The following is a 127,778-nucleotide window of genomic DNA, read 5'->3' as shown; positions in this document are numbered from 1 at the left end:
TAGCACATCGAAAGTACCTTATTTGAAATTCTGTAACTTAGCTCACTCAACAGGACTTTATGATCTATAGTCTCCTATAGTCCTACTTAGTATTTCTCCAAAGAGTAGTAATTTATCTGTAAAGCTTAGGCCAAGTAATGGTGCAAGTGTAAGTTATATTAAAGGGTATGGTAAAAATCTGTTGTTTGAGACCCAGCATGCATCCACCTGTTTTTTGGTAACCATACCTTGGGCCCCCTTGGGCAGCTCCCAGCTCCCCCTGTTCTCATCTGTCTGGTTTGGATGGGATTAAGCTCAACACAGCTTCTGAGTGGGATTTCATCAATCTAAACAAATCAGAGTGTCCCACTTCTGTGACCGATTGCATGCATGGTTCAGACTATGCAGGTGGCCTAAGCTGGTGCAATCTAAGGGAGCCACAGGACAGGCAGGGCGCAGACTCTTCCCTGCTGTAAAGAGGAAGGCTAAAAGCGGGTTAGCCAGTTTTGCTATTGTAAGGATAGCCAGCCTGAGACTGGTGACAACTCAGAGGAGGCTGATTAGGTCTAGATTAAACTAAGCCATCTATCCCTGTGGAATGTTCAGTTGCTTTAGCCGGTACACTCTTTATTTTCTTATTTGAGTTTCTTTAAGTTGGATTTTCTGTTAGCTGTATCAAAATTAATACCGGGAAATGAAGTGTGGCAGGTTATAGGCCCTGGATTATAGAATTGGCTGAATCAAGATGGTGAGGAGACTCTCTGTATCTTAGGCTAGAATGTTAGTAAGGATTACATTGCTCTGTAAAGGGGCAAGCAACCTTAAGGACATTTTGTGGAAGTTGCATACAGCACTTCTGTTGACCCATTTGTAGAATTTGGCCACATGGCCACATCTACTTTGCAAGAAAATGGAAGAAAGTCATATATATATATATATATATATATACACACACACACACACACACACACACACACACATATATGTATATATGTAAATATATTGATTTCAGAGAGAAAGGGAGAGGGAGAGAGAGAGAGGATCTTATTACTAAGAAGGAGGATTAAATGGGCATTGGGGCACAAGTAACAGCCTTTGCCACAGTTGGCCATTGATAGTTCTTGCTTTGTGGCCTCATGTGTATTGGCACCATCAGACCATAGATCTCCCCGAGCTGCAGCTTTAAGGGACGTGTAGGCTATAGAATGTTCAGGCTATAGGATGTATTGGCTGAAGGCTTTGTAAATGTTACAAAAAGGAGAAATTTGTTTTGAAACTAATGCTTCTAAAAACCAAGAAGGAATGAAACACTAACACCTCTAAAAACTAAAACACTTTCTGCCTGTGACCTGCAGTCTAAGTCAACTGAGCACAGTAGTCTGGATCCTTGACTGAATGCAAAAGCCAAATTCCTTCCTAAAGCTGTTTGAGCAAAAGAAGGAAGAAGAGAAAAGTATAATAAAGAAATATGAGGGCCTGGAATAAGTGTGATCTTACAGGCCTCTTCTAGCATCCTTCTTTATACCCTTCCAACCTACCAAAAGGGATAGTCATGTCCCTGAAAAGAGGCAGATAGTGTGCAGCCTTCCAGAAAAAGAAGAGTAGTTGTTTCTTCCCTCTCCTGGTCATTGCTTTGCATTGTCCCATACAGATGCCAGTATGGAATCAGAAGTCATTAATTTACAGCCATCCCAAACCTGTGTCCTAAGTGAAAACTACAGTCAGCTAGATCTCTAGTTACTAACCCATGGAATTGACCATAGTTCTCCAGAAAAACATAACCAGTAGGATGTATATATACATATATAGAGAGAGAAATATATTTATTAAAGGAATTGTCTCATTTTACTAGGGTGTCTGGCAAGTCCCAAGATCTGCAAGATGAGAAGGCAGGCTAGAGACGCAGGAGAGCTGATGCTTCATTTCAAGCCTGAAGGAATGTCCCAGTTCAAAGGCAGGCGAGTCAGCCTTTTGGTTATATTCAGGCATTCATCTGATTGGCTGAGGCCCACCCACATTAGGAAAGGCAATCTGCTTTCCTCAGTTTTAGGATTTAGGTGTTAATCTCATCCAAAAACACCCTTACAGAAATATCTAGAATAATGTTTGACCAAATATCTGGGTATCCTGTGGCCCAGTCAAGTTGATGCATAAAATTAACCATCACAACCAGAAACACATAGATGGGGAGCCAACTAGAGTCATGAGAGATTTACATCACAGATAAACCCCCCAACTCTGACAGATTATTGCCCAACCCCTAAATCAGTCCTCAGGGCCCAACAAGCAGTGGCTGCTAGAGTCCACATTCAGAGCTGTTCAGTCCTCTGAGAGGCTCTCAGAAATAATGGACAAGGGAGATCCTCTTGGAGAGTGAAACTGAGGCAGCCCCAGACCTTCACTCCACTGCAAATTAGAAAGTTTGCCATTTCTCTCCAAAAGGCTTATATTATGTGTGAGGACTGATGGCCATTGGATATTTTACTTTCTCCCCTTTACAATTTGGAATTCTTTTTGCAATTCTTGTTTTGTCTTTCCTATTAGAGGTAGGATGTGGCTAAACTTATTTACCCACAGATCACTGAACCATGAAGAGTCACTTGACATGATTTGCACATTGGCATGAAATATTGGATTTGGATTTGGCTTTAGTAGCTGGATGAGATTTCATATTACCTCCCTGCGGGGGGGAGTATATGTGGAAGCTGTGGGTTGATGTTGGGCAGCCAAAATCTGGATTGTGACATTGTTTAGTCCTCCTATCTCATTCTCCACACGTCCTTTGAGAGCCACTTGCTCTCATTCTCAACTGTATGGTTTGGTTAGGATTGATGCCCCCTCCCCATTCCACCCTCTCAGCCTCAGTAATTGGTTAAGGAATGGGCGTGTAAATCCATACCAGAGGGAGGCCCCAGATTTTTCCTGGGAAGGCTAGAGCTCAATCTCTGTCCCCCATTGGGCTAACCTATGTGGGGATGTGAGCTTTGGAACTGCTGTAACCATGTTGGGTGCCACAAGGGGGGGCAGCCTGAAAATCAACCTAGAAGCGGAGCTGAAACTTGGATCGTAGTAACATGTTGCCTTCATTTTCCAGTCATTCTGGAGTGCTTCCCCTCATTTGCCACAACAGCAATCACAGTTTCCCAAGTGACACAGAGAGTGGGGGGCATTAAATGAGCCCCTCCTTTCAGTGGTCTTGTCCTCTTTTCCAAACAGGTCTCCCCTGTGTATGATTGAAATCTGCAGAGCCATGGAATTTTAGGATCTTAGAACCAAAGGACCATAAAGATCAACTAGTCCTGGGCCTTCCAAGGTGATTTTTAGGTTACTCATGAATATTTTTTAATTTTAATAAATTATAATGAATCCTAGTAAAATACAACTAGCATTTTCACATCAAACTTATGATTTCACAGGTTTTATGTCATGCTTTTACTTAAAGGGAAATTGACGTTTTGACAGATTAATAGCTCTTTTAGGGATGGCCCAGGTGGTAAATGAAGGTTGAGAGATACTAAATGTGGAATCTTATAACTGGAAGGGATCCTAGAGATCATGAAGTCACTTCTCATGTCAGAATTCCCTCCAAAGCACCGCTCACAAGTGGTTATCCAGCCTCTGCTTGAACACCTCCAAGGATGGGAAGCCTATCACCATTTGAGGCAACACAATCCATTCTGGCAGTTCTGATAGTTAGAAAAATCTCCCCCATACTAAACCAAATCAGCCCTTGGAATTTCTTTACATTTGGTTCCAGTTCTTCCCTCTGAAGCCACTCCCCCCTTCAATTGTTTCAAGACCTTTACTCTGCCCCGCCTCCACTTCTCCCTCAGCATGTACACACAAACACCACGTCTCTCTCTTCATGGACTGTGATTTTTTAATCACTCCAGCATTTTCTCATTATTTTAGGTTTTCTTAATTTAATACTCAATTGCTTTGGTTGCTATTAAAGCTGTGTGTCTAGAACACGACTTCCTATATGTTCAGTGTAGACTAAACTAATGGAGCTATCCCACCCTTTATCCTGGACCTTATGTTTTTATTAAGGCAGCCTGCGATCACCATAGCCTGTACTTGACCATTGAGTGACAGCATCCATCCTTTTTTTTTTAACCATCATTCTGTAGTCAGCTGGCTGACTAATTGAACCTCAGTTCACGATTTGTAATTTATTCTTACTCCTTTTCCATCCATCATTTCAATCTGTTGGGACTTTTTTTTTTAAATCTTGATTCTATCAGCCAACTTATTAAATCCAAGAGGCTGCCCTTGAAACTTAACAAAAGTAATTTCAAGATACATAAAAATGTAGTGAATGAAGAAAATAATAAATTTATGGAACCCAGAATCCAGTAGATTGATGTAGACTGAAAGTGTTAATTGGAGCTTAACATAGGTCAATGTGAGATTAAGAGATACTTAGGAGATTGTTCAACTTTTTTAATACAGTGTCCTAACCTTGCCTATCTGATGTCCCTGCTGGGCAACATCAGAGATAGAACATAGTTACACTAGTTAAAGCTCTAACGCAGCATGAAATTTCTTACCAATTTCTCTTTGCTGCAGGAATAAACTTGGAGCGAATCCAATGTAGTGATTGAAGGAACTGGTTTATGGGTTAAATAGAACTGAGTTCAAATTCTGACTTTATGCTTTACCAGCTGTATATCCCTTTGCAAGCTGTATAGCCTCTCTAAGCCTCAATTAATCAAACAATATGGTACCTGTGCCAGGCTTATAAGGATTACATACAGCAGGTCCTTGAATAACGTTTCATTCAATGTCATTTCGTTATGTTGATGAGATGCTGTAGGAACTTAAGTCTTAGTTGTATCAATTAGCCTATGGTAAAATTGGTTCCATTATATGGCTTTTTACTTAAAGTCCAGAACCTATCAATGACATTTAGCATCAGGCACGTGGTAAGCACTTAATAGACTGTGTCTATGATTGTTTCTAATTCTGTTGATATGCACACAAAATAATTAGCAAAGAGGAAAATAAAAATTAGCCCATGAAGACTGGCGCTGTGACCTTGTATAGTTTGGTTTAGTCCGTTTCTGTCTTGAAGTACTTCAATCAGGATACTGTTAATTTGCTGAAGAAAATCCCCAACCCTCCTAGTGCTTCCCAGTTTGGAAGAGCAGAGCTCTGAGAGGTTCAGAGCCCAGCTTTGATGAAGGAGCCAGCAGAAACCAGCTGGAGGTGTTTCCTTCACCAGTCGCTCAACAGCACCGTCTGGAAAGCATTCGTGCATTAGGCGGCTGCTCACTCTGAGTGTCACATCCAGGGGCATCAGAACCCTTCTAGACTTTCCATCCACAGGGGCTCTAAGAGACCAGAGGGCTTAGACTCCTAAGACAGAAAAGGAGCAGCAGATGGGTTGTTTCTCTCTCAACTTATTTTTTCCCCCACCTGTGATTTGCCATCCCACCCGAGCACAGTTGAATGTTAGGAGTTGCTGGGTGCATGTGCCTGGGCAGGCATGAGCTTCTAAGGATTGTGCTTTCAAGCACTGACTGGGCTTGCCTGAGTTGGGTGAGGGTGGCCTCACCTGAACTGAGGATTATTGTCAGGCAGGGGGGCTTTAACTTTTAAATCCCAGTTTTTCAAGGTGCAGAAAACACCTGGCTTCCTACTCAATGAAATAGATAGCTTCAACTGGCTTCCCTTTTCTTGAAGAGTTTTAGATCTAGTGCTTTTTTCTTTCTTTTCTTTTTCTTTTTTTTTTTCTCTTCATCATCTAAAGAGCAACCGATGCCTAGATGTCCATCCATGGGCCCCACTGGTAGGACTTGCAAAGGCTCCTAAGGTTATACCTTCTGATAACCCATGATTTACACCAACTCCCCCCTCACTGCCATTCTAATAGTGTTCAGTGCTGCCTTACAGAGACAGGCGTGCTAACAGACTTTCTTACTCAGAGGTTTTTTGGGGTATTTAATTAGTCATTCCTGTCTAGATATTCAAAGGGTGTGTGTGTGTGTGTGTGTGTGTGTGTGTGTTGTCCTTGGCCACCTTGGTTGTTGTGGTTTTTCTTTTTATTTCCATCTGTACAAGGTCACATTCAGAGCTCTTCCTCCCTGAGGGAAGGTTGCACATTCGTCAGTCACTTAATCTCCCTCCCATTTCCTTCAGTTGGGATCACACAGCCCTTCCTGAGGTATTACCATTTTTCCATTTCTTCTTTGCTCCCTCCTTTCTTTTAATAACTCTGGGAGACAGGGAGGCACCTTGTAAAGTTAATTTCCTCCGAAGCTTTCAAAGCAAAGGCATCTCTCAGCCCAGACACCACCACCCCTCTCCACCCCTCAGCGACGACTCACACCCCTCCTCGAAGCCTTAGTCACTATGGGCTGTGCCCGCCGCCCAGGACTCTCCATGCCCAGCTCCGTCTCAGGGGCACAGTGAATTGCTCTGTCTAGTGGTTCTTCAGTTTGGGTGCGGCAACCCTATTTAGGAAGACGCTCTCTGCCTACTCACCCTGCACCTTCCTCCCCTTTTTTGCTTCCTAACTGTGTTCCCCCTTCCCTGTCACTGCTCTCTGCTTCTCTCTGGTACTTTCAGGACTCAGGCAAGAGCTGGCTGCCTGCCTGTCCCAGGGATGGCATTTCCTCTTCAAAGGCCTGTGGCCGCAGCCACCCAGCTCTACCGAGCACACAAGCCTTTGGAATTGCTGTGGCTTTGCTGCCTGCCTCCTTGGAAGGCCAGGGCAGTTATTAAACACCCCTTTGGTTTCATGGGGTGAAGCTTTTCTCAATCCTATGTTATTTATTCGAACATGATCTGTGGCTTTTGAATGTTTGCTTTTGAATGTTTGTGTTAATGGACTAAGCTGAAAGCAGTTCCCCTTACCGGAGAGAGGGCCCGGCACAGCTGGGGGCCAGGCTGCTCAGCTCAGGCAAAAGCTGTCCCAAGAGGAACAAGTCTCCAGCTAAGGAAGTCTGGAGGCTTCGAGAGGAATTCACTGAGGCCTCATGGGCAGCAGTGGTCAGGGCTAGGATCACAGACTGGGCCACGAAGCTCAAGCAATTTCTTTGATTAATAGGAAGGGCTGGACCAGAGACACCTAGATTTTTACAAATACGTTTTTGAAATTGTGCATATATTTACCAAAAAAACTCTGTAGTTTTCAGCATCTTGAGTGTTTGATCTTTTTGCCCACATTCCCAGCCTTCTGAGGGACCCTTGGCTTGGTTGATCTTTGAGTCATTTGTCTGCAGGTGACCTGTCATCTGAAAGTGTGGCAGAATGCTAGCTCAGCCTATGAATGTGCTTCCTGTGCATTACCTTTCTCTTCCTTCTCCCTGGTACCTACAGGCACTTCAAATGGAAATAGGTACAAAGATCCAAAAGATTCACTCAGTGCAGTCTTTTCATAGCCAATGACTGGATAACCTAGCCCTGGATTGAGGAAGGGAGGCAGGAGAGGGCTAGTGAGACCAGAAAGGACTATGGGAAGGGAATGGGATCCTCAAATCTGCCATGAGGACCAAGGAACAGTGTAGAAGGTACTCAATCAGGGCCAGGCTATCTTCAAGGATAGACCCCACCATCTCACCACCATCAACATATAGCCTGGGTAGCCCTGGGTCCAATGGCCCTGGAAACCTATAAGCCCTTGAACCATAGGTGGGGGATTCAACTGGACAATTTGTGTGAAGATGTGGGCATGATGAAGAATACCTCTCCCTCCAAAGTAGATGGACCTGAACAGAACTAGTTGGGAATCTTTCTATGAATTGGCCCAAATGATTTATCCACCTAAGTTATTAACCTCTTAAGTGAGGGGGCTGGCTATTCTTGAAGACTAGAACACTACAGCAGAGAAGAATTCATGTGGGGCTCTACAGAAGACAGAAGTTACAGTTCTTGAGGCCAAATATTCCAGGGTTTCCTCATTTAAAATATTAGTTCAATGTTGGTGACCCTCTCTGTTCAATCTTTAGCCTCTCCTTGGGGAGCGTCTTTTAACTCCTTGGCTTAGTGACCACTGATAACTTCACATTCTGAATCTCCTGCTGAGCTTCAGACCTGACACCTGATTGCTTACTTGACATGAGAATCACACATGTACTCAGTGTGACCCACAGCTAATTCATTCTTTTCTCCCCCGGTCCCTAAAAGCATTTCCTGGGTTACCCTTTGTCATCACTGTTCATCGATTGGCTCCTGCCAGAAGTATCAGTTATCTTTGTTTCTTTCCTTTCCTGTAACACTCCCACCACTTGATCTTGTCTATTCTACTTCCTAAATCTCTCTTTCTTCTGTTCACATCTCTTTATTTCTTTGGCCACCAAACTAGTCCAGGCTACCATCTTTTCTCATCTAGCTACTTCACTGGTCCTCTGACTGGTCTCCTGGCCTCTATTCTTATCCCCTTGCAGTCCATAGTCTACACACCAATTAGACGCAGTGGTTTTCAACCTTCTGGCCCTTTAAATACAGTTCCTCATGTTGTGACCCAACCATAAAATTATTTTCGTTGCTACTTCATAACTGTAATGTTGCTACTGTTATGAATCGTAATGTAAATATCTGATATGCAGGATGGTATTAGGCGACCCCTCTGAAAGGGTCGTTTGACCGCCAAAGGGGTCGTGACCCACAGGTTGAGAACCGCTGATTATTAATGTGTCCAAAATAAAATTCAGTCTTTTTCTTGCCAGCCCAAAACCTTTGAGTAGCTTTCTATTGCTTTTCAGATAAAATCCAAAGTTCAAATTCCAACCTTGTTTACTCCTTCCAGCCGTATCTGTCACTAGGACAGAGACCTTGTCTTTCCATTTCACTGCTATTCCGTCAGCACCTAGAACAATGTCTACCACAAGGCCACTCTATAAAGTGGTAGCATGAGTGAGTGAATGAATAAATGAACGCACAGAGTCTCTATGCATTTGAGAATGAGAAGAAAGAAGAAGATTGAAGGCCAATACAAAAACATCTCAGGGTAATTGTTCTTAATCTAAGACTTAAATATGTTTTAATCTTTTATAAAAATATATTTTTATTGATTTCAGAGAGGAAAGGAGGAGAGAGAGATAGAAACATCGATGATGAGAGAGAATCATTGATCGGCTGCTTCCTGCACGCTCCCCACTGGGGATTGAGCCCCCAACCTGAACATGTGCCCTGACTGCGAATCAAACCATAGATTGATACTCAACCATTGAGCCACACAGGCTGGGCTTACACTTAAATATTTTTATCCTAGGGCTGGAATACTGCAAAATACTTAACACAAAATACAGACAATGTGATGGTTTCCATTTTTCTGACCCCTGGGCTACCATTCTGGATGTGAGCAGCATGCTATCTATCAACTTGTCTGTAGGAACTGGACAGGTTTGCAAAGTGAAGAGAAGAAATGGCAATTGGAAAGTTTAATTGAGAGCAGCAATTTTCAACCTTTTCAATCTCCTGGCACACATAAACTAATTACAAAAATTCTGCAGCACACCAACAAATATAGTTTTTGCCGATTTGACAAAAAAATAGGTATAGGAAACAGTTTGATTCATTCACACTGTACAGCTATTGTTGTGTTGGCTGTTGTCATTTATTTTTTATTTGGCAATCTAAGTGAAAAGAGGTCAGTGCCCCTGACTAAATAGTCAGGTATTGCATGTTTTAAAAATTCTTCTGGCACACTGGTTGAAAATTGCTGATGTAGAAAGTAGTTTTGTTTGTTTTGTTTTGTTTTGTTTTGAGCTGATGATCATCCATTTCACTTCCTAAAAATACCCTAACTTCCTTTTGAGGAAGAATCTCCTTCCTGTTCGAGTAAGTTTGTTGGGAATATAATCAAGAGCCTGCCTTCCCTTGAGGCCCCGTTAAGCCAATAAGGCTTTTTCTCCCTAGAATTAGACTCGAGCACAGAGACAAAGAAACTTAAAGCGTTTGCTGTGTGGATGTGACCCCAGCCATACTATGCCTGCTATGAAATCAATTATGACTGCCTTTCCTAACATGGAAGCATGTAACATTCAAATGTGGATCTTCTTAGGAATCAGCTTTGTCTTACATGGCAGCCATAGTAAAAGGAAAAACTAAACATAATGGTCAGTCTTATACTGATCAGGTAAAGACAAACTAAAATAAGTGCCATGCTCTTGCTAATCGGTTCTGCCAAAATTTGAAAACTGGCAATATCCATTCTGATGAGAATAAACCAAGGTACTCTTTCATCTTACTGAGTGCAAAAAGCAAGTTACAAAATAGTGAGAATATAAATTTCATTTATTTAAATAAAGCTATATACCTACTTTACAAATGTAGATGCATATATATATATATATATATGTGTATATATATATATATATATATATATGGAACTATGTCTGAATGTGCATACATAGCAGAGATCCACAAGTATTCGTACTGAACAGTTACTGATGATTACTCTTGATGAATGGGGAAGAGCAATAGAATGGGAGAAGAATAAAAAAGAAGTGAAAGATTGATTTTATATTTTATGTACTTTGGTATTATTTTAATTTTTATTGCCTTTGTATTTTATAATTTAAAAAAAGAGTTACTTTTGTAATTTAAAAAACACACAGAAAGCAGGAATAAAACCCACTAAAATGTATACAAATACTCAGAAAGCAGGCAAAGTAACCTTTCAGGAGGTCAGAGGTGGTTTTGACCCATTTGTCTGGAGAAGAGTCTGGTCGATCCCAGTAGGTGGAATCTGAGAGACCGCCATGCCCAGGGCACAGCCATGCTCTGTAAGAGGTGCACCTAAGCCGGCCAAACCGGCTCCTCCTAGAAGTCTTTCCCCGCCAGGTGAAAATCAACCCCTACAGGAGCTGGAATTGTGCACTCAATTATTTTTATTGGCTCTGCCCTTCTTACCTGAATACCTCCTCCTTTTGTTCATGAACCTTTAATTTGGCATCCTGTTATGGCCAAAGCAAGATTCCCATCTATCTAATGAACTTAATGATTCTGACGTGAGTGTCTAACAGACAGTCATTAGAACCTCTTTGGTTCATTGAGGTGTCATAACACTACCAGGTGCCTGCTTTTCATGCTGCCTTGTTTGGGCAGGAAGTTTATTGATTTGTTTGTTTTCTACTACATTCCAAAACACATTGTGTGTAAAATACACAGTTTCAAAGATCAGAAAATGGGGATAAGAGAAAAATAAGAATATAAAAACAAAATTACACCATCAGTGAGGTTGTCACACAAGCTGCATGCTACTAACATACATACACACATATGTGTGTGTGCATGTGTAGAGCTGAGAGAAAAAATATCCTACTATATAGTCTCGTGGACTTGCTGAATCCTGACTAATTTCAGTCAATTCACAGTTCTTTTTCTGGGCAGCAATAGTTCTTTTATATGAACTACCTCAAGTCATTTGGTCCCCTTGAATTGCCCCTCCGCTCCAGATGGATGCTCGTCCCTTTTCTCTAAGCCATTAGCCTGGGGAAGAACACTGCGTTGTTCGAGTTATTCTTGATTATTTTGAAACTTCCTAAAGCTCCTGTCATCTGGTTCCAAGTTTAACCAGAGTCACTTTGGACATGATTTTGTTTCCACAATGATGTATGTCAGTAACCACAGAATGAGCTTCTTATATTTTTATATCAATATGATACCCTTTGTTTATTTGTTCCTCAGAGGTTTCACTTTCGCTTATGTAATAGGCTTTGGCATTTTTTGGTCATTACCTCATGCTGGGATCTCCTTTTTCTTTGTACCGCCTGATGCGTCATATTCTTGACTCTCTACTCCCTTGGAGCTTTTGGATAGTGCTGGTGGGCAGGAGTGGGTGGGAGCCGGATTACACAACTTCTATTCACCCCGTTGTTCCATCCAAAAACTTAGGAATCAGGCGTGATTCCTTCTTTCCCTTTCCTTCCTCTTTTATATCTACTTCAAATACCCTGTTTCTACTTCCAGAATATATCTAAATCCATCCACTTTCTCCATATTGATGGCCATCATCCTAGTCCAAGTGCTGTCACCTTTTGCCTGGATGACTGATATCACTAGCTAAGCTCCCTGCTTCCATTCTTGTCCCCACCGCAATCCATTTCCACACAGTAGCCAGGGTGACAGAGCACATGCTCCTGTGCTTAAAACCCTCTAATGACTTCCTGCTGCTCCTAGGGGAAAAAAAATCCCATTGCCCCTGCCTGCCTGTCAGACCACATCGCATACCACTGTCCGTGTCACTCACTGAGATTCAGACGCAATGGCTTCTTTCTTTTCCTCAAAAATGCCAAGTTATTTCTCACTCAGGGCCTGTGTACTTGCTATTTCCTTTGCTTGGAATGTTTTCACTTGACTTCTTATCACTGAGGTCTCAGTTCTTCTGTGAATTCCTGTTTTCAATATGCCTATTAAATAATCCTTTTATTTCCTTCATAACACTTCTCACAATCTAGAAGTATCTTGAGTATTAATTTGTGCACTTGTTTATTATTTGTCTTCTTCATTCAGAATAACAGCTTGATGAAGACAAAAGTTGTTTTGTTTACAACTGTATCTCTGGTGAATATTTTTAAAAATAAAGAGGTATATGAAATAATGAAAAGCAAATGCTAGAGCACATGGGTCAATCCAACTCAGAAACATTTATTGGGCATCTACTATGTACTAGGCACTTGCCAGGTGCTTTAGATTCAAAGATTAAACAAGTCCTACCTCTTGCCCTTAATTCTGGAGACATCCTAAACATTTTCGCTAAATATTGCTTTTTTCACATTCTGTTTTTTTTCTTCCTGACCCCTTTAACATCTAATGTTTCTCATTTCTTTACCTGTTCTTTTTTTGCTGTGTCCTGAGTAATTTATTCAGATTCATCTTCCAGTATCCTAATTCTCTCTTATCTATATCTACTCTACTTTCACTCATTCACTGTGTTTCCATTTCCATAAGTAGTATCTGGTTCTTTCTCAATTCTTCCTAGCCTTTTTAGGTTTGTTTATTTGTGGGTGTTTTTTCATGTTTTTATTTCCCCTTTTTATTTTTTTAAACATCTAAACAAGTGATATTTGGCATATAATAACTGTTATTTAGTGTCTTGCCAGGGCTGACCGGCAGACCCTGAACAACTAATGAATGTTACTCTGACACAGGTTCACTGTGAAAGAGAGAGCTAAGGGACAGCCTCATTCGCCTGCCTCTTCAGGCTTTTATTGTAACAGCAGTTTGAGATAAAAGTTTATCTTTTAGATACAATCAGTAGGGTAAGTATTCTTGGGAGGACACCTGTGTCTATAGTGTACTTTAAGCAAGGACACCTAAAGATTAAGCATAAAGATTCCGGTAAATACCCGGGGGCTTGGACTTGTTTGGAAAAGTCGAGAAAGGATCTGCCGCCGTCAACAAGGTCCCCCTAGGGTTCCCGACCTTTTGGAGATTCCTCCTTACAGACTTTCCAACCAAGTCTCCTGTGCTCCCCCACAGTGTCTAATTCTGGTCATTGTGGTTTGTACTGACTTTCACTCATGGTAACTTGTTTCCTAGTGTGGCCTGTCATTTTAGACTGTGATCTCATGTTCAGTGGAGCCGAGTCCATTAGACTCCTGGGAGGCATGAGTATCTATCCCTCCAGAGAAGATCTGCTTCTGCCAGGCGATCTGGGATGCTACCAGCCTGAGACCAATTTTAACTAATTTTTCAGCTGAAGTTTCCCAGACCATGTAGATAGTATAAATTCAGATCCTGAACCTGTGTCAGGGGAAGTCTGTGATTTTAACATCTTGGGAGCTGAGGACAAGACAGACAAGTTTTCTCACATTTCTTTATTACAGATAAGCAGGTGTTTTTTTTTCTAGTCTACCCTTTCACTCAGTATTCCTTTGTGAGTCTCGCCCTTATGGAGAATTCTCAGTTTCAACTCCATCTTTTGAGGACACTAATAATTGTCCCTGTTCTCCCTAAAACCAAGCCTCAAAGTCATGGAGATAGACAGACTTCCCAAAGCAGCGGAACTTCAGTGGCAGTTTACCACTTTGAATTCCAGTCCGTGTGTGTGTGTGTGTGTGTGTGTGTGTCCATGAGGATTACCCTGATTTACATGAGAATTTAACTCTGCATTCAAAAGTATACTTGTTATACTTTATCTAGAATATCCTGATGTTCTTTCTTTTTTAAAAAATATATTTTTGTTGATTTCAGATAGGAAGGGAGAGAGAGACAGAAACATCAGTGATGAAAGGGAATCACTGATTGGCTGCCTCCTGCACGCCCCTTACTGGGGATCAAGCATGTGCCCTTGATGGGAATCGAACCTGGGACCCTTCAGCCTGCAGGCTGACCTCTAGCCACTGAGCCAAACCAGCTAGGGCTGTTCTGTCTTTCTTAGAGCTAGAAACACAATACTTCCTTCCTTACATGAGCATGTGATTAGCTCTGGGAGACAGAAACATCCACTCATCCAACCTTCAACATTTATTGGTTTTTCTGCATAAGACCTAATAACCAGGTGCACATAAAAATGTGCTGAGAGGCATGCCCATGGTGATGTGAGGATGCAGAGGTAAAAGAGACCAATTCTAATGGGGGAATAACACCTAACTTTTATCTCATGCTACTCTGGACCAGGCACTGTGGCAAGCACTTCACATGCATGGTCTCCTTATCCTAAAAACAAAGCATAAGATTGGTACTATTCTTAGAATTTCAATTTTATAACTGAGACACAGAACATTTGAGCAATTTTCCCAGTCATACAGAAAGTTATTGGCAGTACCTCGATACAAATTCAAGCAGTCTGAGTCCTGATCCAAACCTTTTAGTTATTATGCTATATTGTGCTTGAACAGACAGTGATTTCGAGAGGGCATTCCATCCACACGTTGAATAAGAACTAGTTTGAGGATTATCTGAGATACTATAAGGACCAGCAGATAATAGCACAACACACATGACACTTCATAAATGCTTATTTCTTCCCCCTTTAAACTTGTATCATCAACTTCTCCATACATTCTTTTAAGGATGGGACATTCTATACATGAAGACAGCCTCACCCCCACAGAACCTAGTATTGAGTAGTGATTAATTCCTTGACTGATTCATTGATTGAATTAACATGTTACTTAGTAGCTTAGTTTTGTATTGTATTTTGGCTCTCAAAGCACCTTTACATCTTTCAGCTCAGCTTATCAGCACATCAATTCTTGCGAGAGAGATGACCTCTCTTAAAGGGCTGACACCTGGCTTTAATGAATGGCTAGAATGTGGATTTTACTGAGGTGGGAATAACTTAGTCTAGGAAGAAGGGTGAGTTTGAATTATGTGCAACTGGATGAGAAAGAACCAGAAAAGAAACCTTCTGACTGTGGGGCTCTGGGCAGCCTCAGGAAGGAGGTGGTGGCAGGAGGCCAGGCTTCTATTCCTGAATGATCTCGTTAGTTCCAACTCTGTCATCAGCCATCTGTGAGAGTTTGGATAAGGTAATCCATCTCTTTGAGCCTTAGCAGCCTCATCATCCAGCCATTGCTCAACACTTGGACCTGGGTTTCCCATCCATGTCACCTATCACACTTTTATCATCAGGGTTCCTCATTAGACTGTGAGCTCCATGAGAGCAGAGACTCCTTACTCACCTGTAACTCCAGCACCTAGCACATGTCTGACACATAGGAGGTAATCAAATATCTAGTGACCAAATAGCTAATGAATTGGATAAAAAGAGGAGAGAAGAGAGGAGAAACAAGGCCAATGTCATATATGCAGGTCTAAGGTACTGAGAGGAAGCACACAGGAACCAGTGAGAACACTGAGCCAGAGAGATGGGCCTGCCATAGGGGGCCCTCAAGGCAGCTGGGGGCAGTCATGTCTGATTAGAAAGTACTTTAAGAGTCAGGGGGTTTCCACAGGGAACTTGAATCATAGCCTGTCCTTTCCATTTAGCCTTGGCCTTCCCAAAGGGCCACAAATTCCAGATCGCTGAGAAAGCTGGATAGGTAGGGTGTGTGTCCCTGAGATTTTACACCACTGAGGTATAAAGCACTTTGGGAGCAGGGCCCTAAGCAGCTTTCATATGCAAAAGAAGCTTCCATTCCTTTGGATTTCCTTTTTTTCTTCAAAGTCCTCGGTCAGTGTCCAGCCTCTGTACTGGCTTGAACATCTACATGAATTCTGGGCTCACCTCTGGGGGCAGTGTGCCCTTCCTCCTCACCCTGTCACTTCCTTTTTTTTTTTTTTTTTTTAATATATTTTATTGATTTTTTACAGAGAGGAAATGAGGGGGATAGAGAGTTAGAAACATCGATGAGCAAGAAACATCTATCAGCTGCCTCCTGCACACCCCCTGCTGGGGATGTGCCCGCAGCCAAGGTACAATGCCCTTGACAGGAATCAAACCTGGGACCCTTCAGTCCACAGGCCAACGCTCTATCCACTGAGCCAAACCGGTTAGGGCCTGTCACTTCCTTTTCCTTCTCCCTTGCCCAGGGTCTATTTCAGCAGACCTTCCACAGACCAAGAAGACACAGGCTGCCAGGAAACAGCCCTTTCTTTTGTCTGGAGCATAACAATACAGGGTTAGATTTGGCCCAAGGACCAGTATGATTAGGTCAGCAAATCACCCCAAAACTTATAGAAACAAGATGTGCTTACCCACCATTACAAAGGGATGTCCTGGTTCTTTCCACTTGGTTGGATGACCTATATTAAAACTTTCATTTCCTGGAGGTAGGTAGGGCCTTTGGAACCAACAGGATGGCGTAGTTAGATCCCCATGGGGAAGCCAGCTACCACCTGTAGCTCATCTCGCATCTGAAGCATCTCCTCACCCAACTATGAAAATGATCTAATTGTGCACAGACAACAGCAATTGTACAGGGAAAATAATATAGTAACGCAAATATTCAAACCAAATTGGAAAAGCAAAGCAAGAAGGAGCCAGAAAACATTAGATCATTCAAATTGCAACCTGGCCAAGACAGCATCTGGGCGTGCATCCTCCATCCAGCCTTTGTTCACATACCACCCCCGGCGCGTCTTTGCATTTGTAGAATAATGGCTCGGTATTTGCACAAAACCCTTTGTGTAGCTGCATTCTAAGGAACAAGGTTTCTCACAGTGTCCCTTCAGCAGGGTCAGAGAATTCCCCAGTGGAATGCTTTAATAGGCTTCCAGCTCAGAAAGCGCCTTCTCTCTCTGAAGGGAGATGGGGGAGGTGTGATGTCCCTTTGGCCAGCGCATATGTCTTAATTGTGTGATCAGGGCAAGCTATGCTCATGTTCCTTCCTCACTGGGTCATTTCCACTCCAGTTCTGAAAATAAAAAACAATTGGTTAAAAAAAGGGCCTTCCTGACTGAACCTTGGATCCCCTTTGAGTTTGGACAAGAAGTGTGGGCTGTTCCCACTCCTCTTCCCTTTCACATCCTAAAGCTGGGTCAAGTTCGCCAGAGAGTCAGGAATAAACCTCATTAGATTGTCCTTCTGGGGTGGCCCCTACCACCTTCTATGGGGAAATCAGTGGTGAGCAGGCTCTGAGTCTGAAGCCCTGGGCGGAACCAGCTCTGCCATTGCAAGATCTTGGACAGGACAGACTGCCTCTTAAAGCTCTGAATCTCTCAGGCACTAAACAAGAATAATAGTATTGCCCGGCCGGTGTGGCTCAGTGGTTGTGCCGATCTATGAACCAGGAGGTCATGGTTTGATTCCCGCCCCAGTTACTGGCTCAATCCCCAGGAGGTGGTGTGCAGGAAGCAGCTGATGAATAATTCTCATTAATGTTTTTATCTCTCCCTCTCTGAAATCAATAAATATACATATATATTTAAAAAGAATAATAGTACTGTCTCCCTCCTGTGTTTGTGAGGATGAAATGTTATAAAGAGCTTCTCAGAGCACCTGGCACCTGGTAAGTTTCCAGAAATGGTAGGTTTTCTTCTCACCCATTGGCTGCCCCTCACCTCAGCACAAGTCCAGTGCGGAAGAGCCAGGGAAACTTTCTTCAGGTGCCACCACCTGGTCCTGACAGTTTCTCTGGTTCATGAACGTGAAACACGGAGAATGACATTTACCGCGTGAATCCTCCCCCTTCCAGCTAGTGAGTGGGGGACCTTCCACTATAGAACCAGAGAATCAAACGCTCAACCGCAATTGCCTGGGTGCTTGAGAATGTCTTCATTTCTGTGGCGTCTCCTTTTGTAGGATGTAGAAAGCCTTCAAAAGCCGGGGCTCCAGGAAAAAGGAGAGTCAGAGGGGAGAAGCAGGGACTGCAGCCAAACCCACCTTTACCTGCCTCGCTTCCCACAGCCGGTGTATGGAGGCCCTATTCCCCGGAGGCGTCCCCACCCCCGCCCCGGGCTGCTGTGGGAGGGAGTCACATCACAGGTCCAATAGGAGCGCAGTGGTCCCCAGCGCGCTGGGAGTCAGGAGCCAAAGAAGCAGAGTGAGAAAGTAGCGTCCTGATTTTAAATCCCTCCCCAGCCTGTCAGCTTGGGCAAATAGCTCTCCTCCATGAAGCGGGAGGTTGTCATTTGTAAAATGTGACTATGAGCGATACCGCCGGGAGGGTCAGGGGGAGGGTCACATGGGACGCGGCACACCCCGCGGTGGCGTGTGGAGACAGCGAGGTGCTGGCGGGGACGGGGCATCGCAGCCTCCCGGGGCAGTTTGGGCGGCCGCCTACCCCGCTTCCCCCTGTCTGGTTGGGTCGCGCCGGCCTCCCGCAGGGACCTCATTGACCTCGCTGAGCCACTCTCTGGCTTCCACAAGGCCAGGGACACAGCCCTGTCTCTGCGTGTGTCAAGCGCTAGTGTTGAGAGCTCCTGGCCCGACTGGCGCGCTCGCCCAGCAGTGGCCATGGTCCCGTGGAAGGCCCTTCGCGGCGCTGGCAGCTCATCCCTCACCGAGTTGGGTCCGGCTTAGTCACAAGTGTTGCAACCCGGTTTCTGTTCTAAAAGGATTACCCTGCGAGGAAAAGAGAACACAAGATTTAAAAAGAACCCAAGTTGATGTTTGTGTTTGTTGCCATGGGACTAGGTTCAACTGTATACAGATGTAGTTGTTTTTTGGTTTTTTTTTTATTAAAAAAACTTTCAAGCTGTGTGCTGCAATAGACAAAGATTACACCATATTTGTATTGCAATGTTGCTATGGAAGTGCATATGGTTTTATTTGGTGGAAATTTGCAGAGAAATCAAAGGAAGTCATATGTATGAATGACAAACAAACATGAAGCTTCAGAAAACAGACCTCCAAACAAATATTGGAATTAAGAAGGCTCTTGACACTACCTTAAAATCTGGACCAACAGGATTGGTCATGGGTGCCACTTCACCTGCATGGGCCCTATGCCAGGAGGCAGGGGAATGGAGCCTGAGAGTCAAGGGTTTAACCAGTCTGCCACTTGCTGCCCAGGTGACCTTGATGAGTTACTGGACGATGGCTGACCTTTGCTTTCCAATCTCTGAAACAGGGAGCTATTCCCCCTGTTGTGCACTGATATTGCTGAGAGGAAACAATATAATATGTCATGAGTCCCGTTCCTAGTAAGTGCTCAATAAAATGGTAGCCATTCTTATGGAGTGGTGACAGCAGTCCCAGTTATGCTCCAAGAGTGTAGTCTCATTCATCAAACTATCTTGTGGGCCTTAAGCCCCAGGTACTTTTGGGTGTTGGTTTTATGGAGAGTTGTCATCAAACTGGATGATTGTTGAAAAATAGACTTCAGCCCTAACTGGTTTGGCTCAGTGGATAGAACATCGGCCTGCGGACTAAAGGGTCCCAGGTTCGATTCCGGTCAAGGGCATGTACCTTGGTTGCGGGCACATCCCCAGTAGGGGGTGTTCAGGAGGCAGCTGATCAATGTTTCTCTCTCATTGATGTTTCTAGCCCTCGATCCCTCTCCCTTCCTCTCTGAAAAAAAAAAAAAGAAAGAAAGAAAGAAAGAAAAATAGACTTCAGTTGTCAAAGGAATTGAAGAGGCCGAGGTGCAGCAAGTTGGTGACACTCGCCAGGGGAGCACTGTGGCCTCTCAGCCTCTGGCTCTAATCCCCAGGAACAGCTCCAGCCCCTCTGAGAAGACAGAGGACCCATCTCCAATGTCTTCACACCTACTACCCACTCTGAACGAACACTTGAAGGGCTGGATAATTATTACAATTGTAACATTTTTAAATCTTCATATAAATCTTCGAGTAAATTCCCGTAGATTGAACTCTTCCAGGGAAGTAGAACTCCACATACACTTTTTGTATGGTTTGCACTTTGAAAGATTCACAGACCGGTTGGAATGCCGTCTGCCCCAGCCTCACCTCTGCTCCCCTCTCCAAGACACACAGTAGAGGTTGGCAAACCACACTGAGAATTTGTGCTACCTTTAATCAGGTTCCTGGATATTTCTGGACCTCTGTTTTCTGATCTGGAAAACGAAGATGCTGGATTAGGTGATTTCTGAGATCCTTCTAGACCTATGTATGTCATTCATCTATTTTGAATCGAATACAAGAGGTCTCTTTCAGCACTCTAGACTGTTGATGTTCTAACCTACATTAAGAAACAATGAGAAGTCTGTATCCTCTCTCAAACTGGCATTCTAGTTTTTCTTAGCCCCTTGAAGGGCCCTCAGAAATCTAAAATATACCCGTTCACTTATGGTTTTCATGGGCATGCCTTTCTTCCTTGCCCCAAACCGGGACTCCACAATTGGCCAAATGGTACTTCACCCTGCCAGGACTGACTAAATGGACTTTTGTCTTTGCATCTGCTTGTTCAACACCTTCATTATGACTCAAGTCACTTTTTAAAAACTAATAAAATTGTGAAAAAGGGGAGGGGAACCTAACCAATTTTGTTTTTAAACTACAAACCATGTAACTTTGTCACCATTCTGTGTATCATTCAATTGCAGTCTTTGTAATCTGGCAAAATTAAGGGATAAATGTTTACTCACTCATTCAATTTACATAACAGAATGGCCAAGGTGTGTGTTTAGACAGGATGTGTGTGTGTAAATCTCTTTTTATACGTGTTTCTTTTCTAGGACCCTAAACTTGAAAAAAACGTCTGCCATAAATGGTTAATGGTACCAGTCACCTCGTTAGTGTAATAGGTATTGCCTCTCACATTAAGGACATTAGCATATTTAGCTGGCTAATGATGTCTGTGTGTCTAATGATAGGATTACTAATGACTTTCAAAGCCCATCATTTTCCCCCTTCTTTCTGCCACCCAACTATTTTGATCTTGGGTTACACGTAGACTGAGGCGTGGGAATGAAAGTCAGCTCACCATGGCTCTGCTCCCAGCTGTGCCGTGAACCAGCTGTGTGACCTTAGACAATCTTCCTACCCTTTCTGGACCTCGGTTTCCTCATCTGGAAAGTGAACGACTCAGCCTTGGGCCATCCCATCCCTAAGATAACCTTCTGACTAATGGTCAAGGATTCTGCAATCCTCAAGCCTGGAGAGGTTATCTGCTGCCAGCTACTGTTGACTCCTGGAACTTCTTTTCACAATGAGACTAATTCTCAGACACCCCAGCTCTGAAATTCCTTGACCCTTGCACTCGATGCTGTTCTCCCAGGAATCAAGACTGGAGCTTTTGCTCAGACTGGGATTCAAATACCCCAGAGTCAGTAAGAACCTCCCTCCATTTCAAGACTAATTCAAGAATGATAACCCTTCCAAGGGCACATAGGTCATATTTCCTGTGTGTTTGCTCTGTCACCCGATGTTTGCTTAGCTTCTGTTCAATCATTGAGGATTAACATTCCTTTTTTTTTTTTTTTTTTTTTTTTTTTGCCCTCTTCAGATTCCAGCCAGTTGAGCTTGGAGGCCCCTATGAAAACCTTCCCAATCCATTCCTCGTCTCCATTCTTTTCTCCATAAATAGAGAAGAGGGCTTCTGGGGTCCATGCAACGAAACCTTCCAGGGCAAGGCTCATGTGGGGAGAGGGAATGCAATGTGCCAAAGCAAGAAGTGCGGTATTGTTCTGGCAAAACAGTCTGCCAAAGGGCAGAGTACATCCTTTGCCTCCCCCTCTTCTGCTGGGTCCAGTGCAGGCCGCATGTGGTGCTTGGGAAAGGCCCTTCTGAACGGGTGAACCACAAGAATGCAGTCCTGTGTGCTGCCTCCCGAACCAAGCAGGGCAGTGGTGATTGGTTCCACACGACTGTGCAGATTGGTTCTGCTGCTTAACAGCTCGTATCTGGAAATAGATGCTCCTGTCATGGCCAGACTAGGGATGCGAGTGAGGTTGGGGACTGGTTTGACAGTTTGGGAAACACAAGTTGGACAGTGTGTCCAACTTTGCCTTGTTTGTACCTTGTTCCTGCCCTGTGTGTTATGATTCCTTTCCCAAACTGGCACTTTGTCCTGAGTCTTAGGGCACAAGAGAGCAAACAGATGGGATACATTAGCTACATCTCTTTTCTTAGACCCTTTGCTGATATTAGTTAAAGCTGCTTTGCTCTTTATTTAGAAATAGTTTTGTCTCTGCTTTAAAAGTAACATTTGCAAACCAGTGCTTTGTCATGATTCCTTGTGTTCAGGGAATTAGAGTTGAGTTCTTGGCTGAGTGAATGACGCCTCAAGAAGCGTGTCTTGCCCCACTGGTGTGGCACAGTGATTGAGCGTCAACCTATGAACCTGGAGATCACGGTTCAATTCCTGGTCAGGGTACATGTCCGGGTTGCGGGCTCGATCCCCAGTGTGGGGAGTGCAGGAGGCAGCCGATCAATGATTCTCTCTCATCATTGATGTTTCTATCTCTCTCTCCCTCTTTCTTCCTCTCTGAAATCAATAAAAATATGTGTGTGTGGTGTTTTGTTTTTTTTTTAAAGGAGCGTATCTTACTGAGCTGTGGCTACAAAGATGCTGACCAGAAAGGAAGGCTGCCCTCTCCTCACTCCAATAGAACTTTCTACACAAATCTCCACAAAGGCTTTTCATCATTACCTACAGGTGAATTTTGGCTCTCTGATGACTATTTAAGGCATTTACAAAGCTTTTTACAGAAACCCAAGAGCCGTGAGGGTGGGGAAGTCTCAGCAGCAGCAACAAGGGACTTGACTTCTTCAAAGGTACTGTTAAGCGTCAGCTGAAATTCGGTGCCATGGATGAATCTCACCAGCGTCATGGTGAATGAAATTAGCCATTCGTTCGAGTATGAACAGTATGATTTTTTTTTTATAAAACTACACAAACAGGCCAAGCTAATCTAGTGTGTTAAGAAGTCAGGAGTGTGTTTACCTTCGGTGAGGGGGTGGGGTGGAAAGGAGCACAGGGGAGACTTTTGGGGAACTGGTAATGTTCCGTTTCTTGATCAGGGTTTTGGTTAAACGGGTGTGTGTTCAGTCTGTGAAAGTGTGCACTTACATTATATGCACTTGTCTTTATTGTATTATATTTCAACAAAAAATAACTTACTGAGAGGCAGTTCAATGGACAGTGACATGGAGCATTATCCAAGGAGTATACAATAGTTAAGTGGGAGATGCAGAAATGAGACAGTACATAGACGATGCTGTTATTTGTATTAAAATAATACATAGGCATATGAGTGTATACCCAGAGAACATCTTTGGAAGAATACTGGGAAGAGGGTTTGCCTCTGGGGTGCCTGGAGACCGAGATAGGAGAACTTGCTCTTTATGTCTTTTTGTGCCTTTTGAATGATGTATCATGCGATTGAATATTTTATTCAATAAAATTATTCATTAAAATGTTAATTAAAGAAGCAATATGCTCAGTGAAATAAGCCACTGAAGGACAAGTAGTGTATGATTCCACTTATGTTAGGTACCTAGAGTAGTCAGTTTATAGAGACAGAAAACAGAATGGTAGTTGCCAACGGCTCAAAGGGGGAAGGGATGGGGTGTTTTTGCCTAATGGGTGCAGAGTTTCAATTTGGGAAGATAAAGTTCTGGAGATGGTCGGTGGTGGTGGTTGCATGACAATGTGAATGTACTTAATGCCACTAAACTGTATACTTAAAAATGGTTAAAATAGTAAACTTTATGAATTTTATATTATCTATATTTTGCCACACGTAAAAAAAATTAAATATATTAATTGAAGCTAAACAGTCATTTTTAGATGAGGTAAGTTTACATGTGCAGGCTCCGTCATTTGCAAGCTGTGTGACCTTAGGTGGTTACTTAACTTCCCTGTGTCTCCATTTCTTTGTTTCCTCATCTGAAAAGTGGGACAGTTCTAATAGAATGAAAGAATACATGTAAAAGGCTTCGAATAGTCCTTGAAACGTAAGTGCTTAAGAAATGTTCATTTTTGTCATTTTTACATGTTGTGATTTAGAAAAGCAAATTGTAGAACTCCATGTGTAATATCACCCCATTTATATTTTGTGGAAAGAGTGTGTGTGTGTGTGTGTGTGTGTCTCATGTACTCACCCATGTATCCATCCTATGTTTATCAAATAGCTCTCTGTGCTGGACATTGTGCTAAGGGCTGGGTGGACAGTGTTGAGTATGGAGTGTGGGGTAGAGAATGGTGGTAACGATGGGATCCCTCTTTAAACAGAGAGGTCACAGAGGAGATGGCAATTCTGAGCAGACAGTAGCGGACACTGAAGGCTCCAGCCACACAAAGACAAAAAGGGGTTTCCTGACACAGGAAGTAGAAGGCTGAGAGAGCCTAAGTGTGAAGGCCTCTTGTGGGTGAGTAAGGAGGAGAGTAGTGCAAGAAGAGGTTGGATTGTACACGGAAAAATCTAAAAAGATGGGGAAGAAACTTAAGCGTAGGTTCTGCTGGGGAGTGGGACTCAAGGAGGTGTGGGGAAGAGGGTGTGGAATGGAGAAAAGGAATTTTACTTTTCACCTCATTCCCTTCTCCACAGTTTAGATTATTTGCCATAAGCATGTATTTTGTTATTGGGGGAGGGGGAAGCTAGTTAATAAAAAATTGAGGAATTTTAATGATTAATAGTAAGGAATCTAATAACTGTTCCTTCTTTTAAGAATCACCTCATCTCAACTCTCCAGTTCCTCTTCATGAAGCAAGAAAGTGGTGAAATTTATATCTGCTCGTTGGTCTGAAAATAGGACAGACATTGCCTTCCCCTCCTATCTATTCAATCATCTTTCTCTTCGAGCCAGTAATACTTGTTTTCAATTCCCTTCGGTGAAACCCTTAAATCATCTCTTCCACTAGGACTATTTTTACTTTTTTTAAAAAGGCCTTTCAAATTCATGCAGGATTCTTACTCTGTGGTCACTGTAATGACAGATGCACCCAGTGGCAGGTGCTGGCCCCTTCCAATTAGTGTAGGGAGGAGAGAGGGACGGGATGGGGCCTGGGGGGCTGAGGGAGAAGGGGGAAAGAAAGCAACTTGCTGGTAAAATGAATCCCAGAGGCTCCACGGGGCTGTGTGCTTCCCCCCTGTCTCCACTAGGGTGCCGAGTGCCTTGTCTAAGGTGGGCAGGAGAGTGAGAATTCCCTGCAGAATGTTCTGAAAGGCAGAGAGAGGTTCACCCTGTCCACGTAGAATCCCAGCGGTGGTAAGACCGCTTAGACCCAAACCTTGGCATCAAGACAGCTGTGGTGTGTTCTAGGACAGATCTGAAAGCCAGCTCCGAGGCCATGTGGATGGGCGTTTTGAACTGGAAGTTTCCTGGCAGTTTCAATCCTCTAAAGCATCTGGGGTCAGAAAGGAGGAAGACAGGGCCTCTGATCTGTTCATTTCATTGCTCACTCGGCAGCTGGAGAAACGAGGTGAATAACACGAATGTGGAACCTTGCAGGGCCATTTGTATGCCCAGCCCATGCTCCAGATGTCTCCTCTGTGTTTATTCTCTGGATATTTTGATGCCTTTTTCCAACCTGGAAGAAGTACTTTAGTGGCAACTTTATCTTTGGCATCTGGTCCTAAGACACTTGGGTGTCTTCTCTTCCAAGCCTCGGCACTGCCCTTCTCACGGTGTGCACGGTGTGTGTGCCCTGCCCAAGGCCCTCCTGTCCAGACAGCTCCGTACACTGCAGGGGACACTTTCTTTCAGGTTCAACCAACACAGCGCTATTCCCAGAAGACTTCCTCTCCCCTACCACTTTGTGTTTAGAAAATTCACTCTCTGCCAACTGTGAGCTATAATATTGATCATAAACTAGTATTTATTGGATGCTTATTAGGTGTCAGTCCGTATTCTAGGTACTTTACGGGGATTCACTCCCTTCATCCACATCATGACTCTCTGAAGTAGGTGTGGCTGTTGTCCCTGCTTACAGATGAGAGAACTGAGGCGCAGGGGTCTCTGCTGTCTGAGCAAGCCAGCCATGCTCTGTGCATTCAGACCCCTGCCGAAGGCGCCAGCGGCTCTCGGCTGGTGAATAATCTCTCCTTGTTCTCCTTAACTCCTCATCTACTTTCACATCCTGAGCAAAAAAAAAATGTGTCCCCGGATTCCTCCTGCCAGCTCCATCTGTGAAGCATGTGGGCCGATGTTTGAATAAGAATGACTAAAGAGGAAAGCGGCTTTATGAACTTCAGACTGTGAACTCAAGGAAGAGAGTGAGTCAGGCCTCCACATTCCTGAAATACCTTCAGGAGGCTCGGTGACCTCAGACAATGAGGCAGAGCTCTCTGGCGTCCTTGGGAGGCCCCCCACAAGGAGGAAGGTGAGGGCAGGCGCTCTCATCACCGGTTTCTGTGTGTGCTGTGTGGGGGTGAAGGAGACCTCTCGCCAGATGGCTCACGGTTGCCCACAGTGCCTCCTCGCTTTGCTCAGGCTGTTCCTTCTGCCGGCAATGCCTTTCCCGAAGCCTTTGTCAGCTTGTCCTCCAAGGCTCAGCGGACACACCGTCTCCTCTGACTGCTTCAGGTCTGGCTCCGCAGGACTTGCACATGCTGCTCTCACTCCCAAACTCCTGGCCCCGAGAGAAAAGTGCTTTCCACAAGTTCTGCCCACTATACCACTAGTTACACCTTCTGAGGCTGGCAACAGCTCCGAGGTTGAGGAGAAAGTCCTGTCCTGGGAGGTGGGAGACGTGGGTTCTCGCGCCATGCAACCTCCCACACCTCACATTCCTTGTGAATTAAATGCTTTGTTTTTATCTGCCTCTTCCCACAGATGGTGACCTTCGAAGTACAGGGACTTTCAACCCTGAACACCGTTCTCAGCAAGATTAATTAACATGTTTATTAAATAAGTTTAAAGAATCATGGGCAAATCTTTCTCCCTGGCTTTTACCTCTATCCAGACCTTTCATCACCAAGTTTAAGGCTATAGTTGGGTATGGTGTACAACCACTCACAAAGGGCCAGAACCCATACACTGAGTTTTGACTTCTCGTGTGTGATTTATCATGTATGCATTGTGCAAGGCCAGAGGAACCTGAGGCTGCCGCTCTGAGCCTGAGTTCCAGCACCACAGGTAAGTCATGGAGAACTCATGATGTTGCTTCAGGAATCCTTCCCAGACTCTTGCACAGGGAAGGAGTGAAAGGTTGTTGTACTTGGGCCCATTTTGTGGATGGAAACACTGAGAGAGTAGAATCACAGACAAGAGAATTCTCTAAGAGCTGCATACTTTCCAAAGGAACGATAAGTGAAGGATGGAATGAGGACACAGAACTAACTAAGCTGTGAGTTATTGTTCTAAAGGCCAGGATTTAGATACTCCAGTCCCCTGACTTCTTGGGGAAAGTGCCTTCAACTACCCGCCCAACACACTAATTAAAGCTACTGAGATTGGCACCAGCACCAATACTGAGCAAAGCCCTGCCCTAGAGTCAGGAGGTATGGGTTCTTGTTCCATCACTGGCAGTAATGAAGTTGGTGGCCTTGGCCACGTCAAGTAACCTTTCATGTCACCTCATCTGTGACCTGAAGAAGTTGGACTGGTGAAAAGGTGAGGTGAGGTTCAATACTCCCGCCCACTTCTGCTCACCTACACAAATGTTTCTCCAGTGACCAATCTGGCAGTAGGCTAAGCCTCTACTTTTACATGTGACAGGGTTGTCACCCAGTAGTTCCACCCTCCAAGAGGGAAAGCTGGGAGGGTGGGTTAATGCAGGTCCATGTGGCACATATTCAATAGGCAAATGGGATTTTTAGTACCTAATGAGTTTAAAATCTGTTTGCAGGTGAAACAGGAGAGGCCCTCTTCCCCATCTCAATCTTGCCTCCATTCTTGCCCACTGGCCCTGGCCTCACCCGCCCTGCTCAGTGGTGGCCTTTCCCTCATTCTGGCTGACCAGTGGAAGCTGCCTGAGGAAGCCCAGTTCTGCCATCCTAAGCGGAGCTGCCCTGGTTCACCTTGCTGCACCTGCCAGATGCCTTCTGCAGCCTCCCAGGTAGTTAATGATCTCCCCCTAGGCAGAAGAGCCCTTTAATAATTTACCAGAGTAGATAAAGAAAAAAGCATAGTTCTCTACTTGGAGGCCAATTAGGCTGGCAATTCAGACAGTATGGATGGAGTTAAGATTGACTTCAAGTTCAAACCAAGCTGTTTTGTGTACGAACCCTGCCTTATAGCTGTGTGTATAAAGCCTTATCAGAACCTCCATTCAGATATTTAAACATCCCAGCCCTACTGTATGATCAGCACTTTAGGGCTCCTTCACGACTCAGGGGACTTAGCTGTATTAAACAAAGAAAACCAAAATACCCTAGGACAAAATGAGATTTAATCATGTAAGGAACTCTAGAGAAAGAAAAGTTATTTTGCTTTTTCTGACTTCTTGGGTTCTTTATTAGAGTCTGAAAAACATTTATTTTTTTTGCAGGAAATTGTATATTTCTTTGAGTCAAAAGTTCAGACTCCGAGAGACGTGTGGTGCAGCGACTTTTTTAAAAAATGCTTTGGGGTTAGAGACCTAAGTTGAAATCAACTAATTGGGTTCTCTGAATCTCACTTTTCTCATCTTTAAAATGGGCACAACAGTTCTGTCCGTGGGATTTTTTTTTTTTTTGATAGTCATAAATATGTAAGGAACAACCTGGCACACTGTAGACAATAAATGATGCATCCTCTTCAGCATCATCAGGCTTGCTCATGTCTAGAAAAATTAGAATTTTATACAGACTTGAGGGAAAAAGTCCTCGCTCTCAAAAGTATAACCATGGAATTTAATAAGGATAAACATGGTAGGCCTTGTAACATTGGTGGCTCCAATGAACTATTCCTCCCACATTGACTCTGGGTTTGATCATGTAACTTGCTTTGACCCAGGAGATATTGGAGTGAAGCACTCAGATTTACTAGGTGCTTGGCGTTGGGAATTGTCCTCTTGGCGCACTCTCTCCTAAAAGCCAGCTTTTTGTCCGTAAAAAAAAGCTCAGGCCAGACCACTGAACGGCAGGGAGCCCCAAGAAGCCACCAGGATGAGGCCATCTTGGACATTCCAGCCCCAGCCAAGCTCCTAGCTGAGTCTACCAACAAAACTGAGACAAATAAGAAATCCTTGTTGCTTTAAGCCACCAAATTCTGGAAGCGTGTGTCTGTTGCACAAATGCCACATCCTAAATTTACATTAAGGAAAGCAAACAGTACAAGTAGAAGTGACAGATTATCTTTATAGAAGTTCATATGAAATAGACCATCAGATTTCAGTTAATTATAAGTATCAACATACTGCTAAGGAACTAAATGCAAGCTTAGCCTGCTTTTATTAAACAGATGAGTTGGTTGATTGGCCGTACAGTTACTAATTGCCTGCTGGTTACAGGCTTTGTGCTGGGGGTGCCGGGGGCTGGGGCTACCAAGAAATTTAAGACCCAATTCTCCTGTACTCTGTAGCCCCTTAGATTCTGAAATTTAAGTTCGTACATATGTTGAGGTCTGACAGTTCAGTGGGGAAGGTGGATAGGTGACAAAAGTCCACTTAGGTTCCTTAAGAATGCTGATAGACTTGCTGGATTTGGCACTCAGGGAACATCTAGAAAACTCTGTTAACCCACCAATATCCATTTTTTTGAGTGACGTTAACAAACTCAAGTGTATCTGGAAGCAAGCAGCAGGGAAAGGAAGGCCTGGAGACCAGATCCTGTGAGGAATAATTGTACCCACTATAAACGTATACCCTGGGGGTGGGGAGTGGGGGTGGGGGGCGGGTGGAAGAGGGGGAGAAGGCAGCGAGTGCAGATGGGGATGGAGCACAAAAATTTGAGAACTTAAATATGAGAGGACTAAATTCATTCTGAGTGCCAGAAAGAGAATCATCAAGTTACTGAAAGTTTTAGGGAGATGGCTTTCAAGTTAATATTCAGAAGAATGGCTAACACTTCTGGAGCATGAACTTCAGAAAGGGGCAGAGTGGGCAGCATCCCTGTCCGTGAGAAAGGCCTGGATTGCCCCTTGCCAAGGAGATGGGGAAGGGGTCCTGGCAGTAGGTGGAGCCAGGAACCCCTAAGCCTCTCCCACGATTCATCCCCGGAGTTCTGTCATTCTCATCCTGCCAGGATAATATTACCAAGTAAAACAGATGATACTCGCCTGCCAATAGTGAGTAAAGGAATTGATGACAGGAGACTGAGCCCAGAGATTAGGGAGATGAGAATCCAAGCTTCAGAGACACATAGCTGTTGCCTCTGACACCTCTCACCACCTTGCAGGGGTCATGAGAACATGTGCTTCCCAGGGATTAGTTAGCACGCTCTGGGAGCAGACGCGGAGGAGCAGGCCAGGCTAATAGGAGCCTGCAGATTTCACAAGCGTGTGACAGTTTAGGAAGGTTGAGGGAAGGGGACAAAGCAAGGATAAGGATGTCACCTGGCATTTCTGATTGGGTATTACAGCCCTATTCCAGAATCATCGTCACGGAACCTGCTTCTCTCACCCTTTAGCTGGCAAAACTATCGGAAAGAAGGTCTTTTCAGGGGTGTGGGCCCCATTTTTTTGTTAGTGGGTCTGCAGCACCAGTAGCACCAGGTTCATAGGTCTGTAGGAAACAGGAGATCTGGGAGGTCAAGTTTAGGATTCCCTGGAGACAATGCAATTGTGGGCCCAGTCAAAGGGTGTCCTTCACCTTACTTTTGGGGCTCTGGATGGGAATAAAGAGAGGAACTGCAGATTGCCCATTACCCACAATTCCTGGGGCTACTCTGCTTTGACACCCCTGTGCCTTTGCACATGCTATTTCTCTGTCCCATCTTCTACTCAGATCCAACTTCCAGATTCTACCCCATGTAAAACCTTCCCTAATCTCTCAAGCAGAGGCAGCCTCAGACCTGCATTGTCTCATTCAGCACAGCTTACTGTGGCTAGACTATGAGGCTGGAGGCTGAGTCTTGTTTACCTCTTTATCCCCCAAAAGAGGTGGCCCAGAACCTGGGATGTCCCTTATGCTCAAGTGCACATAGTCAAACATATGAGTGCCCTCCATCTCCCTTCACACACGTGTGGCGTGCTCACCTATGCTCTGCTTCGTGCAGGGTACATACCTGCACTATCGCTGTGGCCCATCTCTCTAAATGGAATGCAACCCTTGTCAGAAATAACTTCATTCTAAAGTAAACCAAACAAAGGAAAGTGTGGTTTCCATTTTCTCCTTCCAGGGCAGGGAAGCCCTGGCACCTGGGGGCGGGGGGTTTAGTCTAACTGGGGCCTGAGCAGACCAGAAACCCTCAAGGGAGGGAGGCCAGTCATGGCACAAACCCTTCAGGCCACTGACCCAGCACAAAGACTGCACTGTGGGGAAACTCGATCTAAGGGTGTGCCTTGCTCTACGGGAACGAGATACACAAAAAATCCAAAGTCATAAAATAGATAAATCTGGGGTGGTTATTGACTTTACAAGAGAGCTCGCCAGCAGGTTCCTCTAAATAGCCAGCTCCCACAGTCCACTTAAACTGCAATTTTATTTTCAGGAGTTTGATATTACACACCGGTTTTCAGGAGAAACATAAATAGGTCCCCGAGGAGCCTGGCGTCTCAGTGTGTCTGGCCCGCAGCTCGCTGACCAGCCCTTAAGGTGAGCGGGCCTAGAGCTGCTGTGCTGGAGGCGCTGGGGGTGGGTTAGGAGCTCCCTCCATGTCTGTTCGATGCATCTGGCTTTTCCAATGTTAGCTGGGGCAGGAAGACCCAGGCCCCATCTGCTCTGCTTGAGCAGGTTATTGATTTCTCAGCTCACTTTCCTCTAAGGCGGTGGTTCTCAACCTTCCTAATGCCACAACCCTTTAATACAGTTCCTCATGTTGTGGTGACCCCCAACCATAAAATTATTTTCGTTGCTACTTCATAACTGTAATTTTGCTACTGTTATGAATCATAATGTAAATATCTGATATGCAGGATGTATTTAGGCGACCCCTGTGAAAGGGTCGTTCGACCCCCAAAGGGGTCGCGACCCACAGGTTGAGAGCCGCTGCTAAGGGGAACGTAGGATTTGTAGCAACGACTCATGCATGCATTCATTCACTCAACTGTGCTTACTCGGTACTTCCTCTGTGCATGACCCGCACGAAGCACAGCAAAGTAGAGAAGGCTGTAAGGTGTGCTCCTGTCCTCTAGGAACTCACAGTCAAACCCCTTGATGTCACTGGTTAGAGAAGGTACATTTTTTTACCCTTTAACAGCTCTGAAATCAGAATGCCTCTTTCTGCAGATGGAATGAGCTGGTGTGATTGGCTGGGTTTTTCTTAGTGGTAAGTACAATGATGGTGTATCTTATGATTGGCAGTGTCTTAGATGAAACACGGTATATCAAAGTGCTAAGTAATGATGTAATGCTTCAGGACTCGAAGTGCAATTCGATGACTGAAGGATAAAATTGGGCCCCTGTGTGAATACACCTCATGGGTTTCTCTTTGCAGAGAATATGGGTGATAGGTTTGAAATAATGTCCCTTTTCCGCAGTTCTCTAGGGATGCCGGGCTGGAATCCTCACCCTTCCTCCATTCTGGGTGTGGGAAATGGTAGTGGCCCAGCCCCGATTCCCATCCATGCAAATCCTGAGAAAACCAGAGGAGCAAGGTCACAGCAACAGGTCTGTGTGGCAGCCTTTCCGGAGTGAGGAAGTGGTGCTGGTTCTCTGACTCCCAGGTGGAAAGTCCTTGGTCATCTGTACCTTCCAGGAGCCAGGCCTGTGCTGACATGAAACAAACAGGAATATAAATGTGTGTGTGTGTGTGTGTGTGTGTGTGTATGTGTGTGTGTGTGTGATAGTAGTAGTAGTAGTAACAGTAACAGAAAGACATAAATATATGTACAGATGTGTGTCAAATGAATGAGTTTCTGTTATTGAGGCCATCTATGTGATTGCTAATCTTGACTTCTTGGCCAAAATTCTGAACAATTTCTTATAATCTGTCTAATGTTATAGGGGATTTCTTGTCTTTCTTTTTTTGGCTTTACCATCCCTCACCCCCAAAAGCAGTGGTTCCTGTGGCTGGCGCTGAACTGTTGCCATGTTCTCTTTCTTTAAATGGCTGTGTTCCCACAGCAGGCTTAGAGACCTGGTCTCTAACGTGTGAAAGCACAATGAGAATGTACAGCTTCCAGGCAGATGACAGTGAGAGTGACCGTGGCGGTTAATTAACTTCTCAGAAGCCTACATGGACTTGGAATGGTTAAGAACAAGTGCATTGACATAATAACATAATCCAAATCCTCCAGCTCAGTTATTTAATGACGTAGCACCTAAAGACGGAATTACTTCCTAATTCGTGGCCATACAGAAGGTAAACACACTTAGCTGTTAGTTACACCTTTTCTTGACATTCACTCTGATTGTGAGTGCAATTATGATTGTTCTTTTGTGTCTGGAGGAATGGATGCGGTTTACGGCACCAGCATGGAGCTGCCCCTGTGGCCTGTTGTTTACATGTCACATTGCCGCAGGCTTTACCATCCTGGTCAAGAGAGCTGCATGCAGCTGGTGGTGAGTGTGAGCCTTATTCTAGAAGGAACTGGAAACCACAAAGGGGCTGGCCCCCTTGGAGAATCTGACTTGGGGCGCAAACACAGGAGTGCCGGGTGGCAGTAACCGGGACACCCAGGCCACTTCTCTCTGGCTCTTTGCCTTTTCTGCTGAGTCCAAGTAGTTCTTGGGGCTGTCTCAGGGGACCCCAGTGAGTCACTTGGGCTGGGTCCTGTCAGCCTGAGGTCAGCCTGTCATATTGAGGCCATCGTGTGGGAGAAGCAGACTGTGTTATCTCCTGGTGGGATGGTGCAGTGGCTACACTCCCAGCTCATGTCTGCTGGTACCCAGGCTGATTCACTCGGCAGGCTAGCGGCTCTTATTGCTGTGACGATGGGGGATTTCCAATGGTAACTCCCATGGAAGGGACAAACCTTCCTCATCACCAGGGCATGTCTCCTACAGGTCCCTGCTGAGGGCTGCTTTCCCTCTTATCGACCATAAAAACCAAGATGCAAAAAGACTGTTACTACTCAGGTCTTGTCTGAGTCTGTAAGTGTGCCAACTTTGATAGTATTCCCATGCCTCAAATACTTTAATGTTTTCCAGTTTTGGAGGTAATTCCAAATAGCAACTCCTATTCATCCTTCAAGACCCAGTTCAGGTGTTTTGTCCTCTGTGAAGCTGACTACCCTCCATGCTCTCATGTTCCTTGGTTCTCTGACTGAAGTTCTTGTACATACCGGTATTGCTGCCTCTGCTGGATGTGGCATCCTTGAGGCCAGGGACCGTGTCTCGTTATTTCCTTGTTTGTCGCCCATGTCTGGCTGGCCTGTGGCCTGTCAAGGGCTATATACTCAGTAAATGTAAGGTAAATAATTAAAAATATTCTATTCCTGTCAAATATTTGTTTGTTGGTCCACTCATTCACATCTAAAAGTACTTCTTCTTTGGAAGTGGTTATCGCTATGTTATTTATAAATGCCCAGGGCCTCAATGAGGGTCAAGTGTAAAACCACCGGTTAGGATGATTTTAGCTCTAAGTAACAGCTGACTTAACAAAAATAGTTTAAAGGATAGGCGGTGCATTTTCACACCAAGCAGGAGGTCTGGGTGTCAGGTAGGCCAGTGTGGGGTGATTCGCAGCTCAGTGGTCTCTTCAGGGACCAGGGCCTTCCCACCTTCCTGGCCTGCCATCTTCCATGTGTTAGTGATGCCTGGCTCCTGGGCTCAGGAGGCAGTTCCTTCCTTAGTCTCTTATTGTCAAGGAAACCCTTTCTGAGAAGCTCCCGCTTCCCCCAGAAGATTTATCCTTCACTGTCCTTGATCAGGATTAAGTCACAACCTTAACCCTGATAAGGAAGTGAGCCCCTTCGTGGTGGCTGAAGCCAGTCCTGGTGCAGTCCCCGGAGTTAGGGCGGAGACAGGAGATTTTATTTCCTGAACACATGGGAGGGTCAACAGCTGACAAAACTGGGGCTCTGCTAGCAAAGGAGTCAAGGAAATGGGGGGATGGCTCTTGGATGGGCATCCAATAGTGTCTGCTATGCCAAGTATTTAACTAAATTATGGCATATCAATAACAGAATGAAAGTCTATAAAAACATTAGAGTGACTGAGGGGGAGCTACATGTATCAACATTTATTGACTTTCAAAAGTATTTTTTTTTTTTTACTCAAAAATTTTTAAGTAAATTTAAAACTCTATGTATAGTCTAGTCGTTTTTGTTTATAATAACAATAACAATAATAATAATAATAATAACAATAATAATAAATGCCAGGTTAAGCACACCCCAAAACCTATAAGAATAATATGCACTATGCACTTAAGAGTGGCTGTGTGTATGTACTCACATGTGTGTGAAAAGGAGGGTTTACTCGGGACCTTCATTTCTTACATTCCATATTTCTCATATTATTGAATTTGTGTAAGTATGCTTTCCTTTTGTTAAGACAAAAACAAACATTAAAGAGAACACTTTAAATGGCCCAGTATCATTTTAAATGCAAGACGTCAATTAAAGACCTGGACTCCTTTCTAAGAACACACTAGTTTGGAATATAGGAAGGACCTCCCTGAAAGTTTTGCTTATGAGCCCAGAATTTAAATCCCTATTTTTTGAAGGAAAGTTTATTGATTTTTTTTAGAAAAAAAGGAAGAGAAAGAGAGAGAGAGACAGACAGACAGACAGACGTTGATGTGAGCGGGCAACATTGATCGGCTGCCTCCTGCATGCCCCTCCTGGTGCACTGGATGATGCCCAAACATCTGAGCCACACCTGCCAGGGCAAGAAGATCCTAATTTTGACCATTGTCTGTTTGCTGGAGAAGGACATCATCCTGGCTCTGGGATGCTGATTCTCCTATAGGAAATCCATTGTTGGAAATCTTCCCAGGAGCCACATTGACACCAAGAACCAGTCAGACCTCCCTGAAACTCCAGTGCTTTCCTTTGGCCCACATGCCTCTGTCAGGGATAAGCTCAGAGAATAACTCCTTCTGAGACCCACCTTCTGCGCTGCCCCTGTAATTACTTAGGCAAGTCCTCCATCTCTCTGGAGTTCACTGAACGCCTCTGAAAAATGAGTATGATTTATGACAGCACTTGAAGGAAGGACTTTGAGTCATTTATGAAAAAATTCTAGAGCAAACCCTTGGCTATCTGTAGCAATTCCCCCTGGAAAAGTTCTTTGGTTGCTATAAAAATAGATGGTTAAATTCAGCACAGGTTCAGGATGCAGTATATATCTTTGATCAACTTGTCTAGGGTCTGTTGGAAAATGTGACGTGGTATTATAAATGGAATAGGTATACCTCACCAAAATACACAGACTAGACTCGTAGAAGGAAGCTGGGCATGCTTACAGTTCCAGGACAATTGGAAACTAATGAAGTGGTCTCTATTCTTTCCTAGTTTTATAACGTGCGTTTCCATGCTTAAAATTATTTTTCTAAGCCCAGTTGTAGTAAAAATGGTGCTCTAGGCAGTGCCTTTTTGTTGGGGAGAACAGGAGACTTGGTTGGAAAGTTTGTAAGGAGGACAGTCTGAGAAAAGGGAAGTGTGTGGAAGGCCGCCTGCCCTGTTTATCGGAATTCTGACTTAGGGGAGACTTAGGGGAGTGTCGAAGGCAGCGCCCCTAATTATTCCTTGACCTTTCCAAACAAGTCTGTGCATATGCAGACCTTGGGGTGTTTATTGGAACCCTTATGCTTAATCCCTGGATGCCCTTGCCTAGAGGACAATGTAAACACAAGATTACTCACCCTACTAATTGTATCTAAAGATAAAAATTCTAATAAAAGCTTAACGAGGCAGGCAATCGAGTCTGCCTGGCTCCTTCAGCCAGGCCATCCCTTAGCCTCTCTTCCACAGTAAACTGTGTTGGAGTAATCTTTTCATCCGTTGCTCAGGGGCTGCTGGTCAGCCCCAGCAACTTTTAAGGGAGAGCCTGGATTTTTAAAGATCACCTCTTCCTGCCTTTCCATTCTTTCAACCACATGCACGCACACGTGCACACACACACACACACACACACACGCGCGCGTGCGCACACACAAACACACATCTCTCCTCCACTGGTCTATGCTGGGGAGCTGCAGGGCACCCACCCTAAGGGAAGAAGCTGCAGCTCTGCCCCACCACAGAGCAGCTGCCATGGAGAAACCATGTCTCACTGCTGCCAGAGCTATGAAATCTTCAAAAGAATCCACAAAATTGGACTTTTTAATCTTTCAGTTTTTAAATATTGGTCACAAGTTCCAGTTTTTATAAACCCTGTGCAGGCTGAACAAAACATGTCTGTGTATTGATCGGATCCCACCTGAGCCACCAGCTTGGGACCTCTGCCCTGGGACGATGCAGAACAGACTTACTTTCTCTTCTTTATGAAGATCTGAAGCTGGTGGAAGATAGCTGTCAAACTCCTTTTGAGCTTTTCTTAGTTGGTACGCACTCATTGACAAGACCCTTCAAGGAGTTTAAAATCTGGTGGTAACAGTTAAACAGCTAGTCCTAGTGTAGTGGTGTCCTTGCCACAGTGAGGATTTGCATGAAGAGCCAGAGGAAGGGGCACTATTGACCTGTCTTGGGGTATGTGCAAGCGCAATGGACTGTGCCCTGCCATATCCCTGTGCATTTGACAAAGGTCTTTCTCTAGAGCTTTTATAAGGATGTCCCTCTACTACCCAGCCATGCAGCCATCCCTACTGGATCCCACTGGTTTTGTATGGAGCTTGGGGTCAGTGTTCAGGAGCCTTCTTGAGGTGCCCCATAAATCTGCTCAATGTAAAATAAATACTGGAGCCTCCTCCCCCCCCCCCCCCCCCCCCCCCCCCCCGCCCAAACACACAAACACAAGCACAATAAAAGATCTGGAGGAATCTTAGTTTCAACTAGCAAGGCTTTTGTTTTTCTCTGACTCTGCTCAAATTCATTCTATTTTAGAGTGGACATAGGTTTCTTGCCCACAAAAGGTCTATCACACAGATACTCTGATAGTTAATTTTATGTGTCAACTTGGCTAAGCTATGACACCATTTATTTGGTCAAAAAAATAGTCTAGATTTGCTGTGATGATATTTTAAAGATGTGATTGACATTTAAGCCAGTAGACTTTGAGTAAAGCAGGTTACCATCCATATTATGGGTGGGCCTCATCCAATCAGTTGAAGACCTTAAGGGGGAAAAATGAGATTTCCTAAAGTAGAAGGAATCTGGCCTCAAGACTGCACCATAGAACCCTGCCTAAGTTTCCAGCCACAAAACCTAACCTGCAAATTTAACTCTTCCCTGAATTTCCAGCCTGTTGGCTTGCCCTAAGGGTTTTTGGACTTGCCCATCCTCACAATCACATGAGCTAATTCCTCAAAATAAATCTCTCTTTTTCTTCTCTATAATCTCCTGCTGGTTCTATTTCCCTAGAGAACCCTAATACAGGTGCCCTTTTCATGATACTTCTGAACCCAAAGCAAAAATACCAACTGTTTAAAATAGGAATGGCCTCTAAGTCTCTAAACCCAGGTGGTGCAGGCATCTTTGATTTCTCTTTATGGCTGAGATGAGGAAGGTATCCTTGATTGTAGAAAATTTCAACTTCAGCACCATGGCTTTTGAATAGTTTCCAACCTGTTTATCTTTCCAAACAGAACTGAGATAACTCCCACAGGAAGACCTTTTTGATCCCAGCCTCAGGCAGTTAGATAAGCCTCTTCTGTGCCTTATTACACTTATTACAGCATATTTGGGCTATGTGGTACCAACCACTATTTCTCCCTTATATAGTAACAGGAGCTCTGGAGTTTTTGTGTGTTTGTGTTGTTGTTGTTACTCCTCTCCCAAGGATTTTTTTTTTTTATTTTTTTTTATAAAGAGAGTAGAAGGAAGTGTGAGAAACACAGAGAGAGAAACATCAATGTGAGAGAGAGATATCAATTGGTTGCCTCCTGCACATGCCATGACCAGGGCAGGGGATTGAGCCTGCAACTGAGGTATGTGCCCTTGACCGGAATCGAACCCGAGACCCTTCAGTACATGGGTCGACAATGCTCTAACCACTGAGGGAAACAGGCTAGGGCAGGATCTCTGTTTTTGTGCTTAGTACATGACAACCCAGGATAAAAACTACATTTCCTAGCCTCCTTTGCAGCAAGGTGAGGCCATGTGCCATGAGGTGAACCAGGGAAAGGGGACCATGCATGATGAACACTATGATAACAGGTTTGGTCCATGAATCCTTGGGGCATCACAACAGCCCAGCACTGCCTACCTGAATTTTCACATGAGAGAGAAAACAAAATTCTGTGTAATTTAAGCATTGCTATTTGAGTTATCCATTACTTCCAGCTGAACCTAACCTTAGCTAACTTTGCTTACATATACGTCTCCCCCACCACCACAAAGTAAAGGAACTATGCTTTATCAACTACTGCATAGCACCGTGCCTGAAATATGATGGTGCCCACAAGTGTTTAGTGAGTAGATGTATGAATGAGAGAAAGAATGAAAAGCTAAAAAACTAGAGGAAAGCCCCAGGGGGAATAGAAAGAAGACATTGTGCCAGTGAGGCGGGTGTCTTCTACTTTAGTTTCAGCTTAAGGCTACATAAATTCTGTATTAATGAGCATTTACTTTATGCCAGGCACAGTGTCGAGTGATGCTTTTATAGTGGTGAAAAAAGCAGACAAAACTTTCTGCTGTTAGATGATTGTAGATGGACAGGCATAACAAATGAACAAGAAACTACCAGATAGTGCTAAATGCCATGATGTAAATAAAACTGCTTAATGTAATGAGCTACTCTAGACTGGGTGGTGAAGGAGGGTCGCTGAGAGGGTAGCATTTATGCTGAGACCTGCCTGATAAAAAGTTTAGATCGAAGAGGAGAGCACTGGGGGCAGAGCAACAGCTAGTGCGAAGGCCCTGAGGAGTGATTCACTTGGCTTATTTCAAAGAGGAAGAGGCAAGTGAGATTATAGAGAGTGAGGGTGAGTGGTAAGAAGGAGGGAGAGTTCAGGACCTGTGTGCCAAGCAAGGAGTTGAATGTTATTCTAAAAGCAATGGAAGCCACGGAGCCTTTAAGGTAAGATGGGCATGTTCTGATTTACATTTTTAAAGGATCACTCTGGCTCCTATAAGGACAATGGAGCATTTCAGGGCAAGAATGGAACCTAGTGATGTTTCAGTTATCTATGGCTGTGTAGCAATCAACAAGCAAAACTTAGGGCCTTAAAATAACCATTAGCCTGCTATTTTATGCCTCATGAATTCTGGGAAGGACTCGACTGGCAGTTCATCTCCTGTTCACAGACATCAGCTTGCGAGGCAGCTGGGACTAGAGGATCCACTGCCAAGATGGTCTCTTCACACATGTGTGATGCCCAGGTGCTCCCTGGCCTTTCTCTTTTTTCTTTCTTTTTAAAATATATTTTTATTGATTTCAGAGAGGAAGGGAGAGGGGGAGATAAAAACATCAATGATGAGAGAAAATCATGGATCAGCCGCCTCCTGCACGCCCCCTACTGGGATCAAGCCTGCAACCCAGGCATGTGCCCTGACTGGGAATTGAACCGTGACCTCCTGGTTCATAGGTCGACGCTCAACCACTGAGGCACACCAGCGAGGTCCTGGTCTTTCTCTTTCTTCACATGGCACCTCATCCTCAAGGGCCTGTCTGAGTGGTGTGGGTTTCTTAGAGAGGGCTGGTAGCAGGGGAGCTGTACTTCTTACATGGAAGCTTATTTCAGAGAGAGAGAGAGAGAGAGAGCGGGAGAGGAGCTCCTAGCCCATGTTACACTGGGAACTGGCACCACACGGCAGCACTTCTCAGATACTCATTGATTCAAGCAGTCAGAGAGCCCACCCACATCCAAGAGGGTAGAGAACTAAACCCCACCTATTGATGCCACAGGGTCACATTGCAGAAAGGCATGTGGGATGGAAGACATTGCCACCACCTTTGGAAGATACAATATGCCACAGGTGAGGAGGCCATTTCAGTAATGCAGGCAAGGGATGATGGTGGCTTAGATTTGGTCACAAGAAAGGTGCTGATTCAGAATATATAAGCAGAATATATGGAATCTATAAAGCACTAACAAATGCATCTGAGTATTTGTGTAATTTTATAAAATTACATGGGTGAGTGTTGACCACCACCAATAAAATAAGTCACAAATAAATCTGTTCTATTCATAGGACACATACATCATTGTCATGCTTTACAATGTGCTTTGTTTGAAGAATGAGTTATTTAGGGCAGGGACTTAGTGAGGCCCAGCTATCAGGGCTATACAGGGAGATGAACTTATGGACCTACTGACTGTGAGATCCAGGGATTGCCACGTCCTATAACCAGAGGTGTTTTAGAGAGTAAAGAGGGCTATCGACGTTACATTTTCAAAGGCTTCATAGAGATGAGTTCCTTTGCCCACAGAAAGGCCTGAGCAGTTTCACTTCATACATTCAACTGCTTACGGAGATGAAGTTTTCAATGTGCAGGAATCAGTGCATCAAAGAGAATATATGAAAAACAATGCTTTGAGTGGCAAAAATGCTGAGGGCTATTGTTCCATTTTAAAACAGGAGAGAGAGAACGATCCAGAAACTTGCCCAGAGTCACCCAGTAAATTAATGGCAGAGCTGGTGTGAAAAGACATATCTCTGGATTCCAATCCGGGATTCTGTCCACTGCATCACCTGCCCCTCTGAGCAGAACATGGCTTTGTTCTGTACCGTGGTCCTGCTGGACCCTTGCTATTGCTCAGTGACTTTCAAATACTGCCAGATGGCAGGAGAGGAGGTTGTGAACAAACCAAGTCTGGTCTCTCTCAGAAAAATAACTGAAATATGCTTTGCTAATTTTGACCCAGACACCCCTCTTTGTGGAGTAGACAGCATACGCATTTATGTGAAAATCTTCATGGTTTGACTACTTACCATACTTCTAAATGTCCAATTGAATATTTCTTGAAATTCACTAAATTCCTAAGACTCTGAGGTCATTTTTTTAACTCTTATGGAGATGAGTTCTTACATCTCTATCCAAAAAAAACCAAAACAAACAAAAAAACACACAAACAGAAACCCACCAGGGTCTTTTGGATTGGAAAGTGGGAACAGCACACCACCTTCACTGTGTGCGGAGGGTACGTAGATATTACGATGAATATTTATATGTGTAACTGCCATTTCATATGCAGATGCACGGGTTTTTATTTTGTTTTCTCAACATCTGCAGGAGGCAGAGCTCCATGCTGGACCTAGATAAAAGTTGTATGTTCTAAATCACATAATTTCATTCTCAACTTCTATGACTTTCTTTACTTTTTTCTATAGCCAAATAAAATAGACATAATTTGCATCCATTCATTTTTTTTATTAATTGAGCAATCTTATTTAAATAGAAACAGTGGTTATGCAGTACTCTTATTGTATTTACTACAATAAGATTAATGACCCAATGATCCAGTTTTCCCATGCCAGATTTTGTTTCACATTTGAGCTTATTTGGACAGATATCACCTCCCTACACACTTAAAAGATCTATAATTTATCATTCCTTGATCTCTGTGTATGAAGTACTTTGCTAGGCACTAGTGTTGGAGGAAAATAACTCAGGATTGGCGCCTGGGAATCTGTAAATCTTACCAATGAATTTAGATGTCTGTTCAACACGACTGCACCTCAAAAACCTCACACCTTTATTATGTTTCACATATTATATTGCACTGACAAGTTTAACTGCATCCAAGACTGAACCAGGTGGTGTTTAAATTCCCAAATACCTTACATTTGAATGCCTCAGGCAAGAAACACTGACTACGCATAGGCACAGATTATAATATTTCAGGCGAGACATTGTCAAAATCAGAAGAGTGAAGGCCTTTGCCCATAAATTTTACCAACACATTTATGTTAACCTTTACACATTTCAGTAAGGCTTTAAAACCAGTGCTAAGGCATTTCTTTTCTGTAGGTCTTCATTAAAGCATCAAAATTAAACTATTTTGAAAAATCACCATTATAGGACCCTGGGAACTGTTCCCCTCCTCCCCTTTGAAAGCACTTTCTCTTATTGCCTAAAAATTCAAGTACTCTCTTAACCAAGTGCAGGCTGAAATATTTTACTGTGCATTTGAACAGGAGCCAAGAGGGTCGATGAAAGGAAAACTTCTCTCTATAAAAGGTTTATTGTCAGCGCTTTCTAAAGATGTAGGTTCTTCTAAAACAGGCTACCAACATTTTCACAAACATTGACGCAGCCTTCTCAACCTCTCCTAGACCTATGATTCAGGTCCTTTTCTTTCAGGAAACCTCTGCAGCTAGCCTTTGACCTTCTGGATAGCCAACTCTATCAACTGCTTCTGCCTCCATCGATATAATGTATATTATAAGAAGGAAAGGGGGATGGGGTAGCTTGGTCCTCATGCTAGTGGAAAAGTACTTGAAATTCCTTGCATTCCTTTGCATTTAGCAGCATGTTTACCTAATCACCAGCTTATTAGGATTAGCACAAGTCATTGCTTCGAGCTTATTCAATGAAAACAAACGGACTCCTATAGACTCAAAGGTGTTTTTTTTCCCTCTGATCCCAACCGAGGGCGAATTTTTAAATAGTTTTTGAAACAATATTGGTGAAATATGAAGTTATAAACAAGCCATCTTTTCTAACACATTATCCAACCAGACTTAATCTTACCCAAGTGTAGATATGTACAAGCTATGGACTGCTTTCATTAAAGTTTCTCTCTCCTGAAGTGACATGCACAATAACCTGGTGATTAAAATGATAAATTACTGTACCCACCTCACAGTGATTGGGTGAGGGAGACCCCTGGGCTTTGATTTCTTATAAAAACAATGCATTATTATTTAAATCACAAACTTAGCTTTGAATTCCTTCTTGTGCTTCTTACAATGCCTGGTGTTCAATACATGTTTTTTTAATGCAGATTATTTTAAATGCAACGCTCTTTCTCTACTGAAGATATAAAAGCAATCATTGTTTTATTTTTGTAGGTCATTTCCCTGTTCTATCCCAAGCACTAGAACAGATCCTGGCACAAAGCAGACACTCAATAAATCCGGTTTGAATGATTGAGTGGATAAGCTAGATTGCTTCCAATGATTTTGGACAACCTCTAAAAATATGGAATGCCATACACTCAGATATTAGGTAAATATTTCTTTATTAAATGATTAATTCCATAAATAAATTCTTTTCACTGAATATAAAATTAAAATCATTTACAAATTATTCCAGTATTACATTTCCCCGCCCTCCCCGAAAGCTACATTTTGATAAATAAAAACATTCAGTTTTAAAAACACCTGATTTCTGTTTGCAGTTTAGAGTGCAGATAGCTGCCTCTCACGGACACTCACAGAGTGTCCCCTTCAGGAAGGAATGGAACCCCCTCCCGTGTACTTCTGTCAAAGGATGAAGGCTTTAACTGTCCAACTAATCTTACTATCTTACAATTGCAGAACCGAAAGGAAAGAAGCCTAGAGAAAAATACGCTTACCAAATAATTTACAAACAGAAAACAGAACGTCATCAACACCTCAAGCTCCAAAATGAAGCAGTAACATGTGCTCCAATATTATGAAGCAAAGTATTCTCCAATTGCGGCTGCATTAGAGTCCATCTGCACCAGCACACCTGGCAGTTTCAAAATACCTTAATACTACTCAAGAATGAGCAAATGCATCCCTTCTACAATGAGTCCCTTCACCCCCACCGCCCCCACCCATGCCTCCATGATTCCGGCACTCTTCTCCCCCTTCTGTCCACCCTTGTGCTGGAAACCCAGGTGGCATTTAGTCCCGAAATTTGTGAATGTCATTGAACAGCCTGTAGAAGGGAAAGGCGGCCTCACTGGCATGTGGGCAGTTGTAGTTGCACTTGCAGGACTGGATCATCATGACGTTCTTGGAGAACATCTCCCCGTCTTCACAACGGAAGCGCATCTTCACCGTCCTGGTCTGCTGGGGCGTGCAGCACCGGCCATCCACGCAGGAACCGCAGTACTTGGGCCGGTATTTCTTCACACTTGAACATCCGGCATAAGTAAACTTGACCGGTTCCGGGGATTTCTTGGTCTTGCTGCATTTCTTGCCCTTCTGTAAGAAAGCCGAGAGAAGGAAAGTTAGGGGCAAGGGTTCTTTCTTGGAAGAGAGGCCTCCATCTCACCCAGCTGCCCAGGAACAGGTACCTGCCACGCAGAAACTTACTTTCAGGCTGCTGTACATCGGCTGTCCACAAGGCCGCACCTCACAGATCCGGGTTTCTTTCACCAGGCGGCATTCAGGGTTGTCATTGGTAACTCGTGTGGAGATACCAGTTCCGCAGGTCTTAGAGCACTGAGACCATGAAGTTGTTTGGACGATACATTTCTGGCCGTGTAGAGAAGGGTTGTATAGGATGCGAGGGCCCTGTCCAAAAGCTAGAGAGACAAACAAGAGGGAAGACTTCTCAGAGGCTTACTGACAACAAACAGATTCAAGTCCTCCTTTCTATAAAGCTTCAAACTAGGAACGTATTTCAGTCCCAGGCCTTAGGGGCTCAGTTTTAACTTACCAGGGAGCCGCTTCAGGAAGCCACCTTTTCCAAATGCAATTAACTCGTTGTTTCTCGTTAACTCCACCTCCGAGGCATCAAATGTGGGCCCCTTGCCCAGGAGGTCGTCCCCGTCCTCCATGGGGTCCTTGGCACCATCCTCGTCACAGACCCACTCCTCACAGCACTGCCCGTTAACTTTGACCAGTCGGGGGTTGGGACAGCCCAAGTTGGGGAGAGAAAGTTCTTGGGGACACAGAGGAATGCAGCCCACGGCGCCGTCGATACATGTGCACTGATGTTTACAGTTGGGCTGGAAACTTTCCCCATTCTGGTAGATTCTGGAGTTATATTCGCAGGGTCTGCCCTCTGACTGAGCTGCGAAGAGCACCAAAAGAGAAAGGGAGAAGAGGATCAAGTTAAGAGTCCGAACCACGGCCTGAAACTCAAACATATTTCTGCTGTTAAATTCAATTTATGGTAAAGTTCCCTACAATTCCCCGGAGACTGCAGACCAGAACAATAAGTTAGTCAGGAATCACTTTTCCGTATGCGCTTTTCGTTGGGCCCAGACACACTGAATTGCATTCCAGACTGCTGAAATCATGTGCCTTTCTGCCAAGCTACCAACAACAAAGCATCACCATACATGGTCTCAAAATTACTAAACTTCTGGACTACGGGGACTATTATTTTTTTAAAGGGGCCAAACCACAAGCATCTTACCTCTGCAGATCCCCTTCAGAGCGGTGGAGCTGGCGCCGAAGTTGCATTCCAGCCCCTTGGTGTGGTCGCAGGGCTGCATTTTGCTGCAGTCCTCGTTGAGCTGCTTGGCGCAGACCTTACAGCAGCCACAGCCGTCCCGGACCAGCCCGACTCCCGGGGCGCACTTGGGCGCCTCCAGGGGGCAGTCGCAGGCGGCGGGGCAGGAGAGCGCCTGGAGGGGGGAGAAGACTCGCGTGAGACCCGGCGCGGTGAACAGGAGGGGCGCCCAGGGAAGGGACGGGGGTCTCCGATCCGGTCAGCCGGCCGGGTCACCCCGGGCAGGGCTGCGTCGGCCAGGAGGCCCCAGACACCTCTTTAAGGGGAAACTTAAAGCAAGAGGTACCCGAAACGTCCCCGAACTTTTTTAGTTTAGTTTTTCTGTGCCGTGGGCAGCCTGGGGAGAGGACGAGGGGCTGTGAGAGCGGACAGGGAAGCGGAGGCAGCAGAACTCACCAGCCGGGCAAACTGGAGGAGGGTGACGGCGGTGAAGAGCGTCCTGGCCGTGCGGGAGCTCATGGTGGCGCGCAGGAGTCCCGGCGAGCGCGGAAGCAAAGACGCCAACACACCGGTGCGCAGCGGGCGGACCGCGGCGGGGTCGGGCGGCGCGGAGGCGAGGGCCGGGCGGCGAGAGGCTGCGGGCGTCCTTCTGTCGAGGTCCTTCCCGAGGCGGAGCGGGGGGCGCGGGTGATGCTCGAGGTCGCTCTCGCTCGCGGTCTGTCCCAGCGCGCAGAGCCCGCCTTTTATATGGGCCGGCGGCGGCGCCGCGTGTTGCAGTGACGTCGGCTCTGTCTGTGCCTTCCAGAATTCTCAAACATCTCAGGAATGCTCGCTGGCGCGGGCTGCTGCCAAGCGCCTCCCCTGGCTCCGTTGCACCTTTTTTTTTTTTTTTTTTTTTTGGTCCGGGACCCAAGAAAACAATCTTCCGTTTTTCCACTTTAAATAACGACTTGTATAGGGGAGGGCTCTTTTGGGCGTGATGATGGTGGAAGGATGGGGGGTGGGGGTGGGAGTGGGGGGGGGGAGAGTTCAGAACTTTGTCTGGACTGGGAGGGTAGGAGGACCTGAGAGGGAGGAACAAAAGTCGTGTTGTTTGGTGATGCCGAGTTGACCGGGCAGCCTTGGAAACCCTCACCCGGGAAGGCGGTGAGCTGTTTGCTTGTTTACAGCGAAGGTGAGAGTCAAGTTATCTATTGAGAGAGGCGGAGGGGGGAAGGGGGAGGGTGTCTCTGAGCCCGGCATCTACTTGTGGACTTCGTAGAGGCGACATGCTCAGATAAAGTCCCTGAGCTTTGGCATGGTGTTTATTAGCAAAGTTAAGTGTGTTGCAAATTAATACCCGCAGTGTCATTTATGAATGAGAAGGTGGGGGTGGGGTGGGAATCAACTTCCCCCACGTCTGGCAAGGTTCCAAGCAGAGGTCTTCCCTCTTCCGCCCCCCTTGCCCTCCCTTTTTCGGTATGTCGTACTTGTTTGTTTTTGGAGGTTCCCACTTTAGTTCCAGCCCACTGCCTGGGGTTGCAGTCCGAGAGGAAATGAAGGCTGGGAGTTCTCCGGGCAGCCTGGCTGACACTTCCTCACGGATGCGGGAGCCTGGGCAGGCGCTTCCAGCCTCCCTCCGCGGGCGGGTGGCGATGCGCACTGAGCAGCCAGCCAAGCCCAAGCGGAGGGGACCACCGTGGAGTGATTTATACGGAGATCATCACCTGTATATGCTGGAAGGCCAAACCAGATTCCACCACCATTGCGCCCAATGGGTCTCTGGAAAAAGCAGACTCCTTGAAAGCCGAAAGTCTTGCGGGATTTTTAATTCCTTTCCTTGGAACCACTTAGAAACCTCTCATTGCAAGGGAATTGCAATGCTTTTCTCTCCAAGCGCAGAGAAATACGAGTTTAGGGTGTGATACTCTGTTATAAAAAGGTTAGCAGATTTAAAGACCCTATTTACCTGCAACGCACTCAGCAGAAGACCCGCCTGCCAAGCAATTACTTCAGCAGCATCCACACCGTTAGTGTGATGGATAAACTTCCCCTCAAAGTTTCTAAAATATCTCCTTGTGCAATTTTAATAAAAACATGCACAAAAAATTATGTCAGCCTCCCCTTTATATGCGCTTTAGTAGAGCTGCCTGTCTCTTTTGTCCTTTTTAATGTTGAATGGAATTCAACAGTCTGGCTGAAGAAGGCCTTTTTTCAGTGCTGACTTTTCTGTGACTGAAACGCACATGTGAAGCTATTGCAATGAAAACAACCTCCAATGAGGAGAACTACCAGGGAGGAGTTAAGTTTCATTCATTCAGAAGTGCCTTCTCAGAATTCTAAGAGGCTTTTGCTAGGGGAAGCTGATCTCTAAGGCTTTTTGGAGGGGCGTGTCTCTTCAGGACAATAGATTGTCAGGTGTTATGCAACTAAAGTGAGGAAAGTCTGGGCCCGGCATTGTACCCAGGTCAATCTATCAATTATTGTTTAGAAAAATGTTTTTTCCCGTGTTAGAGTTTTATTGCTGTTTCCTGCTTACTGAAGTGACTGGGACCAGAGTGAGTAGGGGCGGTACAGGGTGGAGGAGGTGGTGGAAAGAGAATGGATGCAGAGGAGTGTCCCTGGCTTCTGTTGTGGTGTCTTTTCTATTTGACTTCATGGTTGTAAGTATTTCCAGATGGTGAATCAGACACCAGACGTAACAATATTTCCATATTTGGGTATAGCAGTAGCCTGCGTTTTTAACATTTTTCTGCCTGTTATCCAACCACAAAGCATTCTTGACAGCTTCAGATGTTGTTAAATATAGACTTAACTTCTGTTCCCAGAGCAGGAAATTCTTTGGAATTCCTTGTTTTCCACGCAATCTGTCTGTCATGATTTAAAATAAAATTTCAGTGGGTGATCCAACTGGCCTGTGCCTATACCTTGTTCCTTTATCGAAGAGGGGGTGGGGGCCGCGCAAAGAGATTCAGTGTGCTGCTTTGCAAGGGCTTTGCATTCAAACACGCACCATTCCAGGGATTCCTTTAAAAATCAGATTCAAGTTTTCTAACACGGGTGTGTGTGTGTTTGTTTCCGCTTTAACTAGGGGATCTTGGAGGAGGATTTTCAATCAGGAGACACTCAGCTCACCTTACAGTCCGCTGCCTATGTAAAGCAGGACATGTGTTGTGGGAGGAAGTTTGGAGAGCGGTAGCAAACAGGGCCGGGAGGTGGAGGAGCTGAGCGACCCGAGTAACCTACGTGCCCAGCCTTCCCATGGACTATGTCCCGGTGCGTCGGCTAGTAAACCACGGCGCCAGGCGAGAGGAACAGCAGCTCCCCGGGTCCTGCTCCAGGACCATCCAGACACCCCAGACGCCCGGTCGCCTTCTCGCCGCCTCTGCAGATCGGTTCGCCTTGACCGAATGGAGGGGACGTGTGCAAATGCTTATGCGTAGGTGTTGCTCCGGTGCTAATGCTGCATGGCTCTTTTGCTCTATTCCTTCGCCCCTCCCCATAGGGGTGCCCCCCCTCCCCCCAGGGAATAAGGGGCCGCCTTGTTCTCTTGGGCTACAAAGCTCGGAGAAGGAGCTGGCCCCCCGGCTGCCAGGGAATTTTAGGTCACCCAGAGAAGGGTTCACTGTCTGGCGGCGATTGAGAATAGTGACCTTAAACCCGGTGCCTCCGGTTTCCTAGCCCTGCACCAGTGGTTTTCAAAGGTATGCATCTGAGAATCCCCTGGAGAGGGGGTTAAAAGAGTGATTGCTGGGCCCCATCCCGGGATTTCTCATTAGTTCCCTCTCTAACGAGTCCCTAGGTCCTGATGCGGCGGCTGGTGCCGGGAGCCGCACACTGAGAAGAGCCGCACACTGAGAACCACTGCCTGGGGCCACCTGGGACTCACCTGCACACCCAGCCTCAGGCCTCAAAGAGCAGGACACCTTAGGGCAGTGGTTCTCAACCTTCCTAATGCCGCGACCCTTTAGTACAGTTCCTCATGTTGTGGTGACCCCCAACCATAAAATTATTTTCATTGCTACTTCATAACTGTAATTTTGCTACTGTTATGAATCGTCATGTAAATATCTGATATGCAGGATGTATTTTCATTGTTACAAATTGAACATAATTAAAGCATAGTGATTAATCACAAAAACAATATGTGATTATATATGTGTTTTCCAGTGGTCTTAGGTGACCCCTGTGAAAGGGTCGTTCAACCCCCAAAGGGGTCACGACCCACAGGTTGAGAACCGCTGCCTTAGGGTGACTGCCAAAGGCCACTTGAAGGCGCCGCCCCGCGCCTCCCTTTTTCTCTCCACACCCCTCCAACCCCGCAACCCCCGCTCAGTGGAGGGATGGCGGGGAGAGGTGGAGGGAGCCGCGATGGCGGTGGGAACGGCCTGGCAGACGCGGGAGGGCGCCCAGGACTCGAGCGCCAGCACACCCGGCCGCTAGCTGCGCGCCGCCCCCTGCCGGCGGCCTGGGCTGGAGGTTTCCGGCGGCGCGCGGTGGCCCAGCCCCGGCCCATATTTGGTGAAAGTCTTTCTGGCCTCCGTCATCCCACTGGGGGGGGTGGGGGGGGGGCGCGGCGGCGGTCCCAGGAGCGGCCCGCCAACCGCGGGGCCGCCGCGTTCCTGAACAGCGCCCGCGCCCGGGGGGTGTGGAGAGCCGCCCCCCGCCCCCCCCCCCCCCCACACACACCCCCCGCTGCTCAGCCCCCGGCCGCACCTCTGCGAGGGCCTGGGCCGCCCCGCGCTGCGTGGGAGGCTGGCGCGGAGAGAGCCTCGGTCCGATTGTGTCACTTTTCCCGTCCACCCCGCTGTTGACTTGTCCTCCCAACGGGGCAGCCAGTGGCCGCGCGGTGCCAGAGGACAGGGTACGCCCAGGCTCAGGGGCAGGGGTGTGTCAGAGGGCGGCGTTGGCTCCGACCTGGAGGAGCCCCCTCCCATCTCCCATCCCCCCATCCCCTCTCCACCCCCCCACCCCCAACCCAGAACTGGAACGTGGAATTGCCTCTGGGGAGAAGTTCCTAAGGCTCTGGTCCCACTATCCCTAGAAGGGAGAGATGCTGGAGCTGGCTCTTGGTTTCTCTTGGTCTCCCTTACCTTCCTCCTCTCTTCCTCAAGAGTAAGTTCCTTTGGAAGGCATGGGGGGGGGGGGGGGGGCGGGGGGGCGCGGAGGGTGGAGAGACCTCTAGATAGGAAGCCCTAGCTCTGCCAGACTCTGGTCTTTGTAGCCTTCTGCAAGCTGCTCGTCCTCTCTAGACCGACAGCAAGTAGTAAAACTGGAGCAGCCCCTTTAGGGCTAAATCTCATGCCATCCTCTCCTCATGACAGAAGCAAACACCCATATGGCTCACTCTATGTCAGACACAGTTTTGAAGGCCTACTATATATTTAATTCTCCAATGCCCCATTGAGGCAGATCCTCCTGTCAATCAATATCTTTCCCTATTGTAACTAGCCAAAAGGCACTTACCTAGCAGGTAGCAGACCTGAACCAAGGCATCTTGGTTCCAGTGGGCCTTGCACTTAACCACTGTGCATACTGCCCACCCATCTCTTACTTCAGACATCCAGGCCTGTCCCCTCTACTGGAACTTTTACCTTCATTTAACTCTATCACAGCATACCCAGATACTCCAGGATAAATGCATCAGATAGAAAAACAGGTGATACGTTAACTGAAGCTGTGCTAACCTCTGAGAATTGCCTAATATACTGGGTTTTGGAGGAGGGGAGGGGGAGGTATGTTCTATTTTAACAGAAAAGGTCTGAACGCAATTAAGTTTACATAGTGGACTTTTTGGCACCTTGGCAGTCTGATAGGGAAGATATCAGATCTTTGCGGTCCTTCTGACATTCCACAAGCTACACTGACCTGGCAGTCCCTACTAGGCCTGTTGAGAACTGCATTTGTCACTGAGATAAGGTTTTCTATGTCACTTGATGGTCATCAGTCTGAGTGTGCCTTGTTGGTTGGACATGCTTTGAACCTGTTTTTTCCAACTATGAATACAATTACATAGCTATCTGAGGACACATTATTTTTCCTCTCTGAAGCCCAGATATATCGAGTTCACTGTGTGTCATTGCACTGTGTAAGCACTGGTGACATAAAAAAGAGGACTTAAACATTTTTTAAAACTTTAATTAAATCTTTATTGTTCAGATTATTACAGTTGTTCCCCCCCCCCCCCCCCCCCAATAGCTCCCCTTCATCTGGTTCCCACCCCACCCTCTGCCCTTACCCCTCCCCCCCACTGTCCTCATCCATAGGTGTACGATTTTTGTCCAGTCTCTTCTGGCACCGCCCACACCCCTTTTCCCCCCAAGAATTGTCAGTCCACTCCCTTTCTATGCCCCTGATTCTATTATATTCACAAGTTTATTCTATTCATCAGATTATTTATTCACTTGATTTTTAGATTCACTTGTTGATAGATATGTATTTGTTGTTCATAATTTTTATCTTTACCTTTTTCTTCTTCTTCCTCTTCTTAAAGGATACCTTTCAGCATTTCATATAATACTGGTTTGGTGGTGATGAACTCCTTTAGCTTTTTCTTATCTGTGAAGCTCTTTATCTGACCTTCAATTCTGAATGATAGCTTTGCTGGGTAAAGTAATCTTGGTTGTAGGTTCTTGGTATTCATCACTTTGAATATTTCTTGCCACTCCCTTCTGGCCTGCATAGTTTCTATTGAGAAATCAGCTGACAGTCGTATGGGTACTCCCTTGTAGGTAACTAACTGTTTTTCTCTTGCTGCTTTTAAAAAATATATATTTTATTGATTTTTCACAGAGAGGAAAGGAAAGGAATAGAGTTAGAAACATCGATGAGAGAGAAACATTGATCAGCTGCCTCCTGCACACCTCCTACTGGGGATGTGCCCACGACCAAGGTACATGCCCTTAGCTGGACTCGAACCTGGGACCTTTCAGTCCGCAGGCCAATGCTCTATCTACTGAGCCAAACCGGTTAGGGCTCTTGCTGCTTTTAAGATTCTCTCTTTGTCTTTTGCCCTTGGCATTTTAATATGGTGTGGTCCTCTTTGGATTCCTTTTGTTTGGGGTTCTCTGTGCTTCCTGGACTTGTAAATCTATTTCTTTCACCAGGTAGGGGAAGTTTTCTGTCATTATTTCTTCAAATAGGTTTTCAATATCTTGCTCTCTCTCTTCTTCTGGCACCCCCATAATTTGGATGTTGGTACGCTTCTTGAAGTTGTCCCAGAGGTTCCTTAAACTATCTTCATATTTTTGGATTCTTTTTTCTTTTTGTTTTTCCTGTTGGGTGTTTTCTGCTTCTTTGTAGTTCAAACCTTTGACTTTATTCTTGGGATCCTCTAGTCTGCTGTTGGATCTCTGTATAATATTCTTTATTTCTGTCAATGTATGCTTAATTTCTAGTTGGTCCTTTTTCATATCCTTGAGGGTCTCACTAGATTTCTTGAGGGTCTCACTAAATTTATTGGCGGTTTCTAGAAAATTCTTGAAAAACCTTATAACCATGGTTTTGAACTCTATAGTCAATAGTTTGCTTTCCCCCATTTCTGTCATTTGTGATCTGTTTCTTTGTCTCCGCATTTTGGCTGCTTCCCTGTGTTGATAGAGTGGCTTTCTGTGCTAGGTGTCCTATAGGGCCCAGTGGCTCAGCCTCCCCAATTACCTGAGGTGCACACTCTTGGTGCACCCCTTTGTGGGCTTTGTGCACAGTCTTGTTGTAGTTAAGCCTTGATTGTTGTAGGTATCACTGGGAGGAATTGACCTCCAGGCCAATTGGCTGTGAAAATCAGCTGTGTCTACGGTGGGAGAACTTCTGTGCTGGAGACACCCTTCTGGGGCAAGACTTGCTTCAGTGGGGCTTTGGTGCTCACTGAGTCTGCCCCCTGAGTGTGTCCCTTATGGATCTGAGGAGTTGTAATCTGGATGGTTCCACTCTGACCACTGGGTACACTGGCTCTTGGATCTCTAAGGAGGTGCTAATTTAGCCTCTGTCTGAGGCTACTTAGCAGGAGCTATGGAGAGATCTGCAGATTCCTCTTCTTTGTTTGGGGTTTGGAGGTGCCCAGATGAGGCCCAGCTGTGAAGCAATGCAAGCTGCTGTGGGGCCTTGGGCCTTCTTTTGGATGTTCTGGGTCTCTCTGACCCAGCTGCAGTTTGTTAGGTAATTTTAGATTGCAAAGGGCCAGGCCATTCATGTGCAAAACCCTCTGCACACAGCTTGGGTGGGGCAGGGTCTCAGGGAATCAGTAGGGCGGAGCAAACAGCTATGGCTGATCCTCAGCCCTGCCCTAAGAGGCCCAGGGTCTCAGTGTCCCATGGTAATCGCTGTAAGCACCTCTGAGAGAAGGCCACCCTCGAGTTCCGACCGATGCCAGGCAGTCCAGTTTCTCCCCGTATGAGTCTGGGTCCCCAGAAACTCGCCTGGAACTGGAGTTCAGAGCAGTCAGGAGCTTGAGACTCCCTCCTGATTGAAAAAGACAACTGCGTCCTCAGTTGCCAGCCCTTGCTGCGTGTGCCTCCGTACCTCTGTACTTTACTTCCGCACCTCCTCTGAGTCTCAGTGTGCTTTTCTCTTTCCTTCTAGTTGTAGAATTTCCACTCAGCCAGCCTTCCTGTGGTTCTGGATGATGTCCGTTTGTCTTTTAGTTGTATTTTGAAGTGGTTGTGCGAGGCAGCAATTTCAGGTGTTTACCTATGCCGCCATCTTGGTTTCTCAAGGACTTTAACATTGACCTTCCCCTGGAGGACTCTACAGTCTGCTGCTAAAGTAGATACAATGTGCTGTGTGTTCACTTCTCTGCCTGGGAGTGAGGGTGGAACTCATCTGTTTGAGAGAATGAGTGAGAATCTGATACAGGGAAGGACAGGTGAGACAGAAGAACAGAACCTTTACCCTGAGTGATGAGGGTGGCTGGACCATAGGATCACTTGTGGGAACTGGCAGGGGTGGTTAGCTGGGACCTTCTGCAAATGGCTTTGCCTGTGATAGCATTGGGACTCTGCCTACAGGCAATGGTGAGCAGGGTGAGGTTTTGCTTTGATGTCTTTATCTATAAGATAATGGGGTTGCCCCAGCTCAAGGGACATGCACCGAAGGCCTCACAGGGATCAGCCATGTTCCAAAATGCCATTTCAAGGATTAGTGCCAGCTAACACTTGGCTACAGCTTTGGGGAGCCATGGAGATAGTGGGGACCAACTATGGGGAGCTGAGTGGTTGGTAGGTGAAAATGCTTGCCTATTTTCTCACTTTTAAGAGATATCAGAGATCTAGGTTTTTATGTGAAGTCTTTTAATTTTTAAACTGTTGGCAATTGATTAAAACTGTTAAAACGCCATCTAAGTTAATGATAAGAAAACTAAAGAAGGCAATGTTGGGGGCCTTCTAGCTGTGATCTCCACGCTGAATGTCTCCAAGAACTGTCCTGCTCTCTTCGCCACTCATGAAATATCAGGGGATAGCATTTAATTGTCAGGTTTAATTTAATTGGCTAGACTTCCATTTGTCCTTGACTCAGTTGTAGGAGTTTATAATTTATCAACAAAATTGGAATAAGCGTTTTTATTTTTGACTTTACGCACCAGATACCATGCAGTCTCCCTTTCTCTTTTCTTCCTGAATTTATGTTGTAAGCAGCTGGCATTGTCTTGGCAGCATGATAGGAAACACTTTTTTTTTAGGGCATTCGTATCCAATAGGAACTATATCTGTTTATTTCCTCCACCTGGCACCTGTCCACAGGAAGCCAGGCATTGCTAACCCCTTTACCTTGCAGAACTTCTTGTTTTGTGATAACGCATAAACATTTCATTGGAATGGACCGGAAGGCACCTCTCCCACTCCACCCTGCAATCCATCTTCTAGACATGATTGAGCAATATGAAACATATTAATTATAAGTCACTATCAAATAGGTTGGCACGAGACTCAAGGGATTAAGAATTAACCTCCACCTCCTGTGTTTTATTTCCAAAGATACCTGCCACTTCGTTGCCTACTTAAAACCACACAAACCATATTCAGCATTTAGAGAGGATTTGATTTGGGCACAGTACATGAGCACTCAGATCCTGCAGAGAGATTGAAGCCAGTTATTCGTGCCAACATTTTCAGGTTTGAGGATTAAGTATAAAGGAAGATTCTGGCAGTTGGGCTGATTATGTGAAATAAGACATGTTTAATGCTTAGCAGGATGTTTGACACATAGTAAGTGCTTAATAAATTATATTTATCGTACTGCTAAGCACTGCTATTACCTTCACTTTTACTGCAGTTATCATAGAATGAGCTAGCCTTATTCTCTAGATAATATTCTATATTCTTTAAACTAGATGAGCTCTAGTTATAAAATCATTTGACAAATGGCATATAGATTATGTGATTTAAAAGATCCATCCAGCCTGGCTGGTGTGGCTCAGTTGCTTGGAGCTTCATCCCTTACACCAAAGAGTGGTTGGTTTGATTCCCAGTCAGGGTTCATACCCAGTTTATGGGTTCGATCCCTGGATGGGGCCCGTGTGGGAGTCAACTGATCAATGCCTCTCTCTGTCTTTCTCTCTAAAATTATAATCTAAAAAAAATTAAAAGATTCATCCAGATCAGCTTTCTGGCTTGCTTGGGGCCCTAGTGACCCTTTAAGAAAGTACTCAGATGGCCTTGCTTGTCATAGAATCGCAACTTTGTCTATAGGCAGTGGTGAGCCATGGGAGGTTTTGTCTTTGTTTCCACATCTGAAAGATAATCAGGTTGTCCCAGTTCAGGGTCATGCACTCACATGCCCCAGGGTACAAAATGCCATGCCTGGGGATTAATACCAGCTGGCATGTGGCCTCAGCACTGGGGAGCTATGGGGATAGTTTTAGATAGTTTTTTTCTATGGGGCCTGGGTATTGCCTACCAAGGACTGGGCAGTTGGTGTATATATATAGACGAGTTAGTGATCTCATCTAATGTTTATAAACAATCTTGTAGGGTGAGTATTTTGTTCTAGTTTAAGTAATGAGAAAACTGGGGCTTAGCTGGAATCAGTAGCAGGTGCAAGGGCACAGAGCAGTTTAGGGTAGATTGTCTGTTCCAAAGGCCAGTCTTTGGACGGAGAACATGGTATTTGTCTCCCCTCCCCTCCCCCATGAAATCTGCCTTTCAGTTTAGAAACTTGCCCTCAACTTCACTTTCCCTTACCAATGGACTATGGATAGTCACTTAACTATCTTTCCAAATGTGTCTTGAGCTTATTTGTGTTTTTAGTAATTACGCACCCCAGTTTCTTCACGAGAGTCTGGTCATGAATGAGTTAAACAATAAAAGCCGGTTTTCTTCCTCGGAGACTCTTGCCTGAGCTTGTTCCTATTTCCTCTGAAGAAAAAGAGATGTGTCAGAACAGAGGAGGGACTCAGAGATTGAGAGATGCTTCTATTGTAACTTAGTCATCACCATTGATTTTGTTTCCTAAGGCAGATGGAGCTGCCACTTCCCTGACCTGTGGTCACCCTCACATTGTTACTACCAATTTGTACTTTCTTATAACTTTTTAAAAAATTGATTTTAGAGAGGAAGGGAGGGAGAGAAACATTAATGATGAGAGGGAATCATTGATCAGCTGCTTCCTGCATGCTCCTTACTGGGGATCGAGCCCAGGACCCGGCATATGCCCTTGACCGAAATCAAACCCAGGACTCTTCAGTCCACAGGCCAACAATCTATCCACAGAGCCAAACCAGCTAGGGCTTGATATCTTTATAAACTTAGGAAATAAGGGTACAGAGAAGTTAAGCAACTTGCCCAAGATTAGACAGAATGTGACCAAACAAGGATTCTAACCCAGGACTGACTCCAAACCTCGTGCCCTTCGTATATATTTACTACTGTCCTGACTCCCTTAGTTTCCTCTTCCTTTATGAGTGTTTGTTCTTTTTCTACTTTCTTTTATTGTTACCACCTTGCCTTTGTAGAGCCAGCCCTTTAGCTTTTCCTTAGCTCTTTCAGATCCATTGAGGTTGAAGTCTTTGAGCCACTGGTGAGGCTAGCTTCTAAAAGGAGATGCAAATTAAAGTGAATGGGATCATTAGCATCATGTTGACTACATCCTCATCATCATTATAATCAGAGAACAGGCATGGGGATAATCAGCCTGCACTTACATTTATTTGCTTCTTTGAATGATTTATAGGTATATGTGAGTTCTGTTTTCTAGGGACAAATGACAGGTTCTCTGGGCTTTCTCCACTTTCTAGGCCCTTGCTATTTTGCACATAGAAGTCCTCAAGTATCAGTCCACAAATGTAACTAGAAAGGGCCTACTTTCATAGCAGGAACAACCTGCAAACACTATTTGAAGGGCTTACAACCCTAAAAGCTGGGGCCAGAGGAGGAGGTAGGGGATGAGGATGGGGTGGGAGCAAACTCAGAGAAGACTTGTGAAGTGACATAAAGTGAGAATTGAGACAATTTCCAGTTGAAGTTACCTCTCCTCTTAATAGTCATGAACTATCCAGGTTTTGATCCTTTGTAAAGGCCTCTCTTTTGGAACACAATTAAGTGTCAGTGCATAGGAACTAAGAAGTGCGCCAAGTTCTGAGTCATTTCATTCTGCTTTCTTCCAGAACACCGTGGGAAAAGGATGGGCAGACTGGTTTAGATAAAACTCGGTCCCACCCTCACTGAAGGCTAGGAACAAATCCATTTTTGAAATGTTTTTTTAAATATAATTGAACTGAGAAAATATATAATAAGCCTCTATTTTCTGTTTTCAACTTGGATCTGAAGCCTTGCTTTAAGTCACCAGGCTATCAAATTGGGTGTTGTCTATAATCTTTTAGATTTCAAGGGGGTTCATACTTGCCTTTAAAGCACATTTATTAAATGATGTCACCATGTTAGGGTTTGAGAATACAAAGATGACTAAAATATGGTCCCTGACTTTGAGGATAGCACATTTTAGAGGTGTGAGAGCATGTATAAATAATGTGTGTGTAAATACTGTAAAATAAGACCCTTTATATAGGTACAGTGTGAACAAACTGCTTTAGGACCCCTAGCTGAACAAGGCCCCATACTAGGGGTGAGGTCTTATTGCACTGGACAGTGTTTCTCTTGGAATTGCCAGTGCATCCTCTGAAAAGCTTGGAAGAATAAACTGTTTTCCTCTGCTTGGATTTAATTGACTATGATTAGGACATAGTATCAGCATAGGTTTTGAGGGTCTCTAACAACCTCTTATTAATAAGGGGTTGGATGTTTTGGTTTTGATTGCCTTCCTACTTCCCTTTGGTAAGCAATCCAGGCTTTCTGATGTTTATAGCTTTTTGGATAAGTGTCTATCTTCAGGTGTGCTAATAATGATAGCTAGTGGATATAGGAATTATATTCTCGGCCTTACCAGAAATGGTACAGTGAATCTCAACATTTCTGTTATACTAGAGGCCCAGTGCACGAATTCGTGCACTAGTGGAGTCCCTCGGCCTGGCCAGCAATCAGGATTATTGGGGCCAGCTGGCCGAGGAGGGACAGCAGGAGGGCTCCAGGGCATGTCCAGCCCATCTCACCCAGTCCCGATTGGCCCAACCCCAGAGCAAGCTAACCTACTGGTCGGAGCATCTGTCCCCTGGTGGTCAGTATGCATCATAGCAACTGGTCAAGCTTAGCATATTAGGCTTTGATATATATAGATAGTTTTAAAGGTAAGCCCAGTTATTAGAAACCTTTTTTCTAGACAGTGAGCCACAATGGAAGTGGACAAGAAGGGAGAGCATATTGGTTAGGGAGACTATACTCCAGGATCCCATTATACTTGGTGGTGTTGGATTCCATCCTTTCCTGTAGTACCATCTGGCTTTATTTCCTTTCTTCTGTTTACTGTGAGCTTAGTTTTCTCTTATTTGTCTAGTTTTTTAACATGGAAGCTGAGGTCACTGATTTAAAATCTTTGTTCCTTCTATTATAAACATTTAGTGCTACAGATTTCCCTCTAATCCTGCTTTAGCGGCATTCCACAAATGTTGATATGTTGTGCATTTATTTTTATTCAGTTGAAAGATTGTCTAATTTCTTTTTGACTCTTGGTTTATTTAGAAGTGTGTTATTTAATATCCAAATATTTGGATATTTTCCAGTCATCGTTCAGTTATTTATAGTTTAATTTCATTGTGGTCAGAAAATAAACTATGTATGACTTGAATTTTTAAAAATTTTATTGAAGCTTGTCTTATGGCCCAGAATATGGACCATCTTGAAAATAATGTCTATGCTGTTGTGGCTGGAGTGTTCTATAAATGTCAGTTACGTTAACTTGTATAATAGTGTTCTTCAAGTGTTCTATAGGCCCACATTTTTTATTTTTAAAATTCTCTTGTCCACCTCTTTTTTTTTGTAAATTGGGAGAGAAGTATTGAAACCTCCTACAATTATGGATTGGTCTATTTCTCCTTTTAGCTCTGTCAGTTTTTGCTTGATGTATTTAAACTTCTGTTATTAGGTACATAAACATTTAGGATTGCTACATCCTCTTAAAAAATTAACCCATCTGTGATCTTTAATTTTATATGTCAACTTGACTGAGAGGTGATTTGTCCAGATATTTGGTCAAGCATTATTTTGGGTGTGTATGTGAGGGTGTTTTTGGATGAAATTAACATTTGGATTAGTAGGCTGAACAAAGCGGGTTGCCTCCCCAACATGGCTGGGCCTCATCCAGTTAGTTGAAGACCTAAATAAAACAAAAAGGCTAAGTAAAAGGGGATTCCCCCTGCTGAGTGCCTTCCAGCAAGGACATCAGATTTTTCCTGCCTTTGGACTTGAACTGAAACATCTGCTCTTCCTGGGTCTTGAGCCTGCCAGTCTGTGCACTGGAACTACACCATCAGCTCTCCTGAGGCTCCTGCTTGCCAACTGCACACCTTGGGACTTGTTAGCCTCCATTCCCACATGAGCCAGTTCCTTAAAATAAAACTTTTTATATGTTTATATATCTCATTGGTTCTGTTTCTCAGGAGAACTTCAATACACCCTCTTTATCTCTAGTAATATTCTTTGCTCTGAAATCTACTCCCAACTTCAACTTTCTTTTGATTTAGTGTTAGATGCTATATTTTTAAATTATTTTACTTTTAATTTATGTGTGTCTTTAAAGTTAGGTTTTTTTTGTTTTGCTTTTTTGTCCAGTGTGATATTATCTGCCTTTTAATTGAGGTGTTTAGACCAATTGCGTTTTGTGTGATTATTGATATAGTTAGGATTAATCTATCATCTCTCTCTTTTCTATTTGTCTTATCTTTTCTTCATTCCTCTTTTCCCTTTTCCTTCCTTTTTTAAAAAATATATTTTTATTGATTTCAGAGAGGACAGGAGAGGGAGAGAGAGAGAGAAACATCAATGATGAGAGAGAATCATTGATCAGCTGCCTCCACGCCCTCTACTGGAGATCGAGCTCGCAACCTGGGCATGTGCCCTGACTTGGAATCGCCATGACCTTCTGGTTCATAGGTTGATGCTAAATCACTGAGCCACACTGGCCAGGCTGTTTCATTTTTTAAACTTTTTATTTTGAAATAATATAGACTCATAGAAAGTTGCAAAAAAAATTAGTACTTAGGTCCCATGAACCTTTAATCCAGCATCTTATAACTATAGTACTATATCAAAACTGGGAAACAGACATGAGTACAATATTGTTAACGAGACTACAAACCTTATTCAGTTTTTATCAGTTGTTTTATGTACTAATATGGGTATTTCACCTTCATATTTGAAAGTTATTATTACTGGGTATTGGACGTCTATGTTGGCAGTTTTTTCTTTCATTACTTTAAAGATGTTGTTACACTGCTTTGGCTTGTGTTGTTTCTAATGAGAAGTCTGCTGACATTCATTGTTCTTCCTTATGTAACGGATCTTTTCTGTGGCTATTTTTAAGAATTTTGTCTTTATCACCAGTTTTAAGCAATTTCATTCTGATGTGTCTTGGTGTGGTTTTCTTCATTTTTCTTGTTCTTGGGATTATTGGATGTGTGGGTTTAGAATTTGCATCAAATCTGGGGGGAAAAATTCAGCCATTACCTCTTCAAACATTTTTTTATCTTACCACACCCCTTTTCTGTACATTGGAGACTCCAATTACATGTGCATGAGGTTACTTGAAGTTTTAACCAGTTCACTGGATTGTTCATTTTACTTTTAGTCTCTAGACCAGGGGTGGGCAAACTTTTTGACTTGAGGGCCACAATGGGTTCTTAAACTGGACCGGAGGGCCGGAACAAAAGCATGGATGGAGTGTTTGTGTGAACTAATATAAATTCAAAGTAAACATCATTACATAAAAGGGTACGGTCTTTTTTTTTTTAGTTTTATTCATTTCAAATGGGCCAGATCCGGCCCCCGGGCAGTAGTTTGCCCATGGCTGCTCTAGACACTTTGGCTTCCCCAAACACCTAGCTCTGTCTGGCCAATTTAGGGAGACTTCTGGACTCTGACTGGGTCCCCCTCACCTGTGCTGTAGTCTGGATATTTTTTTCAATAAGTAAGTTAGAATAATTATAGGTCTCCTCTCTTTTATTTCCCCACTCTAAGCAATCACTATCTTATGTTGTTTCATATATTTGGTCAAGTTTGATTAGTTGTTTCAAATAGGAAGGAAAATATGGTTACTGTTTCTCCATTTGGGTTGATAATGAAAGTCCTGCGATTGGAATTTTGCTGAAGAAACTTTATTGGTTCCTTAGGGCTGCTGTAACAAAGAACCACAAACTGGGTGGCTCAAAACAACAGAAATTTATCCTCTCACAGTTCTAGAGGCAGAAGTCCAACATAAAGTTGTCAGCAGGGCCATGTCACCTCCAAAGATTCTAGGGAAGAAATTTTTCTTACCTTTTCTAGGTGGTTGGCTGTAGCCCTCAGTGTTTCTTGGCTTGTAGATGCATCATTTCCATGTCTGCTTCTGTCTTCACATGCCCTTCTCCCCTGTGTCTCTGTCCAAATTTCCTGTTCTTATAAAGGCACCAGTCATGGGATTATGGTCCACCCCAATCCTGTATTATCTCATCTTTTTTTTTTTTTAAACTTGATTCCATGCATCTTATTTCAAGCTGCTGCAACAGAATACCATAAACTGGATGGCTTAAAAAACAAACATTTAGCCAGCCAGAGTGGCTCAGGTGGTTAAGCATTGTCCTGTGCACCAAAAGGTTGCCAGTTCAATTCCCAGTCAGGGCACGTAACTGGCACATACCTGGATTGCAGATTTGATCCCTGGTTGGGGCACATGTGGAAGGCAACTAATAGATGTTTTTCTCTCTAAACGTGTCCTCAGTTGAGGATTTAAAAAAAAATACCAACATTTATTTTGCTTAGTTCTGGAAAGTGGGAAGTCTAAGATCAAGGTGCCAGCAGACTCAGTGTCTGTTGAGAGCACACTTCCTGGTTTACAGATGACCTAAGGACACAGTGAAGAGAGCAGAAAAGTGATCATCTCTCTCATGTCTCTTCTTTTCTTTTTTTAAAGATATGTTTTTACTGATTTCAGAGAGAGGAAGGGAGAGGGAGAGAGAGAGAGAAACATCAGTGAGAGAGAAACATGGATCAGCTGTCTCCTGCATGCCCCACACTGGGGATTGAGCCTGAAACCCGGGCGTGTGCCCTGACCAGGAATGGAACCGGTGACTTCTTGGTACATAGACATTGCTCAACCAATTGAGCCATACTGGCTGGGCTTAGGTCTCTTCTTATATGGGCACTAATCCCATTTATGAGGGCTCCACCTCATGACTTAATTTACCTCCCAAAGGTTCCACTTTCAAATATCATCACATTGGCAATTTAGGCTTCTACATATGAATATAAATATTCAGTCCCTAGCAATCTGCCAAATAGGGTCAAATTCACAGATAGGAAGGGTTGGTATTTCAACATATCTTTTTTTTGGGGGGGGGGGGGGGCTTGGGGTGAGCACAATTCAACCCATAACAGAAACTTCTATTCATCTTGATTAAAAAGTACTCTAAGTAGAACAAAGGTGATCTTCATGGTGAACTGTTAAAATACTCTGCCTTGCCCAACCGGCATGGCTCAGCGGTTGGCATGTCAACCTATGAATCAGGAGGTCACAGTTCAATTTCCAGTCAGGGCACAAGCTCAGGTTGCAGGCTTGATCCCCATTGGGGGCATGCAGGAGGCAGCTGATCAATGATTCTCTCTCATCACTGATGTTTCTCTCTCTCCTCCCTTTCTCTCTGAAATCAATAAAAAATATATTTTAAAAAATACTCTGCCTTATTAGTTTATCTTTAAATATCAAGTGTTTGTGACAGTTATAATATTTTCTAAATCAACTGCATGTTTACCTTTTCTTAAATGTGATTTGCTAATACAATGAAATGATTGCTTTAAAACTTCTCATATTTGCTGGGTGTTGTTGTTGTTTTCTTTAAATAAAGCCGTTGTATATTTTTTGGCTTTCTGTTTTACCATGGACGAGAGGTATAACTAGGGATTACAAGCAGTTAAAAATGGAAATTATAGTAATCAGCTGCTATACTGCTATCTTAAAAGTGGCTTCTTGCCTGAGGGTTAAAATGTGTAGTCAATTAAATCTTCATTATTTGAAGGGATTAGAAGGAACTCAGACAAATAGGCTGATCCTTGATTTCATTTACAACTTCTTTTTACTAGTAAAAGAAAGCCAGAAAGGGATCACTCACCTACTCACTCAATTCGCATGAGCTAACACCATCAATGACTGAAGCATGGTCAGAATTATAACAGAGGTCATACAAGCGTACATTCTAAACTGACTTTGGTTAGGGCAGTGGTCGGCAAACTGTGGCTTGCGAGCCACACGTGGCTCTTTGGGCCCTTGAGTGTGGCTCTTCCACAAAATACCACGTGCGGGCGCGCATGTACAGTGCGATTGAAACTTCGTGGCCCATGCCACGTCGGTATTTTGTGGAAGAGCCACACTCAAGGGGCCAAAGAGCCGCATGTGGCTCGCGAGCCGCAGTTTGCCAACCACTGGGTTAGGGTGATAATAAGTGTGTAATCATGCCCGCGGATCCACAGGCTTTCTGCAATGAAAGTGAATCCTGAGATCCCCATCATCATACTCAATATGTTGTACTATTTTATTGGTCTGTTTATGTGACTTTCTCCCCCATGAGGACCTTGAGAGAACAAATATCCTGATGCTTACTTAGCATAGTGAAATATATAGGTACTCAGAAAATATCTGTGCAGAGATGACTGTAGGAAATGAGGAAGGAAGGACCAAATGAATGAATGAAGGGCTGGAGAAGTGCCTTTCTGGCTTTAGCGTCATACCTGCGGCCACACAGCTAGTTAGTGATAGGGAAGAAATGCAACTTGTTCTCCTGGTTCCCCAGTAGTTTTCTTTACAGCATCTGTATTTATTGTCTCTTTGGATCTCAGTTCTCTATCTATATTTTACTAGTTTTAATGAATAATAATGCATAGTACTTACTATCTTCTGGGTATTTTTCTAAGTGCTTTTAATATATTAAATCCTTTGATCCTTTTAACAATTCTCTATGGTAAGCACCATTATCCACATTATGGGAAACTAAAACACAGAGATGTTAAGTAATCTGCTCTAGTAAATGGTAAAGATGAGATTTGAACCCCAGCAGTTAGGTACTAGCGTCTATGCATAAGCAACTATGATACATTTCCTGAAATAGAGTCACATTACCTTTTTGTTAAAGTTATGTGAGGAAAATTAAACTGATATTTAATAATACTCAATAGCATAATATAGATTTTATTGCACAAAGAGCATCTATTCTTTAAAATCTCAGTTGACTTTATGTTTAAGATACTCATTAGTTTGGTTATTCTTCATTGAAAGATATAATTCAAATGCAGATAAATGAGGGTTGGCAGGATATCACAGTGAAAATTTTGTGCTTTTCAGAAAAAGAATTTTAAGCAAATTTCTCGTACTTTTTTCCTTTTTATTATAATGACCAGCTTTGGGTATTTCTTTGTTCCTGAGATCTATTTTTAGAATAAAATTTATTCTCTGAGTAAAAAAAGATACAGGATCAATAGAAAAACTAACTTAAGGTTTATAAACTAATATTACTGAGAGGTAAATTAAGATATTCTTTGCATAGCACAAAAAATCCATATGCATTAAGTTCCTACTTTTATATAAATACTAGAGGCCCAATGCATGAAATTCATGCAGGGGGGGGGGGGGGCGGCGTTTCCAGTCTAGAACTTATGCTTGTAAAAAAAAAAAGTATGAGGAGTATGAGATGAGCTAAACTTACTCAGTATTACAAACTGAACTGTGTCCCCTCAATATTCATATGTTGGAGTCCTCACCCCCAATACCTCACAATGTGATTGTATTTAGAGATAAGATCTTTAAAGAGGTAATTAAGTCATTAGAGTGGGCCCTAATCTAACATGTCTGGTGTTCTTCTAAGAAGAAGAAATTTAGACATAGAGACATACAGAGGGAAGACCAGAACACCAGACATGTTAGATTAGGGCCCTTAGGGGTCTAAACTGGCAGTCAGGCATCCCCCTTGCAATCTGGAACCACTGGCTCCTAACTGCTCACCTGCCTGCCTGCCTGATCACCCATAACCACTCTGCCTGCCTGCCTGATCGCCCCTAACCTCTCTGCCTGCCTGATCTCCCCTAACTGCCTCTGCCTGCCTGCCTGATTGCCCCTAACTGCCTCTGCCTACCTGCCTGATCACCCCTAACTGCTCCCCTGCTGGCCTGATTGCCCCCAGCTGCTCTCCTCTGCTGGTTTGATCGCCCCTAACTGCCTCTGTCTCAGCCCCCACCACCATGGCTTTGTCCAGAAGGAAATCAGACATCCAGAGGAAGATGGCCGGTTGACCCAGCCTAATTAACATATTACCCTTTTATTAGTATAGATTATATAGGATAAGATTGCTTAAATGGAGGGGGAAAAACCTTTTTCAGCAGGAGGAGATGCTCTTGGCAGACAAAAATATATAATCCCTGTATCTGGACTGATAGCCAGCCATATGCACTATACTGCCAAACCGGTCATTAAAAAATTGAACCGCTTTCTTACAACTTACACCAAAGAGATGTTGCCCTTAAAACCCCTCCTCAGCCCCCACCTTAGTTTCTGCCTTCGCAGTTCACCCAGATTAGGTTCTGATTGGTTGGTTTCTATGCAAGTCAGCGTCAAAAGCTGCATCTCCTAGCAGCCATTGGCTCCTCACGGTTTACCCAGATTTGGTTCTGATTGGTCGGTTTTTATGCTAGTCTGTGTCTCCGGGCCTATCTCCAGGCCTCTCTCCAGGCCTGATCCGCATCTACCCTGGCCCAGCCCCAGTCCGAAGGCTAATGACCTCGCCATGCTTGCCTCGCCCCCCCCCCCCCACCCCCACCCGCCTGCTAGCCACCAGCCTTGCTGTGATAGGAGCCTTTGGGTCACGGGGAAGGGACTGAGAGGTGCTCCATGCACTTCCTGGTGACCGGTTGTCCATCTGGTCATTTAGGTCGTGTCCACCCCTGGCCTTTTATAATGTAGATCATAAATACATGGTTTTCCTTTGCTAATAAACATTTATCTGTTAGTAATGAGATTATGAGTGATTTTTATATTCTCATTTTCTCTTTAGTATAACTTTTATTCTAAAAACTACCTTAAAATTTGAGGTATCTGATAAATGAGTTTCTAGAAAAGAAAGGGCTTTACTCAGAACATGGAAACACAAGAGGGCAAGAAAATCTACAGATATAGAAACCATATACTCCACACAAACTATAACTGGAATTAATTTTTCAGGCTCTGTATTCATCAGGTATCCTCTGAGCAGGGGATCTGTGGAGCTGTGTGGGCCATCAAAAGGAATGTCCTGATAGCACCTTCCACCTAATTGGAAATTTGTAAAAATTGCATAATTGGTCAACCTAGGTCCATAGAAGGGACACAACTATCTGTCTTGGATTGGTTTTATTTGTTTGGACTGTGCATTTTCCTTGGCTCCCATTTTATTGTTTTAAATTTATCTTTATTGTTGAAAATATCACAGATGTTCCCTCCGCCCCCCCCCCCCCCCCCCCCATTGACCCTCTCCACTTCATTGGCTCCCGTTTTATGCATTAACACTGAATGTATTAGCTTGCTAGGAGTGCCATAATAAAAGATCACAAATCAGGTGGCTTCCACAGCAGAAATTTATTCTCTCATAATCTGGGAGGCTAGAAGTCCAAGATCAATGTGTTGGCAGGGTTTGCTTCTTCTGAGGCCTCTCCTTGGCTTGCAGATGGCCTTCTTCCTGTATCTTCATATGGTCTTCCCTCTGTATGTCTCTATGTCTAAATTTCTTCTTCTTAGAAGAACACCAGACATGTTAGATTAGGGCCCACTCTAATGACTTAATTACCTCTTTAAAGATCTTATCTCTAAATACAATCACATTGTGAGGTATTGGGGGTGAGGACTCCAACATATGAATATTGAGGGGACACAGTTCAGTTTGTAATACTGAGTAAGTTTAGCTCATCTCATACTCCTCATGGATGTAGCAGAGACAGAAAACTTTTTTTTTTTACAAGCATAAGTTCTAGATTCAAAGTGCCTGATGTTGAATTCTGGCTCTCTCATTTAAAAGATGTTTGACCCAGGACAAGATATCTTGCCTCTCTACACTTCAGTGTCCTCAGCTCTCAAAAGGGGACAATATAAGCACGTATCTCATAGGTTCATTGCAAGCATTCAATGACTTAATGCAGATCTTGTGAGCATTGCTTATCACAGAGCCATACACTAAGTGCTCAGTAAAGTTTAGCTGTTATTGTTATATCAAATCATCTCATTAATGTAGCTATTTATTTAACACTGTACTGGACAGAGAAAATATAGTGGTGAACACAAAAGATAGTATCTGCCCCTCAATGAGAATGGATTCCCCCCTAAAATTATGTGCAGTTTTTACTTATTTTGAGGAAACTTTTGTTCTTCTCTTAAAAGTTTTCAGTAGAAATACTTTCCTAAGGAATACGGAACAGTCCAAGCATGCTTGATCTCTCTGCCTTTCCCTCATTGTGGCACTGATTCTTGCGTATGATTTATAGATTGAGGGAGAGGTAAAGTCTGAAAAGGAAAACTGAAGTGACAAATCCTATATATTCTTTGATTATCTCTTATTTACTCCTTAACACACACACACACACACACACACACACACACACTATTAACTGTGCTGGACACATTTTCTAAATCCACATGCCTTGATTCTGCAGCTAAATAATGCTGTCTGGTGAGGTGGTGGTATCTACTACATTAAGCAGTCCCTCTAGAATGCTTTGATGACTAAAAATATGGATGATGTGTCTGTCCTTTGTACACCAGCTCTCTCACCCTCATTTGGGAACATGTGCTTTGGGTATTTTTTCAAGCAAGGACTTGTGCTGATCTACCTCATACATTAATTCTAGCTGTAGTAATACTTTGGGGAAGGAATATGATCCCAAAATAACCGTAGGAGAAGTGTGTCATGAAAGGTCATGGCAATGGGGCAGAGGGTGTTGGACAGGAGAGTTCTAAAAATAGGGAGCAAGAGATCAAAGGACCAGCAGTGGCAAGGGACCTTTTTTGGAGGAGAAGGCAACATTCCCCAGCCTGCTCGCGCCTTCTGCTTGACCTCCCACTCACACCCTACTTATAGAGAGGCAGGGGGTGGGAGGTTGGTGAGCACAGTTTTCTGTCCTGGGTGCTGACTGCCTTTAAATAATTTTGATGAAAAATGTATTTATATGATGCTTCAAATCATGTCAAAATAAACAACATTATGGAGAATTTTACCTAACTGCCACATTCCTAATATTGCAAGAAGTCTAAACATTTCTGATCAAGAATACATAATTTCAGCTTTCTTCTGGACTAGATCTTTAGGTTTAAAAGCTAAAGTTGAATTTTCATTGTCTCCCTACATTGTACCGTATGATTAAGTGTCTGCAAAGCCAAGCCTGAGTTTTAGGTGCACACACTAGAAATTGGGTTGACAGGTTCACTCACATCAGATTCCATCAGCCACTTGGGTGTTCTGTGGGATGGAGTATGGGTATATGTGCTGTCCAATGCTCTCCTCCTGTAAATAAAGCTTTGACAGTAATAAGGTGGGTAGATTAAATGATGTTGAAAACATGGGCCTCTTGAATGAGTCTTAACCGATTATTGTATTGTGTGTGTGTGTGTTTGTGTATGTGTGTGTGTGTGTGTGTGTGTGTGTGTGTGTGTGTGTGTGTTTGTTTTCTAATTTCACAAGCTAGAGGGTTAGAAAATCTGGGATGAATCCCACAATCTCTCTAAAGGTCAATTTGTTCAACAGTAAAATAAGCTATTGACACTTGGCTTTGAGACAATAAATGTGTAGAAATGCTTGCAAACTATACAATGCTATGCACATGTTCCTTTCAAATCACATGGTTGTCAGAGAACCAGTCCATGAGTTCAAGAGGACTCCACCTTTTCCTATTCAGAGTCTTCTTTTCATTCATTCCCAAACTACTGACTGCACCACAGTGTGCAAGGCACTGTGCCAAGGCACCATGAAGCATTCAGAGATGAATCACACCTGTCTTCAAGGAATTTAATGTACCAGGAGGCAGATAAACCACTGAAAAAAAATGCACAGCTTGGTGTTTTTTTTTTAATTTAGTTTCACATGACTGCATAAGTGAGCATTATATCACTTTCAAAAAGTGACTTAGATTGTATGTCAATGATAATTGGAAAATAAAAAACTTTAAAAAGTGATTTAGTAGCTCCTCTTAAATATTTAAATAATAACGTATATGTTAATTAAAATGCATTAGTCTGTTAATAGACTAATTAACATGTATGCCATTATCAAGAATATTAAGAAATGCATGTGAAAGGAAAGGTGTCTTAACTCAAGACAGGCCATTTGAGGTGCCACAGTGACTAATGATGATTGACAGTGCCCTAATCCCAGCCTCTGTTGAGTGATCAGTCTTCATTAGGATCCCCAAACCAAAACTGACCTGAAAACAATTGATTCTGTCTGGCCCTAAAGCCAATTTCTCCATTTGTTTTGATTCAAGTCTTTCTTAGCTGGAATCCATGAGTGAGAGCCTCTTTGTTTAGCATTTTAGTTGCAGTACAGTTAACAGACCTCTGACTTTATTCTCAAAACAGAGATGAAGTTAAAATTTCTCCAGGAGATTGGGAATCCTAATATTTATGTGAGGCAAATAATACAGCCAGAATCCTAAAAATTATGTAATTTGTGGCCAATTTAATGAGAATATGATATTTGGCTAATAAAATTTCCAGCCATTTGAACATCACAAAATCTTACCCATGTAAAATTCTAGCTAACAGCACATTTTCAGTCAAAATTATGGCTTCAAAAAATATTCCTTGAATAAAAATTTTGAAAGTCTCCTGAAAATATAGGACATGATTCGGATCTCTTTTCCTAGTAGAAGAAAGCTGCTTAAGAGATCACAGTTCCCTTTTCAGGATAAGTAGGAGGGCCTGTATATTGGTCTCGATCAGCCTCTCCTTTAGGCATTAGTAGGTTTAAATCAGCATGAGAGATCTTAAATGTGGTCCTGAGAAAAAAGAAGCTATTGTGAATTCAGAAAAGAGGAATGTTTCACTTAAGTCTAAAAATAATGTTTGAAAATTAATAAGGGGAATCTGTGGGTGCTAACACTTAGCTAATGAGTACCACAGAATGAAGGGAAGAGAAATGTCAAATACTGTGCAAGCAACAAGTATAACCTTCAGTGAAGATGCTCATGGTAGGCACAGAGGCTGGGCTACCTTAGTAGTAAGAGGTCAAGGCTCCAAGCCAGAATTTTCAGAAAATCCCTCCACGGGGAGTCCAGCAGGCTGGGTCCAACTTTCCAGCCTACAAGCACTCGGACTAAAACGCCTCAGAAGAAGGGGAGTCCAGATCTGCATCACAGACCCAAATACAGGCTCAATATGGCAACCCATGATGCCTCAGTTGCCCATGGCCTCTCAGTAAACAGTACTACCAGTATTGCTGCTGGTCTCCAGATTTAGTCTATTCATACAACAGATATTTATTGTATGTCTGCCAGGTACAAAGAATCCCTTTATGCCTCTCACCTCCGATTTATGCCTCTACGAAGTGCAATGAGTTTCTGCAGGCTCTGATGGGAGACCTTCTACTGGTCAGGTCGGCAATAGTGCCCTTTGCTGGTAGCCTCTGGGTCCTCAGTGACTTCTGGCCTCAAGTTCACAGTTAGGACCCAAGTCACTCCCTGGTTCTCACCAACCTCCCTACATGTTTTCAGGAGATTCCAGGAGTTTTCATTGTGAGTTGGTCAGTAATAACAACTCTTACAGAACTCCGATCAGTTTTAGGAATAAAAGGTAGGGCCAGGAATTCATTTCCTGATTTTTCTGGTATATACTGCTATGTACCAAACTACTCCAAAACTTAGTAACTTAAAACAGAACCCGTTATGTTAAATCTCATGGAATTTGGGCAGAGCTCAGCTGGGAGACTCTTCTGTTCTGAGGTCACTCAGTGGTGCTCAGCTGGCAGATGTGCTGGTCGAGAGAGCCTGAGATGATCTTACTCACATGCCTGGCACCTTGGTGGGGATGGCTGGAAGTGTAGCTCAGCTGGGACTGTCTACTGGAGCACCCCCACACTGTGGTGTCAGCAGCACTGCAGGCTCAGGGTGGCTAGACATCTTACATGGAGGCCGAGCAGGCATCCCAAGAAAACCCGGAGGAAGCCACTGTTATGCCCAGATTTCAAGATTCCCAAGAAGCCACCAGGGAGCCAGCCAATCCGATGCAAAAGCAAAGAGTCTTTTATTTTAAGCCCGGGCTTAGCTCCTCTACCTTCCTTACTGACGCAGCAGCAGGTGGCAAAGAGAAAGCAGTCTGCTCGAACCAGGGGTTTCATAGAGGGTTGGAGTAGGGGTGGGAGAGGGGGCTGTGCCCCCCGCCGATTGGCCAGGTGCGAGCTGGTGACCCATTACACAGGATGTGGTCATAGCGATGGCATGCACTTCCCTTGATTACCATTGGTTAGTCCAGAGAAATGGTGGGTGTGGCAAGCAGAGGCTCCTTCCGAGGGGGAAGGAGCCTTCGCTGAGCACATGGTTCCATACAAAATGGAGGTCCCTTAATGGATGGGAAGCCAGCCACTCGGCTCCCATGCAAGGCCTGCCGCCGTGGGCGTCACCGGGAGGCGGGCCGCCCACCACCCCGCCTGGCCCTTGGGTCGCCCGCTGCTCGGCCCGAAAGTGACTCGGAGGCCGAGGAGGGCGGCCCGGGTCCTTCTGGGCGTCCGCGGGCCTGCGCCTATCTGGTCAGGCGCTGCCTCGGCCATGGCTGCCCGTCATCCTCCCTGCCGGATGCCTGCGGGGCCACGTGCCCCGCCGGCCCTTTCAGCCACATCGCTTTTGCAGACCCAGCCTCAGAAATCATGCAGCAGCATCTCTGCAGCATTCTCTTGGTTACAAGTGAGTCATAAGCCCATCCCAGATTCAAGGGGCGGGAAATAGGCTCCATTTCTCAATGGGAGGCCACATGTAGAAGAGCTCGGGGAATACTGTTGCAGCCATCTTTGGATTATCTTCCGCTTGGGCTTCTAATCATGTCTCACTGATATGCTACTCAGCTGCCTCTGCATACCTGATTCCTGTCCAGGAGTCAGTTCCTGTGCCTATTCAGAAGCCAACCTTCTTCTCTCCCTTCTTTCCCACCTCCCTAGTCAAAATCCCTCTCAAAAACAAACAAACAAACAAAAAAAGAACTTCCCAAAGACCACCTAAAACGCAAGGCAGAGTAAATAAGTACTTAGTTGAAAACAGCAAGATGGCATGGGTCAAAGAGGAAGGAATAATCATGACGAGAAGAATTAAAGGGAGCCTTATTGAGGAGATGGCCATTATCCTAGATTTTGATGGACAAGCAGAATTTTGACCAGTTTGAGAATAGGGGAGAAAGGCATGTCATTTCTATATGAGCAAAAGCACAGAAGTGTAGAAAGGTATGATGCATGAGGAAAAGGTAAAGCTGCTAAAGAATTTCAGCTTCACACTCTGTGGCCGCTGGGAAGCCAGGTTTTAAAACTTTTAGGAAGACGACTCTGGCAGCAGAGTGGAAGATGCATTGGAGAGGTGAGATTTGGTTGGAGGGGGGGGCGGGGGCCAGGGGAACGGGGTGGCCAGTGTATGTAGGGGGGTAATTTGATATCCTTTTGAGAAAGAAGCTTTCTTTCTCTCCTGATCTCTAGGTGAAACAGAACCAGTGGCTCTTTCTCCAGAGATGATGGCTTAGACTGGTAGGGTTCATCACTAGGCTTGGACCTTCCTTCAGCAAAAACTTGTCCAGATATATTTGGATTGGATACTTGGTGGAATTAGTTATCCCTGTAGGATTCCATCTCCCATCCCCCATCCCCGTGAATCTATGCTTCAGCAGTATTGGAAACCCAACTTTAATTTTCCAAGTCCACCCCAAACCCTTGCCTTAGCTAACAAAGTCTAGACTTCCTACTGTTTCTTCCATCATTCCCTCAAGCTCTTTGCTGCAACCATGCAGAACTTCTCACAATTTCCTGGTTTGCCAGGTCCTATCCAATTGCCACATCTTTGCATATGATCTCTTTGCCTAAAGAGTTCTTTCTATCAGCCTCTTCTCCACCAAACAAGTTCAAAGTCATCAGTTATTACCCGGCTGGAGCATGTCACCTCTATGGAGCATGATGCAGTAGGCTGCTATCTTCTGGTCTCCCATGATGTTCTGTCTTCTATTGTAACATCTGTCCCATTATTGTGACATGTGTATTTCATGTTTATTTAGTGTGGTGGTCGGCAAACTCATTAGTCAACAGAGCCAAATATCAACAGTACAACAATTGAAATTTCTTTTGAGAGCCAAATTTTTTAAACTTAAACTATATAGGTAGGTACATTGTTATTAACTTAATTAGGGTACTCCTAAGGCTTAGGAAGAGCCACACTCAAGGGGCCAAAGAGCCGCATGTGGCTCGAGAGCCGCAGTTTGCAGACCATGGATTTAGTGGATTAGATTGAGCCCCCTGTAGGAACAGACCATGTTTTATCATCTTTGTATCACTAGTGTCTCTCATAGGAGTTGATGGTCAATAAATGTTACATGAAGGAAAGAAAATAGGAACTTCATTTGACTCTCGTTAACATAAGTGTTAATCTTTATTTCTGATGTAGAAATCCGGACACTGAATGAACAAGGAATTGGTGCCAATCTTCGCAAAATAGTGGTGTTTAAGTCTGCACAACAGAAGCTGTGTTTCTGTTGACATAAAGTTACCAAAGTAATCTGGAAAATCAACCAGATCCCAGAGTAGTAGAGCTACTCCCCAAGCGGAAACAGAATTTCCGGAGGATGAGGCCCGGAAATCAGGATTTTAAAAAGATTCCCAGGTGATTCTAATGTGCAGCCAAGGTTGAGAACCACTGTATCTAGATCTACTTCAGGAGAAACTCTAGATCGAGCCCGCAACCTGGGCATATGCCCTTGACCAGAATTCAGTACAAACCCAGTTTATTTTTAACAGTTTCCCAGAGGTTTCACGAACAGCCCAGTGGTCATGTCTGTCATACCCAGTAACTATTGTAGCTGGCAGTTTCTTGCCTGGTTCCAGAGCTGCAGAGCGGCCCTGTGTATTTGCCTGGATTCATCAGTAACATTCTCTTCTGCTGAAAGGCTGACATTAACGAGTAGTTTAGGTCATTGTCAACTTCTGTGGTCTCTCTTTAAAACTTAAGGTCACACTTTCATAAAATCGTGGGGAACTCAGCTTACACATACACTAAGCCCTAAAGAATGCTCTGTGGGCAGAGCTCAGCTTACTTGGGAGGACTTTGTTTGCACAGTGTTTCAGGGCCTGGGTACATGGGATGTTTTCCCTTTGACCAAGATCTCCTTTATATAACCAAGGCAGTGCTAGCGTGTTGGTAGTGGTGTTCTTGCTATGGTTAGAACAGTTAGACAAATGCTGCCTGTGCTTGCTGAAGCTGCAGATTAATGTAAATGTGCTTGCTCATGGAGAACCAGTAAATTGGACTCCCCTAACCCCCACACCCTTGGGGTGTTTGCTGGGCTTATTAAACAAGAGTCTGTAAAGGTGTAACATTGTGCATCCTTCTGAGTGAAATGTTATTTAATTTTTAGCACTTAGCACCCACCCTGACTCTCGCACTGAATTTCAGTTTCAGATATTTTCACTTCTGTGGTGACACATACGTGAAAAGGGTCATTTTAGGGCTTATAGATTATGAGCAATTCATCCCAATACCAAATAATTCTCCCCTACAATTGTCCTTTAAAGAGGGAGCTCCCCTCTCCCATCCAAGGTTCACTAAGGACTTGAAGCAAAGGAGCTGGTGAGGTGGGGGAAGGGAGAGTGGACTTTGGACGGTCACAGCTGGCTTATGTCCTAATGCTGCCACTTACGCAGGTGGCCAGAACCTCTCTGGACCTCAGCTTCTCTTGGGATCAGTCCCTCATCACAGATTTGATGTAGAAGAAATGATGTAGCCATTAGAAGGCACTCAGTAAAGATTAGTTTATATCCTTCTTTGATAGGTCAGTAGGGCTGGGGAGGGGAGACATAAGAAGCGGAAACTTCAAATTAAAGAGGTAGGAAACAGTGTCAGTTGGGTATATCTAAAATTAGAATATGGACGAGGATCCAAATGATGGTCATTTGACTTGCAGTTTCCCAGGAACACGTCTATTATACCAGGCAGTGCCAATTTTGTGATTCTGCAGCTGCATTTATAATCACCGTTGTTTTTAAGGGCCCCTTGATTCTATAGCTTCTCTAGCATCATAGAAATTTCTGTTGTAGAAAGTAAAGGTCTAAGGGTTCCAGTGAGTGAACTCCCAGCCCAAGTGTCAGTGATGTAAAACTTGTCTAGAATTACAAAATATTACTCCAAAGAGGCAAAAATAAGTTCATGTGACTGAAATGTCATCCATTCGATTAAATGGAAAATAAAAGATTTAGCTCTTAGATCAGTGGTTCTCAACCTTGGCTGCACATTAGGATCACCTGGGAATCTTTTTAAAATCCTGATTTCCGGGCCTCATCCTCCGGAAATTCTGTTTATTTGTTACTAGTGTTGTGGCTCCACCCCATAACAAAGAAACAGAATTTCCGGAGGATGAGGCCCGGAAATCAGGATTTTAAAAAGATTCCCAGGTGATTCTAATGTGCAGCCAAGGTTGAGAACCACTGTATCTAGATCTACTTCAGGAGAAACTCTAGGGTGGCCTCAGCAATTCTTGTTTTAGCAAGTCCCCCAGGTGATTCTAATGACGGTCAAGTTTGAGAACTGTTAGTCTAGAATAGAGTTTGAAAAATAGAAAATCATAACCTTCAGAATGTCATTGTTATAAAAAATTTATTCCATACTTAAAGAGAAACAAAAAAATTTAACAGTCTCTATAATCCTTACATTAAATATAGCTTTAGACTAAAGAGCTTTTTGAAAGCCAATACCACTATAGAATGACGGTTTTGGGGAGACTCTCAAAAGGTCATTTCTTTTCTCAGAGCCTATTACATTAATACGGAGTGTTTTAGCTGCCAAAGTTAGGTTTTAACCTACAAATGTTCTGTGGAACTAGATCCATGAAATAGCTATCTACAAAAGGGTTTTGGTGCCCAAATGTTTTAGAGTACTCTGGGTTACACAAAAATGAAAAAGTTTTTTTGTGTTGTTGTTGAGAATTGCTACAAAAAGAGAACATGTTTAACTTTGTGTAAACCGGTGCTCTGCAGAACTTCTCAGAGCTTGCAATATGTGAAAGTATAATTATGAATTTCCAAAAGAGGATGCTCTCTCTTGTGTGTAAGGTGGTTCTTTTAGTGTATGGTGTCCCTTAAACTTCTTTGACCATGGAAACCTTTTTCTGTGGAGTATCCCTTGGGACCAGAATTCTGCAGAATCCACTTTGGGAAATGTTGATCTGAAGTATAGGATGCTAGAATTTCTGGCTCGGAGCATTTCCTAGATATCAGCCAGTTAAGTCCATTAGTTCTGAGCACCTAGCTTGCTTAAAGTTACAGATCTAATTATTCTGGAGCCATTTTGCATCTCCTGTTTATGCTGTTACTACCCTTGCAGATATGAGAATCTTATTTATTTATTTATTATTTTTAAATATTTTCATTGATTTCAGAGAGGAAGGGAGAGGGAGAAAGAGAAACATTAATGATGAGAGAGAATCATTGATCGGCTGCCTCCTGCACACCCCCTATTGGGGATCGAGCCCGCAACCTGGGCATATGCCCTTGACCAGAATCAAACCCAGGACCCTTCAGACCACAGGCCAACGCTCCATCTACTGAGCCAAACTGGTTAAGGTTACGGGAATCTTTTTTAAGCATCAAATTTTATATGGTTATACACCTACCTCCTACACACACACATGTATGTGGATGAAATTAGGTAAAATGTTTTACACTTGTCTGTTTGAAAAGTGGCCTAATAACACAGTCTTTAGAGTCAGATTCCGGCTCCATTGTTTAAAACCAAAAGGTGACTTATTTAAACTCTACAAATCCCAGTTTCCTCTGTGTAAAATGGGGATAACAATTGTATCTGCCTTCTGGGTGCTAAAAAGAGGTAAACAAAATAATTTCTATAACATAGCACTGTGCTTGCCACACTGTAAATGCTTAATAAATGTTTATCACTGTTTTATTGAGCAATTAAAAATTACATAGTGGACAAAAGTTACAAACAAATCCACAGTGCTTTCAAAGAATTTGTATTTTATTAGATCAAATTAAACTGCACATGCATATCATATGTAGGTAGAAGACATATTTATTTAGTGTTTGATGTGCAAATCAATTTGCAGATCTTTTGCAGTAACCTCAACATTTGGGGTTTACCGACTACAGGTTAGGGTTAACCCATTTTTTGTCTAAAAATAGACTGTCTATTTTTATTGCCCAGATAGTGTTGCTCAGTGGTTGAGCATAGACCTATGAACCAGAAGGTCACAGTTGGATTCCCAGTCAGAGCACATGCCCAGGTTGCAGGCTCGATCCCCAGGAGGCAGCCGGTCAATGATTCTCATCATTGATGTTTCTTTCTCCCTCTCTCTCTTCCTCTCTGAAATCAATAAAAATATGTTTTTTTTAAATGTTACTGTGAGGAAGTTACTGAACAGCTGTTCAGGTCTGCAGAAGATTTGATCCAAGGAAATGGTCTCCAGCATGCCCAAAGAGATACATAAAAAATTAACTGAAAGGGAATTTAAACACAGGAACAAAAAAGGCTACATGAAGGCTCGCTTCTCATGTAAATGTTTTTAAAAATAAACAATCTATTTTTTAATATATATTTTTTCATTGATTTCAGAGACGAAGGAAGAGGGAGAGAGAGAAACATCAATGATGAAAGAGAATTATCGATCGGCTGCCTCCTGCACGCCCCCCACAGGGGATCGAGCCCGCAACACAGGCATGTGCCCTTGACCGGAATCGAACCCGGAACTCCCCCCAGTTCACAGGCCAACGCTCTATCCACTGAGCCAAACCAGCCAGGGCAACAATCTATTTTTCAAAATATATTTTTATTGATTTTATAGAGGAGAGAGGGAGAGAGAGAGACAGACAGACAGACACCAATGATGAGAGGGAATCATTGATTGGCTGCCTCCTACAGAGGACCGTAACCTGGGAATGTGACCAGGAATCGAACCGTGACCTCCTGGTTCATAGGTCGATGCTCAACCACTAAGCTACGCCAGCCAGGCCCTCACAGTAATATTTTATTTAGAGTAAAACCTCTTCCTAAAGAAACGACTCTATCAACACTGTGATATGCCCAGCATTTGAGTAAACAGCTTTGTACAGATAAAAGACATTTGAAACCTCCTCTGTCATTTCAAGGGACTTATGCCATAGTTGACGGAACAAATTTATCATTTGAGAGCATCCAACTGCTATACTGATGGTACTGGTTGGAAATGCAGCTGATGTTCAGAAAAGGACAAAATAAAACTCTATGTAGGAAGAAGCATGTTAAGAATCAGGACTTAAATTCTAATCCAGGCTTTGAAACACACTGTACCTTGGGCTAGATTTTAACTTCTCTAGATCTTAGTTTTCTTATCTGTAAAGTGAACAATATGACTAGGCTCTGGTGGGGCTTATGGTGGGAGACCTTTATCCCCAACATGCATTTTCACATTGACTGCTCATACAGCCCTCTGATATAGCTCCATTTTTCAGTTGAGAACACTGAAACTCAACAAGGTTATGTAACCACATAGCTAGTAAGTTGTTCTAGTCCTCCCACCCGGGTTTCCCCCACACTGGCCTCTTTTCTCTCTCTTTTTTAAAAATATGTTTTTGTTTATTTTTTTAGAGAGAGGGAGAGAAAAACATCTATGAGAGAGATAAACTTCTATCGGCTGCCTTCTGCATGCCCCCTACTGATCAAGCTCACAACCTGGGCATGTGCCCTGACCAGGAATCCAGCCAGCAACCTCTCAACACACGGAAGATGCTCAACCAACTGAGCCACACCGTCCAGGGCTGGCCTCTTTTCTCTTAATCACAAGGCCACATTTCTCTTTTGAGGGTATGATAAAGGCTTAAGCTGGACCTTCTGAGATGGGTGAGGGCAGAGATCGAGTTGCACTGTGGGTCTAACTTAGTCCCAGAGTACATGATAATTTATAGTGCAACTCCCTCCCTGAGTCCCAGAAAGCCTATAATATGAGGTTATTTCTGTCCCCAAACACCAGCATTATTATGAAGATCCGCTGAACAGGACGTTAGTTTGCTGCTTATTCATTAACCTTTTCTTTTTTAAGCATTTCTTTTCTTTTTTTAATTCTTGGGTCATTTTTAAGTTGCCTTTTTCCTAAGTTCTCCTTAATTTTCCAAATAAAACTCTCCCTATTATCATATAAACAGAAAGGCCTTTTTCTCCCCACCTTTTCCAGTTCATTAGCCCGTAAGTCATCAACAGTGTAACATCATGTTTAGACTTTTCATGAAAGGATGACTACATTGACTTGCATTTGCTTCTGCTCCACTAAGTTCAGAACTTCTCTCTATGTGTGACTCTCTCTCTCTCTCTCTTTCGCTCTCTCACACTGATCAGTGCTGTTTGCCTCTGTCCTTGTGTGGTCTGCTGGAGTCTGACGTTTAGAAGTGGAAGAGCCAATCATTGCAATCCTGAAGGTTTACTGAGCGCTCACTTCATTTCAGGTACCCTTCTAGATGTGTTATGTTTAATCTTCACCAGCACCACAAAAGTTAGAAATTACTAGTGTTCCCATATTACAAACAAGGAAATTGAGACGAAACCAGTCTGTCCAAAGTTGCTTTAAAAAAAATCATTTAGCAGAGTCAAGGTCAAACTTAAAGAGCTTGGCACCAAAACCTAAGCCTATACTTTTGCCTCCTCCAAAGGAAAAAAGTGGTACATATGTGGGAGGATCAGCCTCCCCCTCCCCCTTTCCAAACTGCTCCCCCTCCTCTTCCGCCTCCTGGCCTCCTCACCTCCTCCTTCTCCTCCTCCTCATCACCATCATCTTTTTCAGGTTGAGTTGATTTGGATGGAGTTTATTTGAGTAGTGTAGGAAGGTTAATTGTTTAGGCTAGGAGAAAATTAGCAACAAGAGAAGGAAATTAAGAAAGGGAACATTCTGGATATATATTTACATCTCATATACACCTCTTTCCGAATGGAGAGTTGTTTCCTGACCAATTTTCTTAGTGAAAGAGGGTATTCACAGCTGGGAAAAGCACGCCCCACCGCTGGCAGGACTCGACCGCCGCCACACCTAGTAGTGAGACTTGGAGAAATTAAGAGCTCACTGTCATTTCTAACGTATTTTAATAATTGACAGAATAAAAATGGATCCTTATCTTTTAAAAAGCTTTAGAAAATTTCTCCCTCTATCTTATGACCTCTGCTGTGTCTTACTGTCATGATAAAATCATGTGTCTGGTATTTTCTTTGCCCCTGCTAATAGCAAGGCTTTAAATTATTAAAGGAGAAGGAATGTGAAGGCTGCTTCTCTCCACTCTGCTTTGAGAGTTGGTTGACTCTTTGAGGTTCCCTCTCTCAGCCTTGGAAAGATTCATTTTCTGTTGGGAGTGTCGTCCTAGCTTTGCTTCAGGCTTAGGAACACGAAGGGCAAGAGCTTAGGCTGCTGAATGGAGCAGAGGAATGTTTGAGTGGCAGGGGAAGGGGGTTGTTGACTGTACTTAAAATACTTTTTGCAAATATCTCATATAATGTAGGTTTTGCCGTTCCCCAGGCTCTTCTCCGACCACCCCCCAAACTTTTAAATAAATGTGTAGAATTATAGTGTGTGCAGAGGAAGCTAGAAAATGAACTCCACTGTTCCCATCTCCACAGGCATCTGTGCGGTGTGACAGGGTGAATGGGCCCTTTGGGAATCCTAAGGGAATCCTCCAGAGCCAAATTCCTCCACGGGGCAAACTTCCATCAGCTGTGTAAATAGTGTGGCAACATGTGGAAGCCACAGGCAGTTTCCTGAGAGTCAGCTACTGTGTCCAGGTAGTTAAAGGATTCATGTTCCATCCATCCTGAGGTTTGCAGGGAGTGAGTGGAGTCTTGTCATCCCTAATGAGTGGGTGGGTGGTAGGAATTTTCTCTCCACTTCATTTAGTGGGAGGGAAGGCACTCTGATGAGGACAGATAGGGCCAGTAGATAAGACCACAGGTGTCTGAGTGAAGAAGGAAACTATAACTGCAAACTGGAGACAGACTTGGGCACTCACTGGCAGATGTTCATCTCAGTTCAAGAAATTCCTGGGACTAGGCAAAAGACATTGTGCTCCGAAGTTGTTTATTTAGCTGTTCTTTAGAATGAGAACTTGAATGCAATTCATGTATCCATTTTCTTTTCCCCACAACATCTGAAAGAAAGCAGCAACCCTGAAGACTTTCTGTCCATCAAGCCGGGCCGCCTGCATGTGCCTGAGCCTCTGTTGGGTGTTGGTTTGCAGCTGCATTAACCTCAGCTCTTCCCCATGTAGAAATCTGGATGGTCGCCCCGGCTCCTGGATCTAAAGCTGTTTTACTTTTCTTATGCGTGTTTTGCAGTCTTCATCCCTCTGACATCCAGTTTGTTTGCTTAGCTTAAATGAATAGGCATGGATACAAACAGCTAAGTACAAGCAGTTCTCTATGTACATCTGTACCTAATGCATTACTGAAAATATGAACAAATCTGAAAGACTGAAATATTAGATTTGCCTGTTCTTAGTACCAAAGAACGAAAATGCTGTAAAATCCCTAAATACATCTTGTTGTTTAGAAGTAGTCTTCAACTACATGATTCTAGCATTTGTGTGTGTGTGTGTGCGCTCTTTTTAATTCTTTCCCTTCACCACTAAACACATGGTATACTGGCTGAAGTCCAACCATCATCCAATTGATACAAAGGTTTCTCTGATTTTGGCTGGACCATAGTTTTCCATCTTCATCTTAATTGAATTATTTATGAGACTTACCCTTCTTATCAATAGTATTGGTAAATTTATTTTTCCATTTTAAGCCCCATTTTCATAGATGCATATAGATAAAACCCAACAAAACATGCAAATAATTAAACAAGTATTCCTGAACAAAGATAGCACCAAGCCGCCCAAAAAGAACAACTGTATCGGCCAATTGTCCAGTTTCACCAGGACCAATTTAAGTGCTATGTTGCTCCTTTCTTTAGAGTTCTCTCAGCTTGCCCTATAAACCATTACAGAAGTTTCCAGATACCAAGATTGCATGCTGTTATGGGGATGTTTTCATTTCTTTTTTAAAAATATATTTTTATGGATTTCAGAGAGGAAGGGAGAGGGAGAGAGAGAAACATCAATGATGAGAGAGAATCATTGATTGGCTGCTGCCTGCACGCCCCACACTGGGGATCGAGCCCACAACCTGGGCATGTGCCCTGACCTGGAATCGAACCATAACCTCCTGGTTCATAGGTTGATGCTCAGCCACTGAGCCACGGTGGCTGGGCTGAGCATGTTTTCTTGCAGTGATCAACTTCTTGGCATTGGTTAAAAGTCCCGAACCCCAGGAATTGGGGGAAGACAGGTGCAAATGCAGTTGCGGGTTTCCTGTGCGCATTATGAACAATCTGCCTCATACCATCTGGGAGAAGCCTGTCACCCAGATCTCAGAGTACCCTTCACATATTATAGTTGCTGTTTTCTTCAAAACAATAGAATGCTTGAACTGTTACTGTTGTTGTTTTCAAGGCTCAGTGTGTTAAATATGTATATAGATAGTTGTGACAAAAAATTTAATCAAGAGTAATTCCGTAGAGGAGAGAGGAAATGGAAAACAATGGGAGGTCTGAGTCATTCTTTTGTCTTTTTTTTTTTTAACCACATTTTACTGGCTCCTTGTGAGGATAATCTGGTGGTATATTGGCCTTCATGTACATCTTAATAGCATATAAAAATAAATCTGAGAAGCAGTATAGGAGAATCAAAGCAGTAGAGCAAAGACTTTGAAGGAAGATAGTTTGGATCTCAACTCTACCACTTCCTAGCTGTATGATCTAGCTGTATGAACTATTTAATCTTGCTGAGTCTCAGTATCCTCATTTAAAAAGGGGGGGGGGGGATAATTATGCCCATCTCTCAAGGTGATTATAAAGATTAAACATATATTTCATAAATTTTTGTGAAATCACCCAGTGTTAGTCAACCAACATAGATTTGTTTCAATGATTTCCTGGTGTGGTCTGAAAACCTGTGATTTCCTATTTCCTCTTTAACAATCATAGGCCAAATAATAATGCTAACCATGGTGGAAAGGGACTGGAGGGTGGCGGCAGGCATATGTATGCAAGTGTACTTGCGGTTAGACAAGATGGGTCTGAGTACTGGCGCCATCACTTTCTCACTATCTGTGACGCTTTTCACAAATCAATATGTTGGCTGAGGGTATGGATAGACAGGGTCGTTTCCTTAAAAAGACCGGATAACTATTAATCTAGTTATTGGGTCCCCACATCTGGATTTATGATGTTGGAAGATATTTTCAGAAATTGAAACGTGAGGTGACATAAACTTCCTGTTTTCTTGTGACAGGAATTCCAAGCCAGATAGGTGGAAATAGGGGAATGTGGAGAGGGGGTTTGAGAGGGTAGAGAATTCTGATTTCCTCAGAATCTATGCAGCAATGGGCTGAGGAAACACATTTTAGATCTCATAGTTTCTTTCAGGTCCAAGCTATAAGCCTTTAGGATTATTCACTCTTGGTGTCTTTTCAAAGGTCAGGACATAACAGCAGTTTGTTAGATGCTTCTGTGAATGGTGTCATATTTAAAAACACCAGTTTCTCAAATGACCTCCCATAGAATTATGGACAGTGTTTAGGCCATGGAGTAAGGAGATCTGGATTCAAACCCCACCTCTGCTGTGGTTTAGGCCAGTGGTCGGCAAACTGCGGCTCGCGAGCCACATGCGGCTCTTTGGCCCCTTGAGTGTGGCTCTTCCACAAAATACCATGTGTGGGTGATTGAAACTTCGTGGCCCATGCGCAGAAGTCGGTATTTTGTGGAAGAGCCACACTCAAGGGGCCAAAGAGCCGTGTGTGGCTCGCGAGCTGCAGTTTGCCGACTACTGGTTTAGGCAAAAGGATTCTTTAACAATTCTGAACCTCTGTTGATCCATTCATAAATTGTGTATATTAATACTTACATCAAAGAATTGTTTTAAGAACTAAATGAGAAAAAAACATGTTTTTAAATTTTTGCAAGCTCTACCACCAAAATGAAGAGTTTCAGTAGTAGGTCACCGGATTTTGCTGTATTTTATAAAACATAAATAAACAAATGAACAAACAAAAACCTGTACATCATTTACTAATGTCTGAGACTACAATAATGAGGAATACAAACAAAGGGCTGTGAGATACTTTTATTTTTTAATGGAACACTTTCCTATGAAATATTTGAGCAAGGGCCAAGGCCAAGGCATGGTTAGGTTTCCTGCAACAACTTCCCCTCCAGGCAATGGCAAGAACAAAATGACAAAAAATTTCCACTGGAGCACACAGGGCATTTCTTCTATTTGTTGCTAAGGAGGTTTTTATAAATGGAACGTTTCGTTGAGTCTGAGTTCTGAAGAGCCTCCTTTAAAAAAAGGTGTAATCTAAAAAAAATTTTTAAAAAAATTACCACTTAGAAAAAGTGCAGCTGTGTAGGTCCATCAAGTTGTGACTTGATTGTGGCAGGAGAATTAACTTTTCTTGAAGTACTACACCTCCATTCTTGGCTGAATAGTAGCAAAATGCTTGGGGCTACCAGTCTTCATTTGGTTTTCATGAATGAGAGGAAAATCACTAAATGTGTTCTCAGTAGTCATCCAATTGATACATATCTTTTAAGAGTCTATTATATGCAAGAAGTTGCTAGGCTTTACAGCGACAGGAGGAAGGCATGGGGATAGTTGTACAAATATGTATGAGTTACAGTCTGGATCACAAAGAAATGTACACACTAGTGGAGAGATCAATTATACATAACCCTCTTACAATATAACAAGCAGTAGTTTCATCTGAGAGTGCACAGTGTATGATAGTTCAGAGGAATAAGAGGTCCTTTTCATTTGGCAGTCAGGAAAGTTAATGACGAGGGGGTGTTAGAGCCAGGCATTGAAGCATAACTGTCTTTGGACACGTGTAATAAGAAGTAGTGCATATTTCTGGTATAGGAAAAATCCCAAGGCCGAGGGACAGGAGAGGGCAATAGGAACAAAGGACTGTGAAATACTTTTCTTTTTTGACGAGAAGAGGAGGAAATAAGATTAAAAGTTGAACCCCAGGCCAAAGGAAAAGGGAACGTAGTATACTGGAAAAAGCATTTACTCGGTATAAAATGGGTTGATGTCTTATTTTCTTGAAAAGAGTCACTTTTTCCCCCTCATTTTAATGTTTTTGAAGACAAGGAAAATCTTACAGTCAGTGTGTATATTTAGTGTAATATTCCTGTATTGCCTGAAAAGATATTATTAAATTAATGGTATATCCACAATTGGGTGGAAATAGCTTAATATCTCATAATTGTAATTATCTATTTCATACACAAACACCCACTTTATAAGCTTTTTGGAGAAAGATGTAAAATGGCAGATGTCAAGCACTGGTCACATAGTATGCTCACAAAGCTTACTATTTTTATAGAGTTGAACTAAGTTTGATAGTCAATGGAGAAGTCCAGGAGGATTTTAAAAAGAGGACATAATGAATCAAATTGTGACATCAAAATCACCTGCCAATAATTTCAAGAATCATTTTAGGGACAGAACCCATCTGGGACACTGAAGGGTGGAGCAACAGTAGGTTTACAGTTGTTTGTATGGAAAATAATACAATCATCCTATATAATAAAGAGGTAATATGCAAATTAACCCCCACACCCTCACAAGATGGCTGCCTATGACCAGGCCAGCAGGGGAGTTAGTGAGGGACGACCAAACGATTGAACAGCAGGCCGTGAGAGGTGACCAGGCTGGCAGGGGGGGCAGTTGGGGGTGACCAGGCTGGTAGGGGGCAGTTAGGGGCATCAGGCTGGCAGAGGGGGACAGTTAGGGGCAACCAGGCTGGCAGTGGGGAACAGTTAGGGGTGATCAGGCTGGCGGGAGGCACTTAGGGGCAACCAGGCAGGCAGGTAGGTGAGCAATTAGGAGCCAGCAGTCCAGGATTGTAAGAGGGATGTCCGACTGTCAGCAGTTGGACATCCCCGAGGGGTTCTGGATTGGAGAGGGTGCAGGCTGGGCTAAGGGGACACGCCCCCTCCCCCGGCCTCCCCTCCCACTCCGTGCACGAATTTTGTGCATTGGGTCTCTAGTAAATAAATAATATTCCATGAATAAACTCTGTTTTGAGTGTTCACAACTGTAAACTTACTTTTGCCCCACCCTGTGTTACACTATAATGAAGGGCTACTCTGGGGGAGAACCAGTAAAAATGAATATGACCTGTGCATGGCCTTGGAAATGCTATCAACAGGACTTGCTAACTGATGGGGTTCTGCAAAGGGAGACTTAGATATTACTGAGAGTATTAACAGAAATAGATATCAGATGGGATATTGTGATTTATAAGAAAAGTATACATTTGTTCATTCAGGTCACAGGTTCCCAAACCCGTGGAATTTCCTAAGCATTGAGAATGTTGTAGACGTCCCTTGTTATGTTAATGAGGAGCCTCACCTAAGAATGGGCGCTAATTACCAGGAGAACCAATCATGTGATTAGAGGGTTGGAAGTTTCGATCCATTTCTGACCTCCTGGGAGGGGAAAGGGACTAGAGCAGTGGTTCTCAACCTTGGCTGCACATTAGAATCACCTGGGAATCTTTTTAAAATCCTGATTTCTGGGCCTCATCCTCCCGAGGATTTTAAAAAGATTCCCAGGTGATTCTAATGTGCAGCCAAGGTTGAGAACCCCTGGCCTAGAGACTGAATCACCAGGGGCCAATGATTTAATCAACCCTGCCTAGGAAATGAGGCCACCATAAAAACCCAAGAGAATGGGTTCAGAGAGCTTCCAGGTTGGCGAGTACACGGAGGCATGTGGCGAGTGGTGCACCAGAAGAGGGCATAAGAGTCCTGCACCGTCTCCACACCTCACACTCTGCATCTCTTCCATCTGGCGGTTCCTGAATTATATCCTTTTATAATAAACTGGCAATCTAGTAAGTAAAATGTTTCTCTGAGTTCTGTGAGCTGCTCTAGCACATTGATCGAACCCAAGGAGGAGGTTGTAGGAAGCATAGCCGGCTGGTAGAAGCACAGGTAATAAGTTGGCTTGTGACTGGCATCTGAAGGGGGTGGAGATGGGGCCAGTCTTGTAGGACTGAACCCTTAACCTGCAGAATCTGGTGATAACTCTGGTAGATTATGACGTAACTGAGTTGAATTGTAGGACACCAGCTGGTGTCCTGAGAATTGCTTGATGGGGTGGGGAACCTCCCACACCTATGATGGAATTTGTGATCAGGAACTTATTACAGGAGAAGCAGCAGCTGTGGAAGTAACATTGATCTGTTTGACTTGGGACATAATGAATCCAATTCCAGATGGAGATGGCAGGGAGGCATTTCAAAATCTGTAATTTCATTTTAGGAAAGAGATGGTGCTAAAGATATAATTTTAGACTCCTTTTCACTTAGGTGATAGTTGAAACCAGATAAGATTTCTAAACAAAGGTAATGTAGAGGGGAAAGAGAAGAGAATTAATAATGCAAACTCTAGAGAAAAACAACATGTACACAATTTATTGAAAAGAAACCAGAGAAAGAAGAATATGAAAGTTTAGAGAAGAACTAGAAAAGGACCATCATTCTGAATCCAAAGAGAAAGAAAAGCTAGTATAATTGATCCCACAGACACAAATGGACAAATTGGTATGAACACCTACCTCTTTCTTTTTTTTTTTTTTGAGATAAAAATATTTGACATATAATTGTTTCAGGTGTACACCATAATGATTCAATATTTGCATATATGATGTACAGCATGGAGATATTGTTAATATGACTGTATTATATATTTAAAAGTTGCTTAAAAATAGATGTTAAAAGATTTTTAAAAGATATCACAGGCGATACCTCTTTCTTTGCACATGTGAGTTGTCCTTGAATATCTCTTGGCCTTCAGCTGCCATCTTTTTGCTGCTCTCACTTTTTCCTTTTCCAGCAATTTCTGAACCCTATCATTTGACCTGCATTTCTGTGGTTGCTTTAGTAACTTTAAGTGTTTTGTTTTGCTTTGTTTTGTTTTTTCTCCTGCCTGTTTGCTTATGGGAAAATGCAGAGCAGACTGTCTGAGGCAGCTCCTTAAAGTAATCCAACACGTGCTTAGAAATGTCCGAGAAAGAAGTGAAACCAAGACCACCTGGGCAAGTCATTGAGGCAGGCCCCGGTGTTCCCCTTTTAGGGCAATCCAACACTAATAAAAATATCGTATGGGTTAGGATCTCAGCACAGACTTTCCCTGATTCACCTTAAAATTCCCTGGAAAAGATGCTCTTGCCTCTCAGCTCTTCCAACTCCTCAGCTCTTTCTAATGTGTTGATGTTTCTATTTCCAGGTTGTTTTATACAGTAATTGGTTCTTTCTCTACCTTGCAATTCAGGGTCCTTTAAATGAGCTCAGATCCACTGAATTTTGAAAAAGTTATTGTGTGACTTATGTTGAATGCATTACATACTTGCAGACAGTGGTAGTCTCGTATTTGTCATAATCACATTTTCATGCAATAATGTATTATACATCAAGAGCCGGTTGGCAGTGCGTTTAGTTCTAGTGTGGGAAATTTGTAGGCATGGATTAGGTTGGGTTTTGATTTTCCTGCTAATGGAGATTGTGATGTCTACATTCAGTATAGCACCAAATACCTGACTCCGTCACTGTGTCTGTTTTAAGTGCAAAGCAGAATTGGCTTTACCGAAAAGAAAGAAAGCACACTTATTTTTACACTTAATTTTTTAATGTTCTTTTGTTTGTTTGTTTCTATTTTTAATAATGGGCTTGATAACTTTTTAAAAGATGCCCTTGGTAACTAAACCAAATTAAGACTTTTGAATGAAAGCAGTTGAAAGACGCCAGAGCCTTGCCCTGGCTGGTGTGGTCCCTCCGTGTTTAGAGCGCTGGCTCTCACACTGCAGGATCTCAGGTTGGATTCTCAGTCAAGGTCAGGTACCTAGGTTGCAGGTTCCATCCAGGCCCCAGTCTCTCTCCCAATCGATGTGTCTCTCTCACATCTATCTCTGTCTCCCTCTGTTTCTCTCCCTCCCTCTCTTCCTTCCACTCTCTCTTATTAAAAATCAATGAAAAAATATCGTCAGGTGAGGATTAACAACAAAAATTTTTTTAAAAAAGAAAGAAAAGAAAGATGCCAGGGCCCAAATGACTATAATTTATTGAGTCTGGGTCAAGATTTGGGCATCCTATTTTTAAAAAGCTTCCCTAATTTTCTAATGCACACCAAAGTTTGAGGACCACTGTTTTTCAGAAATAAGTTGTAGAATAAGTTACAAAAACTGAGTGTAAGTAGGGAACTTTAAAACATTTTAAATTAACTAGATATACTGTAATTTGCAGTTATTTGTAGCCTATAGGTACATACTAAAAAAAATTGAATAAAGCCTTTAAAAGATGGACTAGACTTTCTGAAAAGTTGTGGAAGAATGGAGAACTTTCAGTATTACATCTAACAATTTCTTTGGAAGGAATAGGGGAGATGCAGGCAGCTGCAGGCTGTGTGTTTAATTTCCATTGCTGAAAAAAATGCACAGCCCTGGGAATGTCCTCCTAATGTTGATTTGGTAAGTGAGCAACTGTTCTTCAACCCTACTTAGAGCAAAAGGAAATGGGCTGAAACTAGAGCGTGAGGGATTTAGGTTAGAACTAAGAGTTTTATGACTGGAAGGAATATTGGAACAACTTCCTAAGAAACATTGTGCAACCTCTTTCTCTGGAGGTCTTTAAAAATAGGGTAGATTTTCATGTCTGGTTTAGATCTGGTGTTGCCCAAAGGTGAAGAAAAGCCAAAGTGCTTTAACTTTATGCCTCATATGTATTTTGAAGACCTTTTAAAGTCTATTTCCTCTTTTTAAATATTGGAAACCAAGGATTCGTGTTATAATATGGCATCATTAATTTTTAAAATGTTCTTTCAGCTTAAGTGAGTTTTGCTTTACAAAACAATATGTGTATATTGTTTTGCCTTAAGACTTTCATCTCATTTCCATGGAAAAGGGGGATTGCTAAGTGCATCCCACCCCACCTCCTTTTTCCTTTTGCTTTGGTACTCCGTGTTTTTGGTCACATGTGTACACAACAAAGTTCAAGTAAGTAGTCACAGGAACCGTTTCCAGCAGGCTTTGGCAAATCAAGTGTATGCTACATAATGTATAATAATTATACACCGAGAAGAGGCAGAGGGCCCAGAAGCTCCTGGCAGCTGCGCTGTCTGGTTAGAAAAGGAAGCAAGTTACAGAGTTTGGACATTCAGTTCTAAGACATTATTCCTGAGTCAACAGGATTTTAATTATGTATGTGGCCTAGAAGAGACGTTTACGCAAGAAGAACATATTGTTGTCGAATGTGTTTGTGATTTCGTTCATGGTTCAGATTGGAAAGAAGCCGAAAGTAATTTCTGAAGGTACATAACTGAACTGGAGGAATAATAGAATAAGTGGCAGAAAATAACCAATATCCTGGGCTTAATCTTCCCACTCCCTCACTCAACACAATTCTTTTTCTTTTATAGTATATTTTCATATATATATATATATATATATGAAATATATATAAAATATAGTATAATATATATATATAAATATAATATTATATATTTTCCCTCTCCCTACAGGACATTTATACATTTTAAATCACACTATTTAAACAGAAATATGTGTTAAATATTACTTCATTTTTTAGTATCTTTTTCTCCTGTCATGACGCTGAGGTCACTTAAGGTCACAGGTTTGTGTTTATAAGTTTATGTCCTTGTGCATATTTTAGTTTCGTTTTGAGAAAAGTTTAAATTACTGCACTGAACTGAGATTCTGTGTGAGGAATAGAAAGACGATTCTGGATTATGTTTTCTGGATAGATGAGAGGGGATATAGGGGCCTGCAGAAGGCAAAGAATTTAGCTTTTTAGAAAGTAAGCTTTTCTTTCTGTGACTCCATTCATCAGTTAATTCACTGATTCATAGACTCATTCATTCAATATTTCCTAAACACCTACAATGCGTCAATTCTATCACTGAGGTGTCAGCAGTAATCTATAATTATCCTGTTTTGTTTCAACTTACCTTTGTTTAATTTACCTTCTCCATACCCATTCACCGATGCTGTAATGATAATGACATCTGCCTTTAATGGCTAATATTTATTGAGCACTTACCAGAAATTGTCCTAAGGGCTTTTTACAAATTATCTTACTTAACTTTCACAGCAAGCAACCTTGTGAGGTGAGGTAGGTCTTATTAACCATCTTGTTTAAATAGAAAGGAAATGAGTACAGGAAGGATAGGTATCTCATATAGGTCACATACCTAATGAGTGAACCCAGGCCCTGGGATGCTGAGCCTTTTTCTTAACCCCATGCTATACTGCCTCCCAGGATTATTTATTCTATGGTGTGTGTGTGTGTGTGTGTTTGTGTTTTACTTAGAGACTTTCTTTAGACACAACTTCTCAAGGTTGTCTCTATGCCTCATTAAATCATCATTTTTATCTTCTGTTTTCATCTCTTACCTCCTTGAAAAATCCATCTGTGGTTTTTAAGAAAACAGTAAACTGCTTGAGTTTCCAGTTATTTTAGATTTCTTAATACTTTTTTAATGCAGTCTTAATTCTCTCTTTAAGCTTTATAAAGTAACCAAATCAATGTGGCACAGTTGTAAAGATTAATGTAAAATACATTATTTTAGAATAGAAAGTGACTTTTTCCTCTAATGTCCTTATGGAGACAAACAATCCTCTTTTTTTGGACTGGTTTGAGTAACTAAAAATATGAAAAACCATATGAGGTTCTTTGGTGAAGGGAAGAAAAGTTCAGAATGTACCTAAGTCTGTACAGTATTGGTTTTCCCCAACTTAGCAAAAGGTTGCAAAACCGTCTTCGGGAAACTTAGAAATGACAACTATGATTTTATAAGCATGAGGACTTGAATCATGTTTCTTTAATGCCATATTATTCAGTTATGTCTTCCAAAAAAACTTCCTTTTAAGATGAGCCAGATCTGCCAAACCAACATATCATCTTGGAGCAATTAAAGGTTTCAGGGTTTCCCCATCTGGACTCTTATTTCCAGTTGACAGATTTTGACGGTTCCCCAAGGGTAACTATTTGGTAGATGGCATGTACCTTTTAATGTAGGGCTTGCAAAAAGCAAATGATCACTTTGTTGGAACCTGGGGGCTCATACTTGACTTTGCTTTGTGCACCCCAGAGTTAGCATTTAAAATGGCTGGAGACATTGAAAACCCAGGTTCTCCCCTTCAGGTCTTGGCTCCTCTACTTGCTAGATAGCTGCATGATTTGGGAAAGTTACTTAAACGTCCTTGTGTTTTGCTTCTATAGAATGGGAAGCCTATCTCAGAAAGTTGTTGTGATATAATATCATCCATGGAAAGCACATAGCAGAGTGCCTGGCCTATAATAAACACCCAATAAATGGTAGGTTTTATGTGTCCCGACGGCGGTGAAACTGAAGGTGACATGTTGAACTTAATTCTTTTATATGACCTTCCTAGAATTATTTGATAATTCACAATGTAATTTGTGGCTTCGGGGCCCTTAGAGACCTCGAGGGGTTTTAGTATTTTTAGTTCCTCAAAGCATAAAAGATTGTTTTTCTCTATAGGAATATTGGAGGTAAAACTCCCTCTATATTCTAAAATAATTTCTTTTACATTAATCTTTATAAATGTGCTATTTGATTTGGCCACATTATGCGGCTTTTGGAGAGAATCGAGAGTACAAATGGAATGGGGGGAAAGGGAGACAGATGTAATACTTTAAACAATACAGAATTTAAATTAAAAAATAGTACAAATGGACAGTTTTTGCCCTCTAGTTTCTGCAGTGGGGAGGCTCGGTTAGTGTGACATGCTAATGGAGACTACAGGGTCTCTAGGAGGCAAGGAGAGCATCGTGGTAGAGAGCATGGACTCTGGATTGGTAGAGGCTAGAGGTGCGTGGATCAAGGGGAGGGAGTTGGTCCCATGGTTTGCAAACTGTTGTTCTTCCAAATTATTAACTGTAATAATGGTCATGACCCACAAATGATGATCCCTTAGTCAAACAAGTTTGGAAAGACCTGGGATAAATGTGGTTAAGTGACTCTCTTTATTGTAGAAAAAATCAATCATCAGCCTTAGTCTGAATTCCAGCCCTGCCTCTTTCTAGCTGTGTGACTGTAGGCAGATTGGTTAACTCCTTCAGCTGGTTTCCCCAGTTGTAAAACGGGGATGGTAATAGTACCTTTATTGGTTTATTATGAGTTAAATAACTTAAAACTTGGTGCCTGACTTATAATCCTATATAATAAAGTGGTAATATGCAAATTGACCATCATGCCCTCGCACAAGATGGCCACGCCCATGTGGTCAAAGGTGGCCGCCCCCATGTGTCCATAAGCTGGCACCACAAGATGGCCAGCAGGGGAGGGCAGTTGGGGGCAACCAGGCCTGCAGGGGAGGGCAGTTGGGGGTGACCAGGCCTGCCAGGGAGGGCAGTTGGGGGCGATCAGGCCGGCAGGAGAGGGCAGTTGGGGGCGACCAGGCCAGCAGGGGATGGCAGTTAGGGGCGATTGGGCCAGCAGGGGAGCAGTTAGGCATCGATTATGCTGGCAGGGGAGTGGTTAGGGAGTGATCAGGCTGGCAGTCAGAAGCAGTTAGGGGCGATCAGGCAGGCAGGCAAGCGGTTGGGAGCCAGTAGTCCCAGATTGTGAGAGGGATATCTGACTGCTGGCAGTCAGACATCCCCTGAAGGGTCCCAGATTGGAGAAGGTGAAGGCTGTGCTGAGCGACACCCTCCCCCCACCCCCCGCCCAGTGCATGAATTTTGTGCACCAGGCCTCTACAATATAAGTGTAACTCTTATTAATGTGGTAAAGGGAACATAGGATCCCAGCTGTGGACTTTGGGCCACAAAACTTAACATCTCTGAGGCACTAAGATGTCTATAAAATGGGGGCAAAAATACCTAATTCTCAATGCATCATGAGCAATGTAATGTACACTGGAGTTATTGAAAATATAAAGCATGGTATAGTGCAAAAAGTACATGGCAGATATACAACAAATGGCAGGTGGTATTATTATTGCTAAGTCTCTGTTGATATTAGTCGCTAAAATACCTAAATGCTGGGTTGATGGCATTATGAGACATGCATAAACAATATAAAATCAGTAGAAAGCAACTTATGTATCGAAATGTGGAGGATCCCGAGCTTCCGCCTTTTTCCCATTGTTCAGAAAGAGTGAGGGGAATTGAACGGACCTCTCTTGGGGAGACCCTTGCTCTGGGTCTTGTATAGGGTAGAATATGTAGTGGATTGAGGCCTAAGGAGTCAGGGATTGGAAGAGGCCTGGATCCTGGCACAGAATTAGTCCTATTAGTCCCAAGCTGTTAATTGACAGTAGGCATCTAGAAGCCTTCAAACAAGGCTTCAGTAGTCAAATAAATTTGGAATGACCTGGATTAAACATGGTTAAAGAGGGTTTAGTGACTTTCCATGGTTAAGTGACTTTCTTTATTGTACAACCATTCAGATTCTTTGAAATGGTAATGTGATACTTGCATACCAATTTTGAAATTTTAGGAAAGGAATATCGTTTGCAGCATTCCCTAAATCAGTCATTTTCTTCCTTTCCTCATAAAATGTCTTGCGGAACTGGAATGGCTTAGAATACACGTTGGAAGCACTGACTTAGGGCACTTGTGCATCCTTCTTCCACTTCAGTCCTTAGCTCTCCCAAAAGGCTGCTCGTGACCTGCTAATACCAGTCGGGCTTCCTTATTATCAGCAGGATTGAGCCTTGACTCGTTTCTAGCAATGAGGCAGCACACTGAATCCATTCATAGATTGAACTATGTGGCATTGCTGATATTGGACTGGCTTGACCTACTAAAATGACAGTTTCCTATGGTTCAGCCTAATAGGACAGTGACTGCAAAGGCCATTCGTGTCCACATGGTTGAGGTGCTTCTTCTGACAATACCTGAAGGAGAGCAATTCATGTGTAGCTACTGGATTCTCCCACGTTGTGTCTCATTGAATAAATATTTATGGAAGCTTATTACATACCTTGGACAAGGCTACCCATAGTAATTTACCTGTAAAACATCACCTTCCTTCCTCTCATTTTAGCAATGAAATACTTGCTGCAAAATTTGCAGGAAGATAAGGCAAAAAAAAAAAAGACATCTGAATTGTTCTTTCAGACCCTGGATTTTCCACCAGCCAGGTCAGCAGTTCCCACCCACTCAGAGACTCCCAGGCTGCTCCTGCGGAGCTGGAGCTGGGGCCACGTGGTGGCTGGAGGCCCCCTGGACGTGAGCTCCCTGCTGGCTGTTTTTGGGGGAGGGGTGCAGGGGACTTCCCAGAACGGTGCTTAGCACTTGCTTCATACTCAGCCAGGTATGTGGAGAAGGCTGACTCTCCAAGGGTGCTATAAGTTAAAGTGGGTAATTAATTTTAAATTCATTCACTCACCTATACTTTCCCTTAGCACATAATCATGGAGTGCCCCCCAAATGTGCCCACTTCACTGTGCTAGTTTGGGGATGCAACAGTGGACAAGATAGACACCAGCCTGCCTGCCTGCCCCCTGCCCTTTAGGGTCTAGGGAGGAAGGCAGAAGTCAGTGGGCACTTAGGCTGGGGGTGGTGAGCACCATGGTGGGTGAGTCAGGGTAGGCTGTGTGAAGAAAGCCAGGTGAAGATGGGGCACAGAAGGACATACTGCGGGTTGTGTAGTCAAGTGTCCTCTCTGGGTGGGAAAGAAGTGTGGACAGCGTTTCCACCCCACCTGCCAAAGGAAGGGTGCAGTCCAGTCAGACAGCTCTCAAAGGGTCACACTTATCAGAAGAGTCTATGTTGCTGTCCAGAGAATCCCCATTGTGGTATTTGGCATTTAAAACACCTCTCAACACCAGCTCTGTAGGCAGCATCAAGAAAAAGTGCAAGGAGGGCCCATTTTAATTCACTCAACATGCAAAAATCTGAATTTACAAACCAGATATGAGGTGGAATATACTGTCTACTTCAAAATTAAGTCTCCTCCACGTGTTTAGCTTACTGGGTTCTGACCAACCCATCAAATTTACAAGTAGAAGACCTCTGTGTTAGGGAGTCATTCATACCATAGGATGATGCTCCATTTCACAGATCGAGTGTTCCTTTAATAATTACCTTTTTTTTGGTAATTAATGTCTGATCTTATCTTCAAAAGTTAAATTTATAGATCAATTCTAAGGAATCAAGTGCCCAGAGCCTGATTCTGCCTTTATCCTCATGCTGCACTCGGCCCTTTTTATAATTCTACAGTGAGCTAGAAAAAGTCTATTATGATAAGACCCAGACTTTTATTCCAATCAGTATTATTATCTTTTCTTAAAAAAAATTGAGGTAGAGGGTGAAAAACCTAAAAAAAAGGAGGTAGCTTAATTTTTAAATTTGAAAGGTTGTGGAAAATGTTATTTAAAAAGATGAAAGGGGTTGTTACATGACTATTCTCATTTTTAAAAAGTTAATATTCTTCAGAATGTGATAACATAACAATAATGATCATAATTTAGCTTTGGAAAAGATACAGGGTCCTTTATTAGCACTCATTTATTTCCTTGAATAATTTCAAATGGGTAGCCATATTATAACATTTTATTTTTAAATGGGATTATGAAATTCTTTAAAGGGCCAGGTAGAATAGTATTTCTCAAACTCCAGGTCAAGACCCATTAGTGAGTAGAAAAATTATTATGATTGATATTTTATACAAATGAAGAAATAGAATAGAAAAGCCCAGAGTGTATCGATCATACTTTGTAAGGGTAGGTTTTGTTTTATAAAATTTTGTTTTGCATAATATATATATATATATATATTCACACATACTTATATATGTATGTAAATAACATATAAACATATGCATGTGAGTGTACTGAATCAAAATTTAAATTTTTTAAATGTATTTCTTACTGTGAAATACAAAAAGTTTGCAAAATCTTAAGATGGAGAATATTCAAAATAAAAGGTAAAAAAGTAAATTGACCATGTCACTCTACACACTAAATATGATTTTAAATACTAAATATTCTTATTAAAGCAATGTCTTCAGCCTTAACAAATTTACAGTTATAATAAACAAAAGAGGCATTCAGGCAAAATGTATTCATATATGTGTATGTACATGGGCATACAGACACCTACCTATAAATGGAATGTTAAAAAAACCTTTAAATATATTTAAAGCCTTTAAAATATAATTAGAAATAGAATTTCCTGATTCTATGAATAACCGTTGTTAATAATGTAATATCAAAGGTGCAGTTATGCTGATCCTTTCACTCATTCATATACTAAGCATGAAAAAAATTGCAGGTGGTTGCTACTTTTTTAGTTGGAAGCCTATTTAGCACCTACCCTCTCATTAGCCTGGGACCATAGTAGATGGTCTGTGTGATGCAGTCGGAATCCCGAAGAAATCCTGAACTGCATTTAATGATTGAGAAGAAGCCATCTTACCCCTCATCTGAATGATTTTGGTCCCCTGAGCTCTCTCTGACCTGAATTGGTCTTGCTGAACGTTGTAATGCTGCTTTGCCCATTCTTCATCATGGTATAGGCTTCCTGGGAACTCTCAGGACTAAACACATTCCAGACATTCCTCAACACAGTGTTCCTCAAAAGGTTGGTTTCTTAGGCTCCTGCAGAAGCGCTGCCGGCGTGGCTCAGAGACCACTGCACACGCCTTTCATTAGCAGGCGGGCCAGACAGCGGCCGCTGCCTCTGCTCTGAGAGACTGGCTTCGCTCCACCAGCGTCCATCAAACTCACTAGTGGAGGGTAAATGAGGACACTGGGATTTGGGTAAAGAAGAATCAATCAGTGGGGCTGAGTTTCCAGCAGCACAGCAAAGCCACACAGAGATTGTATATCTTGGTGTGATGTGTGTTTTCTTTGGAAAGAGGCATTTAAATGAAGTTTCCTATAGCAAAGTCTTGTCCCCGCCCCCCAAGCCCAGGAGTCTCAAATTAACTTTTAACGAATTCAAGAACTAGAAATTCTACGCTGGAGCTCTTATATGCTGTCTTTCTTGCAAAAAATAATTACAGGACACACCATTTCCCTCTTTTTCCCTATTAATATTTCCGATTCTGCTTCTTTCTTCCTTCTCTCCTCCCTTTGCTTCTCGCACACTTCTTTAAAGTTGTCTGTTCTCTTCTTAGAGCAAGACCAATTGATATCACACATTCCAAGGTTGCAGGTTTTCAAGAAGGAGAAGACAAAAGCCAAAAACCTTCTTTCCCGCCTGACTGGGTGCCTTCGCATTCTTTCTGGCTGATGGGTGATTCACTGACAGCCTCAGGGGTATGATTTGCCTAGAATTCTCCTGACCTCTCTTCCTTACTCAGCCCTTCCCCTTGGTTTCCATACTCCATGATAAATACAGCCAAACCCAAGTGCAAGGTCTTACACACAATTCTCACTACATGGAACAAGTTCTTGACCAAGTGCCATGGGCTGTGATAACCCACCTGGATCTGGGAGATGAGACTGGTAGAGATTGTCCTCAGGCCCTATTTCTTCCCGGTGACCCATGAGATCCTGAACAAGTTAGAAGTGCTCTATATTCAGCACGTGATTGCCAATGAATGTGACTCAGAGCTCAGGGATGCCTCAGAACGAGGAGATGATTAAGAAGCTGAGGGATCATTTCACATTCCAAATGTACAGTATGTAGCTGGAGGGAACACTATTTGCTTCAGGAACAAGCATTGTTCTCGCCTCATCTCTCCCTCCATGCAGCTGTGGGCAGGGGCTCATGGAAAATGTTGCTAAAGTGAGAGTAAGGTGGGCAGCGCTTTTCCCTACATCATGTATAGGACACTTCCCTGTCCATGTCCCTTGTTGCCATATTTGTTAGTCACTTTTCTAGTTCATTTAACCAGAAGGCCTTCTGGCATTGGCATGTGTGGCAGAATTTTCAGGTGCCAGCTCTGAAACAGAGAAACTCACCTCGTCAAGTTCTGTAAGATGTCATTCCCTAAAAATACCCCTGGTGTGATATTGGGAGCAGGAAGTGAAGCAGAGATAGCCAGTTCACCCTGACTGTTAAAAGAGTCACTATGGAGTGTTTACAAGGATCCCACAGATGACTAAAATTAGTTTATTCTGCACAGCGTTATCCACTGCTGACTCAAGATGGTGATACAGGCAGTGTTAAGCTGTGAGCTCACCAGGACGCTCATTCCCTAAAGTTACTCTCTGGCAGGGAAAGACCCTTAGTTCACATCAGCAGATGGAAGAGGGGCTATAAATAGCAACTTGTTATGCCATCGCTCAGAGGCTGTGTTTTCCACTTGTCTCTAGTTCTCCGTTTCTTGCAGACATAACGGCCTCCTGATCAGTCTATTGTTCGCAGTGTGTGTGTGTGTGTGTGTGTGTGTGTGTGTGTATCATACTTTTCATCCTGCAATACAGTAATTAGGACACATGGAAGCTAAGTGATCCAGTAAGGGTCATCTAGCAACTCACTGACACTCAAAACTGAGTTTTTGATCCTACAATTTTCACTTTTAAACATACTGAGCCTTTACCGTTTCTCCCATAAGGCAAAAATACAGGGCCTATGAGATGACCTAAGTGTAGATGGTCAGCTAGTTATGTCCAGATAGGTGTAGGCAAAGAGGAATATATAGACACCTGTGCTGTTGAGGTGGTTTCTCTGTTATGAAAAAAAGGTTTTCCATATATTTAAGGGCAAGTTTATCAGGATAAAGCCATATTTACACTCTACTAAAAGTTATTGTTTGGTTTGATTCACTTAAGTGCTCAGTTCAATAAAGAAAAAAGTCATACCAATCAACTTTTTAACTAAATTGGCTAATCAAGCAGAAAAAGGATTCTAGCATTCTGTATCAGCCCCATAACCTGTTACGTTCTCTCTCTGTGGTTGATTTTATATTCCTTTTCATACAGATTTTCTACAACATTCATTTCAGGACACAAATCGATATCCTTTCATGTGTGCCAGGGTCATTTTGATTCTACATCATTTGATTTCTCTGAGGTGCCCATTCTCTGCCACTGATAGCTTTGCCCCATCTGTTTAATCCATTTTCTGGTTTATTGAGTACTGGGATTATTTCTTCAGTGACAAGGCCTTTAAACTATGCATCACTGATTTTCTATTTTTGAAGCCCTGAAATTTTCCTTATTGGGACACTGAGTGCTTCATTTCTAATTAGGCTTTCCTGCTTACTCATATTTGGCTTTGCTTTATCAATAAATTACACAACCAATAATTGGGAACAGGATGCAGAGTGTGCTGTAATCATGTTCCTGGTGGCGTGTGGAAAAGCAGGAGCACTCAGGAGAAATGGAATGGGAAACCGCGGGGCAGGCAAGATGACTAGCAGCCTTGATAGTGTAATGGGAAGTGGTTAATTTTTAAACAACAGCTGGACTCTTACTCAGGTTGGTAGTGGTTCTATTTTGTTGTCAGGTGAATTTTTTTTTAGTAGAAAGAATCCCATTATGTTGGATATTTTGTTAAAATAACCTTTGTGCCAAGAAGTAGATTTAGAAAAAGCCATTGGTCCCATTAGGTTGTAAAACTAGGTTTGAGCATAATGCTCCAGAAGTCAAGTATCTTCTAAGATTGTGTGTGTGTGTGCGTGTGTGTGTGTGTGTGTGTGTGTGTGTGTTTAAAATGTTTTCTATTTATTTTTAAATACTTTTAAAATGTTTTTATTGATGAGGGGGGGGAGGGAGAGGGAGAGAGAAACATCAATGTGAGAAACATTATTGGCTGAGAGAGAGAGAGAGAGAAAGGGGGGAAGGGAGAGGGAGAGAGAATGGCTGCCTCCCACATACACCCCAACAAAAAAACAAACATAGGTATATGCCCTGACTGGGAATCAAACCGGCAACCTTTTGGTGCACGGAGCGATGCTCAACCAACAGAGCCACAGCAGCCAGGGCTAAGATACTGTCTTAAGGTCCCCACCTCTATGAAGCTTTTTCGCTCACCCCAACTCAGAGCCATATCTCCATCCTCTCAACTCCCCCAACACTTGGAGGTCATCCAGGTAAGGCACTGAGTACAGAACGTGGTATAAAGATAACTTTCAGCAAGTGTTCGTTATTCTGGCCCCTGCCTCCGTGTAGCACGGGTCACCTTCTGCTGGAGAGTCTACTCTAGCACATCATTTTATACTCACCAGTGACTTGCACTTCCTGGGTACTTGCTAAACCTGTGTTGAATGAGTAATACATTTCAGTCCTACTCAGATATCTTTGTACCCTCAGGCCCGACATTCAGTAGACATTCAATAAAGGTGGGAATAATGAATATTTGATGAATGGATATAAACAAAAAATTCCATTGTAACTCTTTTGAAAGTCCACCAAAGGTCAGCCTTTGCATTTACAGCGTTAACTTTCTTAATCTCCTGTTAGTGCCAAAGACATTAAACAACAAAACTTTACTCCTGAGCACAGTTCCTAGCAATGGTGTGCTGGGTACTTGAGTAGCGAGCTTCACCGGAACATTCTATATGTGCAGTAAAATAATAATGGTTAACATTTATTGAGCATTTGCTTTGTGCCAGGCTCTGTTCTGAGCACTTTATGTACACTTACTTCTCTCTGCAGAGAAGATGAGGCACTGTGGCACAATGCGGTTAAATCCCTCGCCCCAGGTAAGGCTCTTGCCAGTTACTGAGTTACAGGCAGCCGGAGCTAGGCTGGAGGTGCAGCTGAGTTATGGTTTGATGGCACATCTATCCCTGCCCTCATGCACAATGCTGAAAGGAGAGCAAATGCCAGAATCAGCCCAACTAAGATGCTGCTGCACAGTTTAATGTGTCTCTTAAACATACTTGGGCTCTCAGCTTTTCTCTTTATCGTGGGTGTCCCTGGTGGAGAGGGAAGGAGGGATGGAGAAGATGTTGCTTGGCTTCCAAGCACAGAAATGTTTTACTTAGCCATATGTTTGTGACTACTTATCTACTCCATCAATAAGCATTGCCCTGCCCGTCTACTCGCATTTGCCCGCACATACTCTGATCTCTCCCAGCTCTTTCCTCAGCTTTGTATTTTCCACTTTCCTACCCTCCTTCAGGTCATTGAAAATGCAGCTGAGATAGTACTTCTCCTGGAAGCCTTCCCTGACTATCCCAGACAGGTGTCAGATCCCTGCAACTAACTCCCTGTGTATCTGTCTATCCTTGTCATTGTTGGTTTAATTGTCTCTGCTACTAAACTGTGAGCTCATCAAGGGTGGGTACACTGTCTTGTTCACTGGTATCCTGAGAGCCCAGCACAATTCTGGATACATAGAAGTTTTTTCATTAGTATCGGTTGAATGAACAACTGAATGTATAAAGTATTCCCTTGCCTGCCCATTCCACACTAAAAGTATTACATAAACCGACTACAGGGACCATGCTCCTCCGCATTTAGATGCCAAAGATGGGCTCGGAGGACACAGCCAAGAACAACAAGGTTAAAGGTGTTTTTTCTTTGTCCCTACATATCAGAGAAAAAATATATCAGAGAAAAAATATCCCACTGCTATTCAACCCAAGACCATAGGAGTAAATAGTTTTCAATAAGGAAAAAAAACAAAGTAAGCCTGAAGAATTTGTGGCTGGAAGAAAAATATTTTAAACAGCGTTTTATTTTTTCCCCCTCTGTGGGCTTGTTGTGTAAATTATGTGTGAGACAAATATGTGATAGAGAGATTCAGTGTAATTACTTGTTCTCAAATGTTTGGTTAAACAGGCCTCTTAATCCCACATACAGTAGCTTAGCATAGAATTAAATTCTGCCCTTTAGGCAGGATTAACTTTTAGAGTTTCTTGTTTCTGTAGCTTAAATGTTTTTATCCCAATATTTGTACTTTTCCATTTAAAATAACTGCAACTGAGTGTGTGTGGGGAAATATAAACAGCATGGAATTTTTATGATTCAACTCACCATCCTTATTGGTTTGCGGTCAATTTTTATGGATGCTAATTTTCTTTAATTACTCATCTGTAATTAGTTACAGGATCATAGAAAAGATTGCTAGACCACTCTCTCCTCTAATGAATCTAGTATCCTCTCCATGCCAATAATCAAGGTCTTTACTTTTATAAAGGAAAACTAGAGGCCTGGAGCACAAATTCGTGCACCAGTGGGGTCCCTCGGCCTGGCCTGCAGGATAGGGCTGAAACTGGCTCTTTAACATCCCCTGAGGGGTCCTGGATTGCAAGAGGGCATAGGCCAGGCTGAGGGACCCCACCAGTGCACGATCGAGGCTGGGGAGGGATGTGGGAGGTTGGCCAGCTGGGGACATGGAAGGGCTCCAGGGCATGCCTGGCCATCTCGCTCAGTCTCGATCAGCTGGACCCCAGCAGCAAGTTAACCTACCAGTTGGAGCATCTGCCCCCTGGTGGTCAGTGCTCATCATAGCAAGTGGTTGAGCTGCTTTAGCATATCATTAGCATATTACACTTTGATTGGTTGAACGAATGACTGGACACTTAGCATATTAGGCTTTTATTATATAGGATAATTTCCTTTAGCGTTTACTCTCAAAATGCAGAGACTTCATGGGACTGCATTATGTGACGTAATTAGAGAGAAAGGTTTTTCCCTGCTGCCACAGATAGCCGGAATGGGGGGAAATGTTGATCTACTTAGCTGGGCGATCTCTGTACCGTATATCAGTGGTAGTACGAATGTGTTCATTGAATATCCGTTAGTGTTCAGTGCGTGCCTAGAATGTACCGGAAGCTGCTATTTACTGGCACTGTAAAAAGGACCAAGACATGAGCTCTGTCCTTGAGCTTTCTTACAATAGAGTGGGAGACGGTAGTATAAACAATTGCATCCAAACAAGACAAGTCTTATTCGGAAGTCCATTCAAAGTGCAGCGAGGCCTGGGAGAATCACGTGTGCTTTTGGAGGCAGTCAGGAGTATGGATTCACAGCGGAGACAGTGTCTGAGCTGAGACGTTTGCCAGGCAGCAGAGCCAGGGACTGAGCCATGGGGAAGGCATTCTAGGCGCAGGCTGAGGAAAGCACGTCATTGGAATTTGGGGGCCTTATTATCAGTAACACATGGCTTATGACCCACCTAGCAACTCAGAGACACATCAGCTTGAGGCATCCCCGCTGTGAGGCCCACTTCGGTAGGCAGGCTTTAAGCGCACAGGGTTCCATTTGAAGGGGTGAGGGAGAAAGAGGGAAAGAGGGAGGAGGGAGGAAGGTGGGGAGAGGAAAAGGGAGCAGGGAAAGGGAGAGAGAGGGAGAGAGAAAGAGAGAGAGAGAGAGAGAGAGAGAGATTACTCTGATGGTCTGTATGGTGGGGACACCATGGGGAAGCTGCCTCGGTGATTGGGCAAAATGACAAGGACCAGATCTGGAACAGAGGTGGGACTCAGCATGTGAGCAGTGATGAATGGGCAGAGGCAGCAGGACCTGGTGACTGACCAGGCCACACATATGACACCCTCCGTGCTATAAGCCACAAATCTGGACTGACACAAATTTCCAATTAGTGGTCATAGCCACTGACATCCCCCTCAAACAGAGATTAGGTTGAGCCTTTTGCTGAAATTAATTTGAAGGCAGATGGGTGAATTCAGCCCAACCTTAGGATATTTTGATGGCATTAAGTGGAATATTTTCAAAGCAGATTGTCCTTTGGGGGGAGGGGATATTTATCTGTTAATCTATTAAATTATATCTAACTCTAGAGAGGTCATTCTAACACTTCCAACAGAAAATGAACTGAGGTTTGCTCATAGTTCTTTCTCAGCATTTCCCTTTTTTTTTCTTTCAAACAACTCTTAAATGCCGGCTTTATGCTTTACATTTTTACTGTGGCTTTGGAGCAAGCAGCTATATAGGGAAGAAGGGGATTGTCATAGTCAGTGTAAGTCTGATGCCAGATCTATTTTCCTGGTAGCCTACATTTTCTATTTGATAGTATATCAACATTTTTCTATACTTATGTCCATGTAAACACCTAAATCTGTTTTCATAGCTTTTTAGAACTTCAAGAAGGAAATTTGCTCCAACACTTTAACCTGCTATTGTCCCCTGCATTCTGCTGATGAGGTCTCTTGTTTGTGTCCCAGCAAAGCCCCTTTTCCTCTCTGAATTGTTCCCTCTTAGAAATCTATGAACTTCTTCTCCTTCAGAATGTGGCTCAAAACTAAACTTCTCTGAGAAACTGAACCACTCTTCCAATTGCTCCTGTGTTTCTTGACCAAGTTTAAAGAACTTACTAAATTTGCACACATGTTTCTGTTGGTCTTCTGAAACATTTTCGTGTATATTTGTTTGGGCAATTTCAAACAGAATCTTCCTTAACCTAGATTCAGTGTTTAATAGGTAGGTGACCTTAACTGAAGAGTATAAAGTGGAAGTACATTTTTTGTCTGTCCTAATTTCATGTTTACCTTTAAAATTTTAGATTTTTTTTGTCTGGAATCCAAAATACATGTGCCATCAGGACATCATCCTTATGATGTTTAATATAAATTCTCAGTACAATTCTTTAAAAAATTGTTTTTAATTTTTAAAAAATATTTTATATGCCCAGAAAAATAGAGAATGTAACAAACGAGGATTTTAAAAGACAAATATTCTGTTATTTATATTTTAGATACTTTATTTTTGTTGGAAAGAAGTAAAATATTACAGATATAGTTATCCTTTATATAAAATATCCTTTTTATGCCCATCTTTCACACTGTTTTTCTTCTTTTTTTCCTAAAAGCAACCAAATGTCTGAAATTGTCACTTTTCCTATACTTTTACTATGTGTATCTGTCCCTAATCAATATATTTATTAGTATTTGTGTTTTAAAATTTACCTGAAAGGTATCTTCACACATCTAGAGTTTGTTATTTTCCAAATCTATATTTATTGTAATTATTGACACATTTGGGATTATTTCTAGCATCTTAGAATTTTTTATTTACCAACATTTTCAATGCTTTTTTTTCTTTCTGGTCATTTTATGAATAATCACTTCTTTATCTTCTTTTTGTTTCCACACTGATTTGGACAATAAACATTAGTTATCTTCCTAATGTGATTACCACTTTAAATTAAAAAATACACATATTTTAAAAAATTCTAAGTCTCCATCTCAATCTTTTGATATTTATCCAAACATGTTTTCCCTATGCAAATACAAATACCTATTTTACCCTTTTCCTTCTTTAAAAAAATGGTTATACTATACACACTCTTCTATAGCTTTCTTTTCTCAAATATATCTTCTGAACATCTCTCTCTGTCAGTAATGTTGTTCCATCCACATTTTTAATGCCTACATAGCAATGATGATCTAACATTGCAGAGTGATTACTGTGTGCCAAGAGCTTATCTAATCTATTATTTACAAGAACCACATGTGGGGAAAAGCCCCATTTTGGAGATGAGGAACTTGAGGCTTAGAGAGATGTGGTAGGTTAAAAAAAAAAAGGATAGAATTTCTATTGGAAAATTTCCTAGAAGTGTAGTTATTTGGTCGAAGGATAATCACATTAAACATTTTTATAAATACTGCTAAATTGTCCTGTAAAATGTTCCCAATGAAGCTTTTAAAAAAGAATTAAAATCAGCAGGAAAAGAATAAATAAAATGTGTGGAGGGATCTGGCTCGTTGGTGACCATTTCATCAAAGCAAAGAACTGAAGTGACCACATAACTGAAAGTGCCTTTCTCTTTCATTTCAACGGGAGAAACTGTTCCAGAAGAGTCCCTCTGGTTCTGTCTTCTCTATGGCTTTGTGGATAAGTTCAGTTTGTGCTTTTACTTCTGGGCCTTGCTTCTTATCTGTTGAGGCAATAAAGACTGACAAAAATAAATAGCCTTTTTAGTACCCCTTGTGCTACACATGCATTCTAAAATGCTCTATTCCTTCAACTGAAGCTAAAGTTTCCCAGGTGCACAATTAGATACTTTAAAATACTAATAGCATTTCATTAATTTTGAATGATAGGCTTTCCATCAGGGCCCTGGAACCCAACTCTTGGCAGAAATCCATGGTTTAAAAAAAAAAATTAGCATAGGCTCAATTGCATGGGCTCTGGGACTACCTGGCATTTATGGGAGTCATCGCAGCAGGCCCATCAGGATTTAATGACCAATTCCCCCTGTGACTCTACATCAGAACAAACCTCTTCACATTAAGGGATCCCAGGCTCTGAAAGACAAGGAGTCTTTCTTGCTGGAAATAACTTTCACTTTCTTTGGGCATCTTAACTCTATCTTTTATCTGGAAAAGTGGTCTCTTTCACTCCTGGCATGCACCAATGCTTTTGCTGAGCTTGAGGATCTGATAGTATACTTCCTTTTTTCCCAGGCTCGTTCTTTTGTTTCCTCTTACTCTACTGCTTTGGAGATTTTGGTTTGCTCCTGAGACTGTGTTTTTCCATCTTTAGAGCTGTGAGACCTTTTCTTTCGATTGTTATACTTGGTTTTCCTCGCTCTTGTGCTCCACTGCTAGGTCCTGGGATGTTGTAATAAACATTCTCTGAGCGAGAAATGGAGAGATGTCTAACTAATGATGTTTATTTGTTTATTTGCTTATTTATTTATCTTTGCTTCATTTTACCTAGGAAATCAGAATGGAAAATTTGAATGCTGATCAATTTTAGGGTAGTATAATGAATAATAACATGTTCTACTTGTTGAATATTTATGATGTTCCTGACACTGGTTATTTATTTATTTATTTATTTTAAATAAATGGTCTAACTTAAAGTTCTCAGGACCATTCTGTGAGTTAGGTGCTATTTTTATCCCTATTCCACTGATGAGGAGATCAAGGCTTTAAGAAATTAGATACCCTCTCAAGGCTATGTGGAAGTAAATGATAAAACGGAGATTCAAATACAGGCTTGTTTGACCAGTCTGTACTCTTAACCACTATACCAGAATGTTCTTTGGCATTTTAAATCATTGGTAAGCAATACTTCCAAGAATATTTTTAAACAGAAAAAAAATTAAACCCTGAGCTATTTAGTTGTGGTGAAGTAGAAAGAACACTGGATAAGAGTCCAAAGAGGGAGTCCTTGCTGTGTCCTTAGCTAGCTGAGCAAGTCCCCAAGTCCCCGGGCAAGTGGGTTCACCAGCCCCGCCCATGGCCTTTGATTTTCCCATCTGTAAAAGCGCCAATCTTCTAGCATCCTTAAAAAAAACGTGATTTCCTCTTCTTTAATTTTTCCTATACTAAGATAGATGAAATCTGCCACTCCCATATCATTTGTGACAGTTAAGGCTGGTATCAGATGAGTCAGTTGGCACGGGGCTACTTGTCCTGAAAGAAAAAGGAAAGAGCAACGATTAAAATGCCAACCCCCTGGCAGAAAGCAAGCTAAGCATAATGACTCAAGTTCAAAGCCTAGAAAATCTTGGCGGAAACGGAGTGGATATACTCTTCTGCCTCTGATTTCCTCTGTGTATATTCATCATTGACCATAGGAAAGTGGATAAATGTGTGGCTCATCATTTAATCATCATCTCAAACTTGCTCAACCCACTGTGGAGTAATAATGCTACTGAACTGTCTTCGCCCAGTCATAAATGAGACCCAGCTATTGAGAAGACTTGTTAACTTTCTCAAGCATGTATCTTCATTCTATCACACAGCTTCTTAAAGATTCCCATGTGTCATGGGCTGAATTGTGTCCTCCAAAAATTTGTATATTAAAAAGTCCTAACCCCTAGTACTGCAGGATATGACTGTATTTGGAGATAGGGCCTTTAAAAAAACAATTAAGGTAAAATGAGGTCATATTGGTGGGCCCTAATTTAGTCTGAATAGTGTCCTTATTAGAAAAGAAGATTAGCACTGACCAATGTGGCCCAGTTGTTGGAGCACTGTCCCATACAGCAAAAGGTGGTGGGTTCGATTCCAGACCAGGGCACATGCCCAGATTTCAGGTTCAGTCCCCAGTCAAGGCGTATACAAGAGGCAAACAATTGATGTTTCTCTCTCACATCAATGTTCTCTCTCTCTCTCTCTCTCTCTCTCTCTCTCTCTCTCTCTCTTCTTCTCTCTCTCTCTCTTCCTCCTTTCCCCCCTCTAAGATCAATTGATCAGTTGGAAAAAAAGAGAAGATTAGGGCACAGAAACACAGATGGAGGGACATCATGTGAGGACACAAGAAGAAGGTGGTCATTAGCAAGCCAAGGAGAGAGGCCTCAGAAGAATACCAAGCTTTTAACACCTTGATCTTGGACTACTAGCCTCCAGAACTGTAAGAAAATAAATTTCTGTGCTTAAGGTACCCAATCTGTGGTAGTTTGTTCTAGCAGCCCTAGCAAATTACTCTACCATGTTTTAAATCCAGGGTTGTTTTATTGATTGATTGATTGATTTCAGAGAGAAAGGGAGAGAGAAAGAGAGATAGAAACATCAATGATGAGAGTGAATCATTGATTGGCTGCCTCCTGCATGTCCCCTACTGGGAGGCGGGGGGGGGGGGGGGGAGGGGGGGGGATGGAGCCTGCAAACTGAGCATGTGCCCTTGGCTGGAATCGAACCTGGGACACTTTAGTCCGTAGGCCGACACTCTATCCACTGAGCCAAACTGGCTAGGGCTCCAGGGTTGTTTTAAGGTTCTTCTTTACTTCCCAAAAGATCTTCATCTTCATTTTTTTCTTTCCCCCTTTGTTTGAGCTAGATATTCTTGCCCTAATAAGTTATACTCAGGTATCAAGCTTCATTCACTTACTGGGGTAAAGTGATTTTCTTATTAGTGTTTGTAGGGTACCCAATGTTAGATGAATCTTAACTGGTACTTGAATATAGCTTACATTTCTATACCTATGTAATAATTTAATTTTATAACTAATTAAATAAATGAACTGTATGTAGTTGATTTCTCACCCCTGACGCCCAACCCAAGAATTTTTCTCCTATGTCTTACTTCCCATCTTTATAAAATGGTAGAAACAGCAGCAGCCACTCAGGCATAGGTTCTCAAACTAGGAACTTAGGAAGTCATTCTTGATATTTTCTTTTCCTTGCCAACATCCAACTCATTACTCACTTCTGTTCATTCTTCCTTTAAAACATCTAATATTAAAGGACATGGAATATTAAACTATAATATTAAATTTGAATTGGAAATATTTACATGGACTCATGAATAAAAGTAGATACAGGTGTGTATCTATCATCTATCTATCTATCTATCTATCTATCTATCTATCCTTCCTAGCTCTGTCTACTGAAAGAACATAGTAGCAATAAGCACACCTTGAAGCCAATTTTGGATTTCACTTATCATTACTTACTAATAATAACAATGATCTTTGGAGAAATAACTGACTCTAGTTGTTGGGAAGGAAAACTACAAGGTGAATTTAGGATATCTTGTTGTGCCAGAAACCAAGGAAGTGTTTGGTGATTTATGGGGACATGTTAGAAGTAACCAGGAACTACTTTGAAAAGACTCCCATTAGACAAATTTGGACAATTTGAAGATGACTATAATTATTGTAAACATTGGATACATAAAGATCTGTGAGTCCATAGTGATATCCCAAAAAGTGAAGAGAAGGATAAGAAAATTCATTTGCTTCATTGGAAGTGACTATTCAATAAATCCTTACTCTCAAATTGGTAGTAAAAAGAAATAACTAAAAATTTACCTAACCTTTCTAGGAGGAACTGTATATCATCCTAGATGATGAGGGAAAATTCATCTTTGGAAAAGAATGCCAAAGAAGGAGTGGTAGGATTTAACAGTCACTATTTCGTAACCCCCAATGAAATGATTGATTAAGGCAAGGATTATCAATGGTGCAAGAGTATTGCACAACTGGATAGTCACACAGTGACAGAGCATCACCATGCAGGTTACTACTAATTGCAGAGGTCACAAAGGAGCAATCTGGCAGTTACCACCCTGGCCAAGTGATTGATCTTAGTGAAAATATGAGGTTCTTGCATTGTGTTCCTTCTGATGTGATGCAGATAAAATTTACAGTGTTGTTTAGGAGCTATTCTTGTTAAAAACAAACAAAAAAACAACAAACAAATAAACAAAAAACAACAAACAAAACAACAAAAAACTTAACCTGAAACTAAGTCTTTAGAACTAACTTCAAAAATACATGAATTACAGGGACTCAAATAAAAATCAAATTATAAGAAAACCTGCAGAGGAATCCCAGATGTGAAGTGTTCTTTTGGGTTTTTCCAAAGGTCATTATCAGCAACAGAAAAAGAGTAGGGGAACTGTTTTAGTTTAAAAGGGACTGCAGAGATAGAACAACCAAATGCAATATATGAACCTTGATTGGGCCTTGGCTTGATAAAAACATCTAAAAAAATCTTTGGGGGATAAATAATTTAAATATGAGTTTGTATATTAAATGCTATGATATTATTTAATATTAAGAAACTAATATTAGTTTTCTTAGATGTGATAAGACATGTGGTGATCTAGAAGAAAATTCTTATTTTTATGAGATAGGTATTTAGGTGTGAATAGTCATGCATTCTACCTTTGAAACACACACACACACACACACACACACATACACCTTTTAATAATGTAATCATGGAATGTCATTCCTATTTGAAATATTCCAGTGCTTTCCACTGTATTTAGAAATAAATCCAAGCTCTTTGCCATAGCTATGTAAGGAGCTTTGTAATGTCTAAGCTGATCTCTCTGACATCATCTTATGTCATTCATTTCCTGAATTATTATAATCTTACTAAAGGTCCAGTGCACAAAAATTCATGCACTTGGGAGGTCCCTCAGCCTGGCCTGCACCCTCTCACAGGCCGTCTGGGAGCCCTCAGGTGATGTCCAACTGACAGCTTAGGCACGGGGAGCAGGCCTAAGCCACAGTCTGGCCTCCCTTTGGGGGAGGCAAACGGCGGCAGGCTGATGGGGGGTGATGGTGCTGGCTGGCGAGCAGCCGGCCCCGTCCCTCGATCACCCCCCTGCCACCGCTGGTGACCACCGCCCCCCTCTGCCCCAAACACCATCCCCTCCCTCTGCCTGCTGGCACCCACCTTGGCTGGCCTGGCGCTGCCCAATCGCCGGCCCTGCCCACCGCCGACCAGTCGTTCCACTGTTCAGTCAATTTGCATATTAGGCTTATATTATATAGGATAACTTCACTGTTCCCCCTGCCTGGACTTTCTTTTCCCAGGTCTTCATGTTGTTCAACCCAGATGTCACCTTCTCAGAGGTTTTTATTTATTTTCCCATCCAATGTTTTCCTCCCATTAGCTTCACTTCTTCTTTATTATCTTCAGATCACTTAACTATTTCTGATATTTCACTTACCACTAACTGATATTAACTTATTTGTTTATTGGGAGCTCCATGAGAGCAGGCATCTTGTCTACTGTGTATTCCTAGCATACAGGACAGAATCTGGTACTTTTCATTTGTTCAGTATATATTTGTCAAATTGATGAATGAGCTTTACAGATAGACTAAAGAACACCTATAGAGTCTAGTAGATGTCAACTTTTTCAAAGCAGAGGACTCTTATCAAACATAACATTTAGTTTTAACTTATTACTTTATGTATTTGTTTACTTCTTTTTCCTTATTTCTTGACAATTATTAGGATTCTATACACATAAAAATGTCCTTAGCAAATACTTAGCTACTTAATGAGTCCTTGGTCAACAAGATCTACCACCAGGGGGAAATCAATCCTCTGACCATTGGCTGTAGACAGTGAGAAAAATCCTGACTGGAGAAAAAGTAGACCCGACTCCAGGGGAACAAGAGCAGATGAGAAGCACTGACTCTTCTGGCAGCACAGCTCCTCTGGGGCTTCCATACAGCTCTGCAGAGAGAAACAGTAGGAAGCAGGAGAGGTGGGCCCTTATCGGGAGCACCCAGAGGAGAAGCAGCAAAACTCTTTAATACTGGCCTGGAGCAGTCCTGAGCCAGTGGCTACAGCTCTGCAGAAAGGATGGCGATGGTGGTAGTAATGGTGGTGCCACAAGAACAACATCTCTGGGAGGTACTGACATGTGAAGCAGCCTCCCACCACGCTCAAGCTATAGGGACTTAAGAAGGAGGCAGTGATTGCAGTAGCAAGCAAGTGGCAAGAAGAGGTATTTGACCCCACATATCTTGCGGGAAGCCACCACTTGCTGATACTGTCAGGAGAGTGTACCAAGGAATGCAGAAGGCCGATGGACCTTGGGCGTTAGCAGGGCTGATGTTGAGCACCTTGTCTGTTGAGATAGCAGTGGCTGAAGGCAATTCCCTAACCTAATAATCCTTTTACTATTTACCAAACTTTACCTTTGATATGCCTGTATGCATTGCTAAAGGGCAAATGTGTATTCAAGTAAATAAAAGGCAGACCAGGCCAGAAGTCATTGTGTCTCTTCAAGAAAGACCCCACCTGGCCCCCAATGTCTCCTAAATTCATATTTCTTGTATAGCATTTTCATTTGCATGTCGGCCCCTCCTTCAGGTCCTGAACTCTGCCGTGAAGGTCGCAGCACACTCTCCCAGGTGATATGAGGGGATTGAGGACCTGGAATTTCAGCAGTTGAGCATATGTAATCTCAGCCCAAGTTATTGGTTTTGTTGTCATTTGGGCTTTGTTTATCTTTCAGTGTCATTTTTAAGAATTAAACATACTTACATACTTAGAGATGACAGAGATGTTAGGTTAGCAAGCAAGGACTTTATAATCTATATATATAAAGAGTCAGAGACCATCGCAACCAAATGAAACAGACAACCGAACAGGCTGAGCGGGGCAACAAGGCCAGCAGGGGGGTTAGTGAGGGACGACCAAATGACTGAATAGCAGGCTGTGTGGGGCGACCAGGCCGGAGGGGGGGCAGTGAGGGGCAACCAGGCCAGCAGTGGGGGCAGTTGGGGGTGACCAGGCCAGTAGGGGGGGCAGTTGTGGGTGACCAGACTGACAGAGGGGGGCAGAGGGGTGACCAGGCCGGCAGAGGGGGCCATTGAGGGGTGACCAGGCTGGCAGGGGACAGTTGGGGGTGACCAGGCTGGCAGGGGGGCCAGTTTGGGATGACCAGACCTGCAGAGGTGGCAGGGGTGACCAGGCTGGTGGGCGGGGGCAGTTAGGGGTGACGAGGCTGGCAGGAGGCTGTTGGGGGCAACCAGGATAGCAGGGGGGGCAGTAAGGGGCGACCATGCAGGCGGGGGGGGGCTGTTAGGGGTGATCAGGCCAATGGGGGGGCAGTAGGGGGTGACCAGGTTGGCAGAGGGGACAGTTGGGGACGACCAGGCCAGCAGAGGGGGCTGTTGGGGGCGACCAGGCTGGCAGGGGAGGCAGTAAGGGGTGACCATGCAGGTGGGGGGGGGGGGACAGCTAGCGGTGACCAGGCCAGTGGGGCGGGCAGTTGGGGGCAACCAGGTTGGCAGGGGAGGCAGTTGGGGGCAACCAGGATGGCAGGCAGAGGTGGTTAAGGGTGATCAGGCTGGCAGGGGGGCCAGTAGCGGCAATCAGGCAGGCAGGCAGGCAGGTGAGCAGTTAGGAGCCAGCGGTCCTGAATTGTGAGAGGGATGTCCAACTGCCGGAAGTCGGACATCCCCTGAGGGGTCCCGGATTAGAGAGGGTGCAGGCTGGGCTGAGGGGAACCCCCTCCATGCATGAATTTTGTGCACTGGGCCTCTAGTAGTTCTTATAAATGTGTTTAAGGGTTGGTGGTTTTTTTTAAAGCAAGCACAGAGAGTAAACTTAAGAAGTTCCCCATGATGGCTCAAATACTGACTTTTAAGATTTTCTTTAAAAGACAATTGACTATTTAAAGCAAAAATAGTAACTTAAGCCATAGCTGGTTTGGCTCACTGGATAGAGCGTCGGCCTGGGGACTGAAGGGTCCCAGGTTCGATTCTAGTCAAGGGCATGTACCTTGGTTGCAGGTACATCCCCAGTAGGGAGTGTGCAGGAGGCAGCTGATCGATGCTTCTCTCTCATCGATGTTTCTAACTCTCTATCCCTCTCCCTTCCTCTCTGTTAAAAATCAATCAATAAAATATATTAAAAAATAGTAACTTACTTTGGGGCTTTTAACATTTGTAGAAATATGATGTATGAAGCAATAGTGCAAAGAGCAAGTTGGGGAACAGGAAGTATACTTTTTAAATACTACACATGTAGTGATGTAATATGAAAACAGTAGACTGCTATTAAGGATGCATGTTGCAATTCTTAGATCAGTCATTAGAAAGTAAAACAAAAAGGTATCGTTTTTTAAGCTAATAAAAACGATATTTCTTTCTCTCCTTTATTTCACTTTCCTTCATTTTTGAAGGACATTTTTGCTATGCTTTTAATTCTTGGTTAATAGGTTTTATTTCTTTCAGCACTTTAAAGATGTTATTCCATTGTTTTCTGGCTTGTTGAGAAGTCAGTATTATTATTCCCCTATGTCTTGAGCAGAATGAGTCATTTTTTCTGTGGTTGCTATTAAGATGATTCTCATTGATCCTTGGTTTTCAGAAATTGGACTATGATGTGCTTGCTGTGTTTTTTAAATGTGACATGTGAAGTGCTTTACAACCTCTAACTGTTGGGTTGGGTAAAGCAATCAGTGAAGTCACAACTGCTGTGCCAATGGCTATTCCTCAGGATCTCTTAACAATTCACACTAGAAAAAGAGGAGAACAGGATGCTTAGAAAGGAGGGCAAATAGTGGCAAGGGGATGGGGAAAATGAAATTACTTAAAGTCTGTGTTTTAAAATCTCATTAAGCTTCACTTTTGATGAAGTATAATTTGAAAAGATATATTTATTTTTAGAAAGCAAGTCATAAGGCACTTAGGGGTTAGTTCACCTACAGAGATGCTAAAAATTATATTTGAATTGTCAGTAATTCTAGTTTTAGCTCTAAAAAAGCAAAATATAGTACTAAAAAAAGAGTCTTTACTTGAAATCTCTGGGCAAAGAAAGACATTTGCTTTCTCTAAAGGTCATCTAAGGATGAGAATATAGCTGTTTGAAGAAAATGTGTCATTAATGATCTTTTAAAAATAATATTTACTATGAGAGATTTTGTTTTTGTAATATTAAGGTTTTTTTTTAGTTTGCTTGTTCTATATAATAAAAACCTAATATGCAAATCGACCAAACAGCGGAACAACCAGTTGCTATGACACTCACTGACCACCAGGGGGCAGACACTCAACGCAGGAGCTGCCCACAGGCCCCAGGCCAGCCAAGGTGGGTGCCAGAGGCTCCCCCCGCCATCGCCCCGCCGGTAGCCCCACAGAGGGAGACGACCAGCTGCGGTGGCAGAGGGCGAGGCTGGCGAGCAGGTGGCACCAGGCTGGCCAAGGCAGGTGCCAGCGGGGGCTCCCCGATCGCCCCGCCATCACCCCACAGATCAGCCCTGATCACGGGCCAGGCCTAGGGACCCTACCCATGCATGAATTTCATGCACCAGGCCTCTAGTTTTTACGTAAAAAACTGAGCTTGTCTTGAATCCTCAAGTGACATATTTGGGTTAAAATTGCTTTCAACGATATGCCATACACTTCCTAATTATCTAAATGTTTGCAATTACTGTGTATCTCCATTAAAATATATGTTTGCATTATACTTTAAATCTGTATTTTGGGGGGACAGTCTCACATTTTGTAAGAGTAGGAAGGTTCGCTAAGGCTTCTCAATAATGGGAATGCAAATGTTGCTAACATTTGAGCCATGCTCAGTGCAGAAAAGAAAGTTGGGGCCATTTCAACACTCAGTACCCTTTCTTAGCATAGAATGATAGGGTATTGGTGTGGAAAGGATTTCTTTTTTTAAAAAATACTCAAAATGTTACTATGTGCCATAGTCCTTCATCTTTGGAAATTTTGTGGCTTTCAGGGTCACAGGCTTGTGTCATATACCAGCAGAGAGCACAGTTCATCAGCTGTGGATATTTTTTGCGTGCTTAGTGTTGTCATAGCTATTTCTCTACCTCATGGACTGTATGACACCTTTCATTTAAAAAAGCCCTTTGTGTTTGTGATTACTGTGCACTTAAGTTATTGGGTCTGTGGTTGGCCTTCCAGCTGTCCACCGGCATGAGGTCATAGGCAAGCGGCCACAGTTATCAGTGTCACCGTACTATTCTGTTAGGTTAAATCGAAAAAACTGGTGCTATCCAAAGAAAACTTCTGGTATAAAAATTATTTTTGTCTGTTTTGAATTAATGAAGCAGCAGAAACACAAGCTATGAGTAATGTTTATAAATGGCTTTGGATTTTCTTCTATGAGGACTGTCCTCAATGTTAGCAGCCGTAAGAAGATACCATGTGTCATATTAGTTTTATAATATTAATGTTTGTACAGGATGATGGCAGGAAGACAAACTGGATTTTGTTCCTTATTGGTTATTATCGGTTGATGACAATCATGTGAGGGATTATGATACACCATTTGAAATTGCTATTTGTGTTGGCAATTTTATATGGCTCTAGGAGACAAGATATACTTTAATTAGTTCTCTCTACATCACTGTGAGCCTGCCACAAATATTTTAATACATGTAATTTAAGAATTGGAATTTGAAAGGCAAGATCTGTTTGTTCTCATTCTTGCTCTGCTTTTACTCTTTATTATTGCTCCTTTACTTTCATGGAAATGGTGACTCCATAATCAGGACATCTGACATTTGCCACTCTGTTGCCTCTTCGATGTAAACAAGTAAAAGCAAAATATTACTTACTTGTGTGTTAAAATCATCTTTAGATCCTTCTGACAATAATTTAAACTTGCAGCTGTTCCTTTGTGAATTTTTATGAGTTCTTTTGTCTAGAAAGAAGATAATTCCATTATAGGAATATATTAGAAGTATTGAAATGCCTCCCCCCTCCTCCTTTTCCATATTTCTCCAGTTGCAATTTCATCTTCACAGAAAAAGAACTCTGGTAGCTTCTGCCTGACTTTCAGTAGGAAATGCTCTAAAAACAAGCAACAGCTATTTTGAGGACCGACTTTCTAAAATTATATTCAGGTAAGTTAAATGTCATCCCTGATAGCGAAAAGTAAGCATTTAATTTAACCATGTTGGTCAAAATGTACTTGCCTTCAAGTGTTTTTAATATATCGGTACTCCTGGGTGGATTTAAATTATATTGACAGAAACATCGATTTCCTCACATTTTCAAATATTAAGTGGGTTTTAGAACCTGGTCTACAGCATGGTCGTTTTTGAAGGGAAAAAAAATGTAATTCAGCCAAGGCTGCTCTTGTTTTCCCTTTATTCTTTAAGCCAGAAGCAATTACTTTTCATTTCAGGATTAAGCGGCTGTAACATTGCCGTTCGCCGCCGAGGCTCCTGGTTTCAGCATGTCTCCTTGGTTCCCGGCCAGCCTGGGTGTTCAGGTGGCAGCTGTGCCTGGGAGTGCCTCTCCAGCCCGCATTCCTTGGCCATGAATTTTGCAGCCCTGCTTATCTGATGAAGACCTCCCCAGGGTGAGTTGCTCACGACACTGTCACACAGACTTTACTGGATGATATGGAAAGGTACTGTGTATTTTTCCTCCTGGAATGCCAGCCAATCCTGACTTACCAACCACCCCTTCACTGTGGCTGATCATCACAAAAGCCTGGTACTTAGATCCCATGAAACCTGTTCTACATAAACCAGATCCCAACAGGAAGCCTGTGAGTGCTCTCTGTGATGCTGTCACCGAAGCCTGTTCAGAGAATTTTCAGCAATTATATTTGTTCCAACATTGACTCTCATTTCTCTGCTCTAATTATTTACTTCAATGTATACTTCCCCCCCCCCTTTATTTCTTATTTTAGAGAGAGTGGAAGGGAGGGGGAAAGACAGAGAGGAACATCGATGTGAGAGAGACACATCGATTGGTTGCCTCCCACACGGAGCCTGCAATGGAGGTATATGCCTTTGATCGGAATTGAACCTGGGACCTTCAGTCCACAGGCCGATGCTCTATTCACTGAGCCAAACCGGCTAGGGCTTAATGTATACTTTTAATCTATAAGTGCTATCACCAACGTCAGCACCCAAAGAGCTCTCTTCCTTCTCTTGAAACCCATGACTTTGCTGGGGTAGCTTGGCTTTAAAGCACGCTTTCTCACTATTTCCTGTGTCTTTCTTTTGCTTTCCCAAACCAGTCTCTAAATTCCTTGAGAGAAGAGACCCTGAAAACTGGTATCACCTTTTTCAGACAAATAGAAAAAAAGCATTTGGACAGAGAGACCTTTGTTGCTCTTAGTAATCGAGACAATTTGCCTTAACATGTTCAGAAGACTCTAGATTATCTGCTGTAATATATCACTGCTCTCCTTTCCCCTGCCTGCCCTCTGCTGGAACTGCTAATGAGCAAAAAGATGGTCAAAACAGAACATCATAGGGGGAAAGTAGGAAAACAAGGGGCTTGTCTTACTGAGCCGCTAGTTGAGTAACTGTGGTTTCTGAGTCCCTGTTATGGATGTTAGAAGGTCCTCGTTATGTGCCTTGGAGAGCTAGCAGCCTCTTCACAAGACCCCTTGTTGTTTCAACCGTGCCTGGGGCTGTGAGTCTGCCTACTGACATGAGAGACCCAGTGACCTGGTGTGCCCTCCTCTTCCTCTGGGCTTGTGTCATCTCCAGAACCATCCAATCGATGGCAGCTGGCTGAGCCAGCCAGGCAGTGCCCCTTCCCAAACACAAATGCCCTCTCCCTGTTCACCAGCCTCTCAAGCCTTCACCACCCTCATATAGTGTAGGGCACGGCCATAGGGTTAAGCCGGGGACTGACCTGTTGGCAAAGCCACAAGCAAGTCCCAGCTTAGAGGGCACAGTCCTCTTAGTATAATTAGGCTTGACCTTATAACGCTCCCTAGATCTTATCTGGGTAGCTAATGGGCTGTGGGAGGTGCAGCAAGTGCTGCCAAAACAAGTGAAACTCACAAGAACATTGTAACTATGGTGACCACTACCTTGTTTACCTCTGGCTATAAAATAAAGGCTCAGTTTGCCATCTGGGGATCCCTCTGTGGCTTCAGCCAGGCACAGGAGATCCACCTGGAGCAGGGGGGGGCAACCTTTTTGTGAGTGCGTGCCAAACCAGAAAAATCTCTGACTCAAAATTCTTCTGCGTGCCAACCCTAATTTTTTGAGAACGTGTTACGTCTACTTGATATCTCTTAAGGTGTACGTATGTGAAGAACCTTGGAGAAATAATAAAATTCATTCGAGTGACAAAAACAGTATATGAGGATGAAAAAATGCATTTATTTTTTAATGTATACATGTACATTGATAGCCTGACAGAAAACTTTATGACTCCATTTGATATTATCAGTGGGACTTTTGCTGCTGCATCACTGATGACAGATTTTACATCAGGTTTATATTTCGTGACCTTCAGAGATATGCATGAGCTACTACTTTCATCCGTCAGGCTACTCCTATTACGAGACTTAACAAAATTCATCACTGAGAACAAAGATTCACAAGCGTACGTGGATGAAACCAAAACACTGGTCGTATCTAGGAAGGCAGGGAGAGTTAAGGCAGAGGCATAGAAATTGCTCTTCCTTTCTCTCGTCAATCCATGTCTATGGTCTTTAAGATAACTTGTTATGTAAAATTATTTATCTAAGATGCACCTACACTGAATTTATCTGAAAAATAAAAAAGTCGACATTAAGAAAAAAATTGTAAATGGAAGACTATAAGAGAGGGTTTCGCGTGCCAGCAAAAGTTATTGGCGTGCCATGTTTGGCATACGTGCTAGGGGTTGCCCACCCCTGACCTAGACCCAGTTTGTTCTCTTTGTTTTTTCTTTAATCCTTCGCCGCCTCCCCCCTCCCCGCTTCAGGTTCACGGAACCCTTGGCTGTGCTGGCCCGGCATAATATATAACAGGCATTTACAAGGATCTGGCAAGACTGCCAGTTTGGTAATGCAAAGCAGGAGATAAGTTTGAAACTCTAGACCAGTTTCCAGTTACCAAGGGCAGCAGGATGTGACAGCTGCTGAGGCAGCCCATTTGCCCTTGGAGAGAAGCATGAGTGTCTGATCGCAAGGTGACCTCTGCCTGCTGCTGGCTCAGGGGTGCTGTGGGCAGTCCCTGGTCAGGTAGCTGGATGTTATATAAAAGAGGAAGAAAACGTGTGTTTTTTGCCTTTTTTATTATTGAAAGAGGGCACTCTGGGAGGCAGAATCCATTAGCTGAATCCATTTCAGTATCTATGGGTAATTAATTTAGGCAGCTTTAATGCACTTTTATTATGTAGCCTTTGAGAGCTGTTCTGGTAACTGTCCACCCCATAAATACTAGAACTACTTTACTTGTAGAATATGCTTTTGGGGAGGGTGAACCTGAATTACTAGCTAGAGATGAACTTGCACACATCCCTGTCCAGACAATGCAAAAAGTGCTTCCTCATAGTTTGGACACTGTTCAATACATTTGAAAGTGGGGTAAAAACTGCTCAAATGTGACACCCTACATTTTAAGTCAGTGGATAAGTCAGTCTGGTTGCCTCTGAAAACATAATTTTGAAAATGAGTTTTACCATACTGTGGACAGAATAATTGATTTCCTCTTTTCATTATGTAAGTTAAACACTAGACTTTGAATTACTAGAAGTAATAACACTGTTAGCCAACAAGCCTTTCTTATAAAATGATAGCATTTTAATGTGTTATATGCATTAGCATTTATTCATGCCTAAGATTTCATCAATCAATTTCCCATTTTAAAAAGACATCTTGGGGAAAGACAGTGGAGAAAGGCTGACTTCCAAAAGCAATGTTGTAAAAGGCAGCAGGTCTAGCATTCTGGGCACATGTTTAACTAAATAGCTAAATAACTATTTGGCTCCAAGTATAAACCCACATTTTTTTTTTACATGTCTACCTCTTGGAATGTCAGAGTTTTAAAAGGAAAATATTTAAATTTCACTAGTTAAGAGGTGTGCTGTATTTGTTCAAAATGACAGCTATCTCTGATATTTTTAAATACTTACTTTTCTGCTTTGACAGACTTCTAACTACTCTTTCATTTTAATTTTGTTTACAGTACTATATTTCAGTAGTTGGCTACAAATTAAGTGAATATTAGTACTTCGTGATGGTTTTATTAGTTAGTTGCTTTTGAAAGATATTTTCAAATAAAAGTTCCTTCAAATTAGAAGCTCTAAGAATCACTACCCGCAGATAAATGCTCATTTTAAATCATTTATTTATTTCACTCATGCAACAAAATTGTATTTAACACATATCAGGACTGACTTATCTCAGGCTCCAAGCACCTGATATAAGTGGTCCTGAGGATGTCTGGATTGTGTCCCAGGAACACGTCTAGGGCTCACACTCTCTAACTCTGACTAGTGTTTCTGGTTCTTGTTGCAGATGGCTTTCTCCATGCCATGGGGAACGTGGCTCCTAGTGATCTTGCTTTTCCATCTCATCCTATCAGCAATTCTACCAGCGATGAATTGATTATTTGTCTCTTTCTCTTTGGCTCCAGTCAGAGTTACTTGCATTGGATCAATTTAGATCACATACTTCTCCCCAAACCAATCACCAAGTCAAGAAGATGGGGTAATATGATAGGTTCAAACAAGACCACATATCCACCCTTGTCATTGGAATGTTTTGTTGTTTTGTGTGTTTTTTTTTTTTTTTTATGGAGGGAGGTGAATTGAGTAAACAAAGATAGTACCTTTATTTTCTATGAGATGTAATAAAGAAATTAATATTTTCATAGTAGAGTTGGTTTAAAGTGACAAAAGACTAGAATCTCAAATGTCGGTTAAGGCACCACCAGGCCCAAATGGACATGTCATGTGGACTTTTCAGCCAAGAAGGGAAGCCTATCGCACGTTTGTCTCCCAGCATCTTAGCTCCTGGAGTACAAACTTAAATTTATTTCTTAATATGCATACCTTTTAACAGGAAAAGTTATAAACACTTGGGTATTATTCCAGAAAAAGCAGAACTCTTGACAGAGGGTGATTGGAGGCTGGACCACAGACTGCCATCTCTGTTTGAAAAACTGTAGGATGTTTTGTCCTGTGGGGATGCATTATTTTAACAGCTTGCTTAATGCTTTTCCTTCCTGTGGAGTGGGCCGGGGGTGGGAGCTCATAACAGCCATAGAAATTGAATTATATAGTAAATGAACTTCTCTTACAGTCTTTGCTGGGGTTATTTAAGACATTGAATTGTTTGCTCTTGACTCCAGTACATCCATGTTCACTCACCATTATATCGGAGGGAGGACTGTGGTATTAGAGATCTGGAGAATTTGTGACAGAGTCAGTGTTTTTACTTTTTTGCCAACATCATCATTTCCTTACTCGTTTCACATTTCTTCTGCCAATTGGGCCCTCAACTCAAGACTACCTTGATTACTTTCAGGTCATAAATATTTCTAAACTATTTTTTACCTCAGAATGTTCATGTCTTTACAAAGTGTTTCCCCCCATATTTCCAGTACCCACCTATACCATAGATAATTATTGCAATATTATTGACTATATTCCCTATGTTGTACTTTAGTACATCTCTATGACTATTTTGTAAAGTATATGATTGTTTAGCCACTATGCTGTACACCTGAAACTAATACAAAATAATATGGAATGTAAACTATGATTGAAAATTTTTGGAAAAAAATTTTTAAGTTTGTCTTTTCACTGACTTTTTTTCTTCTTCTTTTTGTCTCAAAATTAGAGGCATCTCTACTCTTTTCCAGCTTGCTAAGGACACAGTGGGGAGATGATGAGCCAGGAAGATTGCTCTCATTGGAACCCAAATGCTGGCACCCTGATCTTGGATGTCCAGTCACCTGAACTATGAAAAAATAAAGTTCTGTTGTTTAAGCACCCAATCCATGGGATTTTGTTATGACAGCCAGAGCTGACTGATACAATCTCTCAGATTTAGGCAGGGAGAAAAAAGTGTCAAAATAGTGTTCTCTTAGAATGAAATAAAAAGAGAAAAAATAATCTATACTTGTACTAGCTTGTATATATTTAAAATCCTGGGAAGTAAATGAGAAACTAACAATGTTGGTTACCTATTTTGGGGGCATAGGAACTTAGCAGATTGAAGACAGAAGTTGAACCATGGCCAGTGTCAATCAGTGGATAGAGCCGTGGCTTGCTCACCGAAGGATTCCCAGTCAAGGGCACGAACCTGAGTGGTAGGAGGCAAACAATCGATGTATCTCTCTCACATCTATGTTTCTCTTTCTCTCTCTCTCTCTCTGCCCACCCTCCCTTAAGATTTCCCTCCCTTTCTCTCCCACTCTCTCTAAATATATCAATGGGAAAAATCTCTTTGGGTGAGGATTAACAAACAAACAAAAAGAAATGGAAAAGAGGTATTGCTGTATATCTTCTTATAGTTTTTTTAAAAAAACAATTCTTTATTATTGAAAGTATTACATATGTCCCCGTTTTTCCCCCATTGACCCCCTCCATCCCACCTCTGCCCCCCTCCCCAGGTCCTCATCACCCCATTGTCTGTGTCCATGTGCCATGCACATATGAATACAAGGTCCCTGGTTGATTACCTCCCATACACCCACCCTCCCCTACCTTACCTCCGATATTCCACACTCTGTTCCATGTTTCCATGTCTCTAGATTCACTCTGTTCATCGGTTTATTTTGTTAATAGATTACATATATGAGTATGATCATGTGATACTTGTCTTTCTCTGACTGACTTATTTCACTTAGCATGATGCTCTCCAGGTCCCTCTATGCTGTCTCAAAGGGTAAGAGATTCTTCTTTTTTACTGCTGCAAAGTATTCCATGGTATAAATGTATCTTCTTATACTTTTTTGTTGTTGTTATTCCTCACCCGAGGATATTTTCCCATTGATCTTTAGAGAGAGTGGAAGGGAGTGGGAGGAACAGAGACAGACACATCAATTGGTGGCCTCCCACACATCCCTGACCAGGTCCAGGGATCGAGCCTGCAACTGAGGTACATGCCCTTGACTGGAATTGAACCTGGGACCCTCCAGTCCTTGGGCTGACACTCTATCCACTGAGCCAACCTGGCTAGGGCTTATACTTTTGATGCTTGAACTATGTGAATGTGCTACCACTTCAAGGAATAATAATAACAAAAATATTTTATTAAAAAAAGAAGATTATATTGAAATAAATGATGATATTGAAAGAAGACTTCAGATTAATGGAATAATTGTAGCTCAAGTTGTCATTTGATGCAGGCACAATTTGAAGAAGATGAAGGAATATGAGTAGTGTATTAAATTGCTTTCTCAGTCAGTTCTTTAATCATCCCCAATACAATGTAGACAGTTCTTATTGTCTGTTGGCCTTTCCTTGGATCTGCATTGGTTACTGCTGTCAGAATATGCATTTGATTGAAAAATAATGGCCACGGGTTTGCAAGTACTCTCAGCAATGCCAAGACTGTCTCTGAGAGTAAAGCCTTCTCCTTCAGCCTTCCTCAGTTGTGGTCCTATATCCAAGGATAGCAGCTGCTGAGAAAAAGACCTAGTT

General features: G+C 42.9%; 1 protein-coding gene and 1 long non-coding RNA gene across 6 annotated transcripts; one reads left to right on the top strand and one right to left on the bottom strand.

The window, feature by feature from the left end:
- Positions 1-44,400: 44,400 nt before the first annotated feature.
- CCN1 (cellular communication network factor 1) lies at positions 44,401-47,252 on the bottom strand. The gene is made up of 5 exons (XM_070405503.1): positions 47,006-47,252; positions 46,514-46,724; positions 45,809-46,165; positions 45,463-45,674; positions 44,401-45,351 (listed from the first exon to the last, which is right to left on the bottom strand). Exons 1-5 carry the CDS (start codon positions 47,066-47,068, stop codon positions 45,049-45,051), a joined length of 1,146 nt encoding a protein of 381 aa, XP_070261604.1. The 5' UTR covers positions 47,069-47,252; the 3' UTR covers positions 44,401-45,048.
- On the top strand, positions 46,751-126,440 carry LOC139003516 (uncharacterized). Of its 5 annotated transcripts, none has more exons than XR_011470252.1 (5): positions 46,751-47,120; positions 111,400-111,569; positions 120,168-120,286; positions 120,571-120,747; positions 125,971-126,440. It is a non-coding gene; the product is annotated as an uncharacterized lncRNA (long non-coding RNA). The 5 variants fall into 5 exon arrangements; XR_011470254.1 differs by lacking the exon at positions 46,751-47,120 and adding an exon at positions 47,594-47,723 and having other exon boundaries at positions 120,188-120,286; XR_011470251.1 differs by lacking the exon at positions 46,751-47,120 and adding an exon at positions 47,594-47,723.
- Positions 126,441-127,778: the final 1,338 nt, after the last annotated feature.

The sequence above is a fragment of the Myotis yumanensis genome, unplaced genomic scaffold, assembly GCF_028538775.1.
Source record: "Myotis yumanensis isolate MYYU_CA2020_CCGP unplaced genomic scaffold, mMyoYum1.0.hap1 SCAF_2, whole genome shotgun sequence".
Classification (NCBI taxonomy): domain Eukaryota; kingdom Metazoa; phylum Chordata; class Mammalia; order Chiroptera; family Vespertilionidae; genus Myotis; species Myotis yumanensis.
This window is presented reverse-complemented; position numbering and strand designations above follow the sequence as displayed.

Coding starts and splice junctions, on each gene's coding strand:
- CCN1 (XM_070405503.1), bottom strand. CDS start 47,068: ATGAGCTCCCGCACGGCCAGGACGCTCTTCACCGCCGTCACCCTCCTC. Junction 46,725..47,005: donor TCCTCCAGTTTGCCCGGCTG/GTGAGTTCTGCT, acceptor TCCCCCCTCCAG/GCGCTCTCCTGCCCCGCCGC. Junction 45,675..45,808: donor CTTCCTGAAGCGGCTCCCTG/GTAAGTTAAAAC, acceptor TTGTCTCTCTAG/CTTTTGGACAGGGCCCTCGC.